Source organism: Hyla sarda, chromosome 10 (assembly GCF_029499605.1).
Source record: "Hyla sarda isolate aHylSar1 chromosome 10, aHylSar1.hap1, whole genome shotgun sequence".
NCBI classification, from domain to species: domain Eukaryota; kingdom Metazoa; phylum Chordata; class Amphibia; order Anura; family Hylidae; genus Hyla; species Hyla sarda.
This window is the reverse complement of record NC_079198.1, coordinates 26,035,532-26,179,710: the sequence shown is the minus strand read 5'-3', so window position 1 is coordinate 26,179,710 and position 144,179 is coordinate 26,035,532. Positions and strand designations below refer to the sequence as shown.

General features: G+C 43.7%; 2 protein-coding genes across 2 annotated transcripts; both read left to right on the top strand.

Annotated features, from left to right (window-relative positions):
- The first annotated feature begins 13,340 nt into the window (after positions 1-13,340).
- Positions 13,341-16,431, top strand: LOC130293901 (protein spinster homolog 1-like). Its single transcript, XM_056543144.1, has 2 exons — positions 13,341-13,539; positions 14,761-16,431. The coding sequence occupies exon 2, from the start codon at positions 14,786-14,788 to the stop codon at positions 16,298-16,300; it is 1,515 nt and encodes a 504-aa protein (XP_056399119.1). The 5' UTR covers positions 13,341-13,539; positions 14,761-14,785; the 3' UTR covers positions 16,301-16,431.
- Positions 16,432-41,556: 25,125 nt separating this feature from the next.
- On the top strand, positions 41,557-130,521 carry LOC130293623 (potassium voltage-gated channel subfamily A member 7-like). The gene is made up of 2 exons (XM_056542521.1): positions 41,557-42,428; positions 128,109-130,521. Exons 1-2 carry the CDS (start codon positions 41,841-41,843, stop codon positions 128,973-128,975), a joined length of 1,455 nt encoding a protein of 484 aa, XP_056398496.1. The 5' UTR covers positions 41,557-41,840; the 3' UTR covers positions 128,976-130,521.
- Positions 130,522-144,179: the final 13,658 nt, after the last annotated feature.

Here is a 144,179-nt window from a genome sequence, read left to right as displayed (position 1 = left end):
TGCAGCACAGATGGCCCGGACCAGCTCACCCTTCCTTCCCACCGAGGGGAGGTGAGTAGAAAACCAAAAGGGGGGGTCTGGATGATGACGAAGGCCGCAGTGGTCTTCAACCTGCGGACCTCCATAGGTTTCAAAACTACAACTCCCAGCATGCCCGGACTGCGGCTGTCCGGGCTTGGTGGGAGTTGTAGTTTTGCAATATCTGGAGGTCCGCAGGTTGAAGACCACTGAGAAGGGATTGACAGGCGGAGAGTTCACTCGAGTATAAGCCGGGGGGGGGCTTATACTCGAGTATATACGGTTATACTTCTTCCTACTGGATCCATTTCTGATTTTAGCTCAAAAACTGCAGTGGCAGTTCTCTAAAAAAATGACAGGAAAAACCTGTGTGGAAAACTAGCCTTAGTTGCAAATTACGATAGATAAGCGATTTATTATACGGGAGACTCAACACCATAGATTATACAACTTCCCTCTGTTGGCACTCTTGTGTACAGGGGACTCCCCGCAGCTCTGATTATGCTGTTATAGGGGTTATTCTGACATGACTTGTACTTGCAGGTATACCGGCTGTCTTTATATGGATATGTTTTATTTGTGCATGGTAAAACAGCCCTACTTCTGTGTACAGTATGCAGAGTTATTTATAGGCACAATATGGCAGTTTTCCCACAACCTATGGCTCTCCAGCTGTTGCAAAATTACAGCTCCCATCATGCCCTGACAGCTGTAGACTTCCAGGGCATAATGTGAGTTGTAGTTTTGCAACTGCTACACAAATTGTGGGTTTTCTGCTCCTTGTTTGGCAGTGTTTGTGATTACATCATCCATACCAAAGTCACATAACTTCCCTGCACAGACCACAGCTGTCTGTCCCAGTGATGCTCTGTCCATAGAAAGGGCTCTTCTAGGACACAGCCAATTAATTTTTTTTATTCTGTATGACAATACCATTAAAATGATACCCATTAGAGATGAGCGAACTTACAATAAATTCAATTCGTCACGAACTTCTCCGCTCAGCAGTTGATGACTTTTCCTGCATAAATTAGTTCAGCTTTCCGGTGCTCCGGTGGACTGGAAAAGGTGGATACAGTTCTAGGAGACTCTTTTCTAGGAATGTATCCACCTTTTCCAGCCCACCGGAGCACCTGAAGGCTGAACTAATTTACGCAGGAAAAGTCATCAACTGCCGAGCGGAGAAGTTCGTGACGAATCGAATTTACTGTAAGTTTGCTCATCTCTAATACCCATGTTTACATAGCTTTTAAAAAAAATTATTTTACTACTTGTAATAAAATACATATGTTGAAAAATTACTTTAGTCTGTTTATTTTTCTGTATATGGATCTGTGTAAGGCTTACTTGCGCCATTCACCATGCAGGATCCTTAACATTCAATTTTAATAGTTCAGACAATTTGACACTAGGGGATACCAAATAGATATATATTCTTTTTACATTTTTTATTTGTAAAATGTAATGTGGGAACACGGGGGTGCAAGATACACTTGTCAATTCATGATGCCAGGGCACCGTTAACCTATACATGGTCCTATACAATTTGGGGGTTCCTATTGGGCGGACAGGGTCACCTGATTAACAACACAACCCCAACACAGAAGCAGCAGGCATTCTCGAGAAGATCCTCATGTCCATTTATCAAATATTGCTGAATAAGTAGAAGTGATAATAATGTAATGATCATATATGTACCATATTTTTCGCCCTATAGGACTCACCGGCGTATAAGACGCACCCTATTTTTAGGTGCAAAATCTAAAAAATTTAAGATTTTGAACCCAATAGTGGTCTTCAACCTGCGGACCTCCAGATGTTGCAAAACTACAACTCCCAGCATGCCCGGACAGCCGTTGGCTGTCCGGGCATGCTGGGAGTTGTAGTTTTGCAACATCTGGAGGTCCGCAGATTGAAGACCACTGCATACGAGATAATACTCACGTGTTCCCGCCGCTCTGGATCTGTCACCGCTGCCCTGGATGTCACTCCATCGCTGTCGCCGTGTCCCCGACGCTCCGGAACGTCTCTGCTGCCGGCCGGGTATCCTCGCTCTCCGTCGCCGTCATCACGTCGTTACGCACGCCGACGCACGTACGTGATGACGAGGAAGGAGAGCGCTGGCCATACAGGGATCCCTGAACAGAGAAGACACCGAGGAGGCAGGTAAGGTCCCTCCCGTTGTCCTGTAAGCACTAAGCCGGCTATTCAGTCGGGCTGTTCGGGACCGCCGCGGTGAAATCGCCGCGGTCCCGAACAGCCCGGCTGCACAGCCGGGTTAGTGTCACTTTCCCTTCAGACGCGGCGGTCAGCTTTGATCGCCGCGTCTGAAGGGTTAATACAGGGCATCACCGCGATCGGTGATGTCCTGTATTAGCCGTGGGTCCCGGCCATTGATGGCCACAGGGACCGCCGCGATAGGGGTGTATTCGCCGTATAAGACGCACCGACTTTTCCCCCCCCAGTTTTGGGGAAGAAAAAGTGCGTCTTATACGGCGAAAAATACAGTAAGTGATTCCAATATTAAAGCTGATGATAAGTTTATTGGGGAACTGTGCAATTGAATAGAGGCTCTAGTACCCTGTTGGGCCAGCCTGGATACAAGATGAGATATGGTTGGACATGGAGGATTACAGGTTCAGTATGGCATCCAGTGGCACATTTGCCCACAGATGTTACAGCGAGGCCAGTAGATCCTGCACGCTTGTAGGCTACTAAGCTGACATTCCAGCTTGTACCATAAATTCTTGATTGGTGATAAATCTGATGACAGGGCAGGCCAAGACCAAGAAAATCTGGTGACAGTGTTGCAGTCTGGCAAATATATTCCCATGAAACTCTTGCTGTGTGTGGGCGAGTGTTATTCTGCTTTAAAATGCCAGTGGGAAGCCACAAGAGGCAGTACATGTTTTTGCAGGATGTCCCACACATATTAAAGAGCTGTTAGTGTGCCTTACATCAATACTAGGGGGGATTTACAGTCACACGATCAAATGGATGCGATATCCAGCTCCCAGAAAATAGTGGTGTTACGCCGAGCGCTCCGGGTCCCCGTTCCTCCCCGGAGCGCTCGCCTCATCTTCGTTGTTGCAGCGCCCCGGTCAGATCCACTGACCGGGTGCGCTGCGGTCCCGCCTTCAGCCGGGGTGCGATTCGCGATGCGGGTAGCGCCCGCTCGCGATGCGCACCCCGGTCCCCGTACCTGACTCGCTCTCCCTCGGTCCTGTCCCGGCGCGCGCGGCCCCGCTCCCTAGGGCGCGCGCGCGCCGGGTCTCTGCGATTTAAAGGGCCAGTGCACCAATGATGGTGCCTGGCCCAATCTTCCCAATTAGCTTATTGTGTTCACCTGTGCACTTCCCTATATCTAGTCACTTCCCTTGCACTTCCTTGCCGGATCTTGTTGCCTTAGTGCCTAGTGAAAGCGTTCCCTAGTCTGTTCCTAGTCCGTGTTCCTGACCTCCTGCCGTTGCCCCTGACTACGATCCTTGCCGCCTGCCCCCGACCTTCTGCTACGTCCGACCTTGCTTCTGCCTACTCCATTGTACTGCGCCTATCTTCAGCATCTTCAGCAGCCAGAGAGGTGAGCCGTTGCTAGTGGATACGACCTGGTCACTACCGCCGCAGCAAGACCATCCCGCTTTGCGGCGGGCTCTGGTGAAAACCTGTAGTGGCTTAGAACCGGTCCACTAGCGCGGTCCTCGCCATCCCTCTCTGGCACAGAGGATCCACTTCCTGCCAGCCGGCATCGTGACAGTAGATCCGGCCATGGATCCCGCTGAGGTTCCCCTGCCAGTTGTCTCTGATATCGCCCGACAGATCGCCCATCTAACCCACCAGCTGTCGGAAGTGTCCACCATTTTGCACCAACATTCGCAACTTCTTCAGCAATCATCTCCTCCGCCAGCTCCTGCACCTCCTCCGCAGCGAGTGGCCACTCCTAGCCTCTGCCTGTCCTTGCCGGACAAATTTAATGGGGACTCTAAGTATTGCCGTGGCTTTCTTTCGCAATGTTCCCAGCACTTGGAGATGATGTCGGACCAGTTTCCTACTGAAAGGTCTAAGGTGGCTTTCGTGTTCTGCCTTCTGTCTGGAAAAGCCCTGTCATGGGCCGCACCGCTCTGGGACCGCAATGACCCCGTCACTGCCTCTGTACACTCCTTCTTCTCGGAAATTCGAAGTGTCTTTGAGGAACCTGCCCGAGCTTCTTCAGCCGAGATTGCCCTGCTGAACCTGGCCCAGGGTGTTTCTTCCGTTGGCGAGTACGCCATTCAGTTCCGTGCTCTTGCTTACGAGTTGTCCTGGAATAGTGAGACTCTCTGCGCGACCTTTAAAAAAGGCCTATCCAGCAACATTAAAGATGTTCTGGCCGCACGAGAGACTCCTGCTGACCTACATGAACTCATTCATCTAGCCACTCGCATTGACATGCGTTCTTCCGGATGGCGTCTGGAGCTCCGCCTGGATATGGACTTTGTTCGCACGAAGCGTTTTTTCTCTCCGGCTCCTCTCTCCTCTGGTCCTCTGCAATCTGTTCCTGTGCTTCCCGCCGCGGAGGCTATGCATGTTGACCGGTCTTGCTTGACACCTCAAGAGAGGACACGACGCCGCATGGAGAATCTTTGCCTGTACTATGCCGGTACCGAACACTTCCTGAAGGATTGTCCTATCCGTCCTCCCCGCCTGGAAAGACGCACGCTGACTCCGCACGAAGGTGACACAGTTCTTGATGTCAACTCTGCTTCTCCACGCCTTACTGTGCCTGTGCGGATATCTGCCTCTACCTTCTCCTTCTCTACTATGCTCTTCTTGGATTCCGGATCTGCAGGAAAATTTTTTTTGGCCTCTCTCATCAACAGGTTCTACGTTCCTGTGACCAGTCTCGCCAGACCCCTCTACATCTATTGTTTTTACAATAAAAGATTGGACTGTCTCGTACGTTTCCACACAGAACCCCTCCTAATTTGCATCGGACCTCTTCACGGAAAAATTGAGTTTTTTTTTCTCAGGTTCTTTGGCCCCAAGAAGAGGGGGAGACCCAAGGGGGGGGGTACTGTTACGCCGAGCGCTCCGGGTCCCCGTTCCTCCCCGGAGCGCTCGCCTCATCTTCGTTGTTGCAGCGCCCCGGTCAGATCCACTGACCGGGTGCGCTGCGGTCCCGCCTTCAGCCGGGGTGCGATTCGCGATGCGGGTAGCGCCCGCTCGCGATGCGCACCCCGGTCCCCGTACCTGACTCGCTCTCCCTCGGTCCTGTCCCGGCGCGCGCGGCCCCGCTCCCTAGGGCGCGCGCGCGCCGGGTCTCTGCGATTTAAAGGGCCAGTGCACCAATGATGGTGCCTGGCCCAATCTTCCCAATTAGCTTATTGTGTTCACCTGTGCACTTCCCTATATCTAGTCACTTCCCTTGCACTTCCTTGCCGGATCTTGTTGCCTTAGTGCCTAGTGAAAGCGTTCCCTAGTCTGTTCCTAGTCCGTGTTCCTGACCTCCTGCCGTTGCCCCTGACTACGATCCTTGCCGCCTGCCCCCGACCTTCTGCTACGTCCGACCTTGCTTCTGCCTACTCCATTGTACTGCGCCTATCTTCAGCATCTTCAGCAGCCAGAGAGGTGAGCCGTTGCTAGTGGATACGACCTGGTCACTACCGCCGCAGCAAGACCATCCCGCTTTGCGGCGGGCTCTGGTGAAAACCTGTAGTGGCTTAGAACCGGTCCACTAGCGCGGTCCTCGCCATCCCTCTCTGGCACAGAGGATCCACTTCCTGCCAGCCGGCATCGTGACAAGTGGATTAAAATGCAAGGCTTTAATAAACATTCTAAAAGTAGAAATCAAAAAACAACGTCACTAAAAACCCAAAACGACATGTCACTAAAAATGTAAAACAACATGTCACTAAAAATGTAAAACAACATGTCACTAAAAAACACAAAACAACATGTCACTAAAAACGTAAAACAACATGTCACTAAAAACACAAAACAACATGTCACTAAAAACGTAAAACAGCATGTCACTAAAAACACAAAACAACATGTCACTAAAAACACAAAACAACATGTCACTAAAAACGTAAAACAACATGTCACTAAAAACGTAAAACAACATGTCACTAAAAACACAAAACAACATGTCACTAAAAACGTAAAACAAAATGTCACTAAAAACACAAAACAACATGTCACTAAAAACGTAAAACGTCACTAAAAACACAAAACAACATGTCACTAAAAACGTAAAACGTCACTAAAAACACAAAAAAACATGTCACTAAAAACACAAAACAACATGTCACTAAAAACGTAAACAACATGTCACTAAAAACACAAAACAACATGTCACTAAAAACGTAAAACATGTAACTAAAAACGTCAAACAACATGTCACTAAAAACACAAAACAACATGTCTCTAAAAACACTAAACAACATGTCACTAAAAACGTAAAACAACATGTCACTAAAAAACACAAAAAGACATGTCTCTAAAAACACCAAACAACATGTCACTAAAAACGTAAAACAACATGTCACTAAAAACGTAAAACAACATGTCACTAAAAACGTAAAACAACATGTCACTAAAAAACACAAAATGACATGTCTCTAAAAACACAAAATAGTGGTGTTTTTAAGTTCAACTTTTACATTGTTTAATTAAAGTCTTGTGTTATAAAGGGAAACTGACAGCCTGATAACCCACACTAAACCTATAGTGCGTGTGAACATGATTAAAAATAGTAGTTTCAGAGATATCCCCTTTTTTCTTCTATTGCTATTGTGCTGCTGTGCACAATGGAGGTGGGGAGCCGGCTCGTCGAGCTCCCCTGCCTTGTCAATATTCACCATTTAGCCCTCCCATGTGATGAATATTCAAATGTCTTCACTAGCCTGCCAGGGGTGAGCTCTTTGTTGTCTGAGCAAAGAGCAGGTTTTGTTGCCTTCCAGGTGTAGTGACCTTCAGCAGACTTTTTACGTGCAAAAAACAAAGGGACATTTCAATGTGGTGCGTGCCAAAATTGCAGCAGCATATTGAAAGGTGATCAGGTCACTCATCCAATGACAGGGCAGACTTACCCAATTTGAGGATGGTTTTCCTTCCTGTATTTCCAAACAGGTTATTTATCTTTAAAATGTCCATGTGGCAAGATTTATATTGGCCAGACGATGAGATCAATATGGCTAGGATTCCACTTGGTTTTTTTTCCAGCGTTTTTTTCACCAAAAAAAAAAAAAAAACTGAAAAAATGCTAGAAGAAACGCCAGTGCAATTTCCTGCATCTGACGTTTTTTCTGGCGTTTTTGCATTTGAGTTGAAATTGCATTTTTGGCCCCTTTGGCATGTTTTTCAAAATGTGTTGGGTGCCAAAAAAAAAAAAAAAAAGGATGCAGTAGGGATGGGAAAAAATGTATTTAAGGAAATTTTTATAATTAACTTTTAATAAATGTTTAATAAAGTGTGTATGTGTGTTTCACTTTTTTTTTTAAATACATTTTTAGGTAGTACTACTACACCCAGCATGGAACAGACTGTTCCATGATGGGAGTAGTAGTACCTGTACTAATAGACATATTGCCCCGGGTGTCAATCCTGACACCCGATGCTCTATACAGCGCTCGCATCTCTGCACTATACTCCTGCCAGTGATGTGAATAGAACATCACTCATTGGCCAGATGGTTGCAGCCAATCCCTGCTCTCAGCTGGAAATATGAATGAGCGATGTTCTATTCATATCACTGGCCGGCCGGAGTACAGAGCAGAGATGCGGAGTGCAATAGATAGGACGATCGCATCGGGTGTCAGGAGTGACACTTGCTGTGATCTGTCCTTAACTGCAGGTACTACTACTGCCAACATCGAGCACACTCTGCTCCATGTTGGGAGCTGTAGTACCTGCAGTTAAGGAAAGATCACAGTGGATGTCACTTCTGACACCCGCTGTGATCCTCCTGTATAATTTGTAGATGCGGCCCGCTCTTCTATGGTCTCCTGCACTGCCATAGACATGCACCTATTCATATTTCCCACAGAGAGTTGTGATTGGCTGGAACCATCTGGCCAATCACAGCTCTCTGCGGGAAATATGAATAGGTGTATATATACAGCAGTGCAGGGGACCATAGAAGAGTGGCCGGCCGCATCTATACATTATACAGGAGGATCGCAACGGACCCAGGGCGATCTGTTAATTAGTACAGGTACTACTACTCCCATCATGGAACAGAGTGCTGGGAGTAGTACCACCTAAAAAATAAAGAAAACGAAGTGAAAAGCTGCCAGCTCACAAACAGCCGGATGGCGATGACGGGGCCGGAGTATCGTGACATCACGACTCCGCCCCGTGTGATGTCACCCCCCCTATGCAAGTCTATGGGAGGGGGCGTGACGGCCCCCCATAGACTTGCATAGCGGGGGTGATGTCACACGGAGGCGGAGTCGTGACATCACGATGCTCCGGCCCCGTCGCCGCTATCCGGCTGTTTGTGAGCTGGCACCGCGGTGTGCAGCTCAAACAGGTGGGTGGTGAATACAAGATTGCAGGGGTCGCCAGCGGTGGGATAGGGGATAAGATGTCTCAGGGCCGGAGTACCCCTTTAATTGTAGACATAACGTCTCGCGAGAGTTGCGGGCTATGTCACTTGGTGAAGGGTGCACTATTGTAGGTTTGACAAAGGTTTGACAATCCTGAAACGTTGCCATTGGAGCACACAGACGTGTGAACTCCGCTCTGAGATCCGGTGGGAGCAAAGGACTTTCCGAGACACATCGAGTCCATGAAGCGTCAGTGAAGCGATCTATCTGCATATGAACTGGATATGAAATGGAATTTACTCTTTGTAATGAAATGAAGATAAAGCATTGAAAAAGAAAAAGAGATTTGTGCTGGTTTGGTGTACTTCTATATATGGAAGATCCAGTGTCTAATCAGACCACACCTGGATTTTGGCTGAAACATAACTGCATGCTGAGTAATCTGATACAGTGGTCCCTCAACATACGATGGTAATTCGTTCCAAACGAGCCATCGTTTGTCGAATCCATCGTATGTTGAGGGATTCATGCAATGTAAAGTATAGGAAGCTGTACTCACCTGTCCCCGCCGCTAGAGATGGTGTCCCCGCCGCTCCCAATGGGGACCCCGGCCTCCGCTGGGCTCTCCGCTGTCTTCTCCGGTCCTCTGCTGTCTTCTCCGGTCCTCTTCTGTCTTCTCCGGTCCTCTTCTGTCTTCTCCGGTCCTCTTCTGTCTTCCGCAAGGCCTTACTGGGTCTGCGTAGCGACGTCATTACGCCGCTGCGTACGCCATTCCTATTGGATGACGTGCGCAGCAGCGTATTGACGTCATCGGAGAGGGCCGAGAAGACACCGGAAGACCAGCACTGGACCCGGAGGGCACCCCGGAGCATCGTGGAGGGGTAAGTAATACTTACCGCACCACACGGGGAACATTAAGCTGCTATCCGGCAGCAGCTTAAGCATTTGGCGCTGCCGGATAGCACTTAATGCGATGGCCCCGACATAAAAAAGCATCGTATGTCGATTTCATCATATGTCGGGGCCATCGTAGGTCGGGGGGTCACTGTATTTTATCTGGTTGGGGTTTTATGTTTTTTTTGCCAATAAGTGTAGAAAGTTGCTTCATTTTGCATTCAAGAAACAAATAAACAGTAAAAAAAAAAAATCTATAGCCTTTAATGTTGGGGCTGATTGTTGTAATTTTACATTTAGTCAGAATCCACTGCCCAGAGGAATCCATGAGTCACATGAAAATCTCATAAACGTCAATGTTGTCAAACTTGTAATTGAATTTGTTGCAGCTGTTATCACCGAAGAAATTGGCCAGCAAGTGTTGCTTTCCGTTGCAGCAACAGGAGAATTGAAACATTACACGGCACCTGTGATGTAAATGGAAAATCTAAGTAATAAACAAATGCAGCAGGTAAGAATCTATATATTTATATGTGATCATAAAGCTACCTTGAGGAAATTCTGTTTGTGCCATTTGGTTCAAATATGTATCCAGAGAGTCCAAAAATATTGCCACAATTTGACAATAGGCACGGGCCCTACATATTTCATGTACATTCGGAGAGAATCAATGAACCCTATTACAATGTAAGCGCTATCCAATCTACTAGTATCATATGCAGATTGATAAAAAATTACTGATTAAAATCTATGCCTAGGAGTCAGGTAGATGGTCGCTCTTAAAGGGGTACTCCGCTGTCCTGCTTCCAGAGCTCCGCTCCCCAACGTCCGGAAGTTTAATGTTCCAAATGCTGTGTGCGGGCTTCTGTGTTCAGGGCCGCCCCTCGTGACGTCACGCCCACCCCCTCAATGAAAGTCTATGGGAGGGGGGCGTGACGGTCGTTGCGTCCAATTCCCTTAGACTTTCGTTGAAGGGGGCGGGCGTGACATCACAAGGGGCGGCCCTGAACACAGAAGCCCGCACACAGCGTTCGGAACAATAAACTTCCAGACACTGGGCAGTGGAGCTCCGGAAGCAGGGCAGCGGAGTACCCCTTTAATGATTGGCAGCCTTCACTTCACTATGAGTAGAGATCACTGTCAGTCAATAATTACAACCACCCACTAGACTCCTAAATATAGAAAGAGCAGGGATTTTATTTAATAAAATACAAGTTATACTGAATCTTTTCCCCACAAATGTATATCTCTATCTGCTCAGCTTTCCAGCTCTATAAAACACTGCTGGAGGTTTGGCCTGCATGTTCAACATGACTGATTTCCTTTAACCCCTTAAAGGGGTAGTCACATGGTGCCAGAAAGTTAAACAGATTTGTAAATTACTTCTATTAAAAAATCTTAATCCTTCCACTACTTTTTAATGGTTATATACTACAGAGGAAATGCTTATCTTTTTTAATTTCTCTGATGTCACGACAACAGTGCTCTGTGCTGGCCTCTGCTGTCCATTTTAGGAACTGTCCAGAGTAGGAGAAAATCCCCATAACAAACATATGCTGCTCTGGACAGTTCCTAAAATGGACAGCAGAGGCCAGCACAGAACACTGTGGTCGTGACATCAGAGAAATCTAAAAAGATAAGCATTTCCTCTGTAGTATATAGCCCCTAAAAAGTACTGGAAGGATTAAGATTTTTTAATAGAAGTAATTTACAAATCTGTTTAACTTTCTGGCACCAGTTGATTTAAAAAAAAAAAGTTTTCCACGGGGCTACCCCTTTAAGGACCAAGTCCTTTTTGGCCTTAAGGACGAGGCCAATTTTATTTTTGCATTTTCGTTTTTTTCCTCCTCGCCTTCTAAAAATCATAACTCTTTTATATTTTCATCCACAGATCCAATTTTACTTTGTGATGACATCATTCATTTTACCATACAATGTACGGCACAACCAAAAAAATATTATTTATGTGGGGAAATTGAAAAGAAAACAAGAAAAACTTAATAGTATAATAACAACAAATAAAAGCAACAGTGATGGCAGCGATCTGATAATGATAGAAAAAGTCCTTTTTATGTGTATCTGTGCTGTCAGCCAATAATATAGCAATGGTGAGAAGTGTATCAATGTTCTGTTAATATAAAAAAAATAGCAAATCACAATATAGTGAGCTAAGAAAAAAGATTTGGTGTACAACCCCGCTCACTGCTCTGCCTCTAGACATCTTATCCCCTATCCTAAGGGCCCCCTGCGATCCCTGTGCTGCACACGGCCACGCTCCACGTCATGGCCATGCCGCCTCAATGAAAGTCTATGGGAGGCGGGGCGGTCTATGGTGATGCGGGGTGGTCTATGGCAATACAGGGCGGAGGCTCATGATGTCATGGTCACGCCCCACTTGTGACATCACGGCCACACCCCCTCAATGCAAGTCTATGGGAGGAGGCCATCACCCCCTCCCATAGAATTGCATTGAGGGGGCATGACCGTGACTTGACGAGCAGGGTGTGACCGTAACATCACAAGCCTCCACCCCGCATCTCCAGTCCTCCATTGGGAGCGCAGTTCGCCCCGTGCACCTGATGTATGGGGTGTCACAGCCGAGTTTGCGGGGGCCCAGCAGCGGGATCCCCGCTATCAGACATCTTATCCCCTATCCTTTGGATAAGGGATAAGATGTCTAGGGAGCCTTTGCTGTGAAGGACTGCAAGTCAAAGGATTTCTTTATATGTTGATCCTGTTAATTGGTAATTGCCATGTATTGCAGAGCCTTACCAATTAACAGGATTCCGGATCTTTTTATATTAATGGAACATTGATACACTTCTAGCCATCGCTATATTATTGGCTGATAGCACAGATACATGTAAAAAGGATTTTTTTCTATCATTATCGGATCGCTGCCATCACTGTTGCTTTTATTTATTGTTATTATACTGTTAAGTCTTTATGCCATTGCCATTTCCTGCTTCATCTAACATTTTTTCGGCATATTATTGAAACTGGGTATACTGTTATATTTAATACAATATTTTTAACTATAATTGAGTCTTCCGCAAGGACCCTGCGGTCTCTCATTTATTAGAATCTTCTAATTTTTATATTCATTTTTATTTTCATACATTGCAAACCTTTACTATTTTTAATAATAATAAACATAATTATTATTCTTAATAACTTAGAGGACTGCTATCTCTGTTTATTGTAATTCGATTTTTTCTTAGGAACTGGATTCAGGCAGTTACCTGAGTTATAGGAACGGGAAGGAGCTGCACCTTATTCCTTGTTTGCTAATTCTGAACTAGCTCTACTTCCAGTGCAGCCACATTTTGGCAATCTTGATATTACAAGTAGATTATTAGTTTTTTAATCTTAATCAGAGGCAGACATACTGGCGTTGGCCCTTGGGCTCATATTTATGGCAGTCATATCTTTTTCACATTCTAAGGAAAGATCCCTATGAGTGTCGTATTAATGCACCTTTATATAGTTTACTGTTCTTTTATGTATATTATGTTCTGCAAGAATCCCCTTTATTTCATGTTCATTTGATGCTGTTGCTGAAACTTTCTAGACTTCCTGTTTGTTAGGTAGTTATATGTGTGTGTATATATATATATATATATATATATATATATATGCGCAAATCAAAAAATGTTGCAGTCTCTTGTAATACCTTTTTTATTGGACTAACAGAATTTTGTAGAGACAAGCTTTCAGGATTCCTCCCTTTATCAAGTCCAATAGTCAAGGACTTATGATCAAAGGACTTGAATTATCAGGGAGGAATCCCGAAAGTTTGTCTCCACAACATTCTGTTAGTCCAATAAAAAAGGTATTACAATCTGCACCACTGGACTAATACGGCTACTCACATTTACTATATAGATATACACATACCTGAAGATGGTTTAGAACCCTGTGATGTCACACATGCTTGTGATGATGTCACCGTAAGCTGAACAAAGAGCTGCGCGCCGGCTACAGTCTCTTCAGTGTGTTTTGCATTCACAACCTGTGGTGCAAAGTGTTTGTTAGAGAGTTTCTATTTGCGATAGAGAATTCAAGATTTTGACCGTTCCTTGTCTGAAGAGAGAACCACAAGGTAAGTCTCAGCCTCTTCTATTCATACATACACAGGGCATTTTGTTTGTCAGGTTTTTGTTTTTGTTTTTTTAGAGAAAAAACATTTCTCATAGCATTGTGATAATACTTGGCTTAGGCATTAAACATAATAAAACGCACAGATAGTAACATGACCAGAGCTTTTTCTTGCAAAAGTCCTAAAATGCAATTATGCCCAAAAAAGCCCCCAAGAAAATGAGTCCTAATTCATGAAGTTCTAAAAGATATAAGTCTATGAGAAAGATTTGGTGGTGTAGTAAAAGAATGACAGATAGATTAGGGCAGAAATATAAGAGTATATAATAGAATTCTGTGTGTACTAACAATAGAAATACTCCGGGTACTCCGAAAGGGAAAAATGTTTTCAAATCAACTATTGGCATAAAGTCATATAGGAAACGGATAGATCCCAATGAGGTGGGGTAGGTTCATTAATAGTAAAAGTAGGATAGCCCAATTGTATCTACAGTATGAACTTCCCATGACCATACAGTGACCATACAGCCAAGCCCTTATAATCCGCCATTACTAGGACAGATTCAGGGTTATCAGATATTACTAGGACCCGACAGGTTCAGGGTTATCAGATATTACTAGGACCGGACAGGTTCAGGGTTATCAGATATTACTAGGACCCGACAGGTTCAGGGTTATCAGATATTACTAGGACCGGACAGAATCAGGGTTATCAGATATTACTAGGACCGGACAGGTTCAGGGTTATCAGATATTACTAGGACCGGACAGGTTCAGGGTTATCAGATATTACTAGGACCGGACAGGTTCAGGGTTATCAGATATTACTAGGACCGGACAGGTTCAGGGTTATCAGATATTACTAGGACCCGACAGGTTCAGGGTTATCAGATATTACTAGGACCGGACAGGTTCAGGGTTATCAGATATTACTAGGACCCGACAGGTTCAGGGTTATCAGATATTACTAGGACCGGACAGGTTCAGGGTTATCAGATATTACTAGGACCGGACAGGTTCAGGGTTATCAGACATTGGAAACCTCAGGGAAGACGTTTCCATATAAAACACTTATAGATAAGCGTCTTCTTCTGAGGCTGCGATGGTCTTAGTGTTATCTTGTGGTTCTGTGCTGGACATTTCTGCTCTGTATGAAGGATCTATTGTATAATGACAGGAATGATGACATGTTGTCTAATGTGTTCACCTATCTCTCTCTCTCTAGTGTTTTCAGGCTCTGACCTGTGACCATGGCCTCTCCACAAGACCCATTGCTGAAGGAGGAGGAAGAAGCAATGGAGGACCATAGTGATATGGATGTAGAAAAGGGCGATATCCCTGAGAGGCAGAACCTGCCATCTCTAAGCGTGATGTCCACCGCACGTTCCATCATCACCGTAGTGATCCTCGCCTTTGTTAATTTGCTCATCTATGCAAATCGCTCCAGCGTGGCGGGGGTGCTGCCTTATATACAGAAAGCATATGACACCAATGCTAGTCTGTCCGGCTTATTGAATACATTGTTCATTGGAAGCTACGTGCTGGTCGCACCAATTGCCGGATATCTGGGCGACCACTGTAATAAGAAATATACTGTTTGCGCAGGAGTCATCATTTGGCTGAGCATGACACTTACCCTGTCATTCATCCCTGACGGGTATTTTCTGCTCTTCCTGCTGACGAGTGGGCTGGTTGGAGCCGGAGAGGCAACTTTCTGCACCATCGCCCCCTCCATCATTGCAGACCTTTTTACGAGTGACCAGCGGACCCGCATGCTGAACGTGTTTTACTCCGTCATACCTGTAGGCTGCGGACTAGGATACATCATCGGGCCCAAAGTGACTGATGCAGCAAGGGGCGATTGGCACTGGGCGTTTCGGGTCACCCCTGGCCTGGGCCTCATAGCTGTGGCTTTGATGATTTTGGTCACAAAGGAGCTTCCAAGAGCGACTACAAACAAGAAGAAGAGCAACAAATCCCCGAAGTTTGCCAAATGGGCGACAGATCTGAAAAAACTATTTAAAAATCGAAGCTTCATGTTAACCACCCTGGGATCGACGGCTGTATCCTTCATAGTGGGAGCCATAGGTGTATGGGGTCCGTCATACCTGACCCACGCACGAACACTCCTACAAGAGAAGGACCCTTGCCGCGCTGAACCGTGTGACTATCACGACATCCTAATATTTGGTGTGGTTACTGTTGTCTCCGGCATTTTGGGAGTTGTAGCAGGGACGGAGATAAGTAAAAGATATCGCAAATCCAACCCACGGGCGGACCCGCTTGTGTGTGGCTGCGCGATGATGCTCTCCGCCCCTTTTCTTCTGTTGGCATTGACTTTCGGCAACATCAGCCTCGTTGCCACCAACATCTTCATCTTCATCGGAGAGACGCTTCTGTCAGTAAATTTCACCCTCATATCTGACATTATACTAAAAGTAGTAACTCCGAGGAGGAGATCTTCAGCCCTGGCCGTGCAGATGACCATCTATCACCTCCTAGGTGACGCCGGCAGCCCGTACCTCATCGGCCTGATATCTGACACCTACGAACGAGGATATGCCAAATCCCCTCTTCTGAAATACCGCAGCCTGGAGTATGCCCTCATGACCTCCACCATAATGGCAGTCATCGGAGGGGCCTTCTTCATGGCCACGGCCCTATATATAGAGAGGGACGAAAAAGAAGCAGAGATGGAATCAGAACCTCCGTCATCCTCCTCCTCCTCACTGCTTCCTGCCGATGAGGACCGCGCTTCAGACTGAAGAAAAGTCATTGCTTACCTTTATCTCGTTTACTTCATTAAAAAAAAAAAAAGAAAAAAATTGCTGCATTTGTTCTATGTTCCACTTTACCCCTTAAAAAATATTCTCTACCTACCCAACTGTGTCCAAACCCCAAATAGAAAAATGTAAATCTCCTCCCAAGACATAAAAAAGACTATTAATAACAAGAGGGATATATATGAGTGTGTATGCGTATATATGTGCGTGTGTATGTATATATGTGTATGTGTTTGTGTATATGTGTGTATGTGTTTGTATTAGGGCTGCACAACATGTGTGATTGTGTTTATGGAGGTAAATATTGTGATTTCGATATTATAAACAAATGGTGAAATTCCCCCTATTTAATTTCCAATCCCCCTATTTTATATAGCCATCTCCCCCCAATTTCATGTGTACTGACTAAACATAAAATGGAGGGAATTGGATATGAAATGGGGAGAAATTAGCTTAACCCCTTAAGGACGCAGGACGTAAATTTACATCCTAAGCATAACCACGAGCATCGGAGCGATGCCCGGATCATGCACGGCAGGTCCTGGCTGCTGATCGCAGCCAGGGACCCGCCGGTAATGGTGGACATAAGCGATCCCGCGGATGTCCGCCATTAACCCCTCAGATGCCGTGATCAATACAGATCACAGCATCTGTATCATGGCGGTCACTAAAATGGATGATCGCAGTACTGCCGCGGCGATCCGATCAACCAGCACGGCAGACGGAGGTCCCCTCACCTTGCTCCTGCCGTCTCCCGACGTCTTCTGCTCTGATCTGCCTTCACGCAGACCAGAGCAGAAGATGACCGATATCACTGATCAGTGCTATGTCCTATACATAGCACTGAACAGTATTAGCAATCAAATGATTGCTATAAATAGTCCCCTATGGGGACTATTAAAATGTAAAAATCCCCCCTCCCCCAATAAAAACGTAAATTGTCCCATTTTCCCTATTTCACCCCCAAAAAATGTTAACATTTTTTTTATATACATATTTGGTATTACCGCGTGCGCAAATATCTAAACTATTAAAATGTTAATGATACCGTACGGTGAACGGCGTGAATGTAAAAAAAAAAAAAGTCCAAAATAGCTGCTTTTTTATAACATTTTATTCCAAAAAAATTAATAATAAATGGATTAAAAGTTTTATATAAGAAAATATGGTATCAATAAAAAGTACAGATCATGGCACAAAAAATGAGCCCTCATACCGCTGCTTATACGGAAAAATGAAAAAGTTATAGGTCTTCAAAATAGGGGGATTTTAAACGTACTAATTTGGTTAAAAAGTTTGCGATTTTTTTTAAGCGCAACAGTAATAGAAAAGTATGTTATCATGGGTATCATTTTAATCGTATTGACCCAAAGAATAAAGAACACATGCCATTTTTACCGTAAATTGTACAGCGTGAAAATGAAACCTTTCAAAATTAGCAAAATTGCGGTTTTCATTTTAGTTTACCCACACAAATAGTATTTTTTTGGTTGCGCCATACATTTTATGGTAAAGTGAGTGATGGCATTACAACGGACAACTGGTCACGCAAAAAACAAGCCCTCATACTAGTCTGTGGATGAAAATATAAAAGTTTAGGATTTTTTGAATGCGAGGAGGAAAAAACGAAAACATAAAAATAAAATTGTCTTAGTCCTTAATGCCCAAATGGGCTGAGTCCTTAAGGGGTTAAAGGGGTACTCTGCCCCTAGACATGTTATCTCCTCTCCAAAGAATCGGGGAGGTCTGATCTAGGAGTAGCCCATAGACATGAATGGAGGGGGTGTGGTGGCTGTGATTAGAGATGAGCGAACTTACAGTAAATTTGATTTGTCACGAACTTCTCGGCTCGGCAGTTGATGACTTTTCCTGCATTAATTAGTTCAGCTTTCAGGTGCTCCAATGGGCTGGAAAAGGTGGATACAGTCCTAGGAGACTCTTTCCTAGGAATGTATCCACCTTTTCCAGCCCACCGGAGCACCTGAAGGCTGAACTAATTTACGCAGGATAAGTCATCAACTGCCGAGCCGAGAAGTTCGTGACAAATCGAATTTACTGTAAGTTCGCTCATCTCTAGCTGTGATCACTAGTGATCTGGCATGGAGTGGAATTCGCTCTGTCCACCGGATGACTGGGGTGCCGCGGCGGAGATCGCAGGTGTCCCCAGCAGCCGGACCCCCATGATCAGACATGTTATTCCCTATCCTTTGAATAGGAGATAATGTCAAGCGGTGGAGTACCTGCCTGGTCTAGTGTAGTCTCCACACGCTTCGGTGTTGTTGAGTTGCTCTATGGTGCAGCACAGCCACGTAGGAGGGAGCAGGAAGGGAGGAGGGGGTGTAGTTTTTATCCTCCTCACCTTCTCATAGCCATAACACTTTTATACTTTTTAATGACATCTCTCATTTTAACACCAAATAAATCTAAAGTGAAACAATTTTTTTTTTTAACAATATAAATTTTTTTAAATTGGAAAAAAGGCAATTTAGCACCTTTTTTTTTTGGGGGGGGGGGGGGGGGGGGTAGATTCTAGGCAGTGCACTTTTTGATAGAAAATTACATTATCTTTATTCCTTATTCCGTTTTTATGTACTACCTAAAAATGTTATCTTTTTGAAAAAAAAATTTGTATGCTTAAAATTGTGCTCTTCTGACCCCCATAATTCTTATTTTTCTACATCAAGGGATGTATGTGGCTCATTTTTTGCTCCGTGATCTGCAGTTTTTATCGGTGCCATTTTTGTTTTTATGGGACTTTTTTTTAAACCACTTTTTAATATATATATATATATATATATTTTTTTTTTTTTATCATTTACGCCATTGACCGTGTGGTTTCATTAATGTTGAATTTTAACTCCATAAGACGCGGGGCATACCTGTACACCCTGCTCCTGCTCCTCTTACATGACACAGGCTCAGGAGCTGACCCTGTGTCATAGTGGGGTGGTCCTGGCGGCTAACAGCCGCTAGGACCCGTGTCTAATGCTGGACATCACCGATTGCGGTGATGCCCAGCATTAACCCCTTAGATGCCGCAATCAACTTTGAAATTAAAGTAATACAGTCCTGGCAGCTCAGCGGAGCTGATGTGGACCATTGGGGTAAAACCGCGGTGTCCCGATCATTTGAGAGGATGGTGGGAGGGCCCTTACCTGCCTCCTTGCCGTCTGATCAATGATCTGATGCTACAGCCATGGCAGGCGGGAGCAGCAGAGCACCAATAACACTGATCAATGCTTTGCTATGGCATAGCATTGAACGGTGTATGTAATCCAAATAGTGTAAAAAAAAGTCAATAAAAGTGAATCAACCCCTTACCTAATAAAAGTTTGAATCACCTACCTTTTTCCATAAAAAAATGTATGTAAACAAAATGAAAGGGGTACCCCGGTGGAAAAAAAAAAATCTAAATAAACTGGTTCCAGTAAATTAAACAGATTTGTAAATTACTTCTATTAAAAAATCTTCATCGTTCCAATACTTATCAGCTGCTGTATGCGCCAGAGGAAGTTTAGTAGTTCTTTTCGGTCTGACCACAGTGCTCTCTGCTGACACCTCTTTCCATGTCAGGAACTGTCCAGGGCAGGTTAGTTTTGCTATGGGGATTTTCTTCTACTCTGGACAGTTCCTGACATGGACAGAGGTGGCAGGAGAGAGCACTGTGGTCAGACAGAAAAGAACTACACAAATTCCTTTGTTCCCTGGTTGGGAAACACTGCCATGGGGACTAATACTTGCAATCTTGTGATTGAAGACACTGATCAATGCTGTGCCATAGGAGCCCATAGCACAGCACTGTTCAGCTTTATAGGTGCTCCAGTACTACAAGCTGCTGAGGCTGCCTGCATTATTGGAGCACCTATTGGATGGGAGGGAGGAAGGTAGGGAACCTCCGCCCATCCTCTCAGCTGATCGGAACCATGCAGCATTTTGCCGCGGGTGTCATGATCAGCTCCACTGAGCTACCAGCACTTGTTTTCGGCATTTTAAACACCACAATCAATTTTGATTCTGGTGTCTAAATGGCTAATGCCAGACATCACCTTGATCGGTGATTTCTGGCATTAGCCAGTATGAAGAGAGCTCAGCTCCTGAGCTTGTTTCGTAGACCTGCGGCACGGAGACCAGTCATAGAGGGTTTAATTCACCTACTCCCAGTGCTAGGCACTGCTGGAAGGAGAGACAGTGAGATGCACAGTGAATATGATATATGTGGGTATGTATAATGTGTGTATGTATGGTGTATGTATGATAGATGTTTGTGTATATGTGTGATGGATTTGTGTGTGATAGATGTGTGTATGTGTATTTATGATAGATGTGTGTATGTATGTGAGATCATACATCTATAATACATACACACATTTATCATACATATGCACATGTCATACATACACATACATCAATTATACATACACATATCTACCATGCAGACACACAGCTATCGTATATACATCATACACACATCTATCATATACACACATCTGTCATACACATCTATCATACATACTCACATTTATTATACATACACACATCTATTATACACATACACACATCTATCACACATGCACATCTATTATACATACACACATTTATCATACATACACACATCTATCATACACACGCACATCTATAACACTCATCTATCATATACATCCATCTATCATACATACATCATTCATATACACACACTCATCTATCATACACACACACACATCTACCATACATACATCATATACACACATCTATCATACACACATATCTTGTGCACAGCCATAAATGGACTATAGTGATCATGTGTGTTGACTGCAAAAAAAAACAAGACAATCATAAAGAAGAAAAAACAAGCAGTCATAGAATGTCACACACCAACCAAGTTACAAAAATAAAAAAAATATTTTACACAGGAACACAAACATTTAAAATAGAATGTAGGCAGTGGAAGCTCACACATCTCCAGCCTGCTACACTCACTGCTGCGGGGATATTGGGGATCCTCAGTTGTCATCTATCCCACAGTGGTGAGTGTAGCAGGCTACAGTTGTGTGAGCCTCCAAATTGTACATTCTATTTTAAATGTTTCAGTTTTTCCTGTGTAAAATAAAGCTTTCTTAATTTCTGTAACTTAGTTGGTGTGATATTCTATGACTGCTTGTTTTTTCTTCTTTATGTACATATATACATCTATCATACATGCACATTTATCACACATCTATCATACATACACACATATATCATACACACATGTATCATACATACACACATCTATCATACATATACACGTCTAAAATACATACACACGTCTATCATACGCACACAACTATCATACATACACCAGTCATATACAGAACTGTCATACATACATATACTGTACATTAAAGGGGTACTCCACCCCTAGACATCTAATCCTGGGGGACCCACCACTGGGGACCCCCGCAATCTTGGCTACGGCACCCCCTGTCATCACTGCACAAAGCAAACTCGCTCTGTGCGATACAGGGGCCGGAGCATCGTGACATCGCGGCTCCGCCCCCTCGTGACATCATGTTCCTCCCCCAATACAAATCTGTGGGATGGGGCGTGGCGGCCACCATGCCCCCTCCCATAGGCTTGCATTAAGGGGCGGCCCCTGTATCGCCAGTCATTATGCACAGAGCGAGTTTGCTCTGTGCAGTGATGACAGCAGGGTGCCGTAGCCAAGATTGCGGGGGTTCTGCCGCTGGGGACCCATGCGATCTTGGCTACGGCACCCTGCTGTCATCACTGCACAGAGCAAACTCGGTCTGTGCATAATGACTGGCAATCAGACATCTTATCCCCTAACCTTTGGATAGGGGATAAGATGTCTAGGGGCAGAGTACCCCTTTAATGCGGAGTGGTGGGGGGCCTGAAGGAGGTTGATGTTCGGGTCAGCCGAATGCAGCCCAGTACTAAAATTCCCCACTAATGAGTTGGGGAATATTGGCCATTTCATTCCCACTTAATCCCCCTGTGCCACTTTATTCCCTATGTGTCCTGTCCAAATCATCCCCTTTTACCCCTTCCACTTCATCACTTTTCCCCTTCCTTTCTTCCCCTGTTGTTCTTCTTACCTTGCCAGCAGGCTCATGTGCAGGAGCTCTTAGCAGGTTTGGCGTTCTCCTGACGTCCTGTGCTGACTGTGCTGTACTTACTGAGAGCAGCTGCGGGCACTGACGAGTGACGTTAGGAGCGTCACTCGTCACTACTGGCAGCCACTGCTGCTCACAGCCTTTCAGTGAGTGCAGCGCAGAGAATGTCATGGAAACGTCAAACCTTCTGTGAGCCCCTGCACTGGAGCCAGCAGGCCAGGTAAGAAGAACAACAGGAGGAGGAGGGAAGGGGGAAATTGATGTGGTGGAAGGGGTAAGAGAGGATTTGGCACAGGACACAGGGAATAAAGTGGCACAGATGGATAAAGGGGGGATGAAAAAGCACAGGGGATAATGGGGGAATGAAGGGGGATATCAAGGGGAAAAATGTGGCACAGTGGGTAAGGGGGAACATTTGATACAAGGCACAGGGGGAATAAAGTTGCACAGGGGGTTCAATGTTGGAGGAATGAAGTGGCATTGGAGCGATCAAGAAGGTGAATTAAATAGCAATGGGGTGATGAAATGGTACATGGGGGTTGGTATGGAGAGATTAAACGGCTATCCTTACATATAAAAGTAAGAAAGAGCTGCTGGAAGCTGTTATCACTGTCTATGTAGAGGACAGGAGCTTCTTCAGGGTCCTGTACAGTACACACAGTGTCCTAAAAATGTAAAATAGAGCCGCCCTCACCTGGTGTCCAAAGGAGCAGCTAACCCTGGCCCAGGTAAAGAGTAGTATAGAACGTGTAGTACCTCCCTGTATTATAGGGGGCGCTACCAGAGAACCAGTCAGTAAATGCACTTTAGTAATACAGGGATTTTAAAAGTGAAATGCCCATTCTGATTGGTCAGTTCTTCCAGCCATTGACACTTTCGCAGATCTGGCCTGTCTGTAGCATTGTATGTAGTGTTGAGCGGCATAGGCCATATTCGAATTTGCGATATTTCGCGAATATATGAACGAATATTCATCATATATTCGCTAAAATCGCATATTCGTAATATTAGCAATTTATTTTCGCATATGCGAAAATTTGCGTATGCGCAAATTAGCATATAACAAAATTAACATATGCAAAAATTCGCACGCCAGTCTCACACAGTAGTATTTGAGCCTTCTTTACACCACACAAGCTGGAAGCAGAGAGGGATGATCACTGTGATGTGTACTGTGAAAATAAAAACGAATATTCGTAATTGCGAATATATAGTGCTATATATATAGTGAATATTCACAAGCAACACTATTATCCAATACTCCTCTTTTTCTTACTTGAACTTTTTTGGTTGTAATTCATAATCATTCTATGGAAATCCTCTCTTTGTGCAGGGACTTTCTTGTAATCTTGTGATGGGATGTTGTTTTAATACAGCAGCCAATCTTAAAAGACATGGAATGAACGTTGAGGATGAAGAGCAGCATCCTGAAACAATGATACAACAGGAAATGGGTTTCAGACTACCTCTGTAGACACTCTGGCTAAGCTATATAATGGAATTGAGCTAAGGAGTCAATGAGAAAAATTTCTCACTTACTGTACATATCACTTTTGAGCTTACAATTGGACACCTTAATATGTAAGATACTACCAGAAAAAAATTCCCAGCCCACAACATTCCTTAATATGCTGAATTAGACCCTTTTAAAATCTACGTAATTTATGTCACAGGATCGGGATGCTTGGGTAGGTGCCGGAGCACTGCTGGTGACCGCGCTGTGCTAGCTCTACCTGTTCCCAGTTGCTGCTGGGTAAGAAGGAGCTCGAGGAGCTATATATACAGTATATATATATATATATATGCAAAATCAAAAAATGTTGCAGTATCTTGTAATAACCTTTTTTATTGGACTAAGAATTTTGTAGAGACAAGCTTTGGGATTCCTCCCTTTATCAAGTCAGAAGCAAGTTTATTTTATGAATACAAACCTAGGCTCCCAGGGGCCAACTCCTGGGTGTGCATCAGAGCCTATCTCCTGGGGACGTCAAGTGCACCTGAAGCATATTCTTGGATGTCTGCTGGGTTCCGACTCCTGAGGATGTCCTGTGGCCCAATTCCAGAGAATGCGTTGGGCCTCTGGGTCCGACTTCTGGGGACAACTTGGTCCCCTGGAGCCGAATCCTGGGGATGCCCTGGGCCCAACCTTTGGGGACAGCCTGGGAATGCCTTGGTTCCCTGGGGCTGACCTCTGGGCACTCCCTGAGCTGACTCCTGGGCATTCCCTGGTCCCCCGGGACTGACTCCTAAGAACACCCTGGGCCCAACTGTTGGGGATGACCCATACTTGCCCTGGGTCCCCGAGGGGACTCCTGGGCACACTGGAGCCTTAGGCCCTGGGTATGCCCGGGGGATGAATCCTGGGTATGCCCTGGGGCCAATTCCTACGCATGCCCTGATACCCGGAGTCTGACTCCAGTGGAAATGGTATATAGAGCCTTATTACTGTGATGGTGGTCCTGTAGACATGGTATATAAGGCTATATAATGTAGATGGTGGTCCTGTAGAAATAGTATATAGTGCTTTGCAATGGAGATGGAGGTCCTGTAGACGTGGTATATAGACCTCTATAATGGAGATGGTGGTCCTGTATACGTGGTATATAGACCTCTATAATGGAGATGGCGGTCCTGTATACGTGGTATATAGAGCTCTGTAATAGAGATGGGCTTTCTTATTGTGACAGCTGTTAAGGAGCTACAAGTAAACCTTTAGTGTCAGAGTGATCCTATATAAATCCTATATAAAAACCCAGAAGCGATTTCACAAAAATCTCTTCATGCTCGCATTCTGCACTTGTTGCATGCAATAATGTAAATGTGATTTATGATAGGGAATAAATATGAGAATATTTGTGTAAAATAGACCAATAAGCTTATGGCCTGTCCCCAGATATTTAAAAAAACCTCTGTACAGGGTCTCAGGCATGCTTGAGAAAGGCTCTATTGTAGAGCCGAAATGTAGCACTTTGCCACAGATGGGTGAATAATCCACCAGTGTCGTTGCTAGGGTTGGTATCACCCGGTGCGGTAGAAAATGGTGTCACTCCATACCTACACCCCTCCCCACTCCAAATTAAGTTTTTCCTGTTGTGACAGACGCCAGTGGTGTAGCGCGTTGTGAAAAATTCTAGAATAATCAAATATACCAATTTCCACAGAATGGGAAAGTGCTAAAGAATTTAAAACTACAGCTCCAAAGCAGTGGTAAGGGGATGTTGGGAGTTGTTGTTTCACTCATCATAATTGCAGAACTTGTAGAAATGACTCCAGCTCTGATGGGACAGTTGTTACGCCTAGCGCTCCGGGTCCCCGCTCCTCCCCGGAGCGCTCATGGCGTCTCTCTCCCCGCAGCGCCCCGGTCAGTCCCGCTGACCGGGAGCGCTGCACTGTCATGGCCGTCGGGGATGCGATTCGCACAGCGGGACGCGCCCGCTCGCGAATCGCATCCCAGGTCACTTACCCGTCCCGGTCCCCTGCTGTCATGTGCTGGCGCGCGCGGCTCTGCTCTCTAGGGCGCGCGCGCGCCAGCTCTCTGAGACTTAAAGGGCCAGTGCACCAATGATTGGTGCCTGGCCCAATTAGCTTAATTGGCTCCCACCTGCTCCCAGACTATATCTGCTCACTGCCCCTGCACTCCCTTGCCGGATCTTGTTGCCTTGTGCCAGTGAAAGCGTTTAGTGTGTCCAAAGCCTGTGTTACCTGAACCCTTGCTATCCATCTTGACTACGAACCTTGCCGCCTGCCCCCGACCTTCTGCTATGTCTGACCTTGCCTCTGCCTAGTCCTTCTGTCCCACGCCTTCTCAGCAGTCAGCGAGGTAGAGCCGTTGCTAGTGGATACGACCTGGTTGCTACTGCCGCAGCAAGACCATCCCGCTTTGCGGCGGGCTCTGGTGAACACCAGTAGCCTCTTAGAACCGGTCCACTAGCACGGTCCACGCCAATCCCTCGCTGACACAGAGGATCCACTACCTGTGAGCCGAATCGTGACAACAGTCAGGCAGAATACACAATGATATCAGTGATTACAGGGGACGTCTTCTCTATAGTCTTTCCTAATCTAATTCAGCTGGTACATACCGCCAGAAGTTGTACCATCTAAATCTTCTTGATGCCCAGATGGTATTGGCTCCTCACTATGTCAGGGGATTCTGATCCTCTATATGAAAACAGTATTATAAACCTGACAGACACTGTATCCTCTGAATATAATACTACTATACTCTGCGCTCTTTGAATATAAACCTTCCACACACCGTACCCTCTGAATATAAATCTGCCACATACTGTACCCTCTAAATATAATACTAGCACACGCTGTACACTCTGAATATAATACTAGCACACACTGCACCCTCTGAATATAATTCTACCACACACTGCACCCTCTGAATATAATACTGCCACACACTGCACCCTCTGAATATAATACTAGCACACAGTGAACCCTCTGAATACAATACCGCAACATATTGTGGCCCATAAAAACCATACCATCCCAGAAATTCCTATTAATATACACCATACCTCTGAAATTCAGAACACTCTGTGCCTCTTACATATAGTAATAATGCCCCATCCTGTGCCCCACAAAAATATAATATTGCTCCCTTTCTTATGCCCCTTGTCCTGTGCCCCCACATAATAATAATGCCCCTTGTCCTGTGCTCCCACATATAATTATTATGCCCTGCCTTGTGCCCCCACATAATAATAATGCATTGTCCTGTTCCCACCACATAATAATAATGGCCCGTCCTGTGCCCCTCACATTTAATGCCCACATCCTGTTCCCCGCACATAAAGTCCCCTGTCATGTGCCCTTCACATATAATGCCCCTTGTCCTGTGCCCCTCACATACAATGTCCTCTGTCTTGTGCCCCTCATATATAATGCCTCTGTCATGTGCCCCTCACGTATAATGCCCCTTGTCCTGTGCCCCTCACATACAATGTCCTCTGTCTTGTGCCCCTCATATATAATGCCCCATTATGTGCCCCTCACAATGCCCCCTTTCTGCTGGCATCATTAATAAGGCCCCAGGTGGAGATTTCTCCCTAATAAGCTAGGGAAGTACACTATATATATATATATATATATATATATATATATGTATATATACACAGTATATAACCAATATATGCAGCACTATCAAAAAATAATATGCAGGTGGTGCCAGCGTCAAAAACCCGATCAGGGTTTCTCCAGATGAATATCCAACAAAGATATTCCCTCCTATTCATTCCTATTCACCCAGCGCTCCTATTCCAACAAACGTGCATTTATTCTATCATATCCAGTCAAGCCAACGTTTCTGCTCTCTATGGAGCCATTTTGAAGCTTAGTGACAAACATCATTAGGGGATTTATATACCCAGTTCTAGTGCTCATTACATATGCATAATCAAGTGCCATAAAGTGCAATAAATAATCTACATCATAAAGTGCATATCAAGTGTAAACAATATCATATATCAAGTGCCAAATATTATAATTCATAATATATTCATCCATATAAAAATACATAGTGTCCATAATAAATATAGTCTTAAAATAGGTGTATGTAAAAGAGATCAATGCTTGAACAATATAGGCCCATACTAATTACAAGAAACCACTTTGTTATCAATATTTACATATAACAAGGATGACTGGACTGGATATGATGGAATAAATACATGTCTGTTGGAATAGGAGTGCTGTGTTCTTTGTTGGATATATGTGTATGTTACATACAGCTGCAAAGGTGTCAACATATTAGAAACAATGGGAATACAGTAAAGCTATCATGTCTCTTGCAACAGGACATAGCAACGCTGCAAGACACAACAGGATTGCTATGGCAAAGACAAGCCCCTATAGTACAGCGACCTTACTGGGTTTCAAAACAGGTAGAACCAAGGCTCTCTATTTAACGTATTTTTCTCCGTATAAGACGCACTTTTTCTTCCCCAAAACTGGGGGGGAAAAGTCGGTGCGTCTTATACGGCGAATACACCCCTATCGCAGCGGTCCCTGCGGCAATCAACCGCCGGGACCCGCGGCTAATACAGGACATCACCGATCGCGGTGATGCCCTGTATTAACCCTTCAGACGCGGCGATCAAAGCTGACCGCCGCGTCTGAAGGGAAAGTAACACTAACCCGGCTGTTCACCGCGGCGGTCGCGAACAGCCCGACTGAATAGCCAGGTTAGTGCTTACAGGACACCGGGAGGGACCTTACCTGCCTCCTTGGTGTCTTCTCCGTTCAGGGATCCCCTGTATGGCAGGCGCTCTCCTTCCTCGTCATCACGTCGTCGCGTACGTGCGTCGGCGCGCGTAACGACGTGATGGCGGCGACGGAGAGCGAGGATACCCGGCCGGCAGCAGAGACGTTCCGGAGCGACGGGGACACGGCGACAGCGATGGAGCGACATCCAGGGCAGCGGTGACGGGTCCGGAGCGGCGTGGACACGTGAGTATTACCATCTCCTGCAGTGGTCTTCAATCTGCGGACCTCCAGATGTTGCAAAACTACAACTCCCAGCATGCCCGGACAGCCAACGGCTGTCCGGGCATGCTGGGAGTTGTAGTTTTGCAACATCTGGAAGTCCGCAGGTTGAAGACCACTATTGGGTTCAAAATCTTTATTTTTTTAGATTTTGCCCATAAAAATTGGGTGCGTCTTATACGACGGTGCGTCCTATAGGACGAAAAATACGGTAATGTCCACAATGGTTTATCATAAACACCCAATTGATAAAAATATATTAACACCCAGCATCACCAACAATTTGTAATGTGACCATTAAAAGAAGACACCCCTCAGATACCAGGGGTCCAATAAATACATACGGTATATCCTGTATCATAGAAATATATAGGACAATTTAAATACAATATTGATACCCAGTCCTTGATAGCCACTTTTTTTTCCTACAATGGATTATCACAATTTTTTTTTTAACATGCTGTGATGATCCGTCTTGGGGATTATCTCTGGGATCGTCCTGGTCACTTGCCACGGGACACGTTTCTCACAACAACACCACAGACCACAGTTCCGCATACAAGTCTGGCTCCTCGCCAGCTTTATATCCACAGGTTGCAGGTAAAACAAAACATAAACAGGAACAAAAATAAAGTCCTAGACCGTCTGGTCACTGACTACACATATCAGCATGCCCTGACTATGAACTGGTGAGCTACCCTCAGCCAGTTAAACATGTGTCTCCTGCAACCTGTTACTCACAGTTCACACCACTTCTTGGACCACTCGCAGCACCTTCTGCGTGTTACCTAAACAGGGCCCGTGTGTCTCCCCCTCTAACAGTCAGCATACTGTTTCCAAGGGAGAGCCCAGACCAGACTGAGTGTCCATCTTATATACACCTCCCTTCCCTGCTGCCTCATTACTTAAGAAGCAAGTGAGAGAATCTTCAGGGTGAGCAAAGGAAATACACCCTTTCCTTGCCACCTTATCACACATGCCTAAAAACTTTACGTCTCGTAATCTTATGATTTCATTACATCTGTATTTCATCAGAGGTCCTGTCTCGGTGATTAGTAAAAAGTCCCTGTATCTTATAGGCCGCAGTCATTGGAGCCCAACAGTCCCAGACCCCCTAACCGCTTGCTTAGTGATTAAAGAGAGCGATCATAAAATATGCTCTCTGATCAAAAAATCTCTCTTTCTCATAGCCACCTCCAGTCTCATACCTTCCCCCATTCCCCCGCTGCTGTTCTAAATGAACCCAGTCCCGCCATGCAGTAGTGCTTTGTATCACTGTTGGCACAAGGACCTGCCTGCTCACCCAATCACTAGTGACTCCATTAATTTATTTGCAGTTGGGGAAAAATAAGCACATTCTGACTAATAGTGTCACACAAGGCCACCCAGCGTGTAAAGTGCCTTTATCGGCCCCCTTCCACATCAGCGATTTGTAAGTGGGTGGCTTTCTCAGCAATCGGCTGCTTTAGTCTAGTGATGCTTGGGGTTGACCGTCTGTCACTTTTCCTGCCACTGGTAGCTCAGGCAGGGAAGCAGTTAGTTTTCTCCTAAGGTGAGGAGCGCCTGTATTGTCATGACAGTATTCTGTAACATCAGGTAGGAAACCACCAGCTAATGACATTGTCCAGCCATCCAATTGACAATACACTAACTGTGACAATAGATAGTTTGTTATGACCAAACTACCGATGGAAGTTGTATATTGCTCTGATAGTAGCATTATCATATCATGGCATATATCCTCATATCAACTGCGAATGTGTCAGTAAAGAGTCGCGTTTGGCCAGAGAATTGTGCGCAGAGTTGTGACTTCTCTGATTGCCACTTCATTATCTGTCCACTTTGGTGACGGTGTCACTTTGGTATAACCTGACAGGGTGTAGTATTATATAATACTAAAATATTACCCCCTCTTCTACCTGATAACTGCCTAGAAAGAAGGCACCATCTATACCAGTTAATGCTATTAACTCCTACACTTCACTAGACCACCAGGGAAGTATAATTCTGTTTTTTAACTTTCTGTTGTCCAAAACCTGAGTGCATCTTATAATCCCAAAAATATGGTATTTTTGGAAAAATAAAATGTTTAATATTTTGTCACTGTTTATCTATGCAGATTAATGCAATCCTGTTGCATGACTGTTTTTGTATGTGGCAGAAACCTGTCATAACATACGTACCTGGCCAGGTTACAGCGCCGCCTCTGGTTCGTACTTATGTTTCCAATGGCATTGTCACGATGCCGGCTGGCAGGAGGTGGATCCTCTGTGCCAGAGAGGGATTGGCGTGGACCGTGCTAGTGGACCGGTTCTAAGTTACTACTGGTATTCACCAGAGCCCGCCGCAAAGCGGGATGGTCTTGCTGCGGCGGTAGTAACCAGGTCGTATCCACTAGCAACGGCTCGACCTCTCTGACTGCTGAAGATAGGCGCGGTACAAGGGAGTAGACAAAAGCAAGGTCGGACGTAGCAGAAGGTCGGGGCAGGCAGCAAGGATCGTAGTCAGGGGCAACGGCAGGAGGTCTGGAACACAGGCTAGGAACACACAAGGAAACGCTTTCACTGGCACGATGGCAACAAGATCCGGCGAGGGAGTGCAGGGGAAGTGAGGTATACATAGGGAGTGCACAGGTGAACACACTAATTAGAACCACTGCGCCAATCAGTGGCGCAGTGGCCCTTTAAATCGCAGAGACCCGGCGCGCGCGCGCCCTAGGGAGCGGGGCCGCGCGCGCCGGGACAGGACCGACGGAGAGCGAGTCAGGTACGGGAGCCGGGGTGCGCATCGCGAGCGGGCGCCACCCGCATCGCGAATCGCATCCCAGCTGGAGGCGGTATCGCAGCGCACTCGGTCAGTGGAACTGACCGGGGCGCTGCCGTAGTGAGAATGTTGCGAGCGCTCCGGGGAGGAGCGGGGACCCGGAACGCTCGGCGTAACAGTACCCCCCCCCCCTTGGGTCTCCCCCTCTTCTTGGAGCCTGAGAACCTGAGGACCAGACTTTTGTCTAGGATATTGTCCTCAGGTTCCCAGGATCTCTCTTCAGGACCACAGCCCTCCCAGTCAACCAAAAAAAAAGTTTTCCCTCTGACCTTTTTGGAGGCCAGTATCTCCTTAACGGAAAAGATATCAGAAGAACCGGAGACAGGAGTGGGAGAAACAAGTTTGGGAGAGAAACGGTTGATGATGAGTGGTTTAAGAAGAGAGACATGAAAGGCATTAGGAATACGAAGAGAAGGAGGAAGAAGAAGTTTGTAAGAGACAGGATTAATTTGACACAGAATTTTGAAAGGACCAAGATAGCGTGGTCCCAATTTGTAGCTGGGGACACGGAAGCGGACATATTTAGCGGAGAGCCATACCTTGTCTCCGGGAGAAAAAGTGGGGGGAGCTCTTCTTTTCTTATCGGCAAACTTCTTCATGCGAGATGAAGCCTGTAAGAGAGAATTATGGGTCTCTTTCCATATGGTGGAAAGATCACGAGTTATTTCATCCACAGCGGGCAAACCAGAAGGCAAGGGAGTAGGGAGGGGGGGGGGGGGGGAGAGGGTGACGGCCGTACACCACGAAAAATGGGGATTTGGAGGAAGATTCAGAGACTCTGAAGTTATACGAGAATTCGGCCCATGGTAGAAGATCTGCCCAGTCATTCTGGCGGGAGGAAACAAAATGCCGTAAATAGTCACCCAGGACCTGGTTAATTCTTTCTACTTGCCCATTGGATTGAGGATGATAAGCAGAAGAGAAGTTTAATTTAATCTTGAGTTGTTTACAGAGAGCCCTCCAGAATTTTGACACGAATTGGACGCCTCTATCCGAGACGATCTGCGTGGGCAAACCGTGAAGACGAAAAATGTGTACAAAAAATTGTTTTGCCAACTGAGGCGCTGAAGGAAGACCAGGAAGAGGAATAAAATGTGCCATCTTGGAAAATCGATCAACGACCACCCAAACAACGGTGTTGCCACGGGATGGGGGTAAGTCTGTAATAAAGTCCATACCAATCAGAGACCAAGGCTGTTCGGGGACAGGCAGAGGATGAAGTAGACCAGCAGGCTTCTGGCGAGGAGTCTTATCCCGGGCACAGACAGTACAGGCCCGCACAAAATCAACAACATCCGTCTCCAGAGTCGGCCACCAATAGAAACGAGAGATGAGTTGCAAGGATTTTTTGATGCCCGCATGGCCTGCGAGGTGGGAGGAGTGACCCCATTTGAGGATTCCGAGGCGTTGGCGTGGAGAAACAAAGGTCTTCCCTGGAGGAGTTTGCCTGATGGAGGCTGGAGAAGTGGAGATCAGGCAGTCAGGAGGAATGATGTGTTGCGGAGAGAGCTCTACTTCCGAGGCATCCGAGGAACGAGAGAGAGCATCGGCCCTAATGTTCTTGTCGGCAGGGCGACAGTGAATTTCAAAATTAAAACGGGCAAAGAACAGAGACCACCTGGCCTGGCGAGGATTCAGCCGTTGGGCAGACTGGAGATAGGAGAGATTCTTGTGATCGGTGTAAATGATAACTGGAAATTTTGATCCCTCCAGCAGATGCCTCCATTCCTCAAGTGCTAATTTAATGGCCAGTAGCTCTCGATCCCCGATGGAGTAGTTCCTCTCCGCCGGAGAGAAGGTCCTAGAAAAAAAACCACAAGTAACAGCATGCCCGGAAGAGTTTTTTTGTAGAAGGACCGCTCCAGCACCCACTGAGGAGGCATCAACCTCCAATAGGAAGGGTTTAGATGGGTCAGGTCTGGAGAGGACGGGAGCAGAAGAAAAGGCAGACTTGAGCCGTTTAAAAGCGTCTTCCGCTTGAGGAGACCAGGACTTAGGATTGGCATTCTTCTTGGTTAAAGCCACGATAGGAGCCACAATGGTGGAAAAATGCGGAATAAATTGTCTGTAATAATTGGCGAACCCCAAAAAACGTTGGATAGCACGGAGTCCGGAGGGGCGTGGCCAATCTAAGACGGCAGAGAGTTTATCTGGGTCCATTTGTAGTCCCTGGCCAGAGACCAAGTATCCTAGGAAAGGAAGAGATTGACATTCAAACAGACATTTCTCCATTTTGGCATAAAGTTGATTGTCTCGAAGTCTCTGAAGAACCATGCGGACATGCTGGCGGTGTTCTTCTAAGTTGGCAGAAAAAATCAGAATATCGTCCAGATACACAACAACACAGGAATATAAGAGATCACGAAAAATTTCATTAACAAAGTCTTGGAAGACGACAGGGGCGTTGCACAGGCCAAAGGGCATGACCAAATACTCAAAGTGTCCATCTCTAGTGTTAAATGCAGTTTTCCATTCGTCCCCCTCCCTGATGCGGATGAGATTATAAGCACCTCTTAAGTCCAGTTTGGTAAAGATGTGAGCACCTTGGAGGCGATCAAAGAGTTCAGAGATAAGAGGTAGGGGGTAGCGGTTCTTTACCGTGATTTTATTAAGTCCGCGGTAGTCAATACAAGGACGTAGGGAGCCATCTTTCTTGGACACAAAGAAAAATCCGGCTCCGGCAGGAGAGGAGGATTTGTGGATAACCCCCTTTTTTAAATTTTCCTGGATGTATTCAGACATAGCAAGAGTCTCTGGGGCGGACAGAGGATAAATTCTGCCCCGGGGTGGAGTAGTGCCCGGGAGGAGGTCAATAGGACAGTCATAAGGCCTGTGAGGAGGTAAAGTCTCAGCTTGTTTTTTGCAAAATACGTCAGCATAGTCCATATAGGCCTTAGGGAGACCGGTTACAGGGGGAACCACAGGGTCACGGCAGGGAGTACTGGGAACCGGTTTAAGGCAGTCTTTGAAACAAGAGGTACCCCAGCTCTTGATCTCCCCTGTGGACCAATCAAGGGTTGGGGAATGGCGTTGAAGCCACGGTAGTCCAAGGAGAATTTCGGAGGTGCAATTGGGGAGGACCAAAAACTCAATTTTTTCATGATGAGGTCCGATGCACATTAGGAGGGGCTCTGTGCGGTAACGTATGGTACAGTCCAATCTTTCATTGTTAACGCAATTGATGTAGAGGGGTCTGGCGAGACTGGTCACCGGGATGTTGAACCTGTTGGTGAGAGAGGCCAAAATAAAATTTCCTGCAGATCCGGAATCCAAGAAGGCCATAGTAAAGAAGGAGAAGGTAGAGGCAGATATCCGCACAGGCACAGTAAGACGTGGAGAAGCAGAGTTGACATCAAGGACTGTCTCACTTTTGTGCGGAGTCTGCGTACGTCTTTCCAGGCGGGGAGGACGGATAGGACAATCCTTCAGGAAGTGTTCGGTACCGGCACAGTACAGGCAATGATTCTCCATGCGGCGTCGTGTCCTCTCTTGAGGTGTCAAGCGAGACCGGTCAACTTGCATAGCCTCCACGGCGGGAGGCACAGGAACGGATTGCAGAGGACCAGAGGAGAGAGGAGCCGGGGAGAAAAAACGCCTAGTGCGAACAAAGTCCATATCCTTGCGGAGCTCCTGACGCCTTTCGGAAAAACGCATGTCAATGCGAGTGGCTAGATGAATGAGATCATGCAGGTTAGCAGGAATTTCTCGTGCGGCCAGAACATCTTTAATGTTGCTGGATAGGCCTTTTTTAAAGGTCGCGCAGAGGGCCTCATTATTCCAGGATAGTTCAGAAGCAAGAGTACGGAATTGTATGGCGTACTCGCCAACGGAAGAATTACCCTGGACCAGGTTCAGCAGGGCAGTCTCAGCAGAAGAGGCTCGGGCAGGTTCCTCAAAGACACTTCGAATTTCCGAGAAGAAGGAGTGTACAGAGGCAGTGACGGGGTCATTGCGGTCCCAGAGCGGTGTAGCCCATGACAGAGCTTTCCCAGAGAGCAGGCTGACTACGAAAGCCACCTTAGACCTTTCAGTAGGAAACTGGTCCGACATCATCTCCAAGTGCAGGGAACATTGTGAAAGAAAGCCACGGCAAAACTTAGAGTCCCCATCAAATTTATCCGGCAAGGATAGTCGTAGGCTGGAAGCGGCCACTTGCTGCGGAGGAGGTGCAGGAGCTGGCGGAGGAGATGATTGCTGAAGCTGTGGTAGTAGCTGCTGTAGCATCACGGTCAGTTGAGACAGCTGGTGGCCTTGTTGCGCTATCTGTTGCGACTGCTGGGCGACCACCGTGGTGAGGTCGGCGACAACTGGCAGAGGAACTTCAGCGGGATCCATGGCCGGATCTACTGTCACGATGCCGGCTGGCAGGAGGTGGATCCTCTGTGCCAGAGAGGGATTGGCGTGGACCGTGCTAGTGGACCGGTTCTAAGTTACTACTGGTATTCACCAGAGCCCGCCGCAAAGCGGGATGGTCTTGCTGCGGCGGTAGTAACCAGGTCGTATCCACTAGCAACGGCTCGACCTCTCTGACTGCTGAAGATAGGCGCGGTACAAGGGAGTAGACAAAAGCAAGGTCGGACGTAGCAGAAGGTCGGGGCAGGCAGCAAGGATCGTAGTCAGGGGCAACGGCAGGAGGTCTGGAACACAGGCTAGGAACACACAAGGAAACGCTTTCACTGGCACGATGGCAACAAGATCCGGCGAGGGAGTGCAGGGGAAGTGAGGTATACATAGGGAGTGCACAGGTGAACACACTAATTAGAACCACTGCGCCAATCAGTGGCGCAGTGGCCCTTTAAATCGCAGAGACCCGGCGCGCGCGCGCCCTAGGGAGCGGGGCCGCGCGCGCCGGGACAGGACCGACGGAGAGCGAGTCAGCTACGGGAGCCGGGGTGCGCATCGCGAGTGGGCGCCACCCGCATCGCGAATCGCATCCCGGCTGGAGGCGGTATCGCAGCGCACTCGGTCAGTGGAACTGACCGGGGCGCTGCCGTAGTGAGAATGTTGCGAGCGCTCCGGGGAGGAGCGGGGACCCGGAGCGCTCGGCGTAACAGGCATCTGTCTGTATGCTGATGACAGCCTTGCATGTCGCAGGGCCATTTGTCACTGTCACCTGGCCAGCTCAGGAAGTGGGAACGCCAGGTCAATCAGCAGCAGCACCCTAGCACTTACACCTTCCCGCAGTGGGACATTTAAACAAGCAGCTCACTATTTGAATTGTTGCTTTCCAGTTACCAGTGTTCCCTGCCTATTTACCCATATTGACCTAACGTGACCTGAGCTTTTGCCTGTTCCCTGGCTATTCTTTTGCCTTTTGATTTTGTACGTTGATGCCCTCCCGGTTTAAACCTTGCTTAATCTTTACAGCTCCAAAGCAGAAGGTAATGTTTCTGAGCCCTGATGTAAAGTTTGTGATGGGCCCCCCATCCCACTTATAGTATTTTTGTTTTGTGAAGAGACAAATATGCCCTTAAGGTACCACTACAGCTGCCGGTACCACTTGTAACAAATTACTATTACTAATTATTTTTGTACAGAAACTGTGGCCTTGTATATTAAGTTGCTTCATGCCTTTTGCATAAAATTTAATAGAAGGCCTAGATTGCCGCTTCTTTTGTCATTGTAGAGAATGTGCTGGCTCACAACGCACAGATATACCTATGTACAATGTCTGTCTACTGTTGAGTACAATGCCAAGTAAGAACTTTATTAATGGGCTGTTACATCATGTTCCCTCCACAAGCCCCGGTCTATTGCAGCTCACTTATGAAGTGATAAGACTGAGCAATACGAGGTATTAGCAAAGAATTCCTTCACAGATACAATATAACGGGGCTGATCAATCTAAGCGTCTAGTATACTCACTTTCTTTTTCAATATATAAATCCACCAGATCTGAATGTACATAATCCTGTCTGGCAGAACAAAAGCTAATGCTTCCAATATATATCAGCTGAAACAATCTACCGTGCAGTAATATCAGAGGGCGACACTCAAAATGGTGTCTGGAAATTGTATATAGCAACTAAAGGGGTTTTCCAAGAGTTAAAGAAATTAAACTAGTTACAGTTATAAAAAAAAAAAACAAAAAAAAAAAACATTACATAGCTGTTAAATCCCCCGCCCTTTCAGGACCGTAATGGATGGCCCTGTTAGTCTTTGTTTCACTTTACTGAAGTTATGAATAGTGTTGAGCGGCATAGGCCATATTCGAATTCGTGATATTTCGCGAATATATGGCCGAATATTCGTCATATATTCGCTAAATTCGCATATTCGTGTTTTATTTTCGCATATTCGTAATATTCGCGTTTTATTTTCGCATATGCGTAAATTTGCGTATGCGAAAATTAGCATATGCGAAAATTTGCATATACCAAAATTAGCATAAGCGAAAATTCGCACGCCAGTCTCACACAGTAGTATTAGAGCCTTCTTTACATCACACAAGCTGGAAGCAGAGAGGGATGATCACTGTGATGTGTACTGTGAAAAAAAAATAAAATACGAATATTCGTAATTACGAATATATAGTGCTATATTCGTGAATATTCGCGAATTCACAAATATGCGATATTCGCGAATAAAATTCGCATTGCGAATATTCGCGAGCAACACTAGTGATGAAGTACAGTAGCAGCTTTAGCTGTGATGCTAGTGTATGCAACACATGACAGCTGAGGCAAGCGGCTACAGTAGTCACATATGGGCTACCTGTGCCTACCCTGGGGCCATCTGTCCCTTAAGAAGGGCAGTCAAGATTGGAAAGCTTCTCTAAGATGACGGAGCCAGGGAAAAGCATACTGTTGAGACACCCAGATGGTGTGTGAGTTGTGGGCTCTAAGGAACATGATGCTGGTGTCACAGCAGATTGGGATCAGTGCAGATCTGAGCTCGCCCCAAACCGCTGTCTTTACCTACTTGGACAATCCACCCAACTGGGAGACAGTCCTTACAGTTTATTTATTTATATATATAGCGCCTACAGATTCCGCAGCGCTTGTTAAGTGCACAGGGTGTCAAGGGAGGTCAGCAACACACGGCCACAATAGGTACAAATTCAGCAGACAAAGGGTCAAAGAGTGACGAGCCAGAAGGTCAAAACCAAGAGTGCAGCACAGTACAAAATACAGAACCCCAGTCAAGCAAGGTGCATTCTCTTCCTTTATCTGATAAAGCTGCAAGTACCACACTAAGGCTGGGTTCACACTACGATTTGAACTACGGTTCCCGTATACGGCTGGGAGGAGGGGTGGGCGGGGCTTAATCGCGGCGCCCACACTCAGCCGTATTACGACCACGTTTTTGCCTTCGGTCGGGAAACCGCATACGGACGAAAAAGCAGCCGACTGGAGGCTGCGGTTCACTCCGGTCGGCTCATAGACATGCATTAACTACGGTTCCCGAATACGGCTGAGTGCGGGTGCCGCGATTAAGCCCTGCCCACCCCTCCTCACAGCCGTATACGGGAACCGTAGTTACAAATCGTAGTGTGAACTCAGCCTAAGTCATGACAAGACTCGTCCTGCTTTCATTTAGTCCTCAAAATACAGACTATGAATGTAAATTTTAACATAGGTGCTAAGATTAACATGCACATTTTGCTATTCTTTTTAAAGGTGTGATTTACGGTAGGTGTGATTTTATTTGTCTGAACCAATATATCTTGGGTTGTTGGAATAGAATATAAAACAGGGTTCGATATTAAATATCTTTTCAAAAAAATATGGCTCTGTAATACAAGATGTGCTTTTTACATGGGATGATTATTAGCCAAATGAACATTCATAGAAGAGTTTGTCCTGATCCTTTCTTGGTATAAAAAGTCCTGTGATCAGCCCACGATTGAGCAGCGGCACAGGTGGGGAGTGTAAGGAGTTTTTTTCTAATGTACTGCGCCTTAAAGCAGTGTTTCCCAACCAGGGTGCCTCCAGCTGTGGCCAAACTACAACTCCCAGCATGCCCGGACAGCCTTTGGCTGTCCGGGCATGTTGGGAGTTGTAGTTTGGCCACAGCTGGAGGCACCCTGGTTGGCAAACACTGCCTTAAAGGGGTTATCCAGGAAAAACATTTATATATATATATCAACTGGCTCCAGAAAGTTTTAAACAGATTTGTAAATTACTTCTATTAAAAAATCTTAATCCTTTCAGTACTTATGAGCTTCTGAAGTTTTGTTTTTTTCGGTCTAAGTTCTCTCTGATGACACGTGTCTCGGGAACCGCCCAGTTTGGAAGAGGTTTGCTATGGGGATTTGCTTCTAAACTGGGTGGTTCCCGAGACAGGTGTCATCAGAGAGCACTTAGACAGAAAAGAACAACCTTAACTTCAGAAGCTCATAAGTACTGAAAGGATTAAGATTTTTAATAGAAGTCATTTACAAATCTGTTTAACTTTCTGGACCCAGTTGATATATATAAAAAATATTTTTTTCCTGGATGACCCCTTTAAGCCCAGGTAGATCGAAGAAAATTCTCCACAATACCCTTTTAACGTCTGCTGCTCTGCCTATCTGTTTGCAGAATACAGACATACTATTCAACCTGTATTCTCTCTAATAAGTATATTTCTACTGACATGAATTCAGACTTCAATTCAGTGCATTACTATAAAATACGTCAGTAGATTCATATATTACAAAAATAAGGTGAAGCAGTGCGCAAAAGATAAGTATTCAAATAGGTTGCATATATCTATATGGGCCATTTAAAGCCTAGAAATGAAAGATATAGTAAGGAAGAATATGACAACGCTATCTTTTCTTTCTTATCACACGAAACTAATGCATGAAACTAATAAAGATAAAGATAAAAATTCACTGTATAAAACTATTTTTTTCTAAATATATGGCTGAAGAACATTAAAAGGTACCTCTCATCAAAAAAAAAACTTTTGATATATTATAGATTAATGTATGCAGAATAACTTTACAATTGCATGTTATTAAAAAATATGCTTCTTTCTATTTAATTTTCCACTTTGAAGAAATGACCACTAGGGGTCTCCCTACCAGTCCTGGCAGCAAGCATTTCAGACTCATGCTGGAGTCCTAAACACTACGAGCTGCCAGTCTGCTTTGTTCACAAAGGAGAACACTCAGAGCTGCCAGCCTGCTTTGTTCACAGCCTGTTTGGCTGTGAACAAAGCAGGCTGGCAGCTCTGAGTGTTTAGGACTCCAGCACAAGTCAGAAATGCTTGCTGACAGGACTGATCGGGAAAAATACAATAGAAAGAAGCATATTTTTCATTAACATGCTATTGGAAAGTTATTCGACATTCATTAATCTAAAATATATCAAGAGTTTATTTGATGAGAGGTACCCTTTAACAACATTAGGTCAGATAGTTGCAATAGAGGGGATCTGGTTTTAGATCTTTGCTTGTAGATATTTTTAGTTTCATAGATCTTTTCTAAGTTAGTAATAAAATGTTCAAGATTTTGCCCTAGAATATGATTATAAAAAATATGTATGTAGTGGGTTGTTCCAAGGGGATTAGTTAGCAGGGTCTTATTTTTAGAGGCTGAATGGTAGTGGACTTGGGGCTGGGCTGACCTACAGTCTCCTGTGGGTTCCCGGACATTTGCAGGGGAAGGGGAGTTGGGAGGGAGGAGCTGCAAATGTGTATTTTTATTTTGCATGGAACTGTTAGCATATGCAGTAGAGAGAACCCGATACCTTGAGCTCTGCGAATCTGTTTACAGCACAGAGTGAAGTGCAGCTATTGGTATGAAGGTCTGGAAAGAAGTATACAGACAGCAAGAGCAAATGTGACATAATGTTAATCCCCTGAGCCAGGCAGGCAGGATCACAACACGGAGAGACCAGGCTTGTGAGGGAAGGCTGGTGTGTCTCCTCATTTGATGGATGAAGAGTCCACTGGAAGTAAAGTTTATAAAAGAACGTTAGCGGACCGACGGACATAACATGTGAACTGGTCCCTCCAATCTCAAAAAAAAAAAGTTTTGGAAGAAGGGAAAAGAAAATGTGAAAACTATAAAGAAAAGAAGGAGAACACGTAAATAAAAAACAGGCTATGGATATGATAACTCTACTGGGACTACCTTGAGGACACATGACAGGCTCTCAGTCATGGAGAACGGAGATGAAGTGATTGGGAGCTCGAACCAAATCGTGGTCTCTGATGAGAAGAAATATGAACTTTGCCGTCAGAAAGACTGCTGTGAACGAGTGGTTATCAATGTGTCCGGGTTGAGGTTTGAGACTCAGATAAGGACCCTAAGTCGATTCCCTGACACCTTGTTGGGAGACCCAAGGAAAAGAATGCGATTCTTTGATCCGCTAAGGAATGAGTATTTTTTCGATCGGAACCGACCATGTTTTGACTCAATACTATACTTTTATCAGTCAGGGGGTCGACTACGGCGGCCTACTAATGTACCTCTAGATGTCTTCATGGAGGAGTTGATGTTTTACCAGCTTGGTGATGATGTGATCAGGAAATTTAGGGAAGATGAAGGATTTCTTAAAGAGGAGGAGAGACTTCTTCCTGAATGTGAGTTTATGAAACAAGTTTGGCTCCTTTTTGAACACCCAGACAGTTCCTCTGCTGCTCGTATTATTGCCATTATCTCTGTCATGGTCATCCTGATTTCTATAGTCATCTTCTGCTTAGAAACGCTACCTGAATTCCGGGATGAAAGGGATCTCTCCTTACCGGTAAGAGTTTTATCTACTTTAATTTACTGTATTTGGATTTGTTTTTCTTTTAGAATTACTGGTGCATCTAAGATAAAAATGCAGAATAAAGACTCTCATTGTCTTTATCTCTAAATAATGGATATGGTCTGCAAAATTTACCTTGTGGAGGAATTCTCTAATATGCTGTGACAATTATGTTAATCTAACAGTAGGGTATGAAATTACAGAAAGTTTCAAGTCTTCTTTTCACATAAATTATTAAGAATTTAAGTGTGAGTCTAGCTACAACTTGGGACTAACAGTATCACTCGAAATTCTAAACGTTGTTCAAAAGAGCTACAGCATGTTAAGCAGCTTCAGGTCCCCACATTCGCTTACATGTCCTAAGAAACTTTGATGGTCACCTTGGAGGAAGGACAACAAGTTTATTGTGTAATCTTAATCATCATGGTTACAGTGGTTTGTCAAGTTTTTAACCACAAGACATGATGTCAAGGGTTGAAATCTAAGGAGGTCTCTAAAATGTCAAAGTCAAAGGCTAAGCCAAGAAAGCATCTTCAACTAATCCAATTTTCTTTACAAGTTCTGTAACTCAAAATGTGTTCCAAGAGGACATTGTCCTTGCCCCAATCGGACCAGGTTTATGATAATTTTTACTATCGAGATGCTTGCTGCAAATGAGCCCAGCTTGCCAACTACTGACTTAAAATGACACTCCAGCCACAAAGTGTATTTCATTTGCGGCATTACCAGGGTGAAGCTAAACAGCTCCCCTGCTCCCCCTCTTACCATGCAGCTCTCCCCGTTAAATACTCGGCTCTGGTCCCAGTGCACTGCATTGTGATAAGCCATTCCATGCATGGGTTTGTGTGTAAAGTGGAAGTCCCTTTCTCTATGTAACTCTGTGAGACGCTCATAGAGTTAGGTAGGCAAAGTGATTTCCGCTTCACACACGAACCTATGTGTAAAACGGCTGGTCACAATGCAACTCTCCAGGGCCAGAGCCGGGTGTTTAACAGGAGATTGGAGCCACATGGTAAGAGTGGGAGCAGGGTGGCTGCTAAGCCTCACTCTCTTTATGCCCCTTATGAAATAAGGCTGGAGGGTCGCTTTAAATTGAATGTATTCAGTCGGCCTGGCTTCAAGGAGAACGTCGGCTCCACGTGGCGCAGGATAAAAAAGGAATGGAGATCAAATAAAGTCAAGGTAATTTATTTCCCAAGATGCAACGCGTTTCGCTGCGGGAAAGCAGCTTCATCAGGCATTTTCTCCCCTTTAAATGTAAGGTAGGCACACTGGAGGTTATCCTGCTCCAACTGAGAGTTCACATTAATAGGCTGTGTGCATAAAGTTGGCCATAGACAAAAAAAAAACTCTTGACCCACAGTTTTTGACGGATGAAAAATTTGCAGCAAAAGTTGCGACTTGTCTCCTTATTACCAAGGACAAGAAAACTAAGTGGACTTTAGTGGCTTTGATGCTATTCTAAGCTTGTTCATAATATTATAGCGTACATTCGATTTTCTGACTGTTTCATTGTCCAAAATGTTCCAAATTTATTAAGAGGTGTGCAGAGTTACATAGACTGGACCCTCTTATTCAGTTTGCACCCGCTCCCTCTTAACATGTTTGCCGGATAATCAGGTTCATTCTGTTAAGTCGGGGAAGATAAGAAGTTATTATGGGGGGATTCTGCTACTTTCCATAGTTTATGGATTGTCATCACAGCCTATTGAAACGTAAAACATTTCCAATATCTATGGCTTTATTCATTAATGGTGTATTCACACGTACAGTATCCTGCGCAGATTTGAAGAACAGGATTTGATGCGCAAGATTTTTTCCTGCAGATTTCAATGCAAACTAAATGACTGAACCCAGCTTCAAATCCTACCAAATAAATCTGTGCAGGATACTGTACGTGTGAATAGACCCTAAAACAAACAGTAATTCGATTTCAAAGACAGTCTTATATATTGGTAAATCGAAACAGACTGAATATATGCCAATGTAAATGCCCCCAAAGTGATAACATATTAGGATGCATTCATGTGTCTATGCCATTAGCATTTTCGCTGGTTTTAAAGATGTTAACTAGAGATGAGCGAACTTACAGTAAATTCGATTCGTCACGAACTTCTCGGCTCGGCAGTTGATGACTTATCCTGCATAAATTAGTTCAGCTTTCAGGTGCTCCGGTGGGCTGGAATAGGTGGATACAGTCCTAGGAAAGAGTCTCCTAGGACTGTATCCACCTTTTCCAGCCCACGGGAGCACTGGAAAGCTTTACTAATTTATGCAGGAAAAGTCATCAACTGCTGAGCCGAGAAGTTCGTGACAAATCGAATTTACTGTAAGTTCGCTCATCTCTAATGTTAACCATGAAAGAAATAATTTTCTATACAGATAATCAACCCTACTGCAAATATCATCCCTGGGAATTGTTGCCATTTACCGTATTTTTCGCCGTATAAGACGCACTTTTTCTTTCCCAAAAAGTTGGTGCGTCTTATACGGCATATACACACCTATCGGGTCGGTCCCTGCAGCCATCAACGACCAGGACCCGCGGCTAATACAGGATATCACCGATCGCGGTGATGCCCTGTATTAACCCTTCAGACGCGGCGATCAAAGCGGACCGCCGCGTCTGAAGCGAAAGTGACACTAACCCGGCTGCTCAGTCGGGCTGTTCGGGACCGCCATGGTGAAATCGCGGCATCCCGAACAGCTTACAGGACACCGGGAGGGACCTTACCTGCCTCCTCGGTGTCTGTTCCGTGCCGGGATCCCCTGCATGGCGGCGCTCTCCTTCGACGTCATCACGTCGTCGCGCACGCCGTCCCGTCATCCAATAGGATCGGCGTGCGTAGCGACGTGATGACGGCGACGTGATGATGGCGACGGAGAGCGTGGATCCCGGGGAAGAAGACATCCGGAGCGTCGGGGACACCCCGGGGATGCGGCGACAGCGATGGAACGACATCCAGGGCAGCGGTGACGGGTCCGGAGCGGCGGGGACACGTGAGTATTACCTCCTATCCAGTGGTCTTCAACTTGCGGACCTCCAGATGTTGCAAAACTACAACTCCCAGCATGCCCGGACAGCCAACGGCTGTCCGGGCATGCTGGGAGTTATAGTTTTGCAACATCTGGAGGTCCGCAGGTTGAAGATCACTGTTGGGTGCAGAATCTTTTTTTTTTCTAGATTTTGCACCTTTAAAATTGGGTGCGTCTTATATGCCGGTGCGTCCTAAAGGGCGAAAAATACGGTACTTTCTCATACAAAAAGTGCTATCCTTATTTTAATAATAATACATTGGAACATATTGGCTTCAGTCAGGACTGATCAACTCACTAACATATAAGTAACACTAAATATTATAGTATTAAAATTAGTCTTCAGCCATCTTGCTTATTTGGGGTCACACAGTTTATCATGAACAAGTGGATTATGGCACTTCTCTATGCAGGGTGTTATGAACCTGAGGAGCTAGTTAGGATGAAGCGCCATAAACTCCACATCTTGGAACCCTAGACAAGTTAAAGGGGTACTCCGGTGGAATTTTTTTTTAAAAATCAACAAGTGCCAGAAAGTTAAACAGGTTTGTAAATTACTTCTATTTAAAAATCTTAACCCTTCCAGTACTTATCAGCTGCTGTATACTGCAGAGTAAGGTCTTTACTTTTTGAATTTCTTTTCTGTCTGACCACAATGCTCTCTGCTGACACCTCTGTCCATGTCAGGAACTGTCCAGAGCAGGAGCTAATCACCATAGCAAACCTATCCTGCTCTGGACATTTCCTGACACGAACAGAGGTGTCAGCAGAGAGCACTGTGGTCAGACAGAAAGGAAATTCAAAAAGAAAAGAACTTCCTCTGGAGCATACAGCAGCTGATAAGTACTGGGAGGATTAAGATTTTTAAATAGAAGTAATTTATAAATCGGTTTGACTTTCTGGCACCAGTTGATTTAAAAAAAATTAGTTTTTCACCGGAGTACCGCTTTTAATTTAAATTGATGTTCTAATATGTAGTTAATATGAAATACAGCATAGAAACAAGGGCATAAACAGGTGAGGCTGCTGCAGACTCACCATTTTGTCACTCATATCAGGTTCTCCAGCATCAAGATTAAAGGAGTTCTCTAAGCTAAAACTTTTAACCCCTGCTGTGCCCGTGCTGTAAAACTATACATAATAAACTTTCACTTACCTGCCTACGATCCCCCGTTGGTCCGATATCGCCGCCCGTGCTCCGGTCCCTGTCAGCTTCCTCTTCCTGCGGGTCGTGACTTCACTCTGCGCTCAGCCTATCAGCGGCCGTGATGGGACATTGGTGCGGCCGCTGATAGGCTGAGCGCAGAGTGAAGTCACCGACCCGCAGGAAGTGGAAGAGACCGGGACCGGAGAACAGGACGGCGATATCGGAACAACGGGGGATCGTAGGCAGGTAAGTGAAAGTTTATTATGTATAGTTTTACAGCCCGGGCACAGCTGGGGTTAAAAGTTTTAGCTTAGAGAACTCCTTTAAAGGGGTACTGCGGTGAAAACCTTTTTTCTTTTAAATCAACTGGCTCCAGAAAGTTAAACAGATTTGTAAATTACTTCTATTAAAAAATCTTAATCCTTCCTGTACATATTAGCTGCTGAATACTACAAAGAAAATTCTTTTCATTTTTTGAATGCTCTCTGATGACATCACAAGCACAGTGCTCTTTGCTGACGTTATTATAATAAGTCTTCATTTATTGTTGTCCTTAGTGGGATTTGAACCCAAGGTCCCAGCACTGCAAGGCAGCAGTGCTAACAACTAAGCCACCATGCTGCCTTTAGCATAAATCTGCTATGCACGGTTGCTAAAATGGGCAGAGATGTCAGCAGAGAGCCCTGTTCTCGTGATATCATCAGTGTTCCAAAAAGAAAGGAATTTCCTCTGTAGCATTCAGCAGCTAATAAGTACTGGAAGGATTAAGATTTTTTAATAGAAATAATTTACAAATATGTTTAACTTTCTGGCACCAGTTGATTTAAAAGAAAAAAGGTTTTCACCGGAGTACCCCTTTAACCCTTTAAGGACCCAGCCATTTTTCACTGTAGGACCCGGCCATTTTTTGAACATCTGACCACTGTCACTTTAAACATTAATAACTCTGGAATGCTTTTAGTTATCATTCTGATTCCGAGAATGTTTTTTCGTGACATATTCTACTTTAACATAGTGGTAACATTTTATGGTAACTTGCATCATTTCTTGGTGAAAAATCCCAAAATTTGATGAAAAATTAGAAAATTTTGCATTTTTCTAACTTTGAAGCTCTCTGTTTGTAAGGAAAATGGATATTCCAAATTAAAAAAAATTTGATTCACATATACAATATGTCTACTTTATGTTTGCATCATAAAATTGACGTGTTTTTAATTTTGGAAGACACCAGAGGGCTTCAAAGTTCAGCAGCAATTTTCCAATTTTTTACAAAATTTTCAAACTCACAATTTTTCAGGGACCAGTTCAGGTTTGAAGTGGATTTGAAGGGTCTTCATATTAGAAATACCCCACAAATGATCACATTATAAAAAATGCACCCCCCAAAGTATTCAAAATGACATTCAGTAAGTGTTTTAACCCTTTAGGTATTTCACAGGAATAGCAGCAAAGTGAAGGAGAAAATTCACAATCTTCATTTTTTACACTCGCATGTTCTTGTAGACCCAATTTTTTAATTTTTACAAGGGGTAAAAGGAGCAAATTTATACTTATGTTTGTAGCCCAATTTCTCTCGAGTAAGCACATACCTCATATGTCTATGTAAATTGTTCGGCGGGCGCAGTAGAGGGCTCAAAAGCGAAGGAGCGACAAGGGGATTTTGGAGAGTACGTTTTTCTGAAATAGTTTTTGGGGGGCATGTTGCATTTAGGAAGCCCCTATGGTGCCAGAACAGCAATAAAACCCCACATGGCATACCATTTTGGAAACTAGACCCCTTGAGGAACGTAACAAGGAATAAAGTGAGCCTTAATACCCCACAGGTGTTTCCCGACTTTTGCATATGTAAAAAAATATATATATATTTTTCACTAAAATGTGTGTTTCCCCCCAAATTTCACTTTTTTGCAAGGGTTAATAGCAGAAAAGACCTCCTAAAATTTGTAACCCCATCTCTTCTGAGTATGGAGGTACCCCATAAGTATACCTCAAGTGCACTACGGGTGAACTACAATGCTCAGAAGAGAAGAGTCATATTTGGCTTTTTGAGAGCAAATTTTGCTCAGGGGGCAAGTCGCATTTAGGAAGCCCCTATGGTGCCAGAACAGCAATAAAACCCCACATGGCATACCATTTTGGAAACTAGACCCCTTGAGGAACGTAACAAGGAATAAAGTGAGCCTTAATACCCCACAGGGGGTTTCACGACTTTTGCATATGTAAAAAAAAAAAAATTTTTCACTAAAATGTGCGCTTCCCCCCAAATTTCACATTTTTGCAAGGGTTAATAGCAGAAAAGACCCCCCAAAATTTGTAACCCTATCTCTTTTGAGTATGGAAATACCCCATGTGTGGACGTCAAGTGCTCTGCTGGCGCACTACAATGCTCAGAAGAGGAGGAGCACCATTGAGCTTTTGGGTAAAAAATTGTTTGGAATGGAAGTCAGGGGCCATGTGCGTTTACAAAGCCCCCCGTGGTGCCAGAACAGTGGACCCCCCACATGTGACCCTATTTTGGAAACTACACCCCTCACAGAATTTAATAAGGGGTGCAGTGAGTATTTACACCCCACTGGCGTTTGATAGATCTTTGGAACAGTGGGCTGTGCAAATGAAAAATTAAATTTTTCATTTTCACGGACCACTTTTCCAAAAATCTGTCAGACACCTGTGGGGCGTAAATGCTCACTAAACCCCTTATTACATTCCGTGAGGGGTGTAGTTTCCAAAATGGGGTCACATGTGGGTATTTATATTTTTGAGTTTATGTCAGAACCGCTGTAAAATCATCCACCCCTGTGCAAATCACCAATTTAGGCCTCAAATGTACATAGTGCGCTCTCACTCCTGAGCCTTGTAGTGCGCCCGCAGAGCATTTTCCGCCCACATATGGGGTATTTCTGAACTCAGGAGAAATTGCGTTACAAATTTTGGGGGTCTTTTTTTCCTTTTAACGCTTGTGAAAATAAAAAGTATAGGGCAACACGAGCATGTTAGTATAATTTTTTTTTTTTACACTAACAAGCTGGTGTAGCCCCAACTTTTCATTTTCATAAGGGGTAAAAGGAGAAAAATCCCCCAAAATTTGTAGTGTAATTTCTCCCGAGTTCGGAGATACCCCATATGTGGCCCTAAACTGTTTCCTTGAAATACGACAGGGCTCCAAAGTGAGAGAGTGCCATGCGCATTTGAGGACTAAATTAGAGATCGCATAGGGGTGGACATAGGGGTATTCTACGCCAGTGATTCCCAAACAGGGTGCCTCCAGCTGTTGCTAAATTCCCAGCATGCCTGGAAAGCCAGTGGCTGTCCGGAAATGCTGGGAGTTGTTGTTTTGCAACAGCTGGAGGCTCCGTTTTGGAAACACTGCCATACAATACGGTTTTCATTTTTATTGGGGGGGGGGGGGGGGACAGTGTAAGGGGTGTATATGTAATGTTTTACTCTTTATTATGTGGTAGTGTAGTGTAGTGTTTTTAGAGTACATTCACACTGACGTGTTACAGTGAGTTTCACGCTAGGAGTTTGAGCTGCGGCGAAAAATTTGCCGCTGCCCAAACTTGAAGCAGGAAACTTACTGTAAGCCTGCCCGTGTGAATGTACCCTGTACGTTCACATGAGGGGGGGGGGGGAAACCTCCAGCTGTTTCAAAACTACAACTCCCAGCATGTACTGACAGACCGTGCATGCTGGGAGTTGTACTTTTGCAACAGCTGGAGGCACACTGGTTGGAAAACCTTCAGTTAGGTTCTGTTACCTAACTCAGCATTTTCTAACCAGTGTGCCTCCAGCTGTTGCAAAACTACAACTCCGAGCATGGGAGAAGTAGTTATGCAATAGCTGGAGGTACGCAACTACAACTCCCAGCATGCCAAGACAGCTGATTGCTGTTAGGACATGCTGGGATTTGCAGTTTTGCAACATCTGGAGGGCTACAGTCTTAGAGAACACTGCAAAGTGATCTCCAAACTGTGGTCCTCCAGCTGTTGCAAAACTACAATTCCCAGCATGCCCTGACAGCAAACAGTTGTTTGGGAATGCTAGGAGTTGTAGTTTTGCAAGATCTGGAGGGCTACAGTTTAGGGACCACTATATAGTGGTCTCAAACTGTAGCCCTCCAGCTGTTGCAAAACTACATATTCCAGCATGCCCAAACAGCTGTCTGGGCATGCTGGGAGTTGTAGTTTTGCAACATCTGGAGGGCTACAGTTAGAGACCACTGTATTATGGTCTCAAACTGTACCCTCCAGATGTTGCTAGGCGTTTCACCGGCTTCCGTCGGATCCAGCCGCACGTCATCGCCGCCCGCCGATCTCTGTCGCCCGCAGCCTCCGTCGCCCGCCCGGATCGGTAAGTGGATCTTCGGCGCCGGTCCCCGTCGTTTCCCCGTCCTGCCCCGTCTATTGTGGGAGGGCAGGACGGGGAAAACGAAAGTAAACCCCCCCGCCCCCGATCTGCTATTGGTGGTCGCGTCTAGACCACCAATAGCAGGGATAGGAGGGGTGGCAACCCTGCCACATCACTCCTATCGCTACAGGGGAATCCTGGGTGTCTTAGACACCCGCGATCCCCCTTACATTCCGGGTCACCGGGTCACTATAGACCCGTAATGACCCGGAATCGCGCAAATCGCAAGTGTGAATTCACTTGCGATTTGTCGCGATCGCCGACATGGGGGGGTCTAATGACCCCCCTGGGCATTTGCACGGGATGCCTGCTGAATGATTTCAGCAGCCATCCCGCTCCGATCCCCGCCCGGCGCACGGCGGGGACCGGAACTGCCCATGACGTAACTGTACGTCGTGGGTCCTTAAGACCCAGGGTGTCGGGACGTACCGTTACGTCATGGGTCCTGAACGGGTTAAGAACATCAGGATGTTTTGGTAGGGTGCTTTCACACTTTCTGTTCTTATCCAGGTTCTTGAGGCAATTTCTCAAGTCAAAGCCAGAAGTGGATTAAGAGAAGAAGAATATTTTCTATTCCACTCCTGCCATTTACTTGAAAAATTGCCTAAAAAAAACTGCATCAAAACAACACAGGGAATAAGTGTCCAGTAGTTACAAACTTTACGCTCTTTAAAGGGTATTTAAATCTCAGACATTTAAGGCTTATCTACATGATATGCCATAGTTTTCTCATAGATTCAGTACTCCCCTCTTAGACTGCACCTACCTATAGAACAAGAGCCCCACTACCCCCAAGAGTTATAACCCTGAGAAGTGCACAGACAGCGTTCTCCACTCCCCAGCCGGCAGATCCAACCTTTTCACTCCATAGACATATGCAGAGAAAAGGTGGGATTTGATTGACAGCTGGGAAGAGAGGTGCGTGTTGCTGCGCACTTCACCTGGCTGTAACTCCCGATCATATTGGGTCTCAGGAGTGAGACCTGATGCAATCTCACTTTTTGACATAGTAACTAACACAAGCTAGAGGGCACTACTGTGGAGAAAGACCAATTGTGTCAGCATGTACTGTGGAGGCTAGCGATCTTTCACTGTAACAACGCGGAGTACTGATGCCTGGGGGTCCGGAGGTGCTGGGAACCAAGAAACCCGAAGTCACTGAATAGCATACATAAGAAGACAAAAAGGTACCTGCACTCACCGCCAGGAAACAGCAGACCTCATACGAGGCCAGAAGAAGCGCAATCTGCACAAAACTTTGCTGGCAGTCGCCTCCACTCTGAGCGCCCTGCTGTCAGCCTGAAGTCGTATCTGTCCGAGATGCCATAGAAGTTGGTCTGCTGTTTCCTCGTGGTGAGTGCGGGTACCTTTTTGTCTTCTTATGTATCACTTTTTGACATATCTGGACAACATATAAGTTTTTTCAATTACACACGACTGGCAGAATAGAATTATTTGCCCGGATTTAATTATATGTCTGAAACCAAAATTGTCTGTGTGGTGTCCCGGTACCGTATTGCAATACCGTACCTTGTATGGTGGTCCCCAAAGTCAGAGTTCCTACGTTCAGGTAGGGTCCTCCAGGTAGGACAGCCCCTAGTCGCCTCCTCCTTCTCTAATTTTATAATGTTTATGTGTATATATTTGTTAATGTATATTAATCTAAATAACTTTATAGCGTCGCAGGACCTTCGGTCATGTGACTATGTTAATTCCTTTAGTTTATGCTTTAGGACCTTTGGAGGTCCTTGGGTCACATGTTTACCCATAACCCTTTGTACAGAAGATTGACAGTTGTTATGGACCAGTGAGCTTAAGCCCAGCCCCTGCCCATATAAGGGAGCTGTATCCACTGATCTCGCTCTTGCTCCTGAGCTGCAAAGCAAGCAGCATTATCTCTTTGGTTGCTGCTCTCCTGGATGCCGGACTATCAGGACGGATCTGCGCAACTTACAAAGACAAGCTAGGCCAGAAGCCTACCGGCCTCAGCCTGAAACTAAGCCGTGAGTTCGAATCTCAATCCCCGCTAAAGCTAGCGTGATTACTGGACCGAATCTAAACCCCTAAATCCAGTGGATCAGCGCAACAATTACTTTCCTAAGCTTAATAGACTCACGAGGTCCCAACCACTTGTCAAGCTCTAATAGACTTTGTTATATGGACTGTTCCTGTTCATTATTGCATAAAATCTACAGTGAAAATTCCTATCTCCCTATCGCTCTTGGGACGGGTGGCGGTAGGACAAGCATACAGAGAATAGCCCTCACCCTGGCGTCACCAATAGAAAGGGTTAAGAAAGCACCCTTTAGTAACCGCACAGCTACACCCCCATACCATACCCCCAGGCTACCACATCTGGTTTTGCCCATAACAATCAAAGCTCAGCTTTTATTTTACTAGAGCTTGTTAAGATATGAAAGCTGAGCTGTGATTGGTTGTTATGGGCAAAACCAAACAACTTTAGTTTCAGACAAATTGATGATTCTCGGCCATTAGGTCAGTTTTACTGCACTGTAAATGTGTCCATAACTCACACAGACATGTAGACTCTTGCAGAATTGCTTTTTTTCCAGTTGCACCCAACTTTTTTTCTTTTACGTTACATTTTATAAGGTACAATGAAGGGTGCACTTAAAAGGTACAACTGTTTTTCTCTCCGTTTTCCTTTTTTATTAGAAAGTCTAGTCAACTATGCCTTTCAATGCCTACATTGGCCACTCTTTTATCATACCTTCAGGTCATAGAGAAGTCCTTGAAAATGTTTAGTGTAGACCCAGGAAGGATTTTTAGGCATATAAAATAAACATACACTATTAAAAGGAAAAATGTATGATGGACAACTCGATCAGCACCATTAGGATCCATACATGCTACGTAATCTCCGCCCAGGCAGAGATCCAAAGATATTTTTTTTGGCAGGTACATATCAGCGGCGAAAAGCTTCGCTACAGAAATTCAGTAGTGTGTAATGTACATCTGAATCCCAATGGGACTCTGCTGCACTGGAATTTCCAGGTCGAATTCCAAAGCAGAATTCCACTTTGGAAAATCCATAGTGTGCATGGAACATTACACAAAAATGATATCTTCCTGTTTGACCGAAAAATGTTCTGTGTAATACGGCCCTTAGTTGATAATACATTTCACATCAGTACTTTACATTGCATATAATGAGAAGAAATCCTTTGCTATGTGTAGATGTTTATTCAGTTCAGTGTACAACAATTGTAGCCTAAATGACAGAAGATAATTGAGTTATTTTCACAAATAGTGCGTTAAATACATACTGACGTTTTCATGAATGCCTGTTAATGAGGCCTATTGTGCAAAAGATACTAACTGCCCATTCATATCTATGTAGGCTCTATTTCTTTTCAATAAGAATTGTATTGGCATTTTAACAAATATAGAAGAAAATAACAAATTAAAATAACAAATTGAACTTCTTGTTATAGTATGGATGTATAAACATATACAAAGAGAGCAAGACAAATATATAGAAGTTTATGTAGGCTCTATTTCATATAATGCATTCTTTATTTGCGTTTAGTAAGGCTATAAGTACAAATTAAAAATATATTGTAAGTATATAAATATTTATACAAATATATATACATGATTCATTCCGATCAGATATGATGTTGTCTAAGGGTAAATACACATGTGGATTATGTGCAGAAATATGAGCATGCTTGTTAGGATTCGGCTGGCTGGAGGTGGATCCTCTGTGTCAGAGAGGGATTGGCGTGGACCGTACCGGTGGACAGGTTCTAAGTTGCTACTGGTATTCACCAGAGCCCGCCGCAAAGCGGGATGGTCTTGCTGCGGTGGAAGCAACCAGGTCCTATCCACCGGTAACGGCTCAACCTCGCTGACTGCTGAGAGTGGCGTGGGACAGGAGGACTAGACAGAGGCGAGGTCAGACGTAGCAGAAGGTCAGGGCAGGCGGCAAGGTTCGTAGTCAATGGTAACGGCAGAAGGTCTGGAAACACTGGTAAGGCAATCACAGAAACGCTTTAACTAGGCACAAGGGCAACAAGATCCGGCAATGCTGGGAAGGGGAAGTGAGGTTAAAAAGGCGTGGAGCAGGTGGGAGCTAATACACTGATTGGGCCAGGCACCAATTAGTGGTGCACTGGCCCTTTAAATCTTAGAGAGCTGGCGTGCGCGCGCCCTAGAGAGCGGAGCTGCGCGCGCCAGGACGTGACAGCCGGGGACCGGGACAGGTAAGTGGATTGGGATGAGATCCGCGAGCAGGCGCGTCCCGCTATGCGAATCGCATCCCTGTTGGCAGTGTCAGTGCAGCGCTCCTGGCCAGCGGGTCTGACCGGAGCGCTGCAGAGAGGAGAACGCCGCGAGTGCTTCGGGGAGGAGCAGGGACCCTGAGCGCTCGGCGTAACAATGCTGCAGACTTTTAGGTATGCTTATGATGCAGATTTATTATGGATTTTTATCACAGATTTTACCACTTTCGATATAGCAGGTGCAAAATATACAACTTGTTGGGGAATGACCATGGATTTCTCTACTGCCACACAGAAACGCTCAATGAAAATCCACAACCATTATGCAACAGAATAAGAATACCTGAAATACTTAAAATTCTATGAAATTCCTTCCACCCCCTAAAGGTGGTAGTAAAAATTAGATAGAAATAGATTGATAGTCGAACAACCATTGTATGAATGACATTTTAGTGAATATTGGCCACGTTGTCCAAACTGGTCATATATTATCGACAATACTGAGAAAATGATGAATGATCTTTGTGGGAACATTCTGAGAATATTCTTTTCTGACAGATATTTCCAGATAATGACAGTCTATTGTTGGACAATATAAACAATAGCTTGTTATTAAATTTGACCTGCTGATATTTTAGGTTGAAATTGGAGATGAGCGAGCCGAAAGTGTAGAACCCGATTTGGCTCGGAACTTTGCAAATAATTATGTTCAGCAAACATTAGAACTTTTCCAGGTTTTGTTTTTCAAAATCTATCACAGACAGAATTAATGGCGCAATGCGACAGAATCTGGCGCACAACCCGACAAAACATTTCAGGTTTGCATTAGCGAGGGCCATGGTGTTTTAGCACATGAATTCATAGGATGAGGAAGTAGGAAGACTGAGATGACATCAGGGTAGCCCAGAATACTTTTCGTCTATCAGCAAGATCACATGATCACATGTTATCCAATCATTGGTTGCATACAGCTCCCAGGCGAATCAGGAGACAGCATAGGGATGGATCTAAAAGAAGTAATAAAACCCAATGCACTGAGTTTTCGGCTGCCATCTTGGACAGACAAGCTGAACAATGAGCATACACAGAACAACTCACTGTGAAAATACAGAGCTAAGCAATAGAAACTCTACAACATAAAGCAATTTGAGAAAAGCATTGTGCCTGGTTGACCTGCATTAGTGTGTCCAGTGATTTTGGTGCACTACAAAACCCAGCTGTGAGACTGAAGAACAAGCCTGTACAAAGCTATCACACTAGAACACTACAAATCCCAGCAGTGTGATTGCACTATGGAGTCGCTCTGTGCGTAATGACAGACGATACAGGGGCCGGAGCAGCTTGACGTCATGGCTCCGCCCCTCATGACATCACGGCCCGTCCCCTTAATGCAAGTCTATGGCAGGGGGCGTGACGACCACCACGCCCCCTCCCATAGACATGTATTGACGGGGGCGGGCCGTTACGTCACGTGGGGGTGAACCGTGACGTAACGATGCCCCTGCATTGCCCGTCATTACATGCTGAGCGATCTCGCTCTGCGCAGTAATGATGGCGGGGTGCTACAGTGGCGATCCCCGGGTTCCCCAGCAGCGGGACCCCGGCGGTCTGACATCTTATCCCCTATCCTTTGGATAGGGGATAAGATGTCTAGGGGCGGAGTACCCCTTTAAGCAAAAGCAGAGCATTTCTAGCTTGGTTTAATAATAATAAAAAAAAGTATTTCTATCTATGAAGGCAAAAGTTTACTTTATCAGACATTTAAATAAAATAAAAAATAAAATACAAAAATGGCTGGTAAAGGAACGGCTGTAGAAGGATGTGGTAGAGAAAAGAGCACTCCTGCCATGTCAAAGCAAAAGTTGTCAATTTTTTCTAGGGATTGTGTTGTTTCAGAGGATAATATGGCCAACGTGGTTGGCTCATTCCCAGTCATCTCAAAAGGAGGAAGAGTCTGACGATATGACGTTGAGCCGGGTGTCAGTGGATTCATCATCATCTACAGTTACATGGCGTGGGGAAATGTCCATCCTAGGCAGTCTGTTCCTTCATCTCTGTCTTTGCTTTTTAGTGCTAATCAAATGATAACCACGTGGAGGAGTTGTGTAAGGAGGACAATTAGCCTGTGGAGTATGTTGCAGAGGTGGTGGAGGTGGATGCACTGGTCAAGCATAGCACTAGCGGGACTGGTGGTGGCAGTCGTGGTGATGATATTGTAAGGTATGACATGGTGGATATGATGAGGGGGGGGGGGGGGTGCAAGGAGTCCATGATCATACATCAGAAATTCATGCTAAGAGGATTGTCGGAAAAATGAAGAGTTGAGTTGGGAACCGGATGTGGGAACCAGGTGATGAAGAAGTGATGTGTTTAGAGCAGGAGGGTTGTGGTCGTACGACTAAGGCCAGCGCCTGGCCGAAACGCGTCACTTCCTCCCTGTTACCTGTTGCCTCGTTGATGTGAATAAAGCCGTATCTTCCTGAGCTGAGCTGGAGTTCTTCTCTTTCTTCGTGATTAATCTATAATATATCAAAAGTTTTTTTGATGAAAGGTACCCTTTAATCCTTCCAGTACTTATCATCTGCTGTATGCCCCACAAGAAGTTGTGTAGTTATTTTCAGTCTGACACCTCTGTCCATGTCAGGAACTGTCCAGAGCAGAAGAGGTTTGCTATGGGGATTTACTCCTACTCTGGACAGTTCCTAATGCAGAAAGAGTTGTCAGTAAAGAGCACTGTGGTCAGACAGAAAAGAACTACACAATTTCCTGTGGAGCATAGAGCAGCTGAGAAGTACTGGAAGGATTAAAATTTTAAATAGAAATAATTTACAAATCTGTATAACTTTTTGGCTCCAGTTGATTATAAAAAAAAAATTCCCACTAGAGTACCCCTTTAAAAAGCATACAAAATGCACTAGTGCAGTGTGTTTTTAAACAAGCTGTAAGTTACTATGGGTCGCTGTAACTTTGACATTAACTTAGCCATAAAACCACTATAAAACTACTTGAATACATTCATAGGTCTAAACCTAGCATTATTAGACATGGCGGTAGAGTTTTTAGGCAGTGTTATACATGAGTTTTAAGAGTTATTGTATTGCAGGTTCGGTTAGAACTTATTTTGTCGCAAACCAAACTTCTATCAATAGTTTGTGAGCCCAGTAAACTAAACTTTTCAAAAGTTTGCTTAACTCTAGTTGAAATCATCCATTTTTACCAACTTTACTCTAATGTACATGAGTAGCTTAAAGGGGTATTCCAGGTAAAAACGTTTTTTTTATATATCAACTGGCTCCAGAAAGTTAAACAGATTTGTAAATTACTTCTATTAAAAAAATATTAATCCTTCCAATAATTATCAGTTGCTGAAGTTGACTTGTTCTTTTCTGTCTGGCCATAGTGCTCTCTGCTGACATCTCTGCTAGTCTTGGGAACTGCACAGAGTAGAAGAGGTTTGCTATAGGGATTTGCTTCTACTTTGGACAGTTCCCGAGAGACGTGTCATCAGAGAGCACTTAGACAGAAAAGAACAACTCAACTTCAGCAGCTAAAAAGTACTGAAAGGATTAAGATTTTTTAATTGAAGTAATTTACAAATCTGTTTAACTTTCTGGAGCCAGTTGATATATATAAAAAAAAGTTTTTTCCTGGAAAACCCCTTTAAAGGGGTATTCCAGGAAAAAACTTTTTTTCTTATATCAACTGGCTCCAGAAAGTTAAACATATTTGTAAATTACTTCTATTAAAAAATCTTAATCCTTTCAATAATTATCGGCTGCTGAAGTTGAGTTGCTCTTTTCTGTCTGGCAACAGTGCTCTCTGCTGACATCTCTGCTTGTCTCGGGAACTTCACAGAGTAGAAGAGGTTTGCTATGGGGATTTGCTTCTAAACTGGGCGGTTCCCGAGACACGTGTCATCAGAGAGTACTTAGATAGAAAAGAACAACTCAACTTCAGCAGCTCATAAGTACTGAAAGGATTAAGATTTTTTTAATAGAAGTAATTTACAAATCTGTTTAACTTTCTGGAGCCAGTTGATATATATAAAAAAAGTTTTTTCCTGGATAAACCCTTTAAGAGTTTATATACACAGAACTGGTGTATAGAGTTTATCCAAGTTGTCATGTATTCTCTTTGGTCTTCAAGCTTCACAATGTTGTGCCCATGATTTCTTATCTAGTTGCTTACTAGCTGTTTTTACTTTTTCCTTTCTGGTTTTGAAACCCAATAAATACACTTCCTCTCTGCCAACATTATCTGTTGAATATAAGGATCGAGCATGTTGAATATCGATTACCAATTCTTTTGCCCCTTCCTGGATATAAGTCACCACCAGAGACGTCTGGCAGTGGTTTATTCTCCTCTTCTCCTCATTAAAAAACAAACACGCACAGCTCAGCAAGCATGTGTATAGGGCACTGTTTCCCAACCGGAGGTCCTCCAGCTGTTGCAAAACTACAACTCCCAGCATGCCCGGACAGCTTTCGGCTGTCCGGGCTTGCTGGGAGTTGTAGTTTTGCCACAGCTGGAGGCACCCTGGTTAGGAAGGTTGGAAGGAATTGCTTTCTGCCAAACAAGTGTTTAGCCAGAAAAGCTATTCAAGGTGCATGATCACCTTAAAGGGGTACTCCGGTGGAAAACATTTTTTATTTAATCAATTGGTGCCAGAAAGTTAAACAGATTGGTAAATCATTTCAAATTAAAAAAAAAATCTTTATTCTTCCAGTACTTATTAGCGGCTGTATATTACAGAGAAAGTTGTTTTGTTTTTGGATTTTTTTTTTTCCGTCCACAGTGCTCTCTGCTGACACCTCTGTCTGTATCAGGAACTGTCCAGAGCAGCATAGGTTTGCTATGGGGATTTGCTCCTGTTCTGGACAGTTCCTGATATGGACAGAGGTGTCAGCAGAGAGCACCGTGGACAGAAAAAAAAAAAGAAATCCAAAAAGAAAAGAACTTTCTCTGTAGTATACAGCAGCTAATAAGTACTGGAAGGATAAAGATTTTTTTTAATAGAAGTAATTTACAAATCTGTTTAACTTTCTGGCACCAGTTGATTAAAAAAAAATGTTCTCCGCCGGAGTACCCCTTTAAGACAGGACACTAGGGCATATTTTGTAATGCTGGCAAGCCTCTACGCATTATGTCAGTAATAGTCTTTTAGTGCATTCTGTGCTATATTCATCAATGCAGTGAATCGCATATGAGAGATACGGCACAGCTACTGGTACAAGTTGTACCTGACCTAGCTCACCACTTACCGTGTGAAAGGCTGGTGTACATCTTTTGGAAAAGGTCACATAGCATGCAGCTAGAAGGCCATGTCCCCTTTTTGGTGTGTGTGTGTGTGTGTGTGGGTTGGGGGGGGGGGGGATAAGGCTCGAAAACCACTGCATTGAAATGTATACTATATAGCAGTGGTCTTCAACCTGCGGACCTCCAGATGTTGCTAAACTACAACTCCCAGCATGCCCAGACAGCCATTGGCTGTCCGGGTATGCTGGGAGTTGTAGTTTTGCAACATCTGGAGGTCCGCAGGTTGGAGACCACTGCTATATAGTCACAGCTTAACCAATGCAATGCTTTTCAATGGGATGTATAGTGTATCAATTACCGTTCCAGGCTGCACTCATTTTTTTTGTATGGGTAGGTCTACTCATAACTGCATCCTAATTGTTGTCTGGGGAAATCTATGTTATACGCTATCCATAGGATAGGTAGCTGATCGCGGGGGGTCCAACTAATGGGACCCTCTCTATCTCCAGAACAGTACCCCAGCTTTCAGAGAGAGTGCTAGTGTTGCTCGCGAATATTCGCAATTCGAATTTTATTCGCGAATATCGCATATTTGCGAATATTCGCGAATATAGCGCTATATATTCGTAATGACGAATATTCGTTTTTTTTATTTTTTCTTTTTTTCACAGTACACATCACAGTGATCATCCCTCTCTGCTTCCAGCTTATGTGGTGTAAGAAGGCTCTAATACTACTGTGTGAGACTGGTGTGCGAATTTTCGCATATGCGAAAACTTGCATATACGAATTTTCGCTTATGCTAATTTTTGTATATGCAAATTTTTGCAGATGATAATTTTCGCACTCGCGAATATTCGCATATGCGAAAATAAAACGAGAATATTACGAATATGCGAATATTCGCGAATATGACGGATATTCGTCCATATATTCGCGAATATTCGCGAATTCGAATATGGCCTATGCCGCTCAACACTAGAGAGTGCGTGCTGTAGATGACACATGCTCTATTTACTTCTATGGGAGCAACAAAGAGACCCCAGTGTAGCACTCTGGCATCCCTTGCTATAAAATAGCAGTTTCCTTAAAGGGGTACTCCGGTGGAAACCTTTTTTTTTTTTTTTTTAAATCAACTGGCAACAGAAAGTTAAATAGATTTGTAAATTACTTCTATTAAAAAAATCTTAATCCTTCCAGAACTTATTAGCTGCTGAATATGACAGTGGAAACTATTTTCTTTTTGGAACACAATGCTCTCTGCTGACATATCTGTCCATTGTAGGAACTGTCCAGAGGAGCATATGTTTGCTATGGGGATTTTCTCCTACTCTGGACAGTTCTTAAAATGGACAGAGATGTCAGCAGAGAGCACTGTGTTTGTGATGTCAGCAGAGAGCTCTGTGTTCCAAAAAGAAAAGAATTTCCTTTGTAGTATTCAGCAGCTAATAAGTACTGGAAGGATTAAGATTTTTTTAATAGAAGTAATTTACAAATCTGTTTAACTTTCTGGCACCAGTTGTTACTCCACCGGAGTACCCCTTTAACCAATCACCGGATGAGCATGCACTTCCTGCATATTAGAAAAAGTAGGAGCAATGAGGACAGGGAGCCATTGGAACTGCAGTGGCAGATGAGTATGGTGTTTTTTTTTCTTATAGCACCCTAACTCCAGTGTACAAAATGTTTACTTACTAAAATACCCCTTTAATACCACCTAACTGGTGGTTAAGTATTAAAAACACTTTGGTACTTTGATTTGGAACTGAAATTACATCTACTATTGTAGGTCCATGCTTAGGTGTACATTGCTGATCATCAGTCATATCCACATCTGCCGACATGGCTTCCGTGTTTTGAATACTCCATATCTCTTGTTAGGGACGCTACCTCATTTTTATCTTGTAGAGATGATAGGGACATAAGCAAAGTGTTCAAACGTTGCAGTTAAATCACACCGCCAAACTGAGGATATATCCTCCCGCATTAGAAATTCAGCTCCATCTTGAGCTTCCACCCGATTGCTCCCCTCTTGTATTTTATGCAGCCTTTGCCATTGGGAGAAGCAGTGGGTACGTTTCTCCTTTTCTGAAATGGTCATTCATTCTTTGAATACAGTTCAATTGTTGAGTTCAATGTTTAAACAGTATGCAGTAGGCTATTAAAGGGGTTATTTACCACAAGGTGATTTTAGTTCTTACCTGCTAGACAGTAATGGACATCCTTAGGAAGGATCTGTACTTGTCTTGGAGCTAAATGGCTGTGTTCTGAGTTCACCATAACATTGCTGCTATCTTTTTTTTTTTAAATGGTTATTTCCTGTTGGAGCTCCCTCCCTCCATCTACAAATCCCATGATTCCTAGTGTGTAAGTGTGAGGGGACTTTTCCTGCACATAAATTACCCCACCCATTGAAACACACCTGAACTCCCTACCATGCTGTGCTGTAATCAAAAGACCATTGTTCTCTAACCAGGATACCTATAGCTGTTTCAAAATTACAATTCCCTGTAGAATGATCCCCCACCCCTCAACCCACCCAGAGGTCGTTCCACCCATTGAAGCAGACAGGCTCCTTTGAATACCCAATTGGTGATGTAATGTCTCCGGCTGCATCAGAAGAAAAAAAATATATAGCCCATTTGTTATAGCCTGATTGTATGTAAATTGCCTCTCCTCTCAAAGAAAGAAAGCTATTTAAGCTTTCGATGCCAGCTTTACAGTCTTCACAAGGAGATAAATTACCCTCCCCACACAATTCAATGGCCACTGTCAGATATAAAAAAATTTTATATGTTGTACATCTTGGCAAAACAATAGTTTTTCCAATATACTTCTTTAAAAAAAAAATCACATTTTATTCAGGAAAACTGCCTTTGAAAATCCCACCACTAGAGGTCCCCGTACCTCCTGGGACACTGAGTCCCACAGCAGCATGAGCGTGTCCAAGTCCTGGGAGTTGTAGTTTTGCAAATGCTGTAGGCGCACAGCTGAAGGCAATATTGCTCTAAAAAAGAGTTATCTAAACAGTGTACCTCCAACTATTCCAAAACTACAAGTCCCAGCATCACAGGACTGGCAAAGGATGATACACAGGAATGACATAGGAAGATGTAAGTTATACACTCACCATATTGTCTTTGGTGATAGAGTACAGGCAATCTCCAATAATGATTGTGTGTGTGTATACAGTATGAAACCAGAGAGGAAAGGGATACAGAGCGGGGCTGCCATGCTCCTCCAAGAGCAGTGAGTCAGCAGAGTGAGGGAGGGGGAGGAGTCATCTCCTTTGACAAGATGGTAAAGACAGTGGGCAGCTGTAATATTACATGTTCATGATTAGTATTAGGTACTGAGTAACATATAACAGTTTTTTTTTTGTGTGCGATCTGACAGGTACTGCCACTCAATTTTTTATGGAAGCTGTTGAAGATAGCAATGCAATGTACTCACTGCCGGAAGACTTAGGACCCTAATCTTAAGATCATGGGGAGTAGTCAGTCCTCTGCAATTATACACTTATCCCCTATACATATGTGGTGATCTTATGGTTTAGTTTGTGATGCAAAAAGTTTAGTTTGTGAGAAAAAGCGTGTAGTGGTTACCCAGAGAATTTAGTAGTGAGAGTGAGAGTTGATGATGTTGAGGGTGGTAGTCCCGATATATGTCACAGGGCTTGAGTGATGCAAACCTTAGGTTCCTCTTCAGATCCCAACAAACACCTTTTCCTATGAACTTGTATACAAGACTCAGGAAAAAGACCTCTGTAGTCAGGCTTTTGGAAAACAACTTGATTTTACTCCTAATGCAGATCGGTATACAGTGACCCCTCGACCTACGATGGCCCCGACATACGATAATTTCAACATGCGATGGCCTCTCAGAGGCCATCGCATGTTGAAGGCAGCATCAACAGACGATGCTTTTTTATGTCGGGGCCATCGCATAAACGGCTATCCGGCAGCGCAGACTGCTTCAGCTGCCACCGGATAGCCGTTTACGGTGCCCCGTGTGCTCCGCTGATGATCACTTACCTGTCCTCGGGGCTCCGGCGCGTCCTCTTCGGGATTCCCTCCATCGTCGGCGCTCTCCATCGAAGTCATCACGTCGCTGCGCACGCAGTCCCGTCATCCAATAGGAGCGGCGTTTGTAGGGACGTGATGGCGGCGACGGAGAGCGAGGATGCCGGGAAAGCAGAGGCCTTGCCGGAGCGTCGGGGACATCTCGGGGACACGGCGACAGCGATGGATGGCAACATCCAGGGCAGCGGTGACGAGCGGTGACGGTCCAAAGCGGCGGGGACAGGTGAGTACAACTTCCTCTAACAGTGGTCTACAATCTGCGGACCTCCAGATGTTGCAAAACTACAACACCCAGCATGCCTGGACAGCCAACGGCTGTCCAGGCATGCTGGATGTTGTAGTTTTGCAATATCTGGAGATCCGCAGGTTGTAGACCACTGTCCTATACTTTACATTGCACGGATCCCTCAACATGCGATGGTTTCAACAAACGATGGTCCATTTGGAACGGATTACCATCGTATGTTGAGGGACCACTGTACCGTATATAACGTGTGTGTGTATTCCCCTCCACTTACTTCTATGGATTTGCTTAGACTTGACTCTTTTGGCATATCCAGTAGGAATCCCCCTACTTAGCGGTTGCTCCTAGACCAGGACCTGGAGGCAAGCAATGCCTAGTTTTCTTGGGCCCCAGAAATATATTATTACCAAATGCTGCACTATACTTGGTACTTCTTTCCGTCGAGATCTTCATCCTTGCAGCAGGAGGATGGCTATGCAGATGTACCTGACTCAAAGGTACTCCACTCCAGCGTTCGGAATGCTGTTTTTGCGCTGCGGGGGTCAGCCACGTGCCCTTGTGATGTCATGGTCATGCCCCCTCCATGCAAGTCAATGGGAGGGGGTGTGATGACCATTACGCTCCCTCCCATAGTCTTGCATTAATGGGGTATGGCCATGACGTCAGGAGGGGCGTGGCCCACCCCCACATTGCAAAAACAGTGTTCCAAATGCTGGCCAGTGGAGTACCCCTTAAAAAGAAGGTGGCCTACTTGTAGAAGGTTTGTCTAACTCTAGCTATACCCAAGGCTCACTCTCTGCAAATCTCTCATGTGGTGACAGGAGCTGCAGAGCTTATGTGTTCTCTGTTCTCTGGCCAAGCCCTAATGAACTAACTAGAGACTTGATATTTCACCTCCTAATCCTGGGATAGAGGGTAGAGCTGAAAAACTTTTGGACCATAGTTTGACATGTGACTAGTCCTTTTATTTTGTAGAGGCAATGCATTCACAGTTTAGCAAACATTTTTACTCTTACACTCTGTAGATGCATGGATGTTTTAGCACTAAATCACATGTGGTATGGGGTGTGAGATGCAGGGCAGATGGAATTACCCTAGGGGCAGATGGCATTAACCCCTTGTATTTGTGACGCCAGGGCGTGGTTTATCCTCAATACCACCCAAAGGTATACCGCTGGATCCTGGGCTGGGCACGGGGGCAATAATGACTCCAATGCCAAGTTACAGACATCGGTAGCTTTACTGAGTGTTAGATGGTACAGTCTATACAGTGTAGCCAGGCCCACGGAGGTGACCAGTGACTTCAGAGACCTTAAGGGCTTGCTGGGACTTGCAGTGGTTTTGGACAATTTAGTGCAGGCCACATTGACTTGACAATAGATGACAGTGACTGACTTGACTGGAGACAGACTAAACTATGACTTTAGCTTACTCGTAGACTTGTAGCTTGTGGCTGCAGACTTGACTTGAGGCTCCTATGACTCCAGACTCCTAGACTCGACTGCACCTCAGCAAAGACTCAGGAACTAAGACAGAAGAGACTCCTCCCAGGGCTTTCATGGGGGAGACTCTGGTGGGGTCCCATTGGTCACCCTTTAGTCACCTGGTCACTGATACCTCCTGGGTAACAATCACATGACAACTCACATGACAACTGATGATCACATGTTCACCTTTCTTAAAGATACAACATTCTTATATATATAACATAGGGGATAATATACAATTAAAGTAGAACAGATACAGGGGGGGCCAGGGGACACTGCAGGTAGGCTGCCTGACAGGGCAGCAAGGGTACGGGGTAACAACTACCGTACTGGGCCACCACACACAATATACATGTAATGTAAGAATATACATGCAATGTAAGGAAACACAGAGATATAGGGGGAGATTAATCAAAACTTGTGCAGATAAAAAGATTGACTATTTGTCCACAATAACCAATCAGATTCCTTCCTAAATTTTTAAAAGGGCATCTAAAAAATAAAAAATAGAAAATAAAAGAAGCCATCTTATTGGTTGCTATTGACAACTGGTCAACTTTTCCTCTGCACAGGTTATAAGTGATAATAGATTCTACACCCTCTTGAAGGAAGATCCTACACAACGTTACCAGGATCAACTACAGTCATTAGAAAAGGGTATTATTTCCACAGAAATGACAGAAAAACTTTACCCCAAATTTCCCAAAAAAGCCCTACTGGTATTATATCCCCAAAGTCCACAAGTCGCCGACCCGACCCCCGGGACGACCAATAGTCTTGGGGATCAGGTCGGTGACTGAAGGCCTCTTAAAATACATTTTGCAAGATCTCCCCACTTACTTAGAGAACACTGGAGGGGATATCCTGGCAGGAGGGGGTGTAGCCTTGCCTCTGTCCATGTGGAGTCCATCTACACCCGGATTCCCCAAGACACAGGGGTCTGGGTGGTGGGGGAGCTCCTCATCGACATGGGCAAGGACCCAGCACTCTCTAAATTTTATACTATCTCACAATGCTTTCAGGATTAGTGATAAGTGGTACAAACAAGTTTCTGGTACTGCAATGAGTACTCCAGTGGCATGTACTTTTGCAAATTTATTTCTAACTGCTTTTGAAAAACACTATATTTTTTCTACCAGGAACCCCTTCTCTAAATTTATAGATAATATTCTACGTTATATGGACGATATACTGATTGTATGGAAGGGAGATGCCCAGCAGTTGGATCTATTCATCAATTATCTTAACAGTAATACAGAACTTAACATGTTGTTCACATCTGTACATAGGGGCAGTGATATGGACTTTTTTGACGTGAGGGTAGTGGTGAAAGATGGGCAGATAATTACATTGAATTACAGAAAACCTACCGCTACAAACGCCTTATTGCATTTCCAAAGTTACCACCCCATGTGAAGAATGCCATACCATATGGACAATTTGTTAGGCTACAAAGGAGCCGACGGGTGCTTTGAAAATGCTCATGGTCCCCAACTTCCATTCCAAACAAATTCTCTCCAAAAGCCCAATGGCACTCCTTCTCTTCTCTCTGCATTCTCTCTGAGCATTGTAGTGCGGCAGCAGAGCACTTGACGTTCACACATGGGGTATTTCCATACTCAGAAGAAACGGGGTTACAAATTTTGGGGGGCATTTTCTCCTATTACCCCTTGTAAAAATGTAAAATTTGGGGAAAAAACAGCATTTTAGTGAGAAATTTTTTTTTTTTCATTTACACATCCGACTTTAACGAAAAGTCATCAAACACCTGTGGGGTGTTAAGGCTCACTGTAACCCTTGTTACATTCCTTGAGGGGTGCAGTTTCCAAAATAGTGTGCCATGTGGCTTATTTTTTCTGTTCTGGCACCATAGGGCTTCCTAAATGCGACATGCCCCCCAAAAACCATTTCAGCTAAATTTGCTTTCCAAAAGCCAAATGTGGCTCCTTCTCTTCCGAGCATTGTAGTGCGCCAGCAGATCACTTGATGTCCACACATGGGGTATTTCCATACTCAGAAGAAATGGGGTTACAAATTTTGGGGGGCATTTTCTCCTATTACCCCTTGTAAAAATGTGAAATTTTTGGAAAAAAACCTGCATTTTAGTGAAAATTTTGGAACCATAGGGGCTTACTAAATGCAACATGCCCCCCAAAAACCATTTCAGCAAAATTCACTCTCCAAAATACCATTGTCGCTTCTTCCCTTCTGAGCCCTCTAGTGCACCCACGGAGCACTTTACATCCACATATGAGGTATTTCCTTACTCGAGAGAAATGGGGTTACAAATTTTGGGTGATTTCTCTCCTTTTACCCCTTGTAAAAATAAAATAAACTGGGTCTACAAGAACACGCGAGTGTAAAAAATGAAGATTTTGAATTTTCTCCTTCACTTTGCTGCTATTCCTATGAAACACCTAAATGGTTAACAAACTTTCTGAATGTCATTTTGAATACTTTAAGGGGTGCACTTTTTATAATGGGGTAATTTATGGGTAATTTCTAACATGAAAGCCCCTCAAATCCATTTCAAACTGAACTGGTCCCTGATAAATTCCGATTTAGAAATTTTCGTGAAAAATTGGAAAATTGCTACTGAACTTTAAAGCCCTCTGATGTCTTCCAAAAGTTAAAACATCTCAACTTTATGATGCCAACATAGAGTAGACATTATGTATATGTGAATCAATATATAGTTTATTTGGAATGTCCATTTTCCTTACAAGCAGAGAGTTTCAAAGTTAGAAAGATGCAAAACTTTCAAAATTTTCATAAAATTTTGGGATTTTTCACCAAGAAAGGATGCAAGTAACAACGAAAATTTACCACTATGTTAAAGCAGAATATATCACGAAAAAACAATCTCGGAATCAGAATAAAGGGTAAAAGCATCCCAGAGTTATTAATGCATGAAGTGACAGTGGTCAGAATTGCAAAAAAGGGCTCAGTCCTTAAAGTAAAAAAGGGATCAGTCCTTAAGGGGTTAATGTTAAATATTAATGTAAAAGACTTACAGCCCCTAACTCAATTGATACAAACTGCCCATTTACATAAAACAGACTGGACAGACACATACTAATAAAGAATAATCCCTGTATGAGGTAGTAATCTCTACATGGCACCTCTAATACAGGATTGCTACTGCCCCTTTAACTCCTTAGGGACCAGGCCCATTTTGGCCTTAAAGGGGTAGTCCAGTGGTGAAAAACTTATCCCCTATCCTTTGGATAGGGGATAAGATGTCTAGGGGCAGAGTACTCCTTTATGTCAGATTGTGAGGACATTTTCTGTGCACAGCCCTCTTTAGATCACCCCACAGAAGTTAAATTAGATTTTTTAAATGAACTGGTGCCAGAAAGTTAAACAGATTTGTAAATTACTTCTATTTAAAAATCTTAATCCTTTCAGAACTTATTAGCAGCGGTATACTACAGAGGAAATTATTTTCTTTTTTAATTTCTTTTTTTGTCTTGTCCACAGTGCTCTCTGCTGACACTTCTGTCCCTGTCAGGAACTGTCCAGAGCAGCATAGGTTTGCTATGGGGATTTTCTCCTCCTCTGGACAATTCCTGATACGGGCATCAGGTGTCAGCAGAGAGCACTGTGGACAAGACAAAAAATGTATTCCAAAAGAAAAGAGTTTCCTCTGTAGTACAGTATATAGCAGCTAATAAGTACTGGAAGGGTAAAAGTCTGGGTTCTGGCTGGATCATTCCAAAAAGTTAATCTTTTTCTGCTTTTTGTTGGTGTTCTGCCAAAAGGTTAACTTCCTCTTCATCTTCAGCTCTCTATCAGATGTCTGAAGGTTCTGGGCAAAAATTGTCTGGTATTCCTCCACCCTGACTAAGGCCCCGGTTCAAGCTGAAGAAAAACATTGCAAAGCATGATGCTGCCACCAATATGCATCACTGTGGGCATGGTGTTCTTTGGGTGATGCACACTGTTGTTTTTGTGCCATGTCTACCTTTTGGAATTATGGCCAAAAAGTTAAAGGGGTATTCCAGGCCAAAACTTTTTTTTATATATCAACTGGCTCCGGAAAGTTAAACAGATTTGTAAATTACTTCTATTAAAAAATCTTAATCCTTCCAATAGTTATTAGCTTCTGAAGTTGAGTTGTTGTTTTCTGTCTAACTGCTCTCTGATGACTCACGTCCCGGGAGCTGTGCAGTTCCTATGGGGATATTCTCCCATCATGCAAGGGATATTCTCCCATCATGCACAGCTCCCGGGATGTGACATCATCATTGAGCAGTTAGACAGAAAACTTCAGAAGCTAATAACCATTGGAAGGATCAAGATTTTTTAATAGAAGTAATTTACAAATCTGTTTATCTTTCCGGAGCCAGTTGATATATATATAGGTTTTGCCTGGAATACCCCTTTAAACCTTGGTTTCACCAGACCATACCACATTTTCCCATGTGCTTTTGGGGGACCAGATGTTTGTTTTTGCAAGCTTCAGACGAGCTTGAATGTTTCTTTCTACCCTATAGACCATTTATATGAAGTAAACAGGAGATTGTTGTCACATGTAGGACACTGCTAGTACTTGTCAGACATTCCTGCAGTTTCTGTAAAGGGGTTCTCCACCATAAGGTGATTTTAGTACGTACCTGGCAGACAGTAATGGACATGCTTAGGAAGGATCTGCGCTTGTCTTGGGGCTAAATGGCTATGTTGTGAGATTACCCTAACACTGTGGCTAGCTTTTTGTGAATTGGTATTTCCTGTTTCAGTTTACTTTTTTGCCTACAAATTTCATAATTCCATTTTCCTCCCTCCCACACATCAGCCACCCCACCCTTTGAAACATAAATGAGCTGCATCCATTCAAAAGACCTGTGGTTTTCAATCAGGGTCCCTACAGCTGTTGCATTAGTTGCAGATTGATCTCTCTCCCACCAAGCGATCGCTACACCCATTGAAGCAGAGAGGCTCCCTGTCATCAGCTCGGTCACATTGCAGCCTGGGAAAAATCTGAGACAACAGTAATTTTGTATGCTGTTAAATAAATCTTGGGGTTAAAATCACAGAAGAATTGTGAGAAAACCGTCACACACAGGTACAGACACTATATTATGAACTACACTCACTTTACAGCCCCTGTAGTATTGTCAAATAAAAAAAATCCTGGAATATCCCTTTAATGTTTCAGTAGGCCTTGTGGAAACCTCCCTGACCACTTTTCTTTTTTTTCCCCATTAATTATGGAGGGATGTCCAGTTTTTGGTAATGCCATATTTTCTCAACTTGATGATAATTCTCATCACTGTGTTCCATGGTATATCTGATGCTTTGGAAATTATTTTGTATGCTTCTCCTGACTCATATCTTTCAACAATGAGCTCCCTCTGATGTTTTGGAAACTCTCCGTGGACCATGGCTTTTGCTCTGAGATGCGACTAAGCAAATTGCAGGAAAATCCTACTAGAACAGCTGAACTTTATTTGTGGCTATTCAGAGTCACTTTAAATGATGGTGGGTGTGTAATGACTTCTATTTAACATGAATGTTTGAATATGATTGGTTAATTCTGAGCACAGCCATATCGGTTTATAGTGTATTTTTGTTATGTATTTTATAGTGTATTTCAGTATTTTAAAAATTTCAGTTTGTTTTGCAATTGAATTGTTCATGTTATGGGTCACATGAAAGGTGGAAAAAGTTCTGACATGATTTATCCTTATCTCATTCTTTAACATCAAAAGAACATGGCGTTTTATATCCACCATAGATATAGTGCTTCCCTACTGCACAAACTTAGCATGTAACTGTAATTAGGTGACCTCATCCATAAAACTTGGAAGAGGATGTTGTAATCTGTTGTGTGGTTCTCAACATCTTGTTATTGGTATTTACCCCGTAAGGATGTAACCTGTTTATACCTTAACCCCTTAACGACCACAGACGTAAATGTACGTCTTGGTTTGGAGGGACTTCCCGCACCAGGACGTACATTTACGTCCTTTGTATGACTGCGAGCATCGGAACGGTGCTCCCGTCATACACGGCAGGTTCCGGCTGCTAGCAGCAACCGGTGGAACTGCCGGTAATGGCCGACATCCGCGATCGTGCGGATACCCGCCATTAACCCCTCAGATGCTGTGATCAATACAGATCACGGCATCTGCGGCAGTGTGGTACTTTGCGGCGATCCGATCATCCAGCATGGCGACCGGAGGTCCCTTCACCTCGCTCCGGCCATCACCCGGGGTCTTCTGCTCTGGTCGGAGATCGAGCAGACCAGAGCAGAAGATCACAGATAATACTGAGCAGTGCTGTGTCCTATACATAGCACTGAACAGTATTAGCAATCAAAGGATTGCTATAGATAGTCCCCTATGGGGACATAAAAAGTGTATAAAAAAAAAAAGTTGATAAATGTAAAAATAAAAAGTAAAAAAAAGTGAAAAATCCTCTGAAAATTTTTTTTTCCCATTTTACCCCCAAAAAGCGTAAACATTTTTTAAAATAAACATATTTGGTATCGCCGGGTGCAGAAACGTCCCTACTATCAAAATATAATGTTCATTATCCCGTACGGTGAATGGCGTAAACGTAAAAAATAGAAAAAAGTCCAAAAATGCAGCTTTTTTGTCACATTTTATAAAAAAAAAATAATAATAATTAATAAAAAAAATTCTAAAAGTTTTATATATGCAAAAGTACAGATGAAGGCGCAAAAAATGAGCCATCATACCGCCCTATATACGGAAAAATGAAAAAGTTATAGGTGGTCAAAAAAAAATGAAAAAAGTTATAGGTGGTCAAAAAAGGGTGATTTTAGATTACTGATTTTGCACAAAAAGTTTTACATTTTTTTAAGTGGTACAAAAATATAAAAGTATCTAGCCATGGGTATCATTTTAATCGTATTGACCTACAAAATAAAAAACACATGTCATTTTTACCATAAAGTGTATAGTGTGAAAACAAAACCCTCCAAAATGTGCAAAATTGTGGTTATCATTTAAATTGTTGTTTTAATTTTTTTGGGTTCGCCATACATTTTATGGTAAAATGAGAGGTTTCACTACAAAGTACAATTGGTCACACAAAAAACAAGCCCTTATATGGGTCTGTAGATGGAAATATAAAGGAGGTATGGATTTTAGAAGGCGAGGAGGAAAAAACAAAAACGCAAAAATAAAATTGGCCTGGTCCTTAAGGTGAAAATGGGCTTGGTCCTTAGGGGGTTAATGGATGGGCCCAATTTATTTAAATCTGGCATGTGACTCTTTAAGTGGCAATAACTTTAACATACTTTTAATAAGCGACACTATTCTGAAAGTGTTTTTTTTCATGACATACTGTACTTTATATTAGTGGTAAATCATTGTTCATACATGAAGCTGGAAAATTTTGCCTTATTTTTAAAAAAAATTTTTTATGGTGTTCACCGTGAGGTTAAAATGATGTTATCTGTATTCTGTAGGTTGGTACGATTATGGCAATACCCAATTTATATAGCTTTTTACCTTCCTTTTTCTTTTCACAACAAAATTCTTTCTATTCCCTTTTTTGTGTTGTCATGTTCTGACAGCCATAACTTATATATTTTTCTCCAACGCCATTGTGTGAGGGCTTATTTTTTGCGGGACAAGCTGTACTTGTTATTGGTACCATTTGTGCCATACATGCTACCTTTTGGTCTTTTTTATTCCACGTTTTGGACCAAAATTTGTGCTTTATTTTTGTTGTTTGTCATTACGAACGTGGCAATGCCTATCATGTATAGGTTTGGGTGTTGTTGTTTTTTTGAGGGGGGGAGGTAATAATACAGGGTTTTGTTGGGAAAGGGATTTATTTTCTTTTTTTACACTTTATTTATTTATAGAAAATCATATTATTTTTATATTTTTCACTTTTTATCTGTTATACTATGCTACTGTTCATCTGTACTGCAGCACAGTATAACTGTCAGTATCACACTGACATTCAGCCTGTGCGATCCAGCTTATGGTTGGGCCTTACAGGCTGCCGTACTAGGCAGACAGGAGGCCATCAGCTGGCCTCCTGCTGCCATGGTAACCAACAGGACCCCGCATTCACATTGCAGGGTTGCCATTGGTGAACATGGGGAGCCCCCTTCCCCTGTCAATGCCATAGATGCCGAGATCAGGACTGATCACATCTATGGGGTTAATGCTGTTGAGACCGGCACAATCCCAGTCTCTGCAGAAGCGGTGGGACCCAGGCTGTGATAGATAGCTGGGTCCCACCAGTGTTCTCCTGCAGCGCATCGCGCTGTGCAGGAGATCGCTCGGACCTATGCATACGTCCAGTTGTGTGAGCATGTCAGCAACTGGGATGTATGCATACGTCCTGGGGCAGGGAGAGGTTAAAGGTCCATTCCTTTTTTATAAAGTGACAGCATATAGCTAGGACATCCCGTAACTTTAGGTGCTGTTATCCAGGTGATGACAGATATGACAAAGTAGTAAACAAACTTACATTGTTGTGTCGTGCTGTGGACACTACACCAAAATACACCTTACACCAGTGCTGGTGTGCAAATATGCAGGATGTCAGGATCAACCTATGTCCTACCGCAGCTCAGAAGACTTGAGGCGTTAATTGCCATCAAAGGAGTAGACCCTTGGAGAAGCTTTAGGGAAGCAGAAGATCCTCGGGAGCCTTAAAGAGTAGATGGATGTCCATCTACTCCACAAGGCACCTGAACATCCTTAGGTTCCCTGAAGCTTTTCCGAGGGTCTACTCCTTTGATTACTTTATGATCGATAGGGGTCCAATCTCTGTGACCAATACTGAAAATGAAGAAGCTGCAGCACTGGTGTAGAACTATTTCCCATCCATTGTTTTTTACTTAGGCTACTTTCACACTATGAAAGTGGTTCCATTACAAACAGACGTTAAAGGGGTACTCCGCCCCTAGACATCTTATCCCCTATCCAAAGGATAAGGCATAAGATGTCAGATCGCCACGGTCCCGCTGCTGGGGACCCCCGGGATCGCCGCTGCGGCACCCCGCTGTTATTACTGCAAAGAGCGAGTTCGCTCTGTGCGTAATGACGGGCAATACAGGGGACGGAGCAGTGCGACATCATGGCTCCGCCCCTCGTGACATCACGACCCGTCCCCTTAATGCAAGTCTATGGCAGGGGCGTGACGACCGCCATGTCCCCTCCCATAGACTCGTATTGAGGGGGCGGGCCGTGACGTCACAAGGGGCCGAGCCGTGATGTAACGATGCTCCGGCCCCTGTATTGCCCGTCATTACGTGCAGAGCAAACTCGCTCTGTGTAGTAATGACAGCGGGGTGCCGCAGCGGTGATCCCGGGGGACCCCAACAGCTCCACCGCGGCGATCTGACATCTTATCCCCTATCCTTTGGATAGGGGATAAGATGTCTAGGGGCAGAGTACCCCTTTAAGGGCTCTTTTTTTTTTCACTTGGACCGCCCTTTACGTCCGTTATTGTAACGGAGCCTAACGGGAGTCATAACGGGCAAAGAAGATCCCATTCACTTGAATGGGACTCCTCTAACTTCTATTATAACTCCCGTTATTGCGGCCAAAGATAGCGGGAGAAAAAGACGGCACATGCACAAATTTTTCTCCTGCTATCTTCCTAATGGATGTCACCTACCGGGCACAAATGGTAGTGTGAAAGGAGCCTTACGCAGCTGCACCCTGGCCATGAGCTACACATGGAACTGCAGCGCAGCCCCAACAGATGACCAAGAACACTGCTGTGCACTGCAACACCTTCATTCTTAGGATCAGTGAGGTCCAAAAGGTTGGACCTACACTGGCCATAAAATTATGGCATATTCTCCCAATATGTCATGCCTTGGATGGAATGGATAATAATTTGTCCCTTTAGTTAATAAATTCTCGGGACAGACCATTTTTCCTTCCAATGACTGGAGTGTGCTATAAATTAAAAGATTAGACAAATATATTGACTTCACTGCCTCTAGAAAATCTTTCTGTAGATCTCACCCAGCAGAGCTGTGTGATCAGACAGAGCGACTTTGGTGCACATTTCCATGGTGCATTTATGTAAGAGACCTAGCACAGCAGAAAATCTAAATACAGCGCTGATCATATTTCACACAACGCTGAAGCTGGCTCTGAAGATAAAATCAGATACTTCATACCACAAAGGAATGGGATCCAAGCTGCACAAGTGACCAGGACTCTTCCAAGTTAAAATTACTCTTACCAGTAATGAGAATGAGGATTAGATATAAACTACAGATACAAATATGAGCTCTCCATAGAATTTGGTACGGAGCCATCTTCTTGTCATCCATTATTTAGAGAAAAGTAATGGCTAAAGTGTCAGGGGCAATAGCCCACACGGCCAAGCTTTTTATAACGATAAAGAGCGCCATTGAGCTGTTGTTGGGGGGCTCCTTCAGTGTTGCTTATGATCTGTTTTAGTCAGGAAGCTAGGAAATATTTGGTATCTTCGTGTATAATTAAAATATCTACTATTACCAGGAGGTGTCACTTGGTGCTCCTGGGACCATTTGCAAAATCTGTAACTATGTGCCCATACCATGTGCTATTTATAATATTGGTGTTGTAAATGGCTAAATAGTAGATCCGCTGACCTGTGTGGATGATGACTGAACCGTACCAGGGAGAGGAGTCTAAGATGCCACTGGTTTTCACCAGAGCCTGCCGCAAAGTGGGATGGACTTGCTGCGGCAGGCGGCACCCAGGTCGCTACTCCTGGTACGATCAGTCCACACAGGTTGCCCAGATGAAACTCAGCATTGGAGATAAAACGAAGTCAGGAAGTAGCCATGGTCAGCAGGCAGGCGGAAAAGGAGCAAGGTCAGGTCACTAGCAAGGAGGTCAGGAGGCAGGCGGCAAAGGAGCAAGGTCAGATCACTAGCAAGGAGGTCAGGAACACAGTAGGCAAATACAAGGTACGCTTTCACAAAGGCACTAGGCACAAAGATCCATCAGCGAGCCGTAGGAACATAGTAACATAGTTCAGGAAGTGCCGGAACTAAATAGGGACTGTTTCTGATAAGCACCAATTATTGGTGCACTGACGCTTTAAATTCAGAAGAGCCCTAGGAGGCGGGTATGCGTCCGCCGGCAGGAACGGGCAGGAGGAGAGCAGAGCGAGGCTCACAAGCGAGTGCGCCCCGCAATGGAAGGAAGGAAACAGCCGGAGGAAGCAGAGAAGGCAGCAGAAGGTGAGTGGCAGTCCGGGTTCACCTGCGGGCATGTCACGCGATGCGAACCGTGGCACTGCCAGGAACAGAGGGGGACATGAGAGAGCACTCCCGGCCGGAGTGCCCAACCAGAGCGCGAACCGTAACAGGTGTCCTCATATGTGACAGAGAAGCCTTTGGGCCCCAGAGGTACCAGGGCACACAAGAACCCCTACTCAGCTATTACCTTAAAGGAAACCTGTCAGGTCTTCAGGGCCTAACACAGTAGCCCTAACAGGTCAGGAGAACATCATTCCAGCTCTTTTCTCAGCTCTCTGCAATAGACCAGAGAGGTGAAAACTAAGTTTAATCGCCAACAGCCGTGACTGTCATCATCACATCATCCTGACCTGTCAGATCCTGGTGCTGTGGACCAGTGTGTAAGATCCTTTAATGGTGATTAAGCTTCCTGTAACATTTTAGTTATCATTTAAATCAAAAGTATATTTACTGTTTTTATCCATCCATTTCTACACAATGCACCCTTTTTTAGAGATTATTGCAATAAAGAACGCCTGCTAGTTAGATCTCCAGAAGCAGAATGAATGCCTTTCAAGAGGAAGTTCTCTGTTTTTTTTATTTATTTATTTTTTTAAATAATTTTCAAAATAATTTATTATTATATCTCCACATTTACATAAAAGTATGACGATCATATAGAAAAGTTGCATAATTACTTGTATTGACAAAGATTGCACAAATCAAACCCCCCACCCCACCCATCAACCCAAATGTACAAAACAGAAGGCCCTCATCTATCCCACATCAATAGAAAAATGATTCTGCATTAAATATGCACATTAGTTGACAATTGACCCAATGCTTCCAGGTAGCTAGTCTTAGTTCCCCAATAGAGAGAAAACAGAAGGGAAACCTTGGTTTCCCTTTACATACTATACAAATGTTTATTCATTCATCTACTACTTTCTCCAGATCCTTCTCCCTTTATCTCCTGCCACTCCCCCCTTTGCTTTGTTTGTCAATATCTCAAAATTTTTAATTTTTTCCCACTATCCCTTCCCATATCTTAATGACTGGAGGTCCACTCGAGAACCAATTCCTTACTAAAATCAATAAACCAAGGAATATCAATTCCTCCATTTTTATCTACAGTAGTTCAATTCATAGTTTTGCTGGTTGTCCTTGAAGACAGGCAGCAGTTTAAACTGTGCGCAAATAATTTAAATGTTCTATCTGTACCTGAAACTACTTGGTAAGCAAATCTTAAATTATCGTCCTGGTATTTATCTCCAGCTTGTGTAACTTTCTATACTATCACTTGATGTGCTGAAGGTTATGCACTTGGTTGAGAAAACATAATGAAAGATCTTTAGCAACCAATGCCAGGCAGCTGCTGCAAAAGCAAATAAAATAATGGGGTAGATCAAGAGAGGCTTATATGCTCATGACAAGCAAGGTGTTGCCATACATCTCTGCGGATCGCGCCTTCAACCCCCAGCATTTTACCAATAGCGCTGCTATTTCTGCATATGCTCATGACAAGAATAGTTTTGCCTGTATACAAATCACTATAAACCTTGGCCCTCATTTACTAAGCCGAACCTGACATTTTTTATCGGGTTTTGCGGATTAATTTTAGGCACACGACTGTGCAACAATGTCTGCGACTGAGTCTAAAAAAAAGCTAACAATGTCAGAAATCACTTGGAGAGTTTTAGATAACCCTACTAAGGGGTGTGGCTCCTCAAAAAATGGGCGTAACTTGACATTTTCTAAAAAAAACTTTTTTTGTCCAAACCCTGACAAAAAAGCAGAGAAGAGTGAATTGTGAAAACCCAACTAACTGCCAGAGGCTGGTGTAAAAACAGGTAAAATGGTCGGGACTTTCCAAAGCATGGTTATTATGGCCACTATGCATAAATAAGGTAAACCCAAATTAAAAAGACTCATTCACTGAATGGGGTACTCTGCTGCCCTGCTTCGGAAGCTCCGCTCCTCAGCGTCCGGAAGTTTATTATTCCGAATGCTGTGTGTGGGCTTCCGTGTTCAGGGCCGCCCCTCGTGACGTCACACCCGCCCCCTTGTGACGTCACGCCCGCCCCCTCAACAAAAGTCTATGGGAAGGGGGCGCGACGCCCCCTTCCCATAGACTTTTGTTGAGGGGGCGGGCGTGACCTCACGTGGGGTGGCCCTGAACAGGGAAGCCCGCACGCAGCGTTCGGAACAATAAACTTCCGGACGCTGGGGAGTGGAGCTTCCGAAGCAGGGCAGCGGAGTACCCCTTTTACTCATTTTTTGTAAATGTTGTTGAAAATGTTGACCTTAGGAATTCGGCAAATAAAATTTCATGCTGGTTGTTTGGGTGGTGTCTCGTGCCCCAGATTCTCACATACCAGAAGAGAAACAGTTTTTCCCCGCATTTTTTTCTCCTTTCCGTTGAGGATTAAAAAAACCTGCGTGCACAAAAAAAATAAAATAAATAGAAAAGACACCGTGCGACATCATAGTAAATAAATGGAAAGAAAACAGAGGACAAAAAAAAAATCCGACAACCGAAAACCCTAGACTCTTGTACATGAGGACCACTGTGTACGATTTTGGAAAACCTGTATATAAGAAGGAGATGGATTAACTGGAGCAGGTACAGAGGAGGGCGACCAAAGTATTTATAGAAGCACTCCAGGTTTCTTAATATCCAAATTTGTCAATATCCTGCAAGCTCGCCATCACTAGTCCTGCATTGCCATTTGTTTGGTTCCAGCCCAGCTGCATTCATGTGCTTCATTACCGTTACTGGGTCATGTGATCACAAACAGGGACGGCTTTAGGTGGGGGGAGGGGGGGGGGCTGGGCCCACATGCCCAAAGGGGCTCTCAGAACAGCTAAATGACCACGGGCACAGTACTGCATTTTGCAGAAATTTTTGAAAATGTGTTACATTTTAGTAACATGATGGCACTTTCATAGCTGTTTAGGCTGCAAAGAGCTAATAGCCTATCATATACACTCTCACTGGACCTGCAATATTATTATCAGGTCCTTGTAGGTCCAGTAAGGGTACAGAGAGGAAGAGGTAGTAGGAGAAGCATAAAGGCTGGGGGTAAAGAATAGAGGCCAGTGTATGTGTGGGCAGGGTGCCCATAGGGAGCAGTATATAGGGGGACATATAGTAACAATAGATGGCAGCAAAGTAGCAGTATATAGGGGGACATTAGGAGCAGTATGTATAAGAAAGGGGCTCACCGGTTTGGTGGGACCCCCACCAATTTTAAGAACAGAGGTCCCTGTCCCCCAAGTAAATGGAGCAGTGGAACACATGATTGCCCACTGCTCCATTCATTCTATAAAATAAGCACTTTGAATAAGAAAATCCATCAAAACTGTATGTGATGTCAATTGACACTTGAAATTGAAAATTTCAGGAGTTGGAACCTTTATTCAGGGATTTATTCTGACATACTGGGAAAGATCCAGGAAGGATGGGACAATTTGCATGTGCCACATAGCCTGTGGATAGGTGTAGCGCTGTTCTTGGGTGAAGAAGCCATGTTTTTTATAATCCTGTACAAGCCTTTGAAAACATCACTGTTATTAAAAATTTTTGACATGTTGTCCAGGCAAAACATGGCCTCATTTCTCCTAGCAATCACAATCCTACTTTCAGTTGTACAGAGTTTAAAGGGGTACTCCACCCCTAGACATCTTATTCCCTATCCAAAGTATAGTGGATAAGATGTCTGATCGTGGTGGTCCAGCGATCTCCCTACTGCACCCGGCATTCGTTTAGAGCATCGGGTGCAGTACCGGAGGCTCGTAACGTCACGTTCATGCCCCTCATTGTAAGTCTATGGGAGGGGGCACCCCCTCCCATAGACTTGCATTGAGGGTGTGTGGCCCAGACGTCACGAGCGGGCGTGGCCGTGACATCACCAGCCTCTGCCCCGCATCGCCAGTCATCCGGCACAGTACGCAGATTGCTCTGTGCACCGGATGTCTGGGGTGCCGCAGCCGAGATCGCGGGGGTCCCCAGCGGTGGAATCCCTGCGATCAGACATCTTATCCCCTATCCTCTGGATAGGAAATAGGATGCCTAGGGGCAGAGTACCCCTTTAAAAACAAGTTTAATGTATTATCACAACTTACAAGAAAGGCCCCTTTATAATCAGATGTCTGCGGGGACCTCCAGCACTCCAGATTTAATTTGTGGGGAACCGTTGCACTATGTGTAAATTCTCCCTGCAGCACCTCTAGAGGGAATATTAAAGGGGTACTCCGGTGAAAACCTTTTTTTTTCTTTTAAATCAACTGGTGCCAAAAAATTAAACATATTTGTAAATTACTTCTATTAAAAAATCTTAACCCTTCCAGTACTTATTAGCTGCTGAATGCTACAGAGGAAATTCCTTTCTTTTTGGAACACTGATGACATCACGAGCACAGTGCTCTCTGCTGACATCTCTGTCCATTTTAGCAACTGTGCATAGCAGATGCATAGCAGATGTATGCTAAGTGCAGCATGGTGGCTCAGTGGTTAGCATTGCTGCCTTGCAGTGCTGGGGACTTGGGTTCAAATCCCACTAAGGACAACAATAAATAAAAACTTATTATTATTATTATAATAACATCAGCAGAGAGAACTGTGCTCGTGATGTCATCAGAGAGCATTCCAAAAAGAAAAGAATTTCCTCTGTAGTATTCAGCAGCTAATAAGTACAGGAAGGATTAAGATTTTTTAATAGAAGTAATTTACAAATCTGTTTAACTTTCCGGAGCCAGTTGATTTAAAAGAAAAAAGGTTTTCACCGGAGTACCCCTTTAAGCATTGCACTGTGCCCATTTACACCAGTGTGCTGTCTGTATAATGAAGGTCAGGTCCAGAGTGAGAGATGCTTTCTCTGGCCAAGAGATGTGGGTCCTAAACTTGGACATAAAAGCTGTGCTGTGATCGGTTGCTATGGGCAACAAGGCCAGTTTGTCTTAATGAGGCTAATTATGTCTCTTCGAATAGACCTGGTTTGGACAATGTTAAAATAACAGAGAGTATGTATGCAGTAGGTAAAAGAGAAGATAATGGGGGAGATTTATCAAAACCTGTGCAGAGGAAGAGTGGTGCAGTTGCCCATAGCAACCAATCAGATTGCTTCTTTCCTTTTCCACAGGCCTCTTTAGAGGCCTGTGGAAAATGAAAGAAGCGATCTGATTGGTTGCTATGGGCAACCACACCACTCTTCCTCTGCACAGGTTTTAATAAATCTCCCCCAATATGTCTAAACTATTCAGAGGAGGAAATAAGGACATTGGCTGATTAACTTGATGGCAAACTGTATTATAGAATATTATTATTTTTATTACTACTATTACTACTCCATATTGTCCATCCTATTAATGCAGTACAGTCGGTATGAGATCTGCTGTTGTGCCTGCGGTGGCCCAGGGTGCAGTCATTCATTCTTACTCCACTTTGATGTGCTGTGGAAAAAACATGACATGTGCGTTCCGTGTGTGAGTCATGTGTGATGGAAGAAGCAGCACACGGAAGAGATGGAAAACAGAGTCTAAAAATCTCCTGACCTTCCATACAGATGGAAATGTAATCTATTATAAAGACCAACTAAGCTGCTGTTTTATAGGGAAAAACCCAGAAGGGGTTGTTTGGTTTAAAAAAAAAAAAACTACTCATTTTTGAATAACCTGTTAGGAAACTTAGAGTTGATAAAGAACCTTCATGTTTTACATAGGAGTGCCTATTGCACTTATGAAAGGCTGTGTCTCTGTGATAGGCACTGTGTAATATCTTGCATGTCCTGTGGTGGTGCTGTAAGGGAATTGAACACAGGGCCGGCTTTGCCTATAGGCAAAATAGGCAGCCGCCTAGAGCGCCCACTTCATATAAACAGGGACTATGAAAGGACTTCAGAAGCAAACAGGATAACCCGGCGCTGTTCAGATTAAGAAGGCATGGATCCGTCGATCTTTCAGAGGAGTAGCTTTATTGTAACAATCATGCAACGCGTTTTGCTGCGCATGCGCAGCTTCATCAGGCATATCACATGGGTAACAGGCACCTGTTTAAATACCTGGGGATGTTAACCCCTTAATTGACAGCTAAGCTGGATTGTAACAATGAACACATATAACACTATGCAGGATCAAGAGTCAATGTAACATATACATACAGTATATAATATATAGCAATACACATACTCCAAAAAATATATAAAATACAGTGGAGATATAAATTATAATAAAAAAAACATTATATATATATATATATATATATATATATATATATAAACATATGACTCAAAAAGCAGAAATACATTGTTAAAAAATGTATACAAACATAAAGAACCGTAAACAGAACATAAAGAACCGTAAACAGAAACATATATCAACAAAAAACAGTCAGCATGACTACAAAGAAAAACGCTTACTTCCTGAGAAGAGGTGTGACCTCTATATCACAGCATAAGCGTGTCCGCAGAAAACGTCTGTTTCCAACATACAGCCAAATAAATTTAAGATAACGCACATTTATAAAGGGACTCTCGATACAATATGAACAGGTACCTAAAAACAACGCTGGAACACGCCTCTGTGTGAATATACGCATGAGAGCAATGTTGCTCCGCTCCATACAAACACATAAGAGCAGTATCATTCCGCTGCATAAGAGCAGTATCATTCCACTCCATGTAAACCAGAACCTGAAACAAGCACCGACACCAGCTTCAGAACCATCAATATGAAAACTGGGCAGAACAAAGCGATCATGTGTAAGTAGTACAACATAATAACTATATATAAAGGGATATAAATTGAGAAGACATACGGGTTAAACAGAGTTTAGCATATAAGCAACTCTACCTAGATCAATATGTATAAAAGATGTAAACATTAAACAGAACTACATACAGGGAGGCATAAAGATTTAATGTGGTTATTAACAGACATCATACAACAGGGCTATGATGGACTATAGCGGAGACCATTGGCCAAAAACTAATCATCAATGTGTATTTTCAATGGTCTCATTTAAGCAATGGGGAACTAAAGTGCTGAGTTTGTGTATCCAGAATGACTCACGGTTAATCAAACGCTGATACCTGTTGTGCACCTCTCCAGGAATAGATTTGAGAATATTGAGTCTCAAAGAGTCCACACAGCCCTGATGCTTCACAGCAAAATGTTTTGATACACTGTGAAGCATAAATTTATGTCTGATATTGAATCTGTGTTTATTCATACGTGCACGTACTGTTTGGACAGTATGGCCCACTTATTGCAAATCACAACTAAAACTTAATAAATAAATAGCAAAGGTTGTATCACAAGAATACAAGCCCTTAATCTGGAATGTTTTGTTTGTATGTGTAAATGTAAAATTAATAATAGGGACAGAGATCAAATCACAATATAAACATCTTGCTTTTTCACAGGAGACACAACCATAATTAATCTTGGCTGTATCACTAATTGAGCTGTTGCTTTTTTTAAACCTAATAGGGGCAATGAGATTTTGTAAATTTTTTGATCTTTGAAATGTGATCATGGGGGATTCAGGCACCAAACTCTTCAGAACAGGGTCACTCTGGCTGATAGACCAATTCTATGATTTTCTGTATTTTATTTGCCTCACTGTTGTAGTCTGTAACAAAATTATACCTATAATTCTGATCAATATTTGCTACTTTACTGTGTTCTTTATCCTTCTTGGTCTTAACTAATGTTAAGTTGGATTGCTCCATATGTTTAACTCTCCCATATGCATTCGCTAGTAGAGATTTAGGGTATCCCTTTTCACAGAAGCGTGTTTTTAAAATCGCAGCCTGTTCTTTGAAATCGATGTCTGAACTGCAGTTTCTGCGAATCTGCAGATACTGCCCATATGGTACTACCTTAAGCCAACTGGGATAATGTGCGCTGTTAAAAAGCAAAAAACTGTTTACATCAACAGATTTAAAAAAATGTATTTGTGGCTATGTGGCCAGTAGGAGTTTTAAAAATTTCTAAATCTAAAAACTGAACAGAGAAGGGGAAAAGTGCATAGAGAATTGCAAACCCCAAGTGTTGCAATTCAATAATCTAGTAAACTCTATAGCTTCAGATTCATTACCAAGCCATAAAATAAATAAATCGTCTATATATCGACGGGAAAAAAATAAATCAAAGAACTAAAACCAGAGGTCTGTGCCAAAATCAGTGACTCAAAATGCCCCATATACAAATTTACATTACTGGGGGCAAATTTAGTCCCCATGGCACAGCCCCTGGTCCGCCGATAAATGTTACCATTAAAACTAAAAATATTATGCCTTAAAATGAACTCGATGTGGCCCGCTGAGGACACTCACTAAATTTGAAGAATTACTCCTTGCCACACACACACCGAGAAGAAGGTTAAAATGGTATCTAACCACCATTGATGGGGTTGTGCCTCAGTCCACGCCTCACTATGTAGCCTCTTGGGCCAAAGAATTAAATTGAACACTATCTGACACGGACATATCCCTCATGCTTAAATATTTACATGGCTTCTCTAGGTGTGTGAGGCTACAGGAAACGCAATACAAACTTACCTCTCGATGGTATAAGACACCTTAATTCCTCTACAACCATGGTCTCTCAGCTACAAATACTTGTTGGAGATGTAGGGCTCACGTGGGTACGCTTGCACATATCTGGTGGACATGTCCTTCCTTAGAGCCTTTCTGGTTGGAAATAACCAAAATTCTAGATTCCATTAAGAAAACGACCACCCTACTCTCTCCTGCAGCCGTGTTACTGGGCCTTCCTTGTCTAAATTTCTCTGCAGGGAAAGACTCCTTAACTAGCCACTTATTGATGGCGGCTAAATCTATTATTCCGCTACATTGGCTTCAAACTGAACCTCCCACTGTGGCAGAATGGCTCTCCAAGGTTCACCAGATATGTAGATTTGAGGGGATGCAACACAGATCAATGAGAACTTATGACAAATTTTTAAAAATATGGTATCCCTGGTTATCCTCAAAATATTGTACAGATGAAGTTTCCCAACATTGAGTTACCCGAGAATTTTAATCAGCAGCTTGCATGCTGTTGGATGCTGGGTGAATGTGGTGGGCACAGTTACAGTATTGGCTCACGGCATCGCCTTGCTGGATATTTCATTAGTGTCCCCTTCTTCTCTCTGAACAGGTCCTCAGCTTGTTGTTTATGCTATGAAGACCCATATATTGCCGCAAAACCCTCTGATCCACCGCTTCCTCTCCCATTCCCTCTTACCTCATCCTCTCCCCTTAACCTTATTATTGACCATACTTGTTATATTTCGGTAATGTGTTTGGGGCTTGTCACCCTACTTACTGTCTGTTTTGCGTTAAGTTGTTATGTTGTGTAAAAAACTAATAAACAGATATTTGAAAAAAAAAATAAAAATAAATGAACTCGATGGATTTGAGAAGAAATTCTGACTGATGATTAGTCTAACTGTCATCTTTGGAAAATATTTGGCGCATCGCAGCGAGGCCACGATCTGTATCGATATTCAAATAGAGGGAGCATACATCTAATGTGAAAAAGGGAAAATTTATGTCAGTGGATAATGGTAAATGATTCAACTCATCTATAATTTGAGCAGAATCCCTAAGATAAGAGGGAAGTTTTAATACAATAGGGCTGTAAAAAGACAGTTAGACTAATCATCAGTCAGAATTTCTTCTCAAATCCATTGAGTTCATTTTAAGGCATAATATTTTTAGTTTAAATGGTAACATTTATTGGCGGACCAGGGGCTGTGCCATGGGGATTCGCCCCCAGTTATGCAAATTTGTATATGGGACGTTTCGAGTCCCTGATTATGGCACAGACCCCTGGTTTTAGTTCTTTGATTAATTTTTTCCGTCGATATATAGAAGATTTATTTATTTTATGGCTTGGTAATGAATCTGAAGCTATAGAGTTTACTAGATTTTAGAGTTTACTGGGCTGCGATTTTAAAAACACGCTTCTGTGAAAAGGGATACCCTAAATCTCTACTAACAAATGCATATGGGAGAGTAAAAAATATGAAGCAACCAAGAGCAAGAAGGCTAAACAAAGTAGCAAATATTGATCAGAATTATAGGTATAATTGTGTTACAGACTACAACAGTGAGGCAAATCAAATAAAGAAAATCATACAGAAGAATTGGTCTTTAGTCTAGAGTGACCGTATTCTGAAGAGTTTGGTGCCTGAATCCCCCATGATCATATTTCGACAATCGAAAAAATTTACAAATTTTCATTGCCCCTAGTAAGTTTAAAAAAGCAACATCTCAATTAGTGATACAGCCGAGATTAATTAGGGTTGTGTCCGCTGTGAAAAAGCGAGATGTTTATGTTGTGATTTGATCTCTGTCCCTACTATTAATTTTACATTTACATATACAAACAAAACATTCCAGATTAACACCACTGTCCTTCCAGATGTTGCAAAACTACAACTCTCAGCATGCCCAGACAGTCCAGGCATGCTGGGAGTTGTAATTCTGTAACTTCTGGCCCTTCAGATGTTGCAGAACTACAACTCCCAGCATGCCTGCACAGTCACAGCATGCTGGGAGTTGTAGTTTTGTAACATCTGGAGGGGCACTGTTTGGAGACCACTATACAGTGGTGTCCAAACTGTAGTTCTCCAGATGTCAATTCAAAGCATGCAGAGACTGTCCAGGCATGCTTGGAGTTGAAGTTTTGCAACATCTGGAGGGTTACAGTTTGGAGACCACTACACAGTGGTCTTCAAACTGATCTCCTCCAGTTGTTGCATAACGACAATTCCCAACATGCTTTCGGCTGTCTGGGCATGCTGGGAGTTGTAGTATTGCAACAACTGGAGGCACAATGGTTGGGAAACATTGTCTGTTTCCTAACTCAGTGTTTCCCAACCCGTGTGCCTCCTGCTGTTGCAAAACTATAACTCCCAGCATGCACTGACAGACCATGCACCATGTTCAACAGCTGAAGGCACATGGGTTAGGAAACAGACAGTGGTGCGGAAACACTGCGGTAGTCTGTTACCTAACTCAGTGTTTCCCAATCCCAACCAGTGTGCCTCTAGCTGTTGCATAACTACAACTCCCAGCTTGCACGGTCTGTCAGTGCATGCTGGGAGTTGTAGTTTTGCCCCTCTCCCATGTGAATGTACAGGCTACATTCACATGGGCAGGGGTTTACAGCAAGTTTCCCACTTCAAGTTTGAGATGCCGCAAATTTTCCGCTGCAGCAGGAAACTCACTGTAAACCCCCGCCCCTGTGTGAATGTACCCTAAAAGCACAACAGTACACTACACTAACCCTAAATATAGAGTAAAACACTACATATACACTACAACCCTACACTGTCGCCCTGTCGCACCCCCCCCCAATAAAAATCGTCTTGTGCGTCAGTTTTTCCAAAATATCAACTCCCAGTATTGCCGGACAGCCATTGACTGTCCAGGCATGTTGGGAGTTTTGCAACAGCTGGAGGCACCCTGTTTGGGGAAACATGACGTACAGTATTTTTGGGGGAGGAGGCAAGTGTACACCCCTATGAAAATCCCTAATTTAGGCCTCAAATGCGCATGGCGCTCTCTAACTTCAGAGCTCTGTCGTATTTCAAGGCAACAGTATAGGGCCACATATGGGGTATTTCTGTACTCGGGAGAAATTGCGCTACAAATTTTTGGTGGCTTTTTCTCCTTTTACCCCTTATGGAAAGGTAAAGTTGGGGTCTACACCAGCATGTTAGTGTAAAAAAAAATTTTTTTTTACACTAACATGCTGTTGTTGCCCCATATTTTTTTATTTTCAAAAGAGGTAAAAGGAAAAAACACAATGTACATTTGAGGCCTAAACTGGTGATTTGCACAGGGAGGGCTGCTGGTTACAGCGGTTCTGACATAAACGCAAAAAAATTAATACCCACATGTAACCCCATTTTGGGGAACGTAACAAGGGGTGCAGTGAGCATTTAGACCCCACAGTTGACTGACAGATTTTTGGAACAGTGGTCCGTGAAAATGAAAAATTACATTTTTCATTTGCACAGCCCACTGTTACAGAGATCTGTCAAACGCCAGTGGGGTGTAAATGCTCACTGCACCCCTTGTTACATTCCTTGAGGGGTGTAGTTTTCCAAATAGTATGCCGTGTGGGGTGTTTTTTGCTGTTCTGGCACCATGGGGGCTTCCTAAATGAGACATGCCCCCAAAAACCATTTTAGCAAAAATTCACTTTCCAAAAGCCCAATGTCGCTCCTTCCCTTCTGAGCTCTCTAGTGCACCCGCAGATCACTTTACATCAACATATGAGGTAATTCCTTACTCAAGAGAAATGGGGTTTCAAATTTTGGGGACATTTTCACCTATTACCCCTTGTGAAAAGGAAAAATTTGGGGTAACATCAGCAATTTAGTAAAAAAAAAAAAAAATTTCATTTTCACGTCCAACTTCAAAGAAAAGTCGTCAAACATCTGTGGGGTGTTAAGGCTCATTATACCACTTGTTATGTTCCTTGAGGGGTGTAGTTTCCCAAAAAGTACACCATGTGGGGTGTTTTTTGCAGTTCTGGCACCATAGGGGCTTCCTAAATGCGACATGCCCCGCAAAAACCATTTCAGCTAAATTTGCTCTCCAAAATCCCATTGTTGCTCCTTCTCTTCTGAGCCCTCTAGTGCACCCACAGAGCACTTTACATCCACATATGAGGTATTTCCTTACTCGAGAGAAATTGGGTTACAAATTTTTGGGGGCTTTTTCTCCTTTTTGGGCCTATAAGAACATGTTAGTGTAAAAAATTCCTCCACTTTGCTGCTATTCCTGTGAAATATCTAAAGGGTTAACAAACTTTCTGAAGGTCATTTTGAATACATTGAGGGGTGCCGCTTTCATAATGGGGTATTTCTAACATAAAAACCCTCAAATTCACTTCAACACTGAACTGCTCCCTGAAAAATTCAGATTTTAAAATTTACTTGAAAAATTTGAATATTGCTGCTATACCTTGAAGCCCTCTGATGTCTTCAAAAAGTTAAAACATGTCAACTTTATGATGTCAACACAAAGTGAACATATTGTATATGTGAATCAGTATGTAATTTATTTGAAATGTCTATTTTCCTTACAATCAGAGAGCTTAAAAGTAATAAAAATGCTAAATTTTAAAATTTTTCATGAAATTTTTAGAATTTTTCACCAAGAAATGATGCAAGTATTGATGAATATTTACCACTAACATAAAGTAGAATATGTCACGAAAAACCAAACTCAGAATCAAATTCATAAGTAAAAGCATCCCAGAGTTATTAATGCTTAAAGTGACAGTGGTCAGAATTGCAAAAAATGCTCCGGTCCTTAGGGTCAAAATGGGCTTGGTCCCCAAGGGGTTAATATTTACATCTTTTATACATATTGATCTAGGTAGAGTTGCTTATATGCTAAGCTCTGTTTAACCCATATGTCTTCTCAATTTATATCCCTTTATATATAGTTATTATGTTGTACTACTTACACATGATCACTTTGTTCTGCCCAGTTGTCATATTGATGGTTCTGAAGCTGGTGACGGCGCCTGTCTCAGGTTCTGGTTTACATGGAGTGGAATGATACTGCTCTTATGCAGCGGAATGATACTGCTCTTATGTGTTTGTATGGAGCATAGCGACATTGTTCCCATGCGTATATTCACACAGAGGCGTGTCCAAGCGCTGTTTTTAGGTACCTGTTCATATTATATCGAGAGTCCCTTTATAAATGTGCATTATCTTAAATTTACTTGGCTGTATGTTGGAAATATGCGTTTTCTGCGGACACACTTCTGTTTATATGTTTCTGTTTACACGCAGAGGTTTTTTATGTTTGTTTGTATGCATTTTTTTAACAATGTATTTCTGCTTTTTGAGTCATATATATATATATATATATTTTTTTTTTTATTAATTTATATATCCACGGTATTTTATATATTTTTTGGAGTATTTGTATTGCTATATGTTATATACTGTATGTATATGCTATATTGACTCTTGATCCTGCATAGTGTTATATGTGTTCATTGTTACAATCCAGCTTAACTGTTAATTCAATTAAGGGGTTAAAACCACCAGGTATTTAAACAGGTGCCTGTTACCCATGTGATATGCCTGATGAAGCTGCGCATGGGCAGCGAAACGCGTTGCATGATTGTTACAATAAAGCTACTCCTCTGAAAGATCTACGGATCCATGCCTTCTTAATTTGAACAGCGCCTGGTTATCCTGTTCGCTTCTGAAGTCCTTTCATAGTCTTTGTTACCCTAGGACAGGACGGCCGCAGTCAGAGCTTACTACATACAGTATGTGCCCCCCATTGTTGTGTATGTTACACAACCAACTTTGGTAAGAGGCCATCCTCCTCCTCTTCCCCCTCCTTCCTGTGGGATTAGTTGGAGTCCTGCACATGAGAGCACCTTCTCCCCTTTCTATTTTCAGATCCTGTATAAACAGGTTAGTGCAGGTGATGACCGTTTCCCTTTTAGGGAGATGGTACCATTAAATGATAATCTAACCTAAGATAATAATACAAGCTATGGTTACCAGTTTTCTGGAAGTAGAACATTGATCCAGGGCAGAGGGATATCTTGCAGATTTAGGGCCCCAGTGCAAAATCTGTGCTAAGGCCCCAATGTCTACTGTAAGTCATTTAAAATACAGGTGTTTTCTTAAAGGGATTTTTTTTTCGCCTTCATAGAGCACCAGGCCTCTGGTGCAACTGCTACCTCTGCACCCCCTATAATTGGGAAGGAATTTTTACCCTTGTATGGGGCAATTGGTATCAGCCCCATAAAGATTTCTTGCCTTCCTCCAGATCAATACAGATGGGTTATAGGTTAAACTTGATGGACTCTTGTCTTGTTTGAACTTTATTAACCATAAAACCTACAGTAGAGACTTTGTAAATCCATTTTCCACATCAGAAAATACACTAAAGATAATAAATGGCCAGTATAAAGATGTTGGTATTGAGTTGATATTTTCCCAGCCAAGGCAGATCCAAAATCAATATGGTGGTGTGCATATAATATATGGTGCATGCTCCATGCTACAGCAAATTTTATTTACCCCTATTATAGCCATAACCTTATTTCCAATAGGAAATATTTTTTTTTAAAGAGATGTATGTATGTAAGTCTAGTTGTGGTTTCCTGCAACCAAAAACATAAACTGTATCTCAATGTTGCCACTAGACCTGACCCAATCAATTCATGCCAAATACTGAACCACATGTAAAACCATTTAATTTCAAATAATCCGGGTTGAGATCAAAATTTTCCCTTCATATAGGGTTATTGCATTCCATTGTTAATGGGGTATTGCGGGCTTAACTAAATTTTAACTATCCTGCCCATTATTTCAAGGGGGCTTGGCAATTTCTTGTATTTCCTCACAAGCCAGCCCCCTGATGATGTTTGGGGTCCATTTGTACGTCCAGACTTGCCGGCGTTCCCTGCATTCCCGCATTCTGCAGATTGCCAAGATCACGGGATGCCGGCACCCACAGATGCACCGCAAATGTCATCAGGGGGCTGGCTTGTGAGGAAATACAAGAAATAGCCAAGCCCCCTGATACCAGCTGCCGCCTCGAGCCGCGAAGGATTGTGAGACGAACGTCATCAATACCTAAATGGAAACGCTAGACCTGGGGGGACCATATAATGATGAAAAAGAAGACGATCCACGGCAGAGCGGTATAGCAAGTAAATGTAAAACTAGCATCATTCTTCATAATGGGCAGGATGGTTAAAAGTTAGTTAAACCCGGAATACCCCTTTCAGTTTTCCAATCAGAGCGTAAAAAATACTTTATTTTTCTAACTCCAAGACATAAATTCATAGAAGAAACTACATAGAAAAGACGAGGAATATCTCTGTATGATTGGTCAGTAATAAATCACAAGAGAAATAAGGGACATGAACATGTCCAGGGACAAATCTTTAATACCTGGGATTATCACTGGAGATTAGGGAGAGTTGGTTCTATGCTAGACATGAAACATTTTTATTATGTTAAGTGAGAATCTAGGTCATGATTTTCAACATCTCACTATGATAGCCGAGGCCAATAGAGAAAGAACAGTGCACACAGGTGAATCTTATACAATATACTAACCTCTTCATGTTCATTGTTTGGGATAATATCCATCCTTCTCTGCAACATAGGGCTTGTTTGGTTTACAGAATCCATTATAAAAAATTATTTTTGGGAACCTGTTGCAAAAAAAAAAAAAAAAACCTCCAAGCATTGACATATTCTGCTGTGTTCACATACTGTATGTTTGGCAATAAGATGTAGTTGCCATCCAGTGTGCAGGCTCTGGATCAAATAACATTACATGTAGTGGTTTTTCATCCAGTGAAACCATACCAGAGGGGAAACTATGCTGCATGTTTCATAGTTCTTATCCCATGCTTAATTTCAGCATAATGGGCATGTCAGATGCAAAAGATCTAGTTTGATGCATCTGGCATCCCATCCAGGATGGCTCTGAATCACCAGCCACATGTGTACAGGCTCTTAGAGTAATTTAATGCTACAGTAAAGAAGTTCAGGACCATTTTTTTTTTTACCTTTTTTAAAACCTGTCCTATTTTTTTTTTTAAACCTGCATGGATTCTGTTAAATTATCTCTTCAGAGGGGGTATGACCAGTGATGATCTGTTTGCCAGTAGTACACATACATGTACTTCCTTTTCCTTACTGGCCAATGGAACCACATGCTCTGCTCTGCTATGCCATGACACAGTGATGAAGAAAGAGCACTAGACTGAACAGGGTGGCACTGCACTGGGCTAATGATTTACACGGGACAGTACTTGATGATGTAAACAGAAATGAAAGCAACTGCAGCAGCAGGATCAGAGCAAGGGAATGGTTACACTAAGCACTGAGCTGTTACTGCAGAAAAATAGCAGTAACTTCCCTGGCATTTATACAAGGGATAGATGCCCAGAGCTTTATGGATGATAAGATGGATAAGATGTAAAAAGAGCCTTGATTTACCTTTAAGGAACAATGTGGCTCATCTCCAGCAGGCAGACTGGCTTAGCTAACATGTACACAGGCCAGGCGCTCTCATTCTCTCTCCTTCTCTCCTACACAGAGCACAAGCTAGGCCCTACCCACACTTCCTGTAATTTGTCCTGATCTAGCTGTTATTAGAGACAGATTTCCTCTGATAACAGGCAGAGAAGTAAGACACCTGGAGTAAGAAGTCATTTTTGATAAAGGAAATTTACAGATCTGTTAGGAACCCTATTGGCTATCAAGCTGTGTGAAATAACAGTGCCCATTTTATCTTACTCCTTACCTTTTGCTGCAAGTGTCTTATGGGATTCTCAATCCAGTGGATTCTTGTAGTTATTTCTGTAACCCACAGTGCAGGGAAATGAAGATGAATAGCGCATGCATCTTTTTCTCTGCCTGCTGGTAAAGATGGGCACAGAAATTGGGGTGCAACAAAAATAGAGGAACAGAAACATAGCTTCTCAGCATAATTAAAAAAATTAACAGGTTGTTATTATACATTTTGATCAAAAAGTACAAGCCCACTCACCACGTCAAGGCCACCTAGTCAGAGTGGGTCCCTAACCTAACATTGCCGTAGTGCCCCACTGCTGCCAAACAAGCCCTGCCAAGCTCTGGGCCACACCACCCCACAGACCAAGCATCACAGTAACAATGGCCGCCACAGAGCACCACACCAGAGTGAACACCTACCGTGTGTTCCCTGCCAGAGGGCTGGAAGAAATTGTGGTGCATTACAAAAACTAGGGAGCATTACCACTGACTACTAGATAATATAGGTTATCTAGGAAATTAGTACATCAAAAGAGAACAGAGCATTGCCACTGATAAAAATTGTTTTTAATTATTTCCCAATTTTAAAAATTCTAAATCTTGAAACAATAATATTTTGGACTGGTAAGTAGGGATCAAAATAATGGTCCTAAAAACAAACATCCTGGACAGATTATAGTATAAGATTAACAAATCCGTAGGACATAGGAATGGAGATGGGTGTAAATGATATCACTAAAACATTGCAAGGTTAATGTTGTAAGGTGCACCAAGTGACCGAGGGGTTCTTTCACCCACGCTACTCTCTATAGTGGTCCCTGCTATACTTTTCTCTAATTACTAAGAGCCCATGCAATGAATGTATCAAAGTGTCATCTCACCCATCATAAAAGTACTGCTGCCACAAGCCCCGACGTACGTTTTGTCAGAAAGTCAAGTAGCGAGGGTGACACCCTACAGCACTGTACTGAAGGTACCTTTGCAATGTTTTAGTGCCCGGAGCAGGGTTCTTAGCTCTACCCTTGCCTCAAGCAACTAATTTGCATATACCAAAATAGATGAATTACGGCAGAACTAAGTAATGGTTTGGGATGCGTTTAGTGTCATTTTGATCAGTATCACCCACACTACAAGCCTGTATGACAGGTTAGTGCGGGTGATACTGATGACAGATTTCCTTTAATCAGTTAGATGCCTTATCATTTAAGAGGAGTGTAGAGGGGCTACAGAGAGTATCTCCTGCTCTGGAGGATCTGGCATATCAATATACTGTTACGCCGAGCGCTCCGGGTCCCCGCTCCTCCCCGGAGCGCTCGCTACAATCTCGCTACTGCAGCGCTCCGGTCAGATCCACTGACCCGGTGCGCTGCGATTCCGCCTCCAGCCGGGATGCGATTCGCGATGCGGGTGGCGCCCGCTCGCGATGCGCACCCCGGCTCCCGTGCCTGACTCGCTCTCCGTCGGTCCTGTCCCGGCGCGCGTGGCCCCGCTCCCTAGGGCGCGCGCGCGCCGGGTCTCTGCGATTTAAAGGGCCACTGCGCCGCTGATTGGCGCAAGTGGTTCTAATTAGTGTGTTCACCTGTGCACTCCCTATGTATACCTCACTTCCCCTGCACTCCCTCGCCGGATCTTGTTGCCATTGTGCCAGTGAAAGCGTTTCCTTGTGTGTTCCTAGCCTGTGTTCCAGACCTCCTGCCGTTGCCCCTGACTACGATCCTTGCTGCCTGCCCCGACCTTCTGCTACGTCCGACCTTGCTTCTGTCTACTCCCTTGTACCGCGCCTATCTTCAGCAGTCAGAGAGGTTGAGCCATTGCTAGTGGATACGACCTGGTCACTACCGCCGCAGCAAGACCATTCCGCTTTGCGGCGGGCTCTGGTGAATACCAGTAGTGACTTAGAACCGGTCCACTAGCACGGTCCACGCCAATCCCTCTCTGGCACAGAGGATCCACCTCCTGCCAGCCGGCATCGTGACAGTAGATCCGGCCATGGATCCCGCTGAAGTTCCTCTGCCAGTTGTCGCCGACCTCACCACGGTGGTCGCCCAGCAGTCACAACAGATAGCGCAACAAGGCCACCAGCTGTCTCAACCGTGATGCTACAGCAGCTACTACCACAGCTTCAGCAATCATCTCCTCCGCCAGCTCCTGCACCTCCTCCGCAGCGAGTGGCCGCTTCAGGCCTACGACTATCCTTGCCGGATAAATTTGATGGGGACTCTAAATTTTGCCGTGGCTTTCTTTCTCAATGTTCCCTGCACTTGGAGATGATGTCGGACCAGTTTCCTACTGAAAGGTCTAAGGTGGCTTTCGTAGTCAGCCTTCTGTCTGGAAAAGCTCTGTCATGGGCCACACCGCTCTGGGACCGCAATGACCCCGTCACTGCCTCTGTACACTCCTTCTTCTCGGAAATTCGAAGTGTCTTTGAGGAACCTGCCCGAGCCTCTTCTGCTGAGACTGCCCTGTTGAACCTGGTCCAGGGTAATTCTTCCGTTGGCGAGTACGCCGTACAATTCCGTACTCTTGCTTCAGAACTATCCTGGAATAATGAGGCCCTCTGCGCGACCTTTAAAAAAGGCCTATCCAGCAACATTAAAGATGTTCTGGCCGCACGAGAAATCCCTGCTAACCTACATGAACTCATTCATCTAGCCACTCGCATTGACATGCGTTTTTCCGAAAGGCGTCAGGAGCTCCGCCAGGATATGGACTTTGTTCGCACGAGGCGTTTTTTCTCCCCGGCTCCTCTCTCCTCTGGTCCCCTGCAATCCGTTCCTGTGCCTCCCGCCGTGGAGGCTATGCAGGTCGACCGGTCTCGCCTGACACCTCAAGAGAGGACACGACGCCGCATGGAGAATCTCTGCCTGTACTGTGCCGGTACCGAACACTTCCTGAAGGATTGTCCTATCCGTCCTCCCCGCCTGGAAAGACGTACGCTGACTCCGCACAAAGGTGAGACAGTCCTTGATGTCAACTCTGCTTCTCCACGTCTTACTGTGCCTGTGCGGATATCGGCCTCTACCTTCTCCTTCTCTACTATGGCCTTCTTGGATTCCGGATCTGCAGGAAATTTTATTTTGGCCTCTCTCATCAACAGGTTCAACATCCCGGTGACCAGTCTCGCCAGACCCCTCTACATCAATTGTGTTAACAATGAAAGATTGGACTGTACCATACGTTTCCGCACGGAGCCCCTCCTAATGTGCATCGGACCTCATCACGAAAAAATTGAGTTTTTGGTCCTCCCCAATTGTACTTCCGAAATTCTCCTTGGACTACCCTGGCTTCAACACCATTCCCCAACCCTGGATTGGTCCACTGGGGAGATCAAGAGTTGGGGTACCTCTTGTTTCAAGGACTGCCTTAAACCGGTTCCCAGTACTCCTTGCCGTGACCCTGTGGTTTCCCCTGTAACCGGTCTCCCTAAGGCCTATATGGACTTTGCGGATGTATTTTGCAAAAAACAAGCTGAGACTCTACCTCCTCACAGGCCTTATGACTGTCCTATTGACCTCCTCCCGGGCACTACTCCACCCCGGGGCAGAATTTATCCTCTCTCCGCCCCAGAGACTCTTGCTATGTCTGAGTACATCCAGGAAAATTTAAAAAAGGGCTTTATCCGCAAATCCTCCTCTCCTGCCGGAGCCGGATTTTTCTTTGTGTCCAAAAAAGATGGCTCCCTACGTCCTTGCATTGACTACCGCGGTCTTAATAAAATCACGGTAAAAAAACGCTACCCTCTACCTCTTATCTCTGAACTCTTTGATCGCCTCCAAGGTGCCCACATCTTTACCAAACTGGACTTAAGAGGTGCTTATAATCTCATCCGCATCAGAGAGGGGGATGAATGGAAAACGGCATTTAACACTAGAGATGGACACTTTGAGTATCTGGTCATGCCCTTTGGCCTGTGCAACGCCCCTGCCGTCTTCCAAGACTTTGTTAATGAAATTTTTCGTGATCTCTTATATTCCTGTGTTGTTGTGTATCTGGACGATATCCTGATTTTTTCTGCCAACCTAGAAGAACACCGCCAGCATGTCCGCATGGTTCTTCAGAGACTTCGTGACAATCAACTTTATGCCAAGATGGAGAAATGTCTATTTGAATGTCAATCTCTTCCTTTCCTAGGATACTTGGTCTCTGGCCAGGGACTACAAATGGATCCAGACAAACTCTCTGCCGTCTTAGATTGGCCACGCCCCTCCGGACTCCGTGCTATCCAACGTTTTTTGGGGTTCGCCAATTATTACAGACAATTTATTCCACATTTTTCCACCATTGTGGCTCCTATCGTGGCTTTAACCAAAAAGAATGCCAATCCTAAGTCATGGCCTCCTCAAGCGGAAGACGCCTTTAAACAGCTCAAGTCTGCCTTTTCTTCTGCTCCCGTGCTCTCCAGACCTGACCCATCTAAACCCTTCCTATTGGAAGTAGATGCCTCCTCAGTAGGAGCGGGAGCGGTCCTTCTACAAAAAAATTCTTCCGGGCATGCTGTTACTTGTGGTTTCTTTTCTAGGACCTTCTCTCCGGCGGAGAGGAACTACTCCATCAGGGATCGAGAGCTACTAGCCATTAAATTAGCACTTGAGGAATGGAGGCATCTGCTGGAGGGATCAAGATTTCCAGTTATTATTTACACCGATCACAAGAATCTCTCCTATCTCCAGTCTGCCCAACGGCTGAATCCTCGCCAGGCCAGGTGGTCTCTGTTCTTTGCCCGATTTAATTTTGAAATTCACTTTCGGCCTGCCAATAAGAACATTAGGGCCGATGCTCTCTCTCGTTCCTCGGATGCCTCGGAAGTAGAGCTCTCTCCGCAACACATCATTCCTCCTGACTGCCTGATCTCCACTTCTCCAGCCTCCATCAGGCAAACTCCTCCAGGGAAGACCTTCGTCACTCCACGCCAACGCCTCGGAATCCTCAAATGGGGTCACTCCTCCCATCTCGCAGGCCATGCGGGCATCAAGAAATCCGTGCAACTCATCTCTCGTTTCTATTGGTGGCCGACTCTGGAGACGGATGTTGTTGATTTTGTGCGGGCCTGCACTGTCTGTGCCCGGGATAAGACTCCTCGCCAGAAGCCCGCTGGTCTTCTTCATCCTCTGCCTGTCCCCGAACAGCCTTGGTCTCAGATTGGTATGGACTTTATTACAGACTTACCCCCATCCCGTGGCAACACTGTTGTTTGGGTGGTCGTTGATCGATTCTCCAAGATGGCACATTTCATCCCTCTTCCTGGTCTTCCTTCTGCGCCTCAGTTGGCAAAACAATTTTTTGTACACATTTTTCGTCTTCACGGGTTGCCCACGCAGATCGTCTCGGATAGAGGCGTCCAATTCGTGTCAAAATTCTGGAGGGCTCTCTGTAAACAACTCAAGATTAAATTAAACTTTTCTTCTGCTTATCATCCTCAATCCAATGGGCAAGTAGAAAGAATTAACCAGGTCCTGGGTGATTATTTACGGCATTTTGTTTCCTCCCGCCAGGATGACTGGGCAGATCTTCTACCATGGGCCGAATTCTCGTATAACTTCAGAGTTTCTGAATCTTCTTCCAAATCCCCATTTTTCGTGGTGTACGGCCGTCACCCTCTTCCCCCCCTCCCTACTCCCTTGCCCTCTGGTTTGCCCGCTGTGGATGAAATATCTCGTGATCTTTCCACCATATGGAAAGAGACCCAAAATTCTCTCTTACAGGCTTCATCACGCATGAAGAAGTTTGCTGATAAGAAAAGAAGAGCTCCCCCCATTTTTTCTCCAGGAGACAAGGTATGGCTCTCCGCTAAATATGTCCGCTTCCGTGTTCCTAGCTACAAATTGGGACCACGCTATCTTGGTCCTTTCAAAATTTTGTGCCAGATTAATCCTGTCTCTTACAAACTTCTTCTTCCTCCTTCTCTTCGTATTCCTAATGCCTTTCACGTTTCTCTTCTTAAACCACTCATCATCAACCGTTTCTCTCCCAAACTTGTTTCTCCCACTCCTGTTTCCGGCTCCTCGGACATCTTCTCAGTAAAGGAGATACTGGCCTCCAAGAAGGTCAGAGGGAAAACCTTTTTTTTGGTCGATTTGGAGGGCTGTGGTCCTGAAGAGAGATCCTGGGAACCTGAGGACAATATCCTAGACAAAAGTCTGCTCCTCAGGTTCTCAGGCTCTAAGAAGAGGGGGAGACCCAAGGGGGGGGTACTGTTACGCCGAGCGCTCCGGGTCCCCGCTCCTCCCCGGAGCGCTCGCTACAATCTCGCTACTGCAGCGCTCCGGTCAGATCCACTGACCCGGTGCGCTGCGATTCCGCCTCCAGCCGGGATGCGATTCGCGATGCGGGTGGCGCCCGCTCGCGATGCGCACCCCGGCTCCCGTACCTGACTCGCTCTCCGTCGGTCCTGTCCCGGCGCGCGCGGCCCCGCTCCCTAGGGCGCGCGCGCGCCGGGTCTCTGCAATTTAAAGGGCCACTGCGCCGCTGATTGGCGCAAGTGGTTCTAATTAGTGTGTTCACCTGTGCACTCCCTATGTATACCTCACTTCCCCTGCACTCCCTCGCCGGATCTTGTTGCCATTGTGCCAGTGAAAGCGTTTCCTTGTGTGTTCCTAGCCTGTGTTCCAGACCTCCTGCCGTTGCCCCTGACTACGATCCTTGCTGCCTGCCCCGACCTTCTGCTACGTCCGACCTTGCTTCTGTCTACTCCCTTGTACCGCGCCTATCTTCAGCAGTCAGAGAGGTTGAGCCGTTGCTAGTGGATACGACCTGGTCACTACCGCCGCAGCAAGACCATCCCGCTTTGCGGCGGGCTCTGGTGAATACCAGTAGTGACTTAGAACCGGTCCACTAGCACGGTCCACGCCAATCCCTCTCTGGCACAGAGGATCCACCTCCTGCCAGCCGGCATCGTGACATATACTACTCATTCAACTGTCTTTCAACACAAAGCTGCAAAGACTTGCATTGGGGAGTAGGATTAACACACAATCTAACACGTCAGTATTAGCACATCTTCCAACACACACTAAACATTGCTCATGGGGGGCCAGAGCCATTAAAGGGGTTATCCAGGAATAGAAAAACAGAGCTAATTTATTTAAAAACCGCTCCCCGTCTGTCTCCAAGTTGGGTGTGCATCTGCAGCTCAGTGCCATTGAAATGAATAGAGCCAAGTTGTAATACCACACACAACCTGGGGACAGACATGGGGTTGTTTTTGAAAGAAATTAGGTTTTTCTATTCCTGGATAACCCATTTAATACAAGTTAGCTATTACGCAAATATACAGTTATGCAGAAGAATAGTGTTCTGTAGATCTAGAAAAGAGAGAAGAGCATAAATGCAATAGGGAACATTGAGGAGCTTCTGAAGGAGTTAGTTTAATGCTATATAAAGACATTGAGGGGGGGGGGTTAATTATTACTTACTCATCACATCAATGGTGTGCCTATACCTCCCCAGAGAAGCGGTGAAATGGTGCCAGATTCCTCAGTAGAGCGTAAACCCTGTTAATGGACTGTATTTGTCAGAGAGGGAGTGCAAAGGGACGTTGGATCTTGTGCTATTTCACAGATTTGTTTTAATTGGAAAAGTGTCACAAATCACCAATTTGGGTAATTTCATTAGCTATAGATATTGCAGTGGAAGCTTACCCATGACATCTCTCTTACCTGTCTTAAACTGTATTGACAACTTTTTACTATATTCCTCAAATTCCACCCTTCTGTGTGGCTCTACAGGCTGCCTTAAAGGACAACTGTAGTGGTTCACTTTTATATATGCCCATGCCCGGGCCTCAAAAATAAACAAAATAAACTCATACATACTGTCACGATCACACCCTATCGGTCCAGCTAAGACGCTAGAGAGAGTGTGATGGTGCAAGGGTTAAAGCCGCCAGACCTCTGGGTATCCACTTCTAGTCCCAGCAAGTCACCAAATGAACCCTTAGATAAACGTGTTTTACCTGAGCTGCCTCAGAAAGGTGAGCTTATATATTTAGAGATCAAAGATCAGAGCTGATTAATCAAACATTTAATCTCATAAAAGGTATCACAGTGCTGATTATATAAAAATACAGGAACAAATGACATACAGTTACAAAAATATGAAAGAGTTTAGCAAGGCAAGTTCAGAAAACAAAAATGAAGTTCTTACAGCATGATGGTATAGCAGTCCTTGTCAGTGAGAGTCCAGCTCTTGTCAGCTTTTGGCACAGCCTTGAACAACAGTTGAGTCCAGCATTTTAAGTCTTATCTGCTTCTTTGGAGGGAAACTCCATCCTCCCCCTCCCCTCTGATCCCACCAGGTGGGGCATCTCTCTTTCTGACCCCTTATCTGTTTGATTATCTGATGGGACCAGAGTGCATGACTTCAAAGGAGAAACCAAACAGCCAGACCCCCAATAAAATGCAATACACAAACCCACAGTCTGAATGACCTCTCACCCCCAGGTCTTAGTTTATACACAGATACAATAAAAACACATGTATGTTTCCATAATCAGGCCTTGGGCCTGACACATACCTTCCTACGAGCCCCCGTTGGTCCAGCACAGGCCTCATGGTCCGGCAGTGCTGACGTCATTCCACTTCCTGGGGACGGGGACGCCGCAGAGCCGTCGGCGTATCACTGGCCGTAGCAATGTCCCACCCCGGCCTGTGATAGGCTGAGCCCACTGTCATGTAAGAAGCCGGCCAGAGTTCCTTACATGACAGTGGGCTCAGTCTATCACCGACCGGGTCGGGACATCGCTATGGCCAGAGATACACCGACGGGTCTGCGGCGTCCCCGTCCCAAGGAAGTGGAATGACATCAGCACTGCCGGAACATGAGGCCTGTGCCGGACCAACGGGGGCTCGTAGGAAGGTATGCATGAGTTTATTTTGTTTATTTTTGAGGCCCGGGCACGGGCATATATATAAAAGTGTTCCACTACAGTTGTCCTTTAAACACAACCCTTACAGGTATTGATCTTTTATATAAATTGAGTTTAAACATATTTTAACCCATTGAGAACATTTTATTATTGTACATTCCTTTTTTCCTTCTCACCTTTCCTTCTTATCCATATAAGGTTTTTTTTTGCACTACTTATTGTACTTTGTAATGACATCACTCATTTCACCACAGAATCTACAGCGAAACCAAAAAATAATTATTTGTGGGGCAACATTGAAAAAAACCCAGTCATTGTTCAACTTTTGTGGGCTTCCGTATCTACGCAGTGCACTTTTTGGTAAAATAATACGTTATATGATTACAATACCCATATTATATAGGTTTTATTTTATATTACTACTTTGAAAAAAATTATAACTTTTGAAAGAGTATGAAATTAGTATGTTTAAAATTGTCCTAATTTTTCCATAAACAGGGATGTATGAGGGCTTATTTTTTGTGCCATGATCTGTGGTTTTTAACTGTACTCTTGATCACTATTTATTCATCTTTATGGTATATAAAGTGAACAAAAATGACGTAAATTCTGGACTTTCAAACCCTCTATTGCAGGGTAAAAAGTTAGTGAAAATGGATATTGTGGTTTAATTAACAACCTAGCTACAGCATGTTCTGCTTATAACAAACTAGAGCAGTGTTTTCCAAACAGCGATTCCCAAGCTCCTGCAAAACCACAACTCCCAGCATGCCCAGACAGCTGTTGGCTGGCGCCAGTGTTAACAGAGCCATAGGGTCATTTTTCACTGGCAGATACCTTGACTCAATCTATATAGGAATTCGATCGGCAATCGTTTTGATAATTTAAACAATCATCTTGCGATCATTAAGGGTAAGGTCACACGTAACCGATCCGCCGGTGACCTGACCCACAGTGTACCTCCATGGTCATGTGATCACCTGATACCCAGCATTCCAGAGGCACAGGTAACCACAGGCAACCAGCTACCAATGGGCTTTAGTCCAGCCCCCTGATATATAAAGGGCAGTAGTCTCCACACTTGGTCTCTTGGTTCCTGGACAGTGAAGCACCAGTCCTGTACAAGTCTAGTCCAGTCCAACTAGGCCAAAGCCTACAAGTCTGCAGCCACAACTAATCTATAAGTCTCATCTATGTCAATAAGTCAAGTCTCTACTGTCCCTACCAAAGTCATAACAGTATCACAGTTCATCATTATTACCACTACAATTCCAAGCAAGCCTGAGAGGTTCCCTGTGTCCCGGTCACCTCTGTGGAAGTTGCCTATCTGTAAGAAACGTTATACATCCTTCTTCAGTAAAGTTCCAGTTGTATCAAAACCTGTTTTGGACTCTCATTTACTATATACCGTTTTGGGTTAGTTGTCGGCGGTGCCCTACACCATACAACCACATCCTGGCTTCATGAACACTAGGGGTTAACAACATCTTGCCCCAGGAGTTAATACCATCTGGCCCCACCACCTACACCGCTACATCCCGTGGTCACGCCATACACCGTGGGTCACCACACTACTGTTCAATAAATTGCTGTAATATTTCCACAGTTTAGGAGGTTATTAATATTCATATTATTGATCTGTTCCTCTTGAACATGATTATGCCTTTGGAACTGATATAGAATCCCAAGCTTCAGAGGTCCGTCAAAGAGTGCTGGGCATATGACACTTAACTAAATGCCAGCTGGGAGTGTTTGAGCCGTGCTGGAGGGCAAACTATTTTTATCGATATCTCGATGGAGCACTGATTCCTCCTTATATCTTTCACTTTTTTCACGTGCATACCATGAGAGTCAACATGGCTAATATAGTGGAAGGGAAAACAGGAAAAGCCGGGTACAAAGCGCAAGCCACTGCAGACGTCTCTTCAAAGGTAATACAACTTTATTACAGCCACATACAACGCGTTTCGAGGCGCATGCCTCTTCTTCAGGTAACAGGTTTATCTTATAGAGACAATTGTAACATGGCTAATATGACACAGCCTATTTCACCAGAAACAGCGCACACAAAAAAGGGACATTTCCCACACCTGGGTGCCTGATATAGAATTTACCTGAGATGATACTGTATATCTCTCTATCCGTATGCAGTCCTACATGTATAGATTGGTATTCAATTAGAGTAGAACATTAGTAAAAACTACTGTGTATATATTAACAAATCATTTACATCTGAAATATATGAGCTCTTTGATGATCCTGCCCTGACCTCCCTTTCCATAAACGTATCCCACTTTTCATGATGTGTGTTGGCATCGGGTGACGGGTCATCATAGTTACACATCTATTCTTGACAGGATTAACAACATTCTGAGGTGTACCGACATCTTGGTGTCACTTAATCCAGGACAGTGTGTTGTTGGGCTCTGCTCAGTTTCAGAAACGGAGACAGAATTCTTGAAACCTTAGATTATCTTGTAAAAAGTTATAAAACAGCTATTTTCTGCTGCAAAGTCGCCAGCCTTTTGAAGTTTGACACCTTTGCGTTAAATTTAGTCTTCCATTTTGGCATTGTTGTCTGTATTTACTGATAATAGTAAAAGAAACGAAAAGGTAAACATTTTCAAAAGAGAAAAAGAATGACTGGCATTGGAAGTATAGGGGTATTGGGCAATTACCCAGTAGCAAAGACATAAAGGCAACTGTGGCTCTTAGATATAGCACACAATGTTTTAGCCATATGTGATGCATGGTTCTCACCCCACCACAGGCATATATACTAAAAATGGCACTTATATCAAGCACTGAAATTGCGCCCCCCAGTCAGTGGGGCTTGGAAATTGAGTGGACTCCGTTTTAGTTCTTCTCTTCACTTCCTGCTTCTCTGCCTCTTGCTAATGCCGGGAGCCACAATAAGACGTCATGGTTAAGCCCCCGGTTTTCCTGCAGGGTGTCCATGGAAGAAGATCAGAAAGTGATGAGCTCCTGCTTTCCTCACGGCTCTTCATTGTTTAAGTGCAAAGATGGCACCTTTCACTCAAGCGGGCAGGTGCCTTCTCTGCACAGTGGCAATACCAGTCGACTAATGGGGAGCTCATGGGCGCCCAAGAACAGAGTGGCCAGCAAGTCTGTTCTTGGGCACCCATGACAGATGGACAGCAAAGCCTGGCCTCCACACTCTGCTCTAGTGGCACCCAGGGCATGTGCCATACCTGACATGCCCTAGATATGCCACTGCACCCGACTAACTACAGAAGTTTATTTTTTGGATGCTTTTACCCCTTAAGGACGCAGCCCTTTTTCACCTTAAGGACTGAGTCCTTTTTCGCAATTCTGACAACCGTCGCTTTACGAATTAACTCGAAAACGCTTTTACCGAATATTCTGATTCTTAGATAGTTTTTTCGTGACATATTCTACTTTATTTTGGTGGTAAATTTTCGGCGTTACTTGCATCCTTTTTTGGTGAAAAATCCCCAAATTTCATGAAAATTTTGAAAATGTAGCATTTTTCTAACTTTGAAGCTCTCTACTTGTAAGGAAAATGGATATTCCAAATACATTTTATTTTTATTCACAAATACAATATGTCCACTTTATGTTGGCATAATAAAATGGTCATATTTTTGCTTTTTGAAAAAATTAGAGGGCTTCAAAGTAGAGCAGCAATTTTCAAAAATGTCATGAAAATTGCAAAATCTGAAGGGACAGATGTTACAGAACTACAACTCCCAGCATGCCTGGGCAGTCTAGGCATGCTGAGAGTTGTAGTTTGGCAACATCTAGAGGGCTACCGTTTGGGCACCACTGTAACATGCTGGGAGGGCATGCTGGGAGTTGCAGTTTGGCCTTCCTAGTGGTTGCCACAGTAAAGATCACTTTACTTTCACTTTCATTCTCCCCCCGCCCCCAACGTGGTTTCCCTACCTGAGCCAGGATCCAGCAGTCTCCAGCGACGATCGGGGGTCCCCAGGCATATTCACCTCCAGGTACCGGCCTCCATCTTCTCCCCACGTTCCCCTCGACATCCAGGGGTGGGCAGAATGGGGGGTTGCCATGGCAACCCACTGTCCTGCCTTGCCATTGGTCAGAATCAGTTCTGACCAATGGCAGGGGATAGGAGGAGATCGCAGCACTGCGACCTCGCTCCTATCCCTTAGGATGATCAGGGCGGTCACTGACAGCTCCTATCATCCCTATTTTCTGGGTGATCGGGTCTCTCACATCATGGAATAAACTCAACGTTCCTTTGAAGTCTACCTGTGGTGTGCTGCTTCTATATTTTTGTATATATATATATATATATATATATATATATATATATATATAAAATTAATCCCAAGTAAGGTAGAAGATGGCACTCACCATGTTTGCAGTAAAAAGTATCTTTATTTTATCTTAGAAGAAAAGGAAAGAGGCCACAGCACTGAATAGGAGACTCCGGTATCTTGTGCAAAAAAGAGCTTTTAGGGCAACGCAACTGATCCGCTGATGACCCGATCGTAAATTGTGCCTTCAGCTGTTCTTCCCTGTGTGCTGCTTGCAGTGGTAATCCGCTGCTCTGAGCAGCTACACAGGGACTTGCGAGTCATTGCGCGCATGCTCAGTGTACTCAGACCACTCTATGATGTCTGTGAGTACACAGAGTACACACGGTGACTCGCAGTCCCGCATGGCTGCTCGAAGCAGCGCAATGCCGCTGCGAGCAGCACACAGGGGGAACAGCTGGAGGCACAATTTAGGGTTGGGTCTTCGGCAAATCCGTTCTGTGTGATAGGGTCAGACGGAACGGATTCACCGATGACCCAACCCTAAATTGTGCCTCCAGCTGTTCCCCCCAGTGTGCTGCTCGCAGCGGCATTGCGCTGCTTCGAGCAGCCATGCGGGACTGCGAGTTACCGTGTGTACTCACAGTGTACGCACAGACATCATAGAGCGTTCCCAAAGAAAACATGGATGTTAACCTTTATCAAGCATGAAGCCGAAACATTGCATGTTTTCTTTGGGAACCAATAAATCTTAAAATATACTGGATTCTCCTGTCCAGTGCAGTGGCCTCTTTCCTTTTCTTGTATTTTATCCAGAGTGGCATCCAGATGACAACCTGCACAACAGACTGATCCAGTGCTGACTTCCAGTTGCTTTGTTGTTTATTTAATCTTATGCGGTCTTGGAGACAGATGGCAGATGGGCCGTTTCACACCTTGCAGGGCATTTAATCGTGATTTCAAACATCATAGATAAACCCCTCTCTTTTATGCTAAACGTTATTGTTCCCCAAATTACATATGTATTTACAAATATTTACATACCCTTATTGATACACTCCTTTCTAATACAGTGGAATCTCCCAATAGCAGACACTCACGGGGAAGGAAAAAGCGTCCACTATTGGGAGATGTCCCCTACTGGGAAAAAAAGGAAACCTCACTTGCTGTCCAGCACGGATCTCGCTGCAAGTGTTGTGTAACTACAGAGATAAGTAGGTTTAACCCATAATACCCCAGTTGGAAGTTACTTAAATGTGCACTGTCAGATACAATAACTTTTGATATGTTATAAAGCATGCAAAAACAATATGTTTTAAAATTGCTTTCATCAGAAAATTTTCAGTCAGAAACAGACTCCATGAGGGCCCAACTGCCACAGTGGAGGGTTGTGCTTACAGCCCAACACCATGCAGGACATTTGGCATTTGCCAGAGAACACCAAGATTGGCATATTTGCCACTGCAGCCCTGTGCTCTTCCCAGATGAAAGTAGGTTCACACTGAGCACATGTGACATATGTGACTGAGTCTGGAGACGCCGTGGAGAACGTTCTGCTGCCTGCAACATCCTCCAGCATGAGCGGTTTGGTGGGGGGTCAGTAATGGTGTGGGGTGGCATTTCTTTGGGGGCTGCACAGCCCTCCATGTGCTTGCCAGAGGTAGCCTGACTGCCATTAGGTACAGAGATGAGATCCTCAGACCCCTTGGGAGACCATATGCTGGTGCGGTTGGCCCTGGGTTTCTCCTAATGCAAGACAATGCTAGACCTCATAAGGCTGGAGTGTGTCAGCAGTTCCTACAAGAGGAAGCCATTGATGCTCTGGACTGTCCCCCCTGTTCCCCAGACCTGAATCCGATTGAGCACATCTGGAACATCATGTCTTGCTCCATCCACCAATGCCCGTTGCACCACAGACTGTCCAGGAGTTGGCGGATGCTTTAGTCCAGGTCTGGGAGGACATCCCTCTGGAGACCATCCGCCACCTCATCAGGAGCATGCCCAGGCGTTGTAGGGAGGTCATATGGGCACGTGGAGACCACACACACTACTGAGCCTCATTGTGACTTGTTTAAAGGACATTACATCAAAGTTGGATCAGCCTGTAGTGTGGTTTTCCACTTTGATTTTGAGTGTGACTCCATATCCAGACCTCCATGGATTGATACATTTGATTTCATTGATAATTTTTGTGTGATTTTGTTGTCAGCACATTCAACTATGTATTTCTTATGATTAGTTCATTCATTCAGATCTATGATGTGTATCTTAGTGTATATGTAATTTGTGCATCGTTTTGTATTAGGGGAACAATAAAGTTTAGCATAAAAGGGAGGGGCTTATCTATGATTTCAGAGTTCAAGATTAAGTGCCCTGCGAGGTGTGAAATGGCCTGTTGGCCATCTGTATCCAAGACCGCAAGATGACATAAAGATACATTTTTCTGCAATTTCTGGATTCAGGATAGAGCACCACCCATTGAATGCAGTATTGAAGGAAAAGGATAAGAGTGAGTGCCGCATCCTAAGGACGTGTGTGAACAGGAGGTAGTGCCGACTGACATTTTTTCTTGTGTAGTTAAGCATAGATATATATAAATACGCAGAAGAATTTTACATTGACATATACATCAATAAAACAAGCCAATTAGAAAGAGTTAGGCATATGTGTGTCAGAAGTCCTTATACTGTATATATTTGTACATTTCGCAACAACAGAGGCTACCTCTTCACATTCACATACAGTAATAATCTCCTTGGAAACATACTTATAAATTGGGTGACCATTAGAGGTGAGTGAATTTTTGGAAAATTCGATTTGGCTGAGTCGCCGAATTTCCCGAAAAAATTTGGTTCGGTACGAATTTATTTGTGGAAAATTGCTATTAAAAATGGCTATTTCTGGCCTACAGAGAGCCTCAGTAGGGGTGTAGAACACTTTGCCTTGCTGGAACACGTATAAGGAGTGTGCTGTGTTAGTGAAATAATACTGTTATTCAGTATGACATGCAGATTACAGGCATCACTATTAGAATCACTGCCGCAGAGCGTCCGGATGTGGCAGCAGGGTCGGGAGACCATATGGCTTCACAATTGAAGAGATTTTTTAATTAAATTTTTATTTTATTTAATTTTAATTTATTTACATTTTTCAAAATACTTTTTTGAGGACCCATTCTGGTGAGAACCGAGCTGGCGGTCTGCCGCAAGGTGAGCTACCGCCTGTCCTAGCCCCTGACTCTAAGCGCACCCCCTATGCTCTGGAAAAGGGACTGCAGTACCACTTGAAAATGGAGGGACTGCAGTACCAGCAACTTGGACAGGAGTACATTCAGCTTCTGCACCGTTGGATAAGTGGGCGGAAGTTGCTGCAATGAAAAAGGTCATACTTGTGTAAGCTCCTATGTGTACGTCCTAGCACTTCTCTGCCTGACATACGTATACACCAGCTGAGTGTGTATATGTTACACTTATGAGAGGAGAACAATACACTCCACTACGCTTATAACTGTATTTGGCTACAAAAGCAGGTGTGTAGTTTTGGCTGGCCTTTCAGAGTAACTAGGCCCCTTAATGACTTTAACAGGAACAAAATCGTACACTACATAGGTGTACGTACAGTATACACTTATGAGAGGAGGACTATGCGCTCCACTATGCTTAAAACTGTTTTAGACTACAGAAACAAGTGTGTAGCTTTGGATGGCCTTTCACAATAGTAACTAGGCCCAAATTATTTTAACAGGAAAATATAAAGGACACCTTATATTTATTCCCTAGGTCCATACGGTCGCAGGGATAGTCAATTTATATAGGTTTGAATATATTTTACTACAAAAAATACAGGGCTGTTTGAGGGCTCATTTTTTGCCCCTTGAACTGAGGTACCATTTTTGTTTTGATGGGACTTTTTATACATTTTTTTAGGGTATACAAAATGACCAAAAATACGCAATTTTGGACTTTGGAATAGTTTTTTACGTGGATGCCATTGACCGTGTGGTTTTTATAGTTCGGTCATTTACTCACGCGATACCACATATGTTTATATTTATTTTTGTTTACATATTTATTTATTTTTTTATGGGAAAATGGGGGTGATTCAAACTTTTATCAGGGAAGAGGTTAAATAACATTTATGAACTTTTTTTTACACTTTTTTTTTATTTTTGCAATGTTATAGCCCCCATATAACATGCAATACCTTGATTGCAGACACTGATCAATGCTATGCCATAGCATAGCATTGATCAGTGTTATCGCAGCTCCACTGCTCCTGCCTGGATCTCAGGCATGGAGCAATAGAGCGACGATCGGACGGTGAGGAAGAAGGTAAGAGACCTTCCCCCATCCTCTCAGCTGATCGGGATGCCGCGGTTTCCCGCGGTAGTCCTGATCAGCCCACTGAGCTAACCGGCAAGGGAATTAACCGCTTTTAGACGCCGCAATCAACTTTGATCGCAACATCTTAAGGGTTAATGCCGGACATCAGCCTGATCGGCGTTGTCCGGCATTAGCTGGCTGAGCACGCATCATACCTCGGGAGCCCACAGTGGACATACATTCACGTCCATTTGTGGCAAGGGGTTAATTAATGGAAGCAAGGGGGGGTGAAGGGAAGAAGGAGCATGGGGGGTTAATGAGAGTGGGGTAGGGTTAATGGGAGCAGGGGGGGGGGGGGTCCTGAACAATTGATGTATGGGGGGGGGCAGCACATTCTTTGCACAGGGGCCCTCTACTGTCTGTGTCCGCCCCTGGCTTGGAGGTATATGTAAACATGCATGATAATCAATTTAAGTATAAGAACATTGATAGAATAAGCCAACCATGCAGACCAAGATTAAAAGAAAAATAAACCTATAAAAAAAAAAAACAGTATATGTGATGAAAAGATTCTCACCCAGAGGTGACCCCCACGTACGTTTCACTCTCCCGAGCTTATTGACCGTTTCCCCTGGGTGGGCAGTGTTTATTTCTGTGGAATACTTGGAGGTTTTTAAATATGACTTTGACTTTTTTATTCATGTCTTTCCAATAAAATATGATTCTTTTTGCCTAAGTTCTATGTTCAGTGCTTTTTGGAGTATATGGCTTAGCTCACTGCACAGCATATCTCTATTTATACGCATTTACCCTCTGGTGCTTCAGGTTTGTAGTTTGGTTGCCAATGAAGACAATAAGTTTTATGCCAAGGGTTCAGCAGCATGAAATAGCAAATTGTAGAACAAGCTGCCCTTATCTAAAATAGCTGTCATTAGTTTTGTATTTTTGTCTTCTCCATGAAATGTCAGGAGGTTTGTTAATGTAGCCATTCATAGAAAGATTTAGTCACATTGAGATGAGAGCTCCAGTTTTAGTTTAAAGGGGTACTCCCGTGGGAAAAAAACTTTTTGTAAATCACTTCTATTATTATTATTTTTTTATTCTTCCAGAACTTATCAGCTGCTGTATACTACAGAGGAAGTTGAGTTCTTTTTAATCTGACCACAGTGCTCTCTGCTGACAGGAACTGTTCAGAGCAGAAGAGGTTTGCTGTGGGGATTTGCTCCTTCTCCGGAAAGTTCCTGACATGGACAGAGGTGTCAGCAGAGACCACTGTGGTCAGACTGAAAATAACTATTCAACTTCCTTTGGAGCATACAGCAGCTGATAAGTACTGGAAGGATTAAGATTTTTTTATAGAAATAATTTATAAATCTGTTTAACTTTCTGGAGCCAGTTGATGTGAAAAAAAATGTTTTCCACCTAAGTGCCACTAACCCTTACCGCAAATGGACCGATATTTAGCAGGTGAGCCCGCATCATACCGGTGGGTCCCGGTTAATGCCGGACATCGCCGTTCGGGCTGATGTTGTGGCATTAACCCTTTATGGGAGAAAACAGTTGCCGGTTAGCTCAGTGGGCTGTTTAGGACCGCTGCGGTGAAATCACGGCATCCCGAACAGCTGAGAGGACAGGAGAAGGCTTCTTACCTTGCTACTCACTGTCAGGTCGGTGTTCTATTACTCCAAGGCTGGAGCAGCAGAACACCATTGAGGGGTGGGGCGTGATGCAATGAGGGTGTGGCTATGATGTCATGAGCTCCCGTTGCCGACTCCAGCATTCAGAACAGTTTGTTCCAAACGCTAAGCAGCGGAGTACCCCTTTAAGACAGAAAGAAGACGAGAATCAAGGAAAGAGGGTAAGGAGGACAAATTGGTAGGTGGTGAACTATATAGAGATTCATAATATTGGGCAAGGGCGACAGGGAAATTTCTGCTTATTTAAACAGCATAGTCCTCATCTTGGGATCACACAATGTAAGGACAGTATGGTCAGATCTCTGGGGGCTAGATGAGTTTTGGTAGAAGGGAGCCTACTTTGTTTTGTGTGGCTTATCGGGTTTGTAGATAGGTTTGTAAGTCTGGTGAAGCTGTTAAATAGAAAGGGAACTTACTATTCTACTTCTTTACATCCAAGGCAAGGCATGGCCAGAGATTACTATTGGGTGCATTGTTGTTTCTTCTACAGCGGTGGACAAGAAGGATAAAGTTAAGTGGTAGTCTATGTAAACTATGTACAGTGGGGCAAAAAAGTATTTAGTCAGCCACCAATTGTGCAAGTTCTCCCACTTAAAAAGATGAGAGGCCTGTAATTGTCATCATAGGTATACCTCAACTATGAGAGACAGAATGAGAGAAAAAAAATCACATTGCAGGGATGTGGAATTCCTATCGCCCGACGCCCGGGACATGCAGTTTCGGTCGCCGGGCAGGTAAATTTGTCCGGCCCTTAGCCCGGCTTCGGGCAAGCAGGGCCGAACCTGACAAGCGTGGCGGCGATCTGCAGTCTGTATGGAGCGGGCACCCAACTCCTGCCCGCTCCATGCTCTGCAGCCCCCGACTGTAAAAAACTGTGTCCTCCGAAGCAGGGGAGATGAGAAGCTGTGTATTTGTCTTTTCTCCCCTGCTCTGCAGACGTGCAGGGGGAGATGAGGGGGCGTGGCTTATTTCTCCCCGTGCAGACCTGCGTCCTCTGCCTTCACTCCCCCCAGCTGTAGCTTCGGAGAGCTGAGGGGAGGAGGCGCGTCTGCACGGGGAGATGCATGGGGAGTATGGAGTATGGAGCGGGCTCCGAATTCCTGCCCCCTCCATACTCTGCAGCCCCCGGCTGTTCTCAGTAGCCGGGGGCCGCCGCTAATAGCCAGCATGCGGCGATCGCATGCTGACAGCGGCGTCTAAAGGGACATGTGTATGCTCCCTGGTGGGCTAGTGGGGTGGATCACCCCCCGCAGCGCGATCGCAGGGGGAGATCCACTATAGAGGTAGCTGGAGGGCTTACCTCTGCTTCCTCCTGTCCCGCTCATTGATAGATCCTGGCTGGACCAGGCTCTATCAATGGATCACAGAGCACACAGATTAATAGATCTCTATTCATCTGTCTGAGGAATCTAATGATTCCTCATATAAGTGTAATAAAGTGTAAAAAAAAAAAAGTTTTAATAAAAGTTTGAAAGACACACAAACTGTGGCCCTCCAGATGTTACAAAACTACAATTCCCAGCATGCCAGGACAGCTGTTGGCTGTCCGGACATGCTGGGAGTTGTAGTTTTGCAACATCTGGAGGGCCACAGTTTGAAGACCGCTGCATTAACCTCTTCCATGTTAAAAGTTCAAATCACCCCCTTTTCCTATATAAAAACATGTAAACATAATAAAAATAAACATATTTGGTATCGCTTTGTGCGTAATTGTACAACCTATTAAAATATAACATTATGTATCCCGTACGGAAAATGTAAAAAAAAATACCAAACCACAGATTTGCAATTTTTATGATATTTATAATATCCCAGAAAAAAAAGTTAAAAAGCGATTAAAAAGTCAGATCAATACCAAAATGATACCGATACAAAAAACAGATTATGGCGCAAAAAATTCATACAGCCCTCATACAGCCTGGTATGCGGAAAAAAAATAAAGTTACAGGGGTTAAAAAATGACAATTAAAAAAATTAGATAAAGTTCAGAATTAGTAAAACATGTGATCAGGCGGCCTAAAGTATAAAAGTAACATGTTATCTCAACCACAAGGTAAATGGCGCAGAAAAGAAAACCACCAAATCTGCAAAATTATCTTTTACTATTTCACTTCCCTTAATATATATATTTTTTTGGTTCAGAGAATATGTTATTGAAAATGTTATAGTAGGTAGTTATGGCTATTATAGGGCGAGGAGGGAAAAATTAGTGTAAAAGCGAAAATTGGCCCGGACAAGTGGATCGTCATGAGGGACAAGTAGATTTTGCTCCATTTTAGTCCCGTGTACAAGTATTTTTTTTAATAAAATTTCCACACCCCTGACATTGTCTGATTTTTAAAGAATTTATTTGCAAATTATGGTGAAAAATCTTTATTTGGTCACCTATAAACAAGCAAGATTTCTGGCTCTCACAGACCTGTAACTTCTTCTTTAACCCCTTAAGGACTCAGGGTTTTTCCGTTTTTGCACTTTCGTTTTTTCCTCCTTACCTTTTAAAAATCATAACCCTTTCAATTTTCCACCTAAAAATCCATATTATGGCTTTTTTTTGCGTCGCCAATTCTACTTTGCAGTGACATTAGTCATTTTACCCAAAAATGCACGGCGAAACGGAAAAAAAAATCATTGTGCAACAAAATCGAAGAAAAAATGCCATTTTGTAACTTTTGGGGGCTTCCGTTTCTACGCAGTGCATATTTCGGTAAAAATTACACCTTATCATTATTCTGTAGGTCCATACGGTTAAAATGATACCCTACTTATATAGGTTTGATTTTGTCGCACTCCTGGAAAAAATCATAACTACATGCAGGAAAATTTATACTTTTAAAAATGTCATCTTCTGACCCCTATAACTTTTTTATTTTTCCACGTACAGGGCGGTATGAGGACTCGTTTTTTGCACCGTGATCTGAAGTTTTTATCGCTGTGATTTTTGCTTTGATCGGACTTTTTAATCACTTTTTATTCATTTTTAAATGATATAAAAAGTGACCAAAAATGCGCTTTTTTTGACTTTGGAATTTTTTTGCGCGTACGCCATTGACCGTTAGGTTTAATTAATGATATATTTTTATAGTTCGGACATTTACGCACGCATGTTTTATTTTTTTTATGGGAAAAGGGGGGTGATTCAAACTTTTATTAGGAAATGGGTTAAATGACCTTTATTAACACTTTTTTTTACATTTTTTTTTGCAGTATTATAGGTCCCATAGGGACCTATAACACTGCACACACTGATCTTTTACACAGATCACAGGCGTGTATTAACACGCCTGTGATCAGTGTTATCGGCGCTTGACTGCTCCTGCCTGGATCTCAGGCACGGGAGCAGTCATTCGCCGATCGGACACCGAGGAGGCAGGTAAGGGCCCTCCCGGTGTCCTGCCAGCTGTTCGGGACGCCGCGATTTCACCACGGCGGTCCCGAACAACCCGACTGAGCAGCCGGGTCACTTTCACTTTCGCTTTAGAAGCGGCGGTCAGCTTTGACCGCCGCTTCTAAAGGGTTAATACCGCACATCGCCGCGATCGGCGATGTGTGGTATTAGCCGCGGGTCCCGGCCGTTGATGAGCGCTTCATGTCGCGGGAGCCGGCGCAGGACTAAAATATACGTCCTGCGTCGTTAAGGGGTTAAGAGTCTCCTCTGTCCTCCACTCGTTACCTGTATTAATGGAACCTGTTTGAACTTATTATCAATATAAAAGACACCTGTCCACAACCTCAAAAACTCACACTCCAAACTCCACTATGGCCAAGACCAAAGAGCTGTCGAAGGACACCAGAAACAAAACTGTAGACCTGCACCAGGCTGGGAAGACTGAATCTGCAATAGGCAAGCAGCTTGGTGTGAAGAAATCAACTGTGGAAGCAATTATTAGAAAATGGAAGACATACAAGACCACTGATATTCTCCCTCGATCTGGGGCTCCACTTAAGATCTCAGTGAATGACTCGCAGAGAGCTGGGACCACAGTAACAAAGGCAGCCATCAGTAACACACTACGCCACCAGAAACTCAAATCATGCAGTGCCAGACGTGTGCCCCTGCTTAACCTCTTAAGGACCAGGCCAATTTTCACTGTAGGACCAGAGCGTTTTTTGCACATCTGACCACTGGCACTTTAAGCATTAATAACTCTGGGATGCTTTTACCTTTCATTCTGATTCCGAGATTGTTTTTTCGTGACATATTCTACTTTATGTTAGTGATAAAATGTTGTTGATACTTGCATCATTTCTTTGTGAAAAATTCCAAAATTTATAGAGATTCCAAATAAATAATATTTTGATTCACAAATACAATATGTCTACTTTATGTTTGCATCATAAAGTTGACATGTTTTTACTTTTGGAAGACATCCGAGGGACTCAAAGTTCAGCAGCAATTTTCAAATTTTTCACAAAATTTTCTAAATCAGCATTTTTCATGGACCAGTTCAGGTTTGAAGTGGATTTGAAGGGCTTTTTTATTAGAAATACCCCACAATTGACCCCATTATAAAAACTGCACCCCTCAAAGTATTCAAAATGACATTCAGAAAGTGTGTTAACCCTTTAAGTGTTTCACAGGAATAGCAGCAATGTGAAGGAGAAAATTCTAAATCTTAATTTTTTACACTCGCATGTTCTTGTAGACCCAGTTTTTGAAAATTTACAAGGGGTAAAAGGAGAAAAATCCTCTCAAAATTTGTAACCCAATTTCTCTCGAGTAAAGAAATACCTCATATATGTATGTCAAGTGTTCGGCGGGCGCAGATGAGGGCTCAGAAGGGAAGGAGCGACAATGGGATTTTGGAGAGTTTTTCTGAAATGTTTTTTGGGGGGAATGTCACATTTAGGAAGCCCCTATGGTGCCAGAACAGCAGAAAACCCCCACATGGCATACTATTTTGGAAACTACACCCCTCAAGGCACGTAACAAGGGGTCCAGTGATCCTTAAAATCCCACAGGTGTTTGACGACTTTTCGTTAAAGTCGGATGTGTAAATGGAAAAAAAAAAAATTTCCCCAAATTTACCATTTTTACAAAGGGTAATGGGAGAAAATGCCCCCCAAAATTTGTAACCCCATCTCTTCTGAGTATAGAAATACCCCATGTTAGGACGTAAAAAGTTCTGCGGGCGAACTACAATGCTCAGAAGAGAAGGAATCACATTTGGCTTTTGGAAAACAAATTTTGCCGAAATGGTTTTTGGGGGGCATGTCGCATTTAGGAAGCCCCTATGGTGCCAGAACAGCAAAAAAAACACATGGCATACTATTTTGGAAACTACAACCCTCAAGGAACGTAAAAAGGGGTACAGGGAGACTTAACACCTAACAGGTGTTTGACAACTTTTTGATGAAGTTGAATGTGTAAATGAAATTGTTTTTTTCACTAAAATTTTTACAAGGGATAATAGGAGAAAATTACCCCCCAAATTTTTAACCCCATTTCTTCTGAGTGTGTAAATACCCCATGTGTGGACGTCAAGTGCTCTGCGGGCAAACTACAATGCTCAGAAGAGGAGGAGTGCCATTGAGCTTTTAGAAAGAGAATTTGTTTGGAATGGAAGTCAGGGGCCATGTCCATTTACAAAGCCCCCCGTGGTGCCAGAACAGTCGACCCTTCCCCACATGAGACCCCAGTTTGGAAACTACACCCCTCACAGAATGTAATAAGGGGTGCAGTGAGCATTTACTCCCCACTGGCGTTTGACAGATCTTTGGAACAGAGGGCTGAGCAAATGAAATATAAAAATTTTCATTTTCACGGACCACTGTTCTAAAAATCCATCAGACACCTGTGGGGTGTAAATGCTCACTTCACCCCTTATTACATTACATGAGGGGTGTAGTTTCCTAAATGGGATCACATGTGGGGGGGGGTCCATAGTTCTGGCACTATGGGGGCTTTGTAAACACAGGGGGCCTTCAATTCCGGACACATTTTCTCCTCAAAAGCGCAATGGCGCTCCCTCTCTTCTGAGCATTGTAGTGCACCCGCAGAGCACTTTTCATCCACATATGGGGTATGTTCTTACTCAGAAGAAATGGGGTTACAAACTTTGGGGGTCTTTTTTCCTATTTTCCCTTGTGAAAATTAAAAATTTTACACCAGCGTTTTAGTGAAAATATATTTTTTTTCATTTTCCCATTTGACTTTACCGAAAATTTGTCAAACACCTGTGGGGTGTTATGTTCCATGAGGGGTGTAGTTTCCAAAATGGGGTCACATGTGGGTATTTAATTTTTTGCATTTATGTCAGAACCGCTGTCAAATCAGCCACCCCTGTGCAAATCACCAATTTAAGCCTCAAATGTACATAGTGCGCTCTCACTCCTGAGCCTTGTTGTGTGCCCGCAGAGCATTTTACGCCCACATATGGGGTATTTCTGTACTCAGGAAAAATTGCGTTACAAATTTTGGGGGTCTTTTTTTTCCTTTTACCTCTTGTGAAAATTAAAAGCATGGGGCAACACCAGCATGTTAGTGTAAATTTTTTTTTTTTACACTAACAGGCTGGTGTAGCCACCAACTTTTCCTTTTCATAAGGGGTAAAAGGAGAAACAGCCCCCCAAAATTTGTAGTGCAATTTCTCCCAAGTACGGAAATACCCCATATGTGGCCTAAACTTTTTCCTTGAAATACGACAGAGCTCTGAAGTGAGAGAGCGCCATGCGCATTTGAGGACAAAATTAGTGATTGCATAGGGGTGGACATCGGGGTATTCGACGCCAGTGATTCCCAAACAGGGTGCCTCCAGCTGTTGCTAAACTCCCAGCATGCCTGGACAGTCAGTGGCTGTCAGGAAATGCTGGGAGTTGTTGTTTTGCAACAGCTGGAGGCTCCGTTTGAAACAATGCCGTACAATACGTTTTTCATTTTTATTGGGGGGGGGGGGGCAGTGTAAGGGGTGTATATGTAGTGTTTTACTCTTTATTATGTTAGTGTAGTGTAGTGTTGTTAGGGTACATTCACACGGGCAGAGGTTTACAGTGAGTTTCCCACTAGGAGTTTGCACTCCGGCGAAAATATTTGCCGCAGCTCATACTTGAAACAGGAAACTTACTGTAAACCTCAACAAAACCTTCAACAAAAATAATTAAAACACTTCAACAGATAATACAAAATTTTGTTTGGGGAAACAAGAAACCAAGAACAGAAGCAAAAATGTTATACAAGTCAGTGGAAGAAGGAGGCCTAGGCTGCCCTAATCTTTTAGATTATTACAGAGCCATAACAGTTACTCATACACAAAGACTGTGGCATAATGATTTGGAGATGCCCTGGAAACTCAGGCTGCGGGAGTAAGATATCCCAGATTGATACTCTGGGAGGCAGCACTGGTAAAAAAGATTAAAATAACTCACCCTTCTGCGCTGTTAGCAAGTACAGAAGAGTGGCTAAAAGCCCTAAAACAAAATATACTCAACTTGGGAAGATTGGAGGAGATCCCGATGGAAGTCATACAACATCTTCTACCAGAAACCGACTTGTCCACATGGATAAGTAAAGGCATTAAGACAGTAGGCTCTATCTGTGAAAAAGGTGTACTCCTTCAATTTCCCCAAATTTCAACTAGTTTTGGAATTTCTTCTAAAGAATTCTTCAAATATCTTCAACTCAGACACTGTATCTTATCTCTTAAATGGAAGAATTTCCTAGGCAAATCGGCTTATAATGAATATTTTTTCAAAAGCAAAGGCGAAAGAGGGGGTATCTCTAAATCGTATAAAGCCCTCCAATTAATAAAGCAGAATAATAGGCAGATTTACCAGAACAGATGGGAGGAGGACCTGGGGATTACAATTACAGAAGAAAAATGGGCCTTTATATACAGTATCCCAATAAAAGTATCCCATTGTGCATTCCATCTAGAGTCTTCACGTAAGTTGTTGTATAGGTGGTACATGACGTCCGCGAAAACAGCTACATTTAAAATGACTAATTCCTCCTTGTGGTGGCGTTGTGATACACAGGAGGGGTCAATGCTGCACATATGGTGGGATTGTATAAAAATTCAGCCCTTCTGGAACAGTATTTATCATATAATATCCGGATTATTAGAATTAGATGATATCCAAGGTTGGGGCCCAGGAATGGCCCTTCTATCTCTGGGACTAGAGACATTTTCTTTAGAGAAAATAACAATAAGCTATCACACCTTAGCAACGGCCCGTGTAGGTATTGCAAAATGCTGGAAAACCCAGGAACTCCCCCAAATACCGGGTATACTAAGAACTGTAAAACAGATTTGCACTGTGGAGAATCTGAGATTAGATAGTCTGCCTAACCAAAGAAATGGAAGGAAATGGAGAAAAATTTGGGAATTTTTCGAAACACAAATCCAAAAATTAGCTAATTGAGGGGAAACTAATAATATAGAGATGGAGGGTAGAGGGAAGCAGTGGATTCTGGGTGAATGTTGAGAGTATGAATGGAAAAGAAGAGTTTTGTTGTTGCTTTGTTGTTGCTTTGTTGTTTTGTGCTGTTAAATAGCATTTGTTTGAGTTTTTTTTTCTTGTATGTGTTTAAAAATACAAAAACATTTTTAGGTTTTCTTGTTGAAGATCTGGGTGATAGTCTAATGTGTGACGAATTAGAATCCTTGGATATTGACCATATCAGGGGGTCAGTTGAGCAGAAATTGGATGCTGGGGTGACCTGAAGATACAAGAGTTTCCTAATGGACCAATAGGTGATGTAGAAGGGTTTTGTGAAACAGGCCTCTTTGAATGACATCTGTGCATGTTCAACTTCAGTAGACAACTCTAGGTGGCTATGCTCTGTTCCGTCATTCTGGGGAACCAGAAGTAGCTTTATCAGCAGGTAAATTCTGGCATGGGTGCTGTAGGTTAAGGTCTTCCTGTTTCTACCTATGCTTAACTTAAAGCGTACCTGTCATAGTGCAAAAAAAGAAAAAAAGTGATATGTTACTCAGGACCCAATCCTGATCATGTGCATATAATTTTTATGTGTCTCGGACCTATATATCCAGAGATATAAGCATTTATCTGCTGGTGAGTTACTTTTTCATTGTGCAGGCTGGAGGGGGCGTGTCAGTCGGTCTCCCTCACAGGAGCAAGCCTGTGCAGTCAGCCAATCAGTACTCTCTACTCTGTAACCCTTTCCTCTCTGGTTTTATGCTGTGTCATGTGTCAGAGGAAGATACTTGGAGCTTGCCTGCAGTAATCAGAAGACATTATGGTGAATTCATAACAGGATAAAATGTGTAAATATAACAATAGATCTTTATAAAATTAGTGCAAGGATTTTTTTAGATAAAAGTACAGCATTTTTATGAATACATGTTCTATCCTTTTTATCTTCTCCTAGTAAAGCTGGATGCTAATCAGCATAGCTGTCACTATGTGTGTCATTCATTTTTCACAGACTCCTGAATGTCTGATCAACTTCTTTCTCATTGAGGAGTCCAAGAAAGCTTTGACTATTTCAGCATGCTGGGAGTTGTAGTTTAGTAACAACTGAAGCTGCAATGTTTGTAAATAACTGTGTTAGAGCAGTGTGGCCTCCAGCTGTTTTAAAACGACAGCTCCCAGCATGTCCACACATTCTTTATCTGTAGTTTTGCATACACAATAGAAATCTCCTATACTGGATACCGGTATGCTTTATGGCCGGTATCCAGTATGCTGTAAAATCTAGACTAGTCTGTCTGGCTAAAAGACAGGTGACCCCTAGTGGCAGCTATTTTGAGCTTGAATTTCAAGTGAAAATAAAACATTTTTTAACAGGTGTATATTGTGAAATGTCATATTATAATGAGTCCTGCAATATATGAAAAGTTTTTAACAATGACAGTGCCTCTTTAACCCTTAAGGACCGGGGTTTTTTCCGTTTTTGCATTTTCGTTTTTTGCTCCTTGTCTTTAAAAAATCATAACTCTTTTAATTTTGCACCTAAAAATCCATATGATGGCTTATTTTTTGCACCACCAATTCTACTTTGTAATGATGTCAGTCATTTTGCCCAAAAATCTACGGTGAAACGGAAAAAAAAATCATTGTGTGACAAAATTGAAAAAAAAAAACGCAGTTTTGTAACTTTTGGGGGCTTCCGTTTCTACGTAGTACATTTTTCGGTAAAAATGACACCTTATCTTTATTCTGTAGGTCCATACGATTAAAATGATCCCCTACTTATATAGGTTTGATTTTGTCGGACTTCTGGAAAAAATCATAACTATATGCAGGAAAATTTATACGTTTAAAATTGTCATCTTCTGACCCCTATAACTTTTTTATTTTTCCGTGTATGGGGCAGTATGAGGGCTCATTTTTTGCGCCGTGATCTGAAGTTTTTAACGGTACCATTTTTGTATTGATAGGACTTATTGATCTTTTTATTCATTTTTAAATGATATAAAAAGTGACCAAAAATGCACTATTTTGGACTTTGGAATTTTTTTGCGCGCACGCCATTGACCGAGCGGTTTAATTAATGATATATTATTATAATTCGGACATTTCCGCACGCGGTGATACCATATATGTTTATTTTTATTTTTATTTACACTGTGTTTTTTTATTTTTTATTGGAAAAGGGGGGTGATTCAAACTTTTAATAGGGGAGGAGTTAAATGATCTTTATTCACTTTTTTTTTCACTTTTTTTTGCAGTGTTATAGATCCCATAGGGACCTATAACACTGCGCACACTGATCTTCATCATTGATCACTGGTTTCTCATAGGAAACCAGTGATCGACGATTCTGCCGCATGACTGCTCATGCCTGGAACTCAGGCACTGAGCAGTCATTCGGCGATCGGACAGCGAGGAGGCAGGTAGGGGCCCTCCCGCTGTCCTGTAAGCTGTTCGGGATGCCGTGATTAGCCGCGGCTATCCCGAACAGCCCGACTGAGCTAGCCGGCAACTTTCACTTTCGCTTTTAGCCGCGATCGGCGCTGCGCGCTATTAGAGGCGGGTCCCGGCTTCACTATGACGCCGGGCCCGCTGTGATATGATGCGGGGTTACTGTGTAACCCCGCGTTATATCAGGAGAGCAGGACCAAGGACGTACCAGTACGTCCTTGGTCCTTAAGGGGTTAAGCTAAATGGGTACTCTCATTAAGACTAAGTTTTGCTATTGTACTCCTTATGGTAAATAAAAAAAAATCTTCCTAATGTACTTTGTTTAAAAAAAAAAAGAAGTTTTCTATGTTTTATTTGTGTTTAAAAAAAAGCTGCTACTAGGTGTCTCCCTGCTTGTCCAGAGCACATTTCCTCCCATCTCTTGCACAGACGTTGAACTCCTGCTGGTCTGGCAGATGTCCAAAATCAGGAAATGCAGTCTGAGGAGTGCTGAGGAGGGGGGGGGGGGGGTGCAGCCTCAGCCAATCACAGCTCATCTCACACACTGAACTGCTCTGGGCTGTGTGTAGCAGAGTGAGTGAGGAAGTTATCCCCTGTATGGCTTCAGATGATGCCATGCCTGATGAGGAAAGCAATATCAAGGTAGAAAACTAACAAGTAATAAAAATAAAGGCAGGGGGTGGTTTATCATGATGGGGGCAGTGAACTGGAAGAATTATAAAATAAAAATGTTATTATAAAATAAAAATTTTATTATAAAATAAAATTTTACAAGATTATGGCAGGTAGTCTTTAATGAGTGTCTTCAGGAGAAGGACTTTAACATGGTGCCGGCATATCATGACACACTTACTACTTCAGATCATCTTGGGTGCTCTTTGTTTTATCGGCTTAATGACAAAGATGTAAGCCTTTGGGGTAAAAGCTTCTAGCCAAAGGTCCTGTTGGGGCTTCAGATTGTCAGGCATTGCAGTTGTTATTATGCAGGGTCCAACATGGGGTGGAGGAAGCAGGGATTTCCATAAACCTGGTCTAAGGAGTTGTACAGGGCCCATTATGGGGAAGAGCTTTGTCCACTGTGGGATATGGAGCCTGAGGAACGATTCCATAGATTTTAGGTGGTTGAATATTGGGAAATGCAGCCATACCTGAATCCCTACCTTCCCAGCTTTATCTATTATTTTAATAATGGACTTTTGAACCCATTTATTTTAAATAGGATATCCCATCAACAATATATCATTTTTTAAATATGTCATGGAACAACACATTGCATTGCAATATGTATAAGCTTAGTGACTCATTCGTTTGGATGGAATACCCAATCCCTAAAGTTTGAAAGGTTATGTCCTGATGTGACCCATATTATTTACATGAGTGGTCAGAGCATTCGAGGTTAGGGGTAGAACTAAATTTTGAAGTCTTTGTGACTGCACAGTTAAGTTCGGAGATGTTTTTAAAGCCCTACAGTGATTCAAGTATCCAAAAATAAAACTCTTTTTCAAATGTTTATGACCCCTAAAAAAGCCACATTGGCAGTATGTTTGCCCAGCAGTATTTATTTGAAGCTCATGGCACCTTGCCTTCAAGAGTCACCAACTTGTGTGTCATTTTACACTAGTACTCATTACTCGCACAGGGTCTGTTTTCAGGTCTGAAGATAGTACGGGTGGTTCTGAACGCAGCGTTCTAGGATAAATAACCTTCATTCAGTTTGTTCAGAACTTGTTATATTGTAATAGAATATTGTACAAACTTCATTTATATGGTTTAATTGCAATTCCTGTTTATCTTTTTAATCTAATTTGAACTTTCCCTGAAATTGTAAATGTTGTTTATTGCCTATGCTCACCCTTCAACTAGCATGTCACCCAAAATTGTATTTTAGTTACACCTCTGTAACACTCATGTTTCAGTAGACTGGAACACTTTTGGTAGTGGATCCGCTGGACCTGTGTGGCAGATGACACGGACCGTACCAGGGAGCGGAGTCTAAGATGCTGCTGGCTTTCACCAGAGCCTGCTGCAAAGTGGGATGGACTTGCTGCAGCAGGCGGCACCCAGGTCGCTACCCCTGGCACGGCTCGACCACACAGGCAGCTGAGGAAATTTGAGGAACAGGTAGAATATGGCAACTCATGGTCAGGATAGCAGAAGGTCAGGGCAAGCTGCACAGTAGCATAGTCAGGAACGTAGCGGAGCAAGGTCAGGTCAAAGAGCAAAAGGTGCGATACACGGCAAGGCAATACTCAGAAACACTTTCTCTCAGGCACTAGGGCAACAAAGATCCGGCAGGGAAGTGTGGGAGGTGGAGGAATTTATTAACTGATATAATGTACAAGTGTGGGAGCTCTACGTAAAATATAAGAGACCTAAACCGAGGATACTGCGTTGCACATACCCATGTGCCAAATAGATACTGATTTTAAAAATGGAAAAATAGCAGTCCTACTAGACTAGGAAGAAAATTTGGAAAATTTAGAATAAGGCAGAATAAATAGAGATAAATAAGAAAGTTACGAGCCCACTGAGTATACTTGTATGCGCAATAGCGCTAAAGATCTATCCTCTATACCCCGACGGCACGGGGACAAAGTACAAGAGGGAAAATAGATCAAAGTCAGACACTTAGTGCCTCTTACCGACTCATGCGAAAGCAGTTGGCAAAAGCATATGCGCATAGCAGCGCTTAACGATAATCCGGATTGATGCCTCTCAGCCCCGGCAGCACGAGGAAGGTGTAGGAGAGGTGAAGATGTCCGGTACAGATGGTTATTGCGTAGTCCGCTGGAGCGTATGGCAGCGCTGGAGGTCTTTGGTGTGGGATCCCACTCTACCCCGTGTATACACGTCCTTGGTTGTTAACCAGTTAAATTCCATATGTCGGTTTTAGTAAAAACTTGTATTCCTCCAGAAATAACTTAAAGAATTTATTCTGCAGCTTTTGAAAAACTTAATTGTGTAGTTCTTCTTATATACCTCTAATAGGTGGCAGTGGAGAGTCTTTTCCTTCTGGAGGAAGCTACTGTGCATTTTCCTATGGAGCAATGGAAGGCTTCTAGGACTCTATAAGCTAGTTTGGCGGTCTTACAGAGACACACTACCTCCTTAATCCTCCAGGAAATGTATGAAAAACTGACAATTGGAAGGCAGCATTACTTTTGCCAGTAGGCTGCGTTACTTTCAGTATTGGTTGAGCAGTGCCAGTGTTGTTACATGTCTAATTGACACAGAGAAATTAAGGGTTTTGCTGTTTTCACATCTTTAAATTCTAATGGTGTTTTTTCTCTTTTTATTGCAGGTTCAGCCCCTTCATAGATCTAACATCACACAAACCATTAAAGAAAAGAGTCCATTTGAGGATCCTTTCTTCATTGTGGAAACAATATGCATCTGTTGGTTCTCTTTTGAACTCTCTGTACGCTTCATTGCTTCTCCCAGCAAGGCAGCCTTCTTCAAGGACATCATGAACATGATCGACTTTGTGGCTATAATACCATATTTTGTTGCTCTAGGCACAGAACTAGCTCGCCATAGAGGTGTGGGCCAACCAGCTATGTCTCTGGCCATTCTCAGGGTAATCCGTTTGGTGAGAGTGTTCCGTATTTTCAAGCTGTCCCGTCACTCCAAGGGATTACAGATCTTGGGACAAACACTGAAAGCAAGTATGCGAGAACTTGGGCTTCTCATATTTTTTCTGTTTATTGGAGTTATACTCTTCTCCAGTTCTGTCTACTTTGCAGAAGCAGATCATGAAAACACCAAGTTTACCAGCATCCCTGAAGCATTCTGGTGGGCTGTGGTCACAATGACAACAGTAGGCTATGGAGATATGTCTCCTGAGACTGTCGGTGGTAAACTGGTGGGCTCCCTTTGTGCTATTGCCGGTGTGTTGACCATCTCTCTTCCTGTGCCAGTCATTGTGTCCAACTTCAGTTATTTCTACCATCGTGAGACAGAGTGTTCAGATATAGGCCAGTATAATCATGTTGGTACATGTCCTAATGGTCCACCCCATACTCCAAAGACTAAGAAGGATAAGAGTCCCATACTGAATAAATTAAAGAGTTTATATAGTAATTCCAAAGCAGAATACCTGGATGGACTGGGTCCTATGGATGATAAACATGTAAATTCTGGACAGTCACATATAATAACTGAAGTGTGACTTTTGCAACTGTGGCTTTTTCCCCATCTAGTATCATTTCATCATCATCATCATCATCACCATCATCAATATTCCCATCATCACCATCATCATCATCACCATTTCATCATTCTTTATTTTGGAGTCTTAAGAGTATTGGTGTCCAATCAGTTGGTAAAATATGAAAGGCGCCATGCAAAATTTTTGAAATACTTGGCTTACTTTAAACTAGAAAGAACATTGGAAGTGCTTTGATGGCTTTTTTGGCAGTATTAAGGTAAACAAGGTTTCCAAAGATGATGTTAATGAAGTATATAGAATAGGGTTGACATGTTATGAAATATGTGAATAAAATATTCAAAATAAACATACAACTTTGAAGAAGAATCGTGGATTACACATTTAGCACTTACTCTTGGCCAATGGAAGGTTCTTTAACAAGTCGAGGAACAAAGAGCCATCAATTATCACATATTACTGCACTATTAAATTACATGTGCTAGAGAGCCAAGGGGAAGAGATAGCCAGATCCGGCTCAAATAATGGCAAAAAAACTAAATTCACAACTAGAACAACAAAAGTAGCCATGGGCAAAGGGGCAAATTGTGCAACACCTGCCTGGTCACCAAAAACAGCAGGGCAAGCAGACTATATGGTAGCATTATACTTCACTGATGAATGTTACCTATTATATTAATGTGATCCTTAAAGACTGGAAAGCTTGGGGTTCATGAAATATTATATTTACTCCATTTAAACAGTTTTGGATTTACAAAATGTCTTTGAACAATACGGCAGCTCACAAGAGCTTTTGGTTGCACGATTGATCACTTTCAGTTCAATCTTATTTCCCCGGTTACTGGCCCTATGGAACGACTTTTGTATTCTGATCTACTAGCTTCAGTCAATTTTTTTGTCTTAATGTTTGCTAAAAGTCTTCGAAGTTACAGTTTCATCACTGGGAATCAAGGCACAATCCATCCTCTCCAATGTTCAAAAAAAGCTTTACTTGTTGTATCACCTCTTCAGTGTTATAGTTTTAACATTTGGACTATATTTGGTTTACCTGTAGTCCAGAACCTGAAAAAGCATAGTTGTCCAGAACCATACCACCCACACGAGTGTCTACGAAGCTGAGGTATGAGGAGTTGTTTGGTGAAGTCCTCACAGGTGTAACTTGAAGCTCCTGGGCCCCAGTGCAGAATCTACCATGTGCTATTTATAATACTAGTGCCTTCTTACTGTATATGGCAGATATGCCTTTTGGCCTGAAGGGCCCAGACATGACTGATACACTGTAACACTGCAGGAAACCTATGGAACTAGTATATTTCCATAAAGGAGTTATCTGACTATTCTAAAATTGGATAGGTTGCAGTTCTTGCATGAGTGCCACATGCTCACCAGTGCTCCTCCATGCACACACTACACTTTTAGTAGCGGCAGTGCTAGAAACTGCAACATTGTCCCATTTAAAGGGGTACTCCACCCCTAGTCATCTAATCCCCTATGATGTCTGATCGCGTGGGTCCTGCCGCTGGGGACTCCCCCCATCTCCCTGCTCTTTGTTTAGAGAGTCGGATGCAGCACCAGAGGCTCGTGACATCCCTGCCACGCCCCTCTCGTGATGTCACGGCCACACCCCCTCAATGCAAGTCTATGGGAGGGGGCATGGCGGCCATCACGCCCCCTCACATAGACTTGCATTGAGGGGGGTGGACCTGACGTTATGAGCCGGGCATGACCGTGACGTCACAAGCCTCTTCCCCGCATCACCAGCCATCCGGCACGGTGTGAACTTCACTCCGTGCACCGGATGTATGGGGTGCCGCAGCTGAGATTGCGGGGGTCCCCAGCGGCAGTAAGACGTCATATCCCCTATCCTTTGGATTGGGGATAAGATGTCTAGGGGCTGAGTACCCTAGACAATTTAAAAAAAAGTCAGATTACCCCTTTAAGTAAAATAAAGGGCATAAACATCTATATTTGGCTACTTGTCTCTATAGAACCACTATTTTGTTACTAAAGTTAATCCCATTGTTCCAATTATGCCACAGTAAGATAACTAAAGTGCATTTCGGGAGGAACTTGGTTTCTTGGACTGTGTCAGAGCTGAATTTTTACTTTAGGCTTTATGAGACAGTAACATCTCAGTCCCTTCTATAGCTCTAAATACAAAAACGTACTTGACTAAAGGAGATATATATGAACCGACAATCAATTGGTTCATGAATGATGGCTTTGATGATCAATAGATGTTAAAGGGTTACACCGCCCCTAGACATCTTATCCCCTGTCCAACGGATAGGGTATAAGATGTCTCATTGCGGGGTTCCCGCCGCTGGGGACCCCGCAATCTCCCTGCTGCACCCGGCGCTCGTTTAGAGCATTAGGTTCAGCGCCGGGGGCTCATGACATCATGGCTCCATGCGCTCGTGACATCACGGCCATGCCCCCTCAGTGCAAGTCTATGGGAGGGGGCGTGATGGTCGTCACGCCCCCTCCCAAAGACTTGCATTGAGGGGGCATGGCCGTGACGACATGAGCGGGGCGTGACCGGCATGCCATAAGCCTCCACCCCGCATCACCATTCATTCGTCAAGTAGCGTTGGGACCCCCGATATCAGACATCTTATCCCCTATCCTTTGGATAGGGATAAGATGTCTAGGGGCAGAGTACCCCTTTAACTCACAAAGTATTTAAGACCTGGCTGACATTTTTGTAGTATCCAATAATAACTGTCCAAAGTTGTCCCATTGGAAACAACAAAATATATTTTTTAGCATTGCCGATGGATGTTCCAGTGATGTAGCCAAACTTCTGTTGACTATGGCTACCTTAAACAACATTAGTGTGAGGCACTGACATACAACGTAGAGAAGGTCTAACCTGTAGAAAGAGGTGATAAGAACAAAAAACTGCAGCAACATATCTTCTATGTAGACATCCACACAACGGGGAAGATCTTTCTGGGACAAATATTGAATATTTTTACTTCCAAATTGTGATGTAATATATAGGCGAACCGGAGGGGATGCCTGTCATTTCCAACTCTACCTCTTTGAGAAGTTTCCGAAGGCAGTCGGGTCACAGTCATTACAAACTCACGAGAGGTTTATTATTGGTTCAATCAACCAGCCGACTGAAAAGCCTGACAGCACTGACGGCATACTTGTGTTATAATGAGCCTTTCACTCCGGCAAGACAGCAAATGAGCTGAAGTGATCTGCCGAAGACTTGTTCCTGGGGGGTGGAGTGTTGTGTGATGTGAAGCCTCGATGACAGGTAGGAAGATCAACCATCTATGCATTCAGAGCATTCGAGGAAGGTGGACAATGACTTCTGCTTAAGAGTGTGAACTTTTAAAGCTGCCATTGCTTTGGAATTTATTCTTAATTATTACAAACTGTATTAATTCTTATGTTGTAAAGGAGCCATGGTGGGGTTTTGAGTGTTTCTTTTTTTTTTTTGCATATATAATTAAATTAACAAAGAGATGATACAATGCAAATTGTTTACACAGGACTGAGATATGAATGTGCCAAACATACATTGGCCAGTGCCACAGGCCGATTCTTAATGTAGTATATGTAAGCACAACGTCATCTTGGAAAATATATATATTTATCTAATAATAAAACATTTATTTATTGCATTTTTTTGTGATAACAGTGTTTTTTTATATTGTTTATGGATTCATATTTAAGGGAACATGTCACAGTAACAATGCAGTTTTGTAGGAAAAGTTCCAGGGTAATGTGCCATTTATTCATAAAAACCACTGTTCATTCTGGGATAAGTAGTCATGTGGGCGGTCCTACTAGGTGACTGACAGCTTTCTATGCATATAGATAGTAGTCAAGTCAATCGCTGAATAGGGACGCTCTCCTTGACCACTTAACTCAGAATAAAAGGGATTTACATGAAAAATCACATATAGAAAGTAGTCTAGTCAATCACTGAATAGGGCTGCCCTCCTTGACTACTTAACTCAGAATAAAATGGATTTACATGAAAAATCACAAGTTACTCTGAAGTGAAAGGAGAGAAGACAACACAGGGGTCTATCCATATGGATTGCCAGTCCAGAACCAAATGTGAATGTATAAGTGTAGTTCACAGGATACATGGAGGCCCAAATTAGCATCAAGCTGTGTTTTTCCCCAATGGGTACAAAAAATGCTTGAAAAAGGCCATACTGCAAAAACAGCCACCTTGTGGGAAATGTAAGGTAAAACAGCTTGAACACTACTTCAGGCCTTGATATGTGTTCATATACAGTATTTACGTTGAATAGTTACACTGGAATTTTCTCCAATTTACTCAGCTCCTCCTGCTTTATAACATGATGCCTGCAGATTGGACTGCATTCTGAATGTGACAACTCCACCGTACGGAAAGGACAAAAACATAGGGTTACCATTGTTTTTACTTATGGGTGATTAGACTGACATTTGTTGGAGGAAACTTTTGTGGATCATTATTCGAACCAAAGTGGCATTCACACTATGTTTGGTATCCATAGACCTATATAGAACACACTTCATGGGAACCTGATACAAGTGATTCTCTAACTCTAACACCAATGTACATAGGAGAAATTACCCAGTGGTCTGGCAGCTCCACTACTGCCAGACCTGGCTCCCAGCTCTGGATCATGTTCCCCCACAGACACAGTACCACAGCAATGGTGTCCACCACACAGCCCGTCACCAGTGTGAACAGATCACCTAGTTCACCTTACCATGTATTCCCTGCCAGCAAACTGGGAGAAGCTGGGAATAACCCCTTATGCAATGTCCTGCTAATTAAAAATGCCTGGGCCAAATGGGTGGAGAGTTGGAACCAAGGCAAAACAAAAAAACGAGGGAACAGAATACAAATGTAACATTTAGATCTACTGCTTCTCAGCACAATTAGAAAACTAATATCAGGCAGTTAGTATGCATTTTGAACTGCACAAGCCCACTTACCACTTCACAGCCCCATGATTCAAGTGGGGCCCTAACGTGATTTGATTTTTCTCACTGAAATAAGTATTTCATCCCCCTATCAATCTAAAAGATTTCTTGCTCCCAGTTGTCTTTTATACAGGTAACGAACTGAGATTAGGAGCACACCCTTAAAGGGAGTGCTCCTAATCTTAGCTTGTATAAAAGAGTCATGAACAAATGCTGAGTCATGGACATTGCTGTATTTGAATAAAAAAAGTAGAGGAAAAGAAGTTAAAAAAAACACCTCAGTGATATCACACATTTAAAGAAGTTAAAGGAGTACTCCACCCCTAGACAACTTACCCCCTATCCAAAGGATAGGGGATAAGATGTCCGATCGCGGGGTCCCGCTGCTGGGAACCCCGCGATCTCTGTGCAGCACCCGGCGTTTGATTAGAAAGCTGGGCGCAGGTGGCGAGGTCATGATGTCATGCCAGGGCCCCTCAATGCAAGTCATTGGGAGGGTGCGTGGCAGCCACCACACCCCCTCCGATAGACTTGCATTGAGGGCGCATGATGTGACACCACAAGGGGGCGTGGCATTGACATCACGACCCTGCCGCCCACTCCAAGCGTTCAGAACAAAATGTTCTGAACTTTGGGGCAGCTGAGTACCCTTTTAAGTTCTCAATTGGAGACTATTAGTTACAATAGGTACAATGTGTACAATGTGGTTCAATGATGTTTGTAGGTCTTGCATGGCATGCATATTGTATATAAATATCCATGCCAACATTACACCCAGGCCTCCACATGAAAGATATATATATATACATAACATGTTGTGTACGGAGCTAGAGGGACCTGAAGAGTCACAAAGGTCTTTCAAATCATGAAAAACAAGTAACATGTAGAAATAATTCTATCCACACCTTGATTCCTCCGCCCCAGTTTTCTCAGAAGTCATATAAACAATCTAAAAGCTATATATATATTGACATTATGCATAGCCGTCTATGAGAGAGATAGATACACATCTGAGCCGTGACATTAGACGTACGGGTGTCTGCCTGGCATTCTCCTGGAGGACATTTCTTTTTCTGGTAACATGCAATCCTCATAGGATGCAGAAATCTAAGCCTGATGAATTGCCTCCTCGTGTGTTTCCCAAGAATAATAATAATGAAGGCACTTGGAACTATTTTAGTTAGAGGTCCTGCTTAATGAGACATCCTTAATCTTGTGTTCTTATCTCCCAAACTTTATAGCACAGCTCAGTAACTATTCATTTACTATGTCCATGCCTTTAAGGCTATGTTCACGCTGCTGTTGTGCTCTGTCCCATTCTGGATCCGTTTGGCTCTTTTTATTTGTTCAGAATGGACCCCACCGGGTTGGAGCACAACTGACACCACCGGGTCCTGTCGGATCCCATTGACTTGAACAGGGTCTGTTGGGGATCCAGTATTTTACCGATGTTGAGCAGAGAAAAAAATAGGATATACACTGTTTTTTCTGCTCAACTCCCCTCGTTCCGACGGACTAGCTGGACTAGCACAATGACAGTGCGAACGAGCCATGTTCTTCATTAAAATGCCAAAGGTCCAAGACTCAGGCAGCAGATTTTCTGAGATGGAAGCCTGGTCACTGGACAAAAACATCATCATCTACAAGAGAACAAACACATCCAACAGCTTCTCCTTTATAGGGGTTCTCAGCTGTAACAAAATGGTCCTCCAGGCTCAATAATCCTACAGTGATAGGGATGAAGCGCTACTCTCTAATATTTGTTATTCTTGCAGGGTTTCAGATGATTTCAGGATGTAGAAGTGACCTGAAGCATATCACACCATCCTATGATTAACCTCTTATGAACCAAGGGCGTACAGGTATGCCCTTGCCCCTTGGTACCTGTACGCCCTCGGCATTTCTGATCACCGCTGCTCACGGGCGGTGATATGAACAGGATGCCTGCTGAAATCATTAAGCAGGCATCCTGTTTCACCGCTCAGGGTGGTCCTGCGACTCCCCTCCCCCATATTATTGATCACTGTGATTCCGGGTCATTCGGTTCTCCGATGACCAGGAACAGGAGGGTGATCGGTGATGTAAGACACACCACCAATCACCCTCCGTACATCAGCGGGAGGTGGCTGGGATACCACCCCAAGGACTACTGTGGTTGGTCGATCGCAACGACCCACCAATCATGGGCACCAATGGGAGGATTAACCTCCCGTTGCTTCGATCTACCCACCCACACCTTGTTGTTGGTGAGCAGAGCAGAGCCTGGTGTGACCATCAGTAAAATCCCCCCATCTGTTCCATCCTTGCCCGTTTTGTGCCATCTGCACTCTATTTGATAGAGACAGTTATATTGCAGGCAGGGAGAGTTATATTGGTTAAAAAAAATGTGAAGCATGACCACTGTTGGTGGTCTGAGGGTCCGCAGCACCTTCCATTGTGTACTCCAGACCCTACAAGGGTGCTACGGCTTGCCCCCCAACCTTTTATGGAGCGCAGGCAGTTTTTGTTTTCTTTTTTCCTAAATTTGTGGCCAGCAGGCTACTGTTAGCAAATCGCCCACCCCACCGCTGATCAGTGCAGTACCATGATCAGCGTTTTTTCAGGGATCAAAGCGTTTTTCTTTTAGCACCTTTTTTGTGGGTAGTTTACGGTCCGTGCCACCAGCAGCAGGTCCATGCTGTGTGGACAGACTGCGGTCTGCCCTGACCATTGACAGTAATTTTTTACTGATCAGCGTTTTTTTTAGGGTTCAAGCAGGTGCTTTTTTCTATTTACTTTTTGTCTTTTTTTGTGTCTTCTTCACCCCCCTGCCGTAACTGAGCGCTAATCAGTTACGCGCACAACTGACTAGGTATCCGCCCTTTTTTAGCACAGTTTTTTTTGCACTAGAACTAAACTTTTTTTTTTTCAGCTAGGGTAGGTTAGTAAATAAGTAAAAAGAACCATACACACACCACACATACACACATTTCAATAACATTTCACACACACACACACACACACACATTTTTTTTTCTTCCTTTAACCCCCATGGAAAAATGAAAAAAAAAAAAAAGGGGGGGGGGGGGGGTACAAGAACATGTTAGTGCAAAAAATGGAGATTTTGAGATTCCTCCTCCACTTTGCTGCTATTTCTGTGACACACCTGAAGGGTTAACAAACTTTCTGAATGTCATTTTGAATACTTTGAGGGGTGCAGTTTCTATATTGGGGTCATTTATGGGGGATTTCTTACAGAAAGGCCCCTTAAATCCACTTCAAAATTCAGATGATATATTTTTTGTGATATTTTGAAGCCCTCTAATGGATTCTAAAAGTAAAAACATGTCAGCTTTATGATGACAACATAAAGTAGGCATATTGTATATGTGAATCAAAATATACTTTATTTGGAATATCCATTTTCCTTATAAGCAAAGAGTTTCAAAGTTAGAAAAATGCTAAATTTTCAAACTTTTCATGAAATTTTCGATTTTTTTACCAAGAAATTATGCAGGTATCGACAGAAATTTTCCACTATCTTACAGAAGAATATGTCACACAAAAAAAATTGCGGAATTAAAATGCCTAGAATCGGAAGCCCCCAAGTAAAAAAATGGGGTTTTCTTTTTTCAATTTTGCCACACAAATAATTTTATTCTGGTTTCGCCGTAGATTTTGTGGTGAAATTATTGATGTCATTACAAGGTAAAATTGATGGTGCAAAACAGCAAACCCTAATAGGGGTCTGTAGGGGGGAAATTGAAAGCGTTATACATTTTTAGAAGGTGAGGAGGGAAAAACGAAAGTGCAAGAATTTTAAAACCCGTGGTCCTTAAGGGGTTAATGGGGTAAACCTTTTTATTTGTTTATTTTAGCACAAGGCTTCAACGTAACAAAAGGTGAAAACGGTGAAAGCATCTGAAGACCTTCTGAATGCATTGTACTAATATTATATTTTAAGTTCCAATTACAGTCCCAAAAAACAGCCTTGTTACAGGCACTACAGACCTGTTCTGGGACTGCAAGGATCTCTGGGCCTCCTGAAGCTACCCAGGTCCCAGTGATCAGAGCCGTAGCTTGTAGCTTCTGGGCCCCGATGCAAAATCTGCAACAGGGCCCCATATGCCAATGATAATACTGGTCTCTTATAGGGAAGATATGCTTTGGGGCCCCTTTAGGCACCAGGGCCCCGGTGTGACTGCTACCTCTGCTACCTCCATAGCTATGCCCCTGACAGTGATCACAAGACTGGAGCAGGAAGAAGCATCGCTGCTTATTAAACATACTAAACTAAATTGAGCGCCATATACTCAGCAGTCAAGAAGTATGGTATTAGGGTGCATTCACACCATGTTTGTGAGATCTGGATGTCGGATCGGCTGGGAAATTTCAAAACCGGACGTTCCAGTATTCCAGCTGGACCAACACTGAATCTCATTCAGATAGTGACTCCGATTGGCTAATTTTTGCCCTGTATCCGGTTTTGTGGCCGGACTGAAAACCGTAGCATACCATGGTACATACGTATAATGGACTTAGGGATGATTCTAATAAGACAGTTTTTCCAGTATTTTCTGCTTGTCACCATCACCAACAGCAGCGCCTGAAAGACCAGCTAGGACAACATGGTGGTTTTTGGTAGACTATAACTGGTTACAGAAGTAACAAACACAATTGTAAATGCAGCTTTGGACTGTAGTACAGGCTATAACTGAGAAGTTATTAGTATCATTTAATAAATATAGGGCATATTTGTCAAAACCTGTCCAGAGAAAAAGTTGCTGAGTTGCCCATAGCAACCAATAGGATTCTTTCTTTCATTTTTCAGAGGCCTTTTCAAAAATGAAAGAAACAATCTGATTGGTTGCTATGGGCAACTCAGCAACTTTTCCACTTGACAGTTTTTGATAAATCTCCCACTATGTCCTTCTAACATACAAATATGAATGTAGAATCAGAAAAAAATAATTTTTTTAAAACTAAATCCTGCAATTATACAACTGTCACACTGGCCACACACAATAGGCTGATATTTCATGTTCAGTTAACTTTTCAGCTTTGCTGTGTAGACTGGGACATAACTAGCCGGGGGAGTTGACAGAAGACATTTCTGATGTACTGGTTGAGGCTTAGAAAAAGAAAGATTTAAATAATTTAAAATTTACACATATGTAGCCCCCCTGTTACTCCCAAGTCTCTTTAGGAAAGTATTATACTCCACAAATTCCTGGAGACTGTAGATGATGGAGTTGATGAAAACTTTCACCATTAATTCTTCTACATTGCAAATAAAGAACATTCATCTTTGTGCAATTTGCTTAAGAAAGCTGTTATGCATACCTTGTACCACATCTGTTATGTGTTGAAGACCCTGGACCATGATTTTAAATGGGCACCGTCAGTTATAAAAACTTTTTAAATGTTGTACATCTTGGCAAAAAAAATAGTTTTTCAAATATAAATTCTTAGAAAGAAACAAATGACACGAGGCCCAAACTTCTACTCCAAACTTGCTGCTTTATTGCCACCGGCAAGGCTTACAATGAGGATGCACTACTGTAGTGCATCCTCATTGTACGCCTTGCCAGTGGCAATAAAGCAGCACGTTTGGAGTAGAAGTTCGGGTGCCGTGTCATTTGTTTCTTTCTAAGAATGTGTGTGTGCACACTGCCAGTGGCGTTGCGACCCGGGTGCGGGGGGTGCGGCCCGCACCGGGTGACACCAACCCAATGGGGTGACACCAAGACGCTCCGCAGCACCCCTCCCCCTCCCCAGCTACACAGACACCCCCCTAACCTGTGCCCGACCGGCCTCGCATCCGTCAGCACCCCCCCCCCCCCCCGCTGTGTGTGCGGTGCGCCCGTCCGTCAGCAAACCCCCTCTTTCACCTTCACTGTGCGCCCGACCGTCATCACACCCCCCCTCACCTTCACCAGTACTGTGCCCGTCCTCCGCTCCCACGTCTGCGCCGGCCTGACGTCACACCGCATGGCCGCGCAGGAGGACGCAGGAGTTACGTCACTCACACGGCGCCCGGTGAGAAGGAGCGCTGCGCTGAATGGGTGAGTTTGTATGTCTGTCTCTCTGTCTCTATCTATGCTTGTGTGTGACTGTGTGTATGTGACTGTGTGTGTTTGTGTGACTCTCTGAGTGTGTGTGTGTGACTCTGTGTGTGTGTGTTTGTGCGACTCTGTGTGTGTGTGTCTGTCTGTCTGTGAGTGTGTGTCTCTCTGACTGTGTGTGTGTGTGTGTGTGTGTTTGTCTCTCAGTGTTGTATGTGTTTTTTTTTTTTTTGTGTGTGTGTGTGTGTGTGTGGGGGGGGGAGGGGGGGGGGTATAACCAGCGATCTATTGTGGGGAAACTCTGACCCATTGTGGGGAACCTGCAAGGGGACCTGCGGCCTAATGTGGGGAAACTACTACCAAATGTGGGGAGTCTATGCTACCTAATGTGGGGAATCTGTGCTACCTAATGTGGGGAGTCTATGCTACCTAATGTGGGGAATCTGTGCTACCAAATGTGGGGAGTCTATGCTACCTTATATGGGGAATCTGTGCTAGCTAATGTGGGGAGTCTATGCTACCTAATGTGGGGAATCTGTGCTACCAAATGTGGGGAGTCTATGCTACCTTATGTGGGGAATCTGTGCTAGCTAATGTGGGGAAATTGCTACCTAATGTGGGGAATCTGTGCTACCAAATGTGGGGAGTCTATGCTACCTAATGTGGGGAATCTGTGCTACCAAATGTGGGGAGTCTATGCTACCTTATGTGGGGAATCTGTGCTAGCTAATGTGTGGAAATTGCTACCTAATGTGGGGAATCTGTGCTACCTAATGTGGGGAAATTGCTACCTAATGTGGGGTAACTGGTACCTACCTAATGTGGGGGAACTGGTACCAAATGTGGGGAATCTATGCTGCCTAATGTGGGGAATAGATGCTACCTAATGTGGGGAAACTGCGACCTACCTAATGTGGGGGCACTGCTGCCTACCTAATGCTCCCCCCCTGGCAGTAGCACCCTCATCATCCACCAGCAACACCCCCCCCCCAGCAGCACCTCCATCAACATATCCTGATGGTGGATGATGGAGGTGCTCCTGCCAGGAGGATGATCCTGCCGATGGATGATGGGGGTGATACTGCCAGGGGGGATGGCCAGTAGCACCCTCATCATCCTCCAGCAACACCCCCCCCCCCCAGTAGTAGCACCCCGATCATCCACTAGCAACACCACCAATACCCCCCTCCCGTGGTAATAGCATCAGCTAACGGATGTTGAGGGGTGTTACTTTGGTTGTGGTATTATATTCAGACGGTGCACTGTATGGCAACGTTATATTCAGAGGGCGCAGTTTGTGGTAGTATTATATTCAGAGGGCGCAGTTTGTGGTAGTATTATTAGAGATGAGCGAACTTACAGTAAATTCGATTCATCACGAACTTCTCGGCTCGGCAGTTGATGACTTATCCTGCGTAAATTAGTTCAGCCTTCAGGTGCTCCGGTGGGCTGAAAAAGGTGGATACATTCCTAGGAAAGAATCTCCTAGGTCTGTATCCACCTTTTCCAGCCCACGGGAGCACCTGAAAGCTGAACTAATTTATGCAGGAAAAGTCATCAACTGCCGAGCAGAGAAGTTTGTGACGAGTTGAATTTACTGTAGTTTGCTCATCTCTAAGTATTATATTCAGAGGGTGCAGTGGGTGGTAGTATTATATTCAGAGGGTACAGTATGTGGCAGATTTATATTCAGGGGTACAGTATGTGGCAGATTTATATTCAGAGGGTACAGTATGTGGCAGATTTATATTCAGAGGGTACAGTATGTGGCAGATTTATATACAGAGGGTACAGTATGTGGCAGATTTATTTTCAGAGGGCGCAGTTTGTGGTAGTATTATATTCAGAGGGCGCAGTTTGTGGTAGTATTATATTCAGAGGGTATAGTGCGTGGCGGTATTATATTCAGGGGTACAGTATGTGGCAGATTTATATTCAGAGGGTACAGTATGTGTTGGTATTATATTCAGAATGTACAGTGTGTGGTAGTATTATATTCAGAGGGTACAGTGTATGGCGGTATTATATGCAGGGGTACAGTATGTGGCAGATTTATATTCAGAGTGTACAGTATGTGATAGTATTATATTCAGGGGTACAGTATGTGGCAGATTTATATTCAGAGTGTACAGTATGTGTTGGTATAATATTCAGAATGTACAGTGTGTGGTAGCTTTATATTCAGTGGGTATGGTGTATGGAAGGTTTATAATCAAAGAGTATAGTGTATAGTAGTATTATATTTAGAGGATACAGTGTCTGTCAGGTTTATAATAATAATTGTTTTCATATAGAGGATGAGAATGCGCTGACATAGTGAGGAGACGTCTGGGCGTCACATTCTGCAGAGAGAAGTTTTAGCTGGAACATGTCCTGGCGGTATGTACCATCTGAATTAGATAAGGAAAGACTATAGAGAAGACGTCACCTGTAGTCACTGATATCATTGTACATTCTCCTCTCTATGTCCTATCAGAGCTGTAGTCACTTGTCCGTTCTACAGTTAGGTCAGTGAAACTACAACTCCCAGCATAACCTCACCACAGCATATAGGGGTACTCTACTGGAAAAAAAATGTTTTAATCAGCTGGTGCTACAAAGTTAAACAGATTTGTAAATTACTTCTATTTAAAAATCTTAATCCTTCCAGTACTTATTAGCTGCTGTATAAGCGATTCACAGGAAGTTATTTTCTTTTTTAATTTATTTTCTGTCTGACCACAGTGCTCTGTGCTGACACCTCTGTCAATGTCAAGAACTGTCCATAGTAGGAGCAAATCCCCATAGCAAACCTATCCTGCTCTGGACAGTTCCTGACATGGACAGAGGTGTCAGCAAATAGCACTGTGGTCAGACTGGAAAGAACTACACAACTTCCTGTGGAGCATACACCAGCTTATAAGTACTATAAGTATTAAGATTTTAAATAGAAGTAATTAAAAAATCTGCTTAACTTTCTGGCACCAGTTGATATAAAAGTAAATGTTTTCCAGTGGAGTACCCCTTTAAGTAATTCTGGGAGCTGTATATTTAAATGGTGAAAACTTCTTTAACACTTTCCTATTCTGTGGCAACTGGTATATCTGATTATTATACTGGAATTTCTCACAATGCGCTACAACAGTGGTGTCTGTCACAACAGGCTAAAAACTTACAGGGGGGAGGGGGTAGGTATGGGGGTGACACCATTTTCTACCGCACCGGGTGACACCAACCCTAGCAACGCCACTGCACACTGCACTTCAGACTCAGGCACCGAAGGATCTACAGAGCGCACTGACCTGCAGGGTTAAAATCCTGAGCCTGAGGAATACAAGAGGGAGTGGAGTGGTGCTCAAAGCCTTATCTCAGGACTTTGTTTTTCTAATATACTTCTTGAAAATAATTTCACATTTTATTAGAGAAAACTGTTTTGAAAATCACACCACTAGGGGTCCCCATACCTCCTGAGTCCCACAGCAGCATGAGTGTGTCCAAGGGTCATGGACACGAGATGGACGATTGACAAGGCTGCAGGACATGCCCTCTCCCTCTGGGAAGATGAAAAGGACATTGAGCAGCTGTAATATGCTATTTTTTGTGTGAAATATTGGTGATATACACATAAACATTACATGTACATGATCATGATTAGGTACTGAGAAACATATTTTTTTGTGTGGGATCTGACAGGTACGCTTTAAATCTGCCCTAATATTTCTCTTCTACAGACTTACATCTAAGTAATGATACTGGAAGTAAACTCATGGAACATTACCTCTAACCCTCTTGGCAACCTTCTTCAAATATTTGCTATCTGCAGCTGACATCCGCCATCAGTGAGCAGCATCTAGATTACTCTTGATGCAGACAATTAACCCTATAGATACCACAGTCAATAGTGACTGTGGCATCTAGGTGGTTAGATGACATGTACCAGTTGTTATGGCAGCCAGGGGCATTTATGAAGGTCTCTGTGGCTGCCATGTTAGATCTTCCTATACAGCATGCGGTAGACAGGCTGTACTAGTTGATTGCAGATATAACAGTACATTACAATAGTATTGCAGCATACTGTATAAAAAATTAAACCATCACTTGGATAAGTTGTCAAAGGGGACTAAAAAATGTTTAAAATTTTTTTAATCTAAAAAAAAATCCCCCTAAAAATAATGAAATCCCATAAAAAACAACAACCCATAACAGGATTTTTTTAAATTACATAATTAGTATTACTATG

Coding starts and splice junctions, on each gene's coding strand:
- LOC130293623 (XM_056542521.1), top strand. CDS start 41,841: ATGGAGAACGGAGATGAAGTGATTGGGAGCTCGAACCAAATCGTGGTC. Junction 42,429..128,108: donor AAAGGGATCTCTCCTTACCG/GTAAGAGTTTTA, acceptor TTTTTATTGCAG/GTTCAGCCCCTTCATAGATC.
- LOC130293901 (XM_056543144.1), top strand. CDS start 14,786: ATGGCCTCTCCACAAGACCCATTGCTGAAGGAGGAGGAAGAAGCAATG.